Source organism: Mytilus californianus, unplaced genomic scaffold (assembly GCF_021869535.1).
Source record: "Mytilus californianus isolate M0D057914Y unplaced genomic scaffold, xbMytCali1.0.p SCAF_2, whole genome shotgun sequence".
NCBI lineage: Eukaryota > Metazoa > Mollusca > Bivalvia > Mytilida > Mytilidae > Mytilus > Mytilus californianus.
Window position 1 is genome coordinate 32,568,310 of NW_026262668.1, and position 109,634 is coordinate 32,677,943.

The window sequence follows — 109,634 nt, forward strand, 5'->3', positions numbered from 1 at the left end:
CTTAGCTAAAGCCCCTTTAAGGAGCCTGTATTTCATTTTTTGTCATTGGTTGATGTTTGTCATATTTGTTTTTGGTTCATTGTTTAGTCATAAATCAGGCTGTTGTTTTCATTTTGTTATAATTTTAACATTTTGTCATGTCAGGGCCTTTTATAGCTTACTTTACGGTATGGGTTTTTCTTATGGTTGAAGATGAGCCCTAAGGCTAATTCTTAAATCTCCTGTTGGATAGTTGTCTCGTTGACAATCATATCACATCTCCTAATTTTATATGGTGATGGTTAATAAAATTCAAAGACTCACACATCACTTATATTTACTAGGACAATCATACAAAAAAACATTTATAACAAACAATAAACCACAAATGGACTACCTTGCATGATAATCTCCTTACTCAAAGAACATATTGTATCACGAACAAAGCCAATTACATACAAAACATCTCGGAGAAAAATATCTACAATCACATTATATATTTCTAAAAAGTTAAAAGATCTCTTTCTTGCATAAATTTTTAAACACATTATACAAAGTCTTTTTCAAACATAAATAATACATGTACAACATATCTATCAAACAACTGTTTCTTTATCATCTATTGTTTAATGAGAATCTGCAGCAATTACCATTTCATCCTGAAAGAAAAGGAGAAATTTTTATTTCTTTTCAATATCGGTCATATCTTAATAAGGTGAACAATAACAATATGTATTTATTATTTAGTATTTAGTAATTATACTAGTTTCACAGATGATGACAGATATGTTCCAGTTGTCGTAACCACAATTCTGTCCTCATCTCCTCGATTGTGATCTACCGTCTTAGACTTATCACCTGGTTTGTACTTGCATAAGCAACATGAAGTGTGCCACATATGGAGCATGATCTGCTTACTGCTCCTGAGCACCTGAGATCACCCCCGGTTTTTGGTGGGGTTTGTGTTGCTATGTCTTTAGTTTTCTATGTTGTGTTTTGTATACTGTTATCTGTCTTTTGATTGTTTTTCTTTTCTTGCCATGGCATGTCAGTTGGTTTTCGAATGAGTTTGAATATCCTTTGATATCTTTTTTAGTAACATGAGCACTCATAAAATGCAGTAGAACCCCTTTTGGACTATTAGTTTAAAAAAAATCATTTCTTTAAAACAAATATTTTCTTTAACAGCTATTAAAGATCAGAGATCATCATTATGTATGATTTTCACCAGTGTTCTATTGCAAATGTGAGCCATAAAAGTGTCACCTGGACACTTTTTCACAGAAAAGTTATATTTAAATGTGTCCGATGCTGTGAAAAAGTGTCCATTCAATCGGGCATAATTTCATGATAAAATACATGTACTATTAAATTCTGTCCTGTAATTGTTGGATTTCAATAAGAGGACTCTTTTTCACAGTAAAAAGTGTACTTTAAAGGGAGATAATAAAAAAGTCACTGAAATATTTTAGCTATATTCAATAAGATAAGATATTCCTGTCACAATCCCTGTTAAAAGAACAAGAAAGGCCAAATGTAGAAAGAACAGTATTTATGAGTACTATTTCATAACATTATGTCCGTCGGCCCAATTTACTGTGAAAAAGTGTCTGGTGGACATAATTTCATGGTGAACAATATTTTAAAATCCTTCACTGATATTGCTCATGATGCTACATAAAAACTTTTTTTAGTACATTGTTCAATATTATAGATCATACTAGAAATTATATTGATTGATTATGACTGCCTTTAAACTTATAGATTTTTTTCTCAAAGAAATGAGTTCTCCAAATAAAACATAAGATTTTAAAAATGTATTTTTCAAAATAAAATTGTTAAACATGAAAATTTTCAAGAAAGATATGTAAAAAGTTATACTGTTCATGAATCTCATTTTATTCAAATCCACAAAATAGTCATGAATAAACAAAACAAGAAATCATGGTGCAGTTACATTTATTTCTCTGTCTGTACAAAAAGAAGTGTGTGTGAGTGCGAATGAGACAAGACACAACTATATTAATACATCACAAGAAATTTCTGTTTTTTTTGTGTGTTTTTTTATTTTTTATTTTGCAAGTTGTTGGAAGGGGTATTCCAGATGGAACTTTAATATCTTAGTAAATTATTTTCCATGATAGGCCCTAGGGAAGTACTTCTTTAGCTCAGTCGGTTAGAGCACTGATAGGAAACACTGGTCCTGGTTTTGAGTCCCGGAGGTGACAATGGGATTTTCTAGTGAGAATCTTACTCTACTGTTACAATTACAATAGTAATTTTTTTTTTTACCATTGTTTTTGGCTACCTGTGTGCATGCTATATCATTACTTGTCTTTATGTACCTTTTCTTAAAACAAATATTATCAACTATTGATCAAATCTTACCTGCAGACAAAAAGCTATATTCAATATGAAGTCCATGAACTTTCTGTTTAATGTGAGATGTCATCAAGAAAATACACAGAATTGACTAATCATTTGAGTTTTAACTCGGTGAGAATACTTCTTTGAAATTGACTTCTTCAATTGTAGAATTCTAATTTATACACATTACTTGAAATGTACTCATAAATAGTTATATATAAGATTAACACAAGACTAATGTAACCATCCAGCACTGATTCATTCACTACTCATTGAATATTTCTTTCCAATTCATTGTAACAATAAATATATAAAATGACATTGACATTACATTGAAGTTCTCCTTCCTTTGATTCAAATAGTCCACTACATCCTCTTCCCACACATATGTGCCATTTAATATGTGTAAATAATACACAACATCCTATTCACAAACATATGTGCCATTCAATATGTGTAAATAACACAATACATCCTATTCACAAACATATGTGCCATTTAATGTGTAGCTACTAAGATCCTGTTATAAATTGAAAATATTTCTTTTCAAACTGAAAAGTACTGAAAGGATGGGTTAGTGGCTTTTATAATCCTAATTCTATAATTTCTCTCCACAACTGTTTAAATGGTAATCACATAATAGTTTCAGATGAACATACACATTGATTTGTTAAGTAGAATATTATTGAGAAGGGTTTAAATTTTCCTCCTTCACAACATCCTTAGATTCTAATGTCTGATTAGCTGAACTTGTTGAAATTTCTGATGTTATTTGTGCTTGACTAGTCTCATTGACAGTCATCTGAGTATTACTTACAGATGTTTGTTTACTTTCTGCTGTACCTGAATTTGAAGAAATCTCTTTATGGCTGCATTCGTTACTTGATGAGGTGGTAGTATGACTAATATTATGACTAGAAGTTGTATTGCTTTGCCCTTCTATTGATTGTGATGAGGAGACAACAGACTGTGAAGATGAAACAAAGACTTTGGTTGATGGGATTTGCCCATGAGAAATTGTCCCCATAGCAGAGTATGTTGTACTTGTCTGTAAAGAACCCATTGGAGTCTGTGACATCTGTACTGCAGTGGGTAACACATTTTGATTGGAATTTGGTGGTATGTTTGTTGTACTTTGAGGAATATATGACTGTTGTATATGATGAGATGATCTTGGTAGAGCAGATTCAGTCACATTTAAGCTATTTTTATCTTGCCTTAATCCAGGAATAGCTGGTTCAGATGGGTTAAAACCAGTCTGCTCCAACTCTGAAGTATGTGTACCTGCTGATGGTTGATTTCCTGAAGTTAAAGCTGGTGCAGACTGACTTGTCGGAGAAGCACCTGATTCAGCTGATGTAACCTTGGCTGTAAACCTTGGAAGCTGAGCTAAAGTTGATTCTGCTAATGAGGAAGTCACAGATTGTGGGTATGGATACATGTACCTCTGTGACAATGGTCTCTGTTGTTCTGATGAAAACTGAGGTCGAAAATTAGATTGCTGTTGAAATCTATTTGGAGCAGAGTGCTGCATCATTCCCGGTCTGAATGCATTACCTTGATTGTGAAAACTGACAGGCAGAGTAGATGGTGGGTACTGGGGCATACCTCTTCCCATGGAATTAGGTGCAAAGCCTTGTCCTGGTGACTTTCTACCAGGAAACTGTTGTAGCAGTTGAGACTGTGACATAATTTGGGTCTCTGAACTAGGTGAAGGCTGTGACTGCCTTGGCGAAACCCTTCCAGGTGACTTCCCACGAGGTGGTATCGGATGAGGTAAAGTTCTTGACATAAAATGAGATTGTTGAATACCTGGTATCCCTTGATGTTGTGAGTCAGCAGAGAAGTGCATATGTCCTGCTGGTGAGATACTTGGTGGTACTCTAGGACTACCTGTTCTTGAACTATCAGAATTCGCAGATCCTGGTCTCTGTGGGTCCATTCGAGGACTAGGGATAGTTCTTTGAATATCTTTTGGTGATGGTGCATTAGAAACTCTTGGGCTTGTGGCGGATTTCTGTAAAGAATTGTCCAAAACCCTTGGACTTGTAGACCCTGACCTATAGCCATCAGGAGCTTGAGGATGACGGTAAGGTACACCTTGACGATATAAATCAGGAGGGGGTCGCTGATTTGGTGACTGGGGAATTCTTGGACTACTGGAAGTAGATCTTGCTCCATCCTGAGTTGGTAGAATTCTTGGACTTCCGGAAGTTGATCTCATCATGTCTGAAGAATGTGGAGTAGGAATTCTTGGACTGTTTGATTGCGGTAAAACTCTTGGGCTACTTGAACTTGATCGAGAGGTTTCCTCTGTCTGAATCATTTCAGATAACTGTTGACTTTCGGGTTTCGAAACAGCTGTTTGTGGCACACCAGCAGCATTAAACATCTGTGGCATTGTTACCCTGTGTGGCATGCTTTGCTGATGTATCATGACATTCATAGGTAAAATAGGTTCAGAATCTTGTGAATCTTCTGACTCTCTAGACAGTTCTGCACTTGATGGCAAATTTAAATTAGAACCTGTACTCTGAACAACTTTAGATGCTAATGATTGTACTTGATCACTATTTTTAGAACTAGCCACTGATGTAGCTGATGGCTCAGTTGCCGTACTGGGTGTAGTGGCTGTGTTTGCTGAACTACTTGTTGTCTCAATTTTTGTCTCTTTCTGGGCAACAGATTTTCCAGGAGTTCCAGGCTTACTAGATTCTTTCTCTGTCTCTTGTTTCTCTTCCTGCTGTCTACGATGTAATCCTGCTGTACTTTCAAGAATTTCCATGATACGTTTTTCTGTTTCAGACTGTGGTGTGAAATGAACAGGTGGCCTTGGTTCCATGGGAGCTTGAGTGTGTGCAGGACCTGAAAATAAAAATTCATATGTAATACCATCTCTATCAATTCATGTTTGGTAAGTTGATCTTGAATTAAGATTTCCTGTTAAGGATGTTCGCTGCTCTGTTTAAAATAACAAGACATTTAAAAGACTGTTAATAAAATGTATAAAAATAAATAAGGAACAAAAAAAGCAGAAAAAATGAAATTTGGTGGAAATGATTCTTTCTAAATTTTTCATACATTTAACGCTGGCAACTTTAGAAGATTTAAAAAAATGGCTTTTTAAACTATATGTTATAAAATTATGAAAAGAAAGTAGAGAACTGCAGGCAAAATTTTGAACGGCAATACATGGATAAAACCAGAGGATTTTAAATTTCTGAAAAAAAAAATCAAAAACAAGATCAGCGAACATCCGTAAAACATAAATGTGTTATTTATCTATGTTTTGTCTGTAATAGTACCTGTAACTAATAATTGTCTGATTAAACTTGTAATAACGTATATCAATTTCTTCAGTTTAAGCTTATAAACTACAATTTACAATTTTAGAAAAATATGAAAAAAAATATAAATTATTCACCAGTTTCTTATAAAATAAATAAAAGATACCTGGTTGTAAATAAACATTCATAAAACATAAAAAGACTCTTATTATTACAGATTCTAATAAATCCACATGAAAAAGATGTCCTGCTTTTCTATCCTTTATAAATTATCCATCATAAAATAAAATTACTAACAAATGCTAAAACATATCATCAACTTCAGAGTGAAAACAATAAAAAACAAAGTTGTGTTTTACTAATATATACAAACAATTGTGCTAGAAAAATAGTAGGCACAGATACTCTAACACTTAAATTGCAGGCTTATTGGCAGCTATCATATACTTTTTTATTCAAAATAAAATCTTTAATTAAGGAATCATTACCAAAAAAATCAAAAGACCAATTTTTTCATGAATATTCTTATAAAATACTTTATTAGAATAATGGCATTTAATAGTTGGGCTCATTTGAAAGATAGGCACAGTCAATGGCTGACTTGTAACTTGGAACTGTTTAAAAATTGAAAAAGGACAGAGTTACAATGTCTCCCGTGTTGCACATATTTTATCTGCCCAAGGGTAATTACTTAAAAAAACAAGAGTGCATATGCTGAAATGTCTCGCCTGCTTAACTGACCATTGAATTTATGTTGATAGTTCTAAATATAAAGTTTTACTACAAGTATCACATAAGCTTAACATGATAAAATAAAATGCTCCGCTGGGCGCAGCTTGATACGACTGCAGAGGTAGAACCCTGAACAGTTGGGGCAAGAATGGACACAACATTCAAGCTTGATAAACGCTGACTTTGGATTGTGATTAAATATTTGACACAGCATAGGTTTCTGACACAGAATGAATGTGGTCTAAGAACTTATAAATTTTTAATTTACCTATTCAAACCATATCATTATTATTTGCTTTTATATATAAATCAGAAATAACCAATTTAAAATGGAAAATTTTAAAGAAAAAAAAAAGGAAAAAAAGGAAAAAAGATCCCTCCCCCCAAATTTTTTGAACCCCCTTATGATTCATCACCCCCCAACTCAATCCCAGCCTTCCCTTTGTGGTATGGTACCTTGCAGTACAATTTCAGAGAGATCCATACACTTGAACACAAGTTATTGTCTGGAAACTAGAACTAGAGGCTCTCAAGAGCCTGTGTCGCTCACCTGTATTTACTGATGCTTTGGAAATCATGTAAAATAAGGTTAAAATCATAATTAATAGTATTAGATATTAGATATTATAATGATATCTAAGATAATAACAAAAAACTGCAAAATATTTGTAAAATTACTTACTCAGAGGCAGCAACCCAACAACGGGTTGTCGGCTTCGTCTGAAAATTTCAGGGCAGATAAATCTAAATCTGATGAACATTTTTGCCACCTGTCAGATTTGCTCTAAATGCTTTAGTTTCAGAGATATAAACCAAAAACTGTATTTTACCCCTATGTTCTATTTTTATCCAAGTCGGCCATGATGGTTGGAAGGAGGGGTCATCAGACATATTTTTTAAACTAGATACCCTAATAATGATTATGGCCAAGTATGGTTAAATTTGTCTCAGTAGTTTCAGAGAAGAAGATTTTTGTAAAAGATTACAAAAATTTACAAAAAATTGTTAAAAATTGACTATTAAGGGCAATAACTCCTAAAGGGGTAGACTGACAATTTTGGTCATGACAACTTATTTGTAGATCTTACTTTGCTGAACATTATTGCTGTTTACAGTTTATCTCTATCTATAATAATATTCAAGATAATAATAAAAAACTGCAAAATTTCCTTAAAATTACCAATTCAGGGGCAGCAACCCAACAACAGGTTGTCAGATTTGTCTGAACATTTCAGGGCAGATAGATCTTGACCTGATAATCAATTTTACCCAATGTCAGATTTACTCTAAATGCTTTGGTTTCAGAGATATAAGCCAAAATCTACATTTTACCCCTATGTTCTATTTTTAGCCATGGTGGCCATCTTGGTTGGTTGGCAGGGTCATCAGACACATTTTTTAAACTAGATACCTAATGATGATTGTGGCCAAGTTTGGTGAAATTTGGCCCAGTGGTTTCAGAGGAGAAGATTTTTGTAAAAAGTTAACGACGACGACGACAGACGACGGACGCCAAGTGATGAGAAAAGCTCACTTGGCCCTTTGGGCCAGGTGAGCTAAAAATGCTTGTTTTTTTGCCCCTTTATTGCCCCAAATTTCTAAACGTTTAGGGCAATTACCCCCAAACTCAAACCCAGCTTTCCCTGTGTGATATGGAACCTTGTAGTATAATTTCATAAAGATCCATACACTTACACACAAGTTATTGTCCTGAAACTAGAAACATGCTTGTTTTTTGCCCCTTTTAGGCCCCTAATTCCTAAAATTTTGTTGCAATTCCCCCCAAAATCAATCCCAGCCTTCCCTTTGTAGTATGGTACCTTGCAGTACAATTTCAGAGAGATCCATACACTTGAACACAAGCTATTGTCTGGAAACTAGAAAAATGCTTATTTTTTGCCCCTTATTCCTAAGCGTTTTGGGCAATTGCCCCCAAACTCAATTCCAGCTTTCCCTTTGTGATATGGAACCTTGTAGTACAATTTCAGAAAGATCCATACACTTACACACAAGTTATTGTCATGAAACTAGAAAAATGCTTGTTTTTTGCCCCTTTTTCCTAAAATTTTGAGGCAATTACCCCCAAAATCAATCCCAGCATTCCCTTTAAGATATGGAACCTTGTGGTACAATGTCAGAGAGATCCATACAAGTTATGTCTGGAAGTTACAAAAATGCTTATTTTTGGCCCCTTTTTGGCCCCTAATTCCTTAACTGTTGGTACCATAACCCATAAAATCAATCCCAACCTTCCTTTTGTGGTATTGAACCTTATGGTAAAATTTCATAGAGATCCATTCACTTAAACTAAAGTTAGAGTGCGAAAACCAATGTGTCTTCGGACGACGACAATGACGCCAACGTCATACCAATATACGACCACAAATTTTTTTGCGGTCGTATAAAAATGTGGTCATGTTTAGATAAACCAAGCTAGAAATACATGTATATCTTGAAATCATTCCATACACCAAATAAAGTTGACCTATTGCTTATAGTATACAAGAAACAGACCAAACCATGAAAACTTATAGTATCTGAGCTATGGACTTGACCACAAAAACTGAACCTTGTTCACTGATCCATGAAATGAGGTCAAGGTCATATGAAAACTGTCTGACAGGCATGAGGACCTTGCAAGGTACGCACATACCAAATATAGTTATCCTATTAAAAAATGTACTCATAATAAGAAAGAAATTAAGAACACTAAAAATCTAAACTTTTTTTTTCAAGTAGTCACTGAATCATGAAAATGAGGACACGGACAATGGACATATGACAGATGGAAACTTCATAACAAAAGGCATCTATATACAAAGTATGAAGGATCCAGGTCTTCTACCTTTTGAAATATTAAGCTTTTAAGAAGTTTGTTAACACTGCCGTCACTATCCCTTTGTCTAGCTTTCTGTGACAGAAGTCGCAGGCTGGACAAAAACTAAAAAACACAACTTTTTAATAAATATCTTACAAGAAATGTAGGAAAACGACAACACATATTAAGTGAATCAGGGATATCAAATGCTGGTCAAATTTGGGTAATGACTGATTTCAGGGGACAAGAGGATATCAATATTTTTCAATAAAATTTTCAATTTAAAAAAAAAACAGCAAAATATTCTACACCCTAATGTGTTATTTCAGATTTCAGGCATTTTAAAAAACAAACATCTTTTTTCACTATAACAACATTCTAACAAAATAAATGTGGATAGTGTCCACATGTGGACACAGATGATGCCCTCGCTTGCATATCATATAGTTATAAAGGGACATAACTGAAGAACGGTAAAAGTGACGCAACCCAAATTTGAACTTGATCTGAGTTTTGTGGTAATAAGCATTGTGTGTAAGTCTCATAGCATTTGGTTGAGGCTAATTTAAGAAGAGAACAGAAACTAAAAATTCAGCAATTTTTCTATTTGTAAACACGCATACATGTAATTCTAGAACGGTTGTGTATAAGTTTTATAACATTTGGTTGAGACAAACTCAAAAATTCAGCAATTTTTATGTTTATAAAGGGACATAACCATAACTCAAGAACAGTAAAAGTGTCGCCACCAAATTTCGTACTTAATCTGTATTATGTAGTAATAAGCATTGTGTATAAGTTTCATAACATTTGTTTGAGGCAAACTAAAGTTAGAAAACGAAAACAAAAAATTTGTACTTGATCTTAGTTTTGTGGTAATGAATATTGTTTATAGGTTTCATAATGTTTGGTTGGGGCAAACTTAAGTTACAGAATGGAAACTAAAAATTTTGCAATCTTTCGATTTATAAAGGGCCATAACTCAATAATGGTTAAAGTAACACTACCCAAATTCAACTTGATCTGTGTTTTATCAGTGGAAGTCAAAATTAAACATTGCATTGTATAAAGCATTGATTGTAGTTGATTCAACTATAATCATGGAAAAAGGAAGATAACTCCAATTTTAAAAATTACTTGATATTTAGAAGAAAATAAAACTTTTGCAATTTTTCCATTTATAAAGGGGCATAACTCTAGAACAGTTAAAGTGATGCCACCAAAATTCAAACTTGATCTATGTTTTGAGGTAATAAGCATTGTGTATAAGTTTCATAACATTTGGTTGAGGCAAACTTAAGTTAGAGAACGGAAACTATTTTTCCATTTATAAAGGGGCATAACTCTATAACGGTTAAAGTGACACAATCAAAATTCAAACTTGATCTGTGTTTTGTGGTAATACGCATTGTGTATAAGTTTCATAACATTTGGTTGAGGCAAACTTAAGGTAGAGAAGGGAAACTAAAAATTTTGCAATTTTTCCATTTATAAAGGGGCATAACTCTAGAATGATTAAAGTGACGCCACCAAAATTCAAACTTGATCTGTGTTTTGTGGTAATAAGCATTGTGTATAAGTTTCATAACATTTGGTTGAGGCAAACTCAAGTTAGAGAATGGAAACCAATTTTGGGACGTACGTACAGACGGACAAGGGTAAAACTTAATGCCCCCTCTGCTATGGCGGGGGCATAATTATTGCTTGATTGTTTTAAAAATGTTGGACGAGCATCCAGAATATCAGTTTTGTCTCGTTTGACTCTACTTTTAGTTATAGATGCCATATAAATTGTGAGGGTCATCATATATCAATTTGAAAAATGCAAAAAGCTTGATTGCCTGACTGTAGCTTGTTGAAATCTTTAGAGGACAACAAGAGATGCAAAGTGATAGCAATAGCTCAAATCGTTTTTCAGATCAAATCAGCTAAAAAGACAACATCTATTTTTTAAAAATACAAAAAAGCACAGAAAATTAGTGTCTATCTGAAGATTTCTTTAAAAGATTTCCAGCAAGGTCTTTTAGGGTGGTTGTCTTTTGTTGTGTATTCTCTTTCCAACCTTATTTTCGCAAACAATACAATTTTTGTTATACATCCTTCAAATGTCTAAACTAAGAGGCTTACAGAAGTCTGAATGGCTCCCCCTGGGAAATCAGTTTAGTGTTGACCATGAGTGAACAAAAGATCAGACGGATATAAAAATGTGTCATTCTCTAAAACTTACCAAAATCAAGCTTAGCACCCAATATTAAGAAGCTCTGATTTGTGATTCCTGAGATTGATTGAGCATTGATGTTTAACGCCACTTTCAGCACTATTGGTTATATTGGTGGAGGAAGACAGAGTGCCAAGTGAGAACCAACAACCTTAGGCAGGAAAACTGACAATCCTACTCAATTAAGATTGGAGTCAAATGTACCTGCCACGTGCAGGGTTTGAACTCACAACCTCAGTGTTAAAAGGCTAAGGATACAGTAAACGAACTATTTATGACCACTAGCCACCCCTCCAATTTCTGAGAATGCAATCAAATTTACTTATTCATCAATCAATGTGAAGAAATAACATGTATGGAGCAAACAGAAAGTAGATAAGTGAGGGCAGATACAAATGTCTCATACCTTATAACTTACCAATATGAAGCTTATTACCAAATATCAAAATGCTTTGACTAGTAATTGCTGGGAAAAATGTAACTAAAACTTCTTATATGTGCATAAATGTAAAGAACACACATGTATGTGGCAAAAAGGAAGGAGTTGAAAATGTGTCACACAGTTTAGCTTACCAATCTAAAGTTTGGTACAAAATATCAAGAAGCTCTTGTAACTGCTGAGAAAAAATCCACAGAAATGTGTCACAGACAGATAGATGGAAAGAGGTAAACCAGTATAACAATCCCCACCTTTGAAACGGGGGAATAAAAACTGTTGTCTTAAATTAAAGCATTTTATTTGTAAGATGTGATATAAAATCTTTTTTATTAATATTAAGCTGCCAAAAATTTGTTGTGAACAAACCCAGAGAACTATATATTTATCTGAATGGTCTTTGAAACAAAAAATTGAATTGTTGGAAGTCCTCAGACGTGGATAGTTAATATGGAGGATTACAGAATATGAGCAAAATTTAACCACATGAAAAGTAAAAATAGATATGTATATTATAACTTCATATCATTTACTTAAAAAAAAGCTGTATTTAATCCTATAATATATAAAAAAACAACTATCAATGTATGTAGAAAGTGTATGTGAATATTCCATACTAGAATAACAATAAACAACATATAACATTCAGTCATCACAACATCTCAAGGCTCAATTACATGTTTCAGCAATATATTGGTATCAGTTTTAACAACAATTTCTGAGAGTATTGCTAGAGCAAATTCAAATTAACTGTTCAATATAGAATATGAAAATCAGTTTTCTCAATTCATATGTACTGTAAATCCATGAAAAATTGTTCACTATTAATGGGAATAAAATTCAAAATTGATTTATAACTTCTCATAAGAAATCTCTCTGTACAATAGCCCCTGCTACTCGTCATTCAAAGGATGAAACAATAATTATTTTAGCGATCATGTCATTTCCTGTATGATAAGATGAGTAAGTTTAGACTAGACCTGTATCTGTAAAAATCAAGATTTTCTTTCCTGATTTTATATGTTCAAAGTTTATCATAATAAAAATGATAGAGAATTTTGAAATCTATGTCACTTGCAAGTTTCAAACTTTATATTTTCTTCCCTTTGAAATTAATAGTTTTCCTCTCTTCGTATTAGTTACAGATGAAAGAAGATTAAAAATAAGCAATTCAGACTAAATGAGATGAAAAGTTAGTACATATGGTATCAATGGATGCACAGGTTGTGACACAATACAATTACCGCTGTATACCCCTCTTTCAAATTAATAATAAGAGCAAAACTTAACCAAGACCGATAATCTATTACTTGTTGCAAAAGAATGATGAATAGGTTCCAAAATTTGGGCATTAGATATATGATATTGTAAAGGTACAATCACCCTTCACAACTACTCTAAATCATTTTCGTTTTTCTGTCAACCTACAGATTAAGTTGAAATATTGAAGAAAAAAAAATAGTAAGACCCTGTATAGAAGGAAAGTTTCAAATCAAAAGCAAACAAAATATAGACAGAAACAGTATAAATGAGCCTTTTGTCTACAGCAGAAAGCACACAACAACCAGTATTACTCTCTGCTTTCTTTTTCTTTTTCCTTTTCTTTGGTTTCTTTTCTGCCTCAAGAGGTATGCTGAGGTCTGGTTGGTTAGCAATGGGTGGTTGTCCATAGCCTGGAAACAGCAGTTAGTACAAAAACTGACATTCTACCTATTATTCTAACTATAAAATCAGCACAATGAAATCATTAATTAACCCACATTCTGTATATATGTCCTCTGTGTAATTAAGAACACTGCCTTCCTAAAGGTAACAGATTTAACAATCGTTTCCTTGAATTTTTACAGTGAAAATAGCAACATAATTTTTATTTTCTATTATAAACCTCACACCAAACCAATTCAAAATGTTATACTTAAATAATTGCTTATTGTATTTATTGCACGGCAATACTCAAATAATATTCTAGACTGAAGCAGATCTACCCACACAGGAAGGGTTTTGATGTTTTTAGTCCCTTATACTTCTATAATTGATAATCATATGTATTGCAAGGCAATAATCCAATGCAAGGATGTATCTATATTTTAGTTCTCACAACCATGAAATAAACCAGTCAATTTTGCACCTCTTGAACATGAATTAGGAAATATTTGGATAAAATCATTTAAAGGGAAACTTGACAATATAGGCTTTCATTCTTTTATCTTTGGTTTTTTTTTTTTACAGTATGGTATAATCTAGTCAAGAATATACAAGTGGTTGTCATAAAAAGTAGAAAAAAATGCAAAATTAGGATTTTTCAACTGTTGGGAAATGCCCATTCCATCCCCATGATCAATGTAAATGGGGTCAAGGTCAAATGAATTCTGCCAGACAGACATGTACACCATGCAATTATTCCATACACCAAATAAAGTTGACCTATTGTTAACAGTTTCGTGGGAAACAGACATATCCACAAAAACTGAAAATAGACTAACGAACCATGAAAATGAGGTCAAGGTGAAATGAACCCTGCCAGACAGACATGTACACCTTAATCATTCCATACACCAAATATAGTTGCCCTATTGCATATAAAATCTGAAGAAAATAATCTGACACTTCAAAACATAAGGCATCTGTATACTAAGTATAAAGTTCACATATTCTACACATGAAATATAAAGCTATATACAAATATAGTTATGCTGACACATTCTGGGGCACATAGGGGAGACAAAAACCCATCAAGGTCATAACATTACCAAAGTACCTTTAAACACATTTTAATTTCATCTTTTGATACTTATATTGAAAATCAAGAGGTGGTTCTGTGTACATTTAGGTTCATTTAGTCATTTAGTCTCTATGTTTCCTAATGAATGAACTTGCATATATCCATAGTATATCAATGCATCCTATCACTAATATATTCCAATCTGCAGCTTTGTTGCATGAATATAAAAAGCATAAATATGACAAAACTAAAGATGATGCAAATTCCATAGGTTAGTAGTAAGTATTATCAAACACTTTAAGCCATTCATATTTCATTTTCTAACTGTTTTACCTTGTCCATATGATGGAGCCGCTTGTCTGTAGACCATCCTTGTCTGGTCAATAGGTGGTCCTGGGAAACCAGTTGGCATAGGTGGCCTTGCCCCTTGGTCTCCCATCAAAGCTGGATCTGGAAATCTTGGACCTTGAACTGAAAAAAAACATAGCAATGGACAGTTATCAGTAAAGGCCAATACAAATAGCAACTAATAAATCACTGCTCTTTGTTCAACAATGTAGCAAATTACAAAGGGAAAATTACCATAGGTATTTTACAAAAAACTTTTAACATAAAACTTCCCCAAAGTCAATCAAACTTGAAAGAAATGAACTAATGTATCTGAAGGATGTTATTTGATTAGATAAAAGACCCTTAATTCAAGAGGCAAAATGGCCTTATCATAATTCTCCTACATTACTACAAGTCCTACACTGTACAGTACACTTTCCTTCTAAAAAATTAGTAACTTCTTTATTTCAAAAATTTATATTCGGTGAAAAGCTCATTAGAGCTTATGTTTAATTTGTTTGTCAATATGCCAAATCCAAATAAAGTTTTACTTACTTACTTAAAATTGATTTAAGGTAGCACTACAGTCAGAATTTTCTGACTCCAACCAACAGTCTTTAAAGATTAATTTCTCCAAAACTACTCAATGGATTTTTAAAATCTTTAACTCATTTTAAAGCTGAAATATTACTCTTTCTTAATCCATAGATAAATTTATTTTTGGTATGATAAATCTCAAAATATAGCTCATTAATTGCCTAAAAAGTGGTCTTCCAACTTGGATGGTAATGGCACATTCAGGTCAAATGGTAGTAAAAATTTTTTTTCATCCCTTTAATCAGCCATATACAAGCTGCAAAACCGTGTCTCAGATTTTTGATATATGCCTCCAGTAAGAAGATATATTGATTTAACTGCTGGGTGCCAAACCTCATTTTACCTTTCATCTTTGGAGACATATAAATTCATTTAGAAACAAATTATCCAATAAAATGCTTCGCTGGGGCGCAGCTTGATACGACCGCAGAGGTCGAACCCTGAACAGTTGGGGCAAGTATGGACACAAAATCCAAGCTTGATACAGCTATGACTTTGGATTGTCATTAAATATTTGACACAGCATAGGTTTCTGACACAGGATGAATGTGGTGTAAGAACTGGAAAAAATTTAATTTACCTATTATGGTGGAATATCCATAAACTAAATTGTTTGTTAATTTCAATATATCAAAGAATATGTAGAATTCAATGTTTGATGTTATGTAATAAAGTTGAAATTTGGACCGTTTTTGTTCAATGGGGACCAATTTGGTAACATGTATAAATAATCAAAAATCTAAATACATGGGAGCCCATTTAAATACATCATAAAGGTATTAAAATAGAAAGTGACATCATAGTCATGGCTAAAAATAAACAAAAATCCTTAATCAGCAACATTTAAAGTAACATCTAAAAATAAAATTCCTTTGTAACCATAAAAGCCCATTTAAATACATCATAAAGATATTAAAATAGAAAATGACATCATAGTCATGGCTAAACATAGCAAAAAACCCTTAATCAGCATCATTTAACAGTAATATCAAAAAATGGAAATTACATCATAAAGGTATTAAAATAGAAAATGACATCATAGTCATGGCTAAAAATAAACAAAATCCTTAATCAGCATCAGCAACATTTTATAGTAATATCTAAAAATAAAATTCCTTTGTAACCATAAAAGCCCATTTAAATACATCATAACAGATATTAAAATAGAAAATGACATCATAGTCATGGCTAAACATAGCAAAAACCTTAATCAGCATCATTTAACAGTAATATCTAAAAATAAAAATTTCTTTGCAACCATAAAAGTAAAATAGAAAATGACATCATAATCATAGCTAAAAATAAACAAAAATTTTTTTTATTGGCAAATCTTAAATGGAGTTTATTATACTAAAACAATAAATTTGCAACCATAAACATGATAAAACCCCATTTAAACACATCATAAAAGTATTAAATAATTCAACTACATCATAAGGCTATAAAAATAGAAAATGACTTCATAGTCAAGGCTAAAGGTAAACAAAAAACCTTCATCAGCAAAATTTTATATTGGCAAATTTCCAATGAAGTTTATTACACTAAAATTGTTGGCAAATTTCCAATGCATTTATTAACAATAAAGTTATTGGCAAATTTCCAATTTACATAATTTAAAAGCAGTGTAGATGAGATATTTAAATGAGTTTGAATTACCAACCTTACACTTCTTTTAAATAATGTTCTTTACTCAATTATTTGTCTATTAAAATGGAAACCCTTGTTTTTTAACCTTTTTTCCCCTTATTCCTTAATATTTGGACCCTTATTCATAAATATTTGAGCAATTAACCCCAAAACTCAATTCCTACTTTCTCTTCGTGATAAAAAATAACTAACTTAAAATGTAAATTTTAAACAAAAAAAAAAGGAAAAAAAAAAATTACCCCTTTTTTGACCCCGCCCCCCTTATGATTCATCACCCCCACCCCCTTTCCCCCCAAACCAAGCTCAATAACAGCCTTGCCTTTGTGGTATGGTACCTTGTAATACAATTTTAGAGAGATCCATACACTTGAACACAAGTTATTGTCTAGAAACTAAAAAATGCTTATTTTAAACCCCTTTTTAGGCCCCTTATTACTTAACGTTTTGGGCAATTACCACAACACTCAATTCCAGCTTTCCCTTTGTAAAATGGAACCTTGTAGTAAAATTTCAGAAAGATCCATACACTTACACACAAGTTATTGTCATGAAACTAGAAAAATGCTTGTTTTTTGCCCCCTTTTGGCCCCTTATTCCTAAAATTTTGAGGCAATTAACCCCAAAATCAATCCCAGCATTGACCCTTTGTGATATGGAATCTTGTGGTACAATGTCAAAGAGATCCATATGCTAACACACAAGTTATGTCTGGAAGTTACAAAAATGCTTATTTTCGGCCCCTTTTTGGCCCCTAATTCCTTAACTGTTGGTACCATAACCCCCAAAATCAATCCCCACCTTCCTATTGTGGTATTGAACCTTATGGTAAAATTTCATAGAGATCCATTCACTTAAACTAAAGTTAGAGTGCGAAAACCATTGTGTATTCGGACGACGACGCCGGACGACGACGACGACGACGACCACGACGACGCCAACGTCATACCAATATACGACCTCAAAATTTTTTTGCGGTCGTATAAAAACTGGGACACGGTATTGTAGAAAATAATCGCTTTAATCACATATATCAAAGTCAAGCAACAGGGGGTACCCATAAAGTTTATATTTTCATTTTTTCTTAACAAATCTCATGAAAAATTGTTCTGAGAAATGACCTAAAAACGGAATTTCCCCCTTAGAACCCCTATAAATGCAACATAAATACAAAAAATCCACTGGGAACACCCCAGGATACGTTCTGAAACCATTACTTTATCAATAGAACCACACACTTTGTCTCTTTGATGCTCTAATGCTGTAAATTTTGCATTATGTGTGGCACTGTGCAACACTAACTTGGCATTTGGCGGGAGTTTGACGTCACAGATTTGACCAATATCTGTGATGTAGTAATTAAATATAGACAAAGCTCCGCCTCTGTCCAGACAGTCTAAGATAAGAGAATAACAGGATTGACCAGCTGCATATCATCAATATTTGATCATATTTAACATCATCATTCTCACTATAAAGAATAATTTTCATTTGTATTTTAAAAAGAAATATACTATTACTGAAATTAGCTAGAACATTAAAATTGTGCATCAAAAGACATGTTCATAAAAAGATCCAAGACCATCCACTTCTTTAAAAAAAGACACTCCCACATGATTTTTGAGTTTTATGGAATTGAAAAATTTCACATAAACTTAAAATTGGTTAAAATGCCTAAAACTGTATTCAAATGTAGGATACCAAATAGAAGAAATTTATACAGGCAGTCAGAGGCTTTCAAAGATGCTTTCACACTCTTTTCCATATTTTTTTTCTTTTTTTGTAGATTTCTTCCCTTTAGATTTTTTCCTTTTCATATCTTTTTCTTTTTCTCTGTTGATAAACATGTTATATAAATTACCACTGAATTACTTTCGTTGCAATACAATAAGACCACACAATATTTATCTTGTGGTCAGGGATTAACAGCTGGACACTGGTATCAAAAGATGATTGACATATTAGCCCCTCCCAAATGCCTTTATATTTAGATTAATTACCATGTGCTTTTATTTACATAAGTTCATCATCAATTTACTCCCTGTTGTGATATGATAATGACTTTGAGATTTTTACAAACTGTGCAGAATAATACTTAATTCAAAATTATGTGATAAAAAAAATATTTTCAAAAAATCATTGTTAGACTGTAGTGCTACCTTAATTAACTAGGACTTACGATGGTATCTTTGTTGATCACCACTTGATGATGCTGGGAGACGTATACTTTGATCAAATGACATAGCTCTATCACCATAAAATGGAACAGGTCTATCAGACTGGTCCCCTGTTAAATGAAACAATAATGTGTATCAGATTAATTAACCACAACTTTTTTCAAATATATTTAGGATCTGTCTCTATCTGCAATAGCATAAATGTCAAAAAAATTTATTTTCAACTGCCCTACTTCGTTTATAAAGAATGACAGTACTACAGATATGGTGGTAGCATTAAATTTGACCTCTGGGAACTGACATGCTTCAATATATTATATCTAACAGTTTTTTTGGATAACCAGAACCTCTGGTAACTTGAATGAACTCTTGTTGTCTTAAAATTTAAATCACATAGGTGTCTGCAAAAACATTGAAACAATTTTCTTGAGCAGGGTTTTCAGACGACTTTACCTGTTTCTGCAGATGACATAGGAGGAAGAACTGGTTCAGGGTGGATCTTCACCATTTTCTCGCGTTCTTGATATCCTTCACTAAATGGATTATTATCCTTGAAAAAAAAGTAATTCTACAGATAAAGTTTTCCTGTTTTTTTTTTACTAACCCTTTTTTCAGCAATTATAAATCATTATAAGTTAAGAATATATATACAATAGTTTAATGAGATTGCTACATTGTAGCCAAATGTTTCCTCCAGCCTGCATTGGAAAAACATATACCGATAAATTTATAATGTATTGATATATATTTAGAAACAAAAAGTTTAAATGGGGCACAAAAGTTTCTAAAAATAATATGATCATCTACAAGAGCAATGAAAACATTTGAATAAAAATCCAGAAAAACCCTTTCTGAAACTCTATTTATAAAAAGAAAAAACCCAGGCAGAAGTTGCCTATGACATAATTCACCCTAGTCATGCCCATTGGCCTGGAGTGGATGAATTAAGCACTAACTCAATAATTCCGCTGAAAGCAAATATGTAGCATGAAATTAATAAGTCATTTGCACCATTTGAGTCACAGATATGCAATTAAAATTTTTTGAAGGTTTGTGCAGCTAATGATTTATATATTATAAGATTTTAAACTAAAATGCAACAGCAGTTTTAAGGTTTACTTTTTTATCAAAAGTTTGGTGAAGCCAGTGAGCAGGAGTACACAACTTACAAAACAAAATGCTAATGCTACTACATTTCAAACATCATTGACCTATAAAATCCTGTTCAGCTGACCTTTAAGAGGAGGGCCAAACTATGGAAACTTAACATTGTCCATTGAACAATGAAAATGAGGTCAAGGACATACAATACCTGCAAAAAAGATATGAACACCTTATAATCATTCCATACACTAAATATAGTTGACCTATTGCTTACAGTATTTGATAAAGTGACCAAAACACAAAAACTTAACATTGACCAATGAACCATGAAAACGAAGTCAAGGTCAGTTGAAACCTACCAAACTGACATGTACACCTTACACTCATTCCATACTAATAAACTAATTGACCTACTGCTTATAGTAACTGAGAAATGGACCTAATCATGTAACTTTAACCTTGATCACTGATCCATGACAGACATGTAGACCTTGCAAGGAACCCATATACCAAATATAGTTGAACTTTTACTCATAAAGGAAAAAATTACATTTTTATAAGCAGTCTCTGAACCATGAAAATGAGGTCAAGGACAATGAACTTATAACAGACAGAAACTTTTTTACATACAGCATCTGTATACAAGCTATGTAGCATCCAGGTGTTCTACCCTCTGAAATATAAAGCTTTATACAAATAGTTTACGCCACCTCTGCCACCTGATTGTAATCCCTATGTCTCATATTCTGCGACTTTCATCACAGGGGAGACATTAAATAAAAGTGTAAAATATGCATATATTTTAAGGCTATGGATATAGATGTTTTTTGTTTTTATTCAAATAAATTGCTAGAAACTGATAAATAAGCTAAATGCAAATGCCTGCCCAAAAAGGGAACTATCACTAAATTGGAAGTGTAAAGTTGAACAGGTTAGATATGTCTCTCCTGGCAAGAAGATGAATGAAAGAGAAAAAAAGATGGATCTGTTGTATTATGAATCAATGAACGTAATCTACGTATATTGAAGTTCTTAGGTATGTTCCTCTTGCAAATATTGGAATGTCAACGTATATATGCTGCGGTTTCTGCTTCACGAAATTTGTAAACAATGGACACATCCATTTTTACACCTCGAAACTAAAGATAGTACAAGTGCTGTCATTGGTTAAGAAAGATGAAGTCAGAGTGGGCGTGATGGACTTACACACACAGACCGGAAACATAATCCCCCATCATGGAGGGTATGCATAATTGATGGCTGGAGACATTCCCTTGAAAAAATCTGAAATACTGTGAAATCATTATCAACGTTGGGTACTAATTTTGGTGGATTTCTTGAGTTTTTTGATTGAGTTAAGCCTTCCAATTGATAATTTATAGTGTGTTTTTCTATGTTGTGATGTTATACTATTGTTTCAGAAAAGGGAGAAGGTTTGGTACCATTAAAACGTTTAATCCCGCTGCAAATGTTTGCACCTGTCCTAAGTCAGGAATCTGATTACAGTAGTTTATGTAGTTCATACGTGTTTCTCGTTTCTCGTTTTTATATAAATTAGACCGTTGGTTTTTCTGTTTGAATGGTTTTACACTAGTAATTTTTTGGGGCCCTTTATAGCTTGCTGTTCGGTGTGAGCCAATGCTCCGTGTTGAAGGCCGTACCTTGACCTATAATGGTTTACTTTTATAAATTGTAACTTGGATGGAGAGATGTCTCATTGGCACTCATACCACATCTTCCTATATCTATATACAAATTTAAGTGGGTCATTAGATTCAAATGTCCTATAAGTTTGTATGCAGAAATTGAGAAAATGATGAAATAAAGTATTGATGAAAATACAAATTTTCCTCAATTCACAAAAATTGGTACCCACAAAAATAGAATGAATTCACAGTATAGGATAAAAAGAATAAAACGAGTAGATTATTTTTTTAAATCAGATCCAATATCATACCTCTACCTTAGGTCTCTGGCTGATATGAAAATGTTGTCTTGATTATGAATGAGATATAAAGTAACTCAAATAATACCCTTTATTATCAGACTTATGTTGAAGGACTAACAATAAAACTGAAGAAACATACAATTTTAAAGCCCTCTGAAAGTACTATGTGCTTATGTTTAGTAAACATATATCTAGCTAATTTCAAGTTAATGAAAAATGATATACAGACATAAAGAAAATTACAAGACAAACATTTATAATAAAAGACAAGATAAACAACAAACAGCAATTTCCAGATGATGAGCTTTTTTTTTTCAGTAAACAAATGCACAACATAAACACATTTTAAAAAGATGAAATTGAATGCAATTTTCTTGGTTATTAAAAATCATTACATTAGAAAATAGAAAAACCTGTGGATTTCAAATTTTTATTCGTAAAGAGCTATCGTTCTATTGTCAGTAATCCCCTATTTCACTTACCAAATGCAGTGCTGCCACTGCCAATATTTACATTACAAATTAAGATGCACCACATCATTTTTATGGCAATTTACTTTCTTAAATTGAAAACAGTCAGTTGTATAACACCCTGTATCATGTGACATGATTCACTCTCCTGAGTGTTTCCATATTAGGAGAGAGGACTTTCTGTGACATGATTCAGTCTCCTGAGTGTTTCAATATTAGGAGAGAGGACTTTCTGTAAGCATATCAAGATTTGGTTGTAAAAACTTGTTCAATTCAGGATTATCAAACTTTTTTAGGGTAGATGCACAGGACAGAAATAAGTTTTTAGGGTAGATGCACAGGACAGAAATAAGTAACTATGAAAAAATAGGTCAGTCAAAATAACCAAATTTTATCAGTATGAACTATGATTGCAATAAGCCGAAATGTGAGCATTAGATTTTTTTTCAAGTAATAGTAGCCTTCCCATAGTTTGTCTTGCTCAAGACTAGCCTTTTCTGTCCTTTAAATTTTTGTTTTATCACATTCATTGGTCAGCAAAAAAAACCCAAAGGATGATTTGGACAAATTTGGACCCAGAAATGAAGAAAACAAGTTTCAGAAAAGAATATTTTTAAAGCTAAAAGCTCCAAGGAGCCTGTATCTCTCACCTGACATTGTATATTACTGATTTCATTTGAATATCTGTGTTCTCAATGGAAGACTGTATTCATTTTTAAAACTATGACAAAATCTATGATCTACAGTACTAGACATGTTCTTTGCAGAGAATCATTGGGTGTAAATTTGAAAGTCAAGCTACTTTTGAAAGCAAAATCAATCAGCTGATTCAGTTTAATCATCGGTTTTAAGAGACAGGGGGAAGATAAGGACTGACGATAGTTGCCAACTGATAGCTTAAAGTGGTGAAAGACACAAATTTATGGACAATAATTGTTATCTCAGATCAAAGGGACATTCTATTCAGTTATCAGGAAAGACAAATGTTTTGTACTTTCCTTCTTAACATGTAAACAAAAGTTTTACCAAAGCAACATTACAATAAAAAACTCTGAAATAACTTCAAAAGCAAAACACCGACTCCTCACCAACAACTTTTCCTAAAACAGACAAGATCTAACTGGTTTTATTCTGCAATAGACTGACAACCTATTTCATTCACCAAAATTTAACTATATAGTGCTTCTGCAGTTTATGTATGATTAAATCATGGATTACTCAACAATAACACAGATGTCCATTTTTTAAATATTGTTCATGCAAAAAAAAAAATTTTAGGTGACTTTCCTTTTGATTTAAATGAGTTTCACATTAAGCAATATCAGTTTTAAATTTTGTTAAGACCATCTTAAACTTAAAAAAATATCAACAGCAACAAATATTGCATTAATTTTGCAATTGATGCATCCTTTACAGCTGGAATTGACCAAAAAAGGAAAACCATAGTAAACTTAAGCATTTATGGGTCTACGTCTGTGTCTGGTGGTCATTTGGTTGTGGCAAAGTAAAGTTAAGAGTAAGGAAAAGGCAAATTCAGCAATTTTTCCATTTATAAAGGGACATAACTTAAGAAACAGTGAAAGTGATGCCACCAAAATTTGAACTTGATCAGTGTTTGGTGGCAATAAGCATCTTGTTTAAAGTTTCCTAACATTTGGCTGAGGCAAAGTAAGGTTACTGCAAAGAGAGTGGTAACCAATTTCAGGCCATATGGACAGATGTACGTACATACGGAAAAGGGTAAATCTTCATACCCCTTTCGCCTAACAGAGGGGGCATAAAAAAAAAGAATGATTTTGACATGTTTTGTTGCAATTGACCCATTGGTGTTGAAGAAGCACCGTTAATCAGTAAACAAACAAGAGACACCAAGTGAAGATAATCGCTAACAGATGTCCTCTAGCATTAAAATCTGATTAAAAAAATGTAAAAAAAGTATTTTTTTTTATGTTTTGAAAAAGACAACAACTGACTATATATATCATACCACTTAATTGCTTTGAATGATTTTTTTTTAAAGCACATTATAAAGAATACTTGGAAAACCTCTATTTAAAATGTTTTCGAGTAGAATTATAAGTCTCAATGCTGTGATAGAATTCCAGAATATGGAACATCAGAAAAGTAAACATAGATTTTAGTTTTACTTTTTAGAAAGTTTCTATGACATAATTACAGAAATATCATGGTTAGGACCATGCAAAAGATGTTTTTTTTTTTTTTTTTCACAAATGAAAAAAAATTAAACTAAAGAAAAAGTATAGGAAAAATCATTCATTTATTTAATAAGTTAATGAAGAAAGACAATTTTACAGGACATTTTCTGTATTTTCTGTATTGCTCTTTTTGTCCCTGAAAAGTTGCATTGGCACAAGGATGTTCCTAAGCTATAACAGCCAAACAAAGATCAATAATATGACCACTACAGAAAATATCACATCATTATCTGTGAAATTATTGAGCAAAACCATCATTGTATCATAAACCAGTAGGTTCAGCATCATAAAAAGCTATCTGCAAACATCAAGACAATGTTAATTGAAGCGGTGCATGCACTGACTAGGATAATATATATAGATTGAAATTCTCACCTGTATAATTGCCACAGGGACTTTAGATGACTTTTTGGGCGATTTCTCTGGGTCATACTGTTTAATCAAAGAGGGCAAGTGTAAGCAAACAGGCCAAGGAATATGATTATCCCATGATCTAAACGTTAACTTAGGGAATGTAGTCAGATTCCTCGGACTTCCAAACATTGTTTATCATCTTAATTTGGCTACGATCAATGAAATGCAAGAAAGCAGTCTTACAGAAAAAAAAACCCATGAAATGAATGATTCAAGCTTGAGGTAGCATAATGCATCCTTTTTTGTATTGTAATAAAGAATTACTTGTGGTCTGAGATAAAATAGCATTTACTTCAACAATTTGTTCATATTATACCTACGGAAGAAAAACTAAGTTTGAATATTAATATTTCTAAGATCTTAAAAGTTATACAACTTAAATATTAACATGGAGATATATCAAACCATACTTTTTATCAGAAATTCATAAAATTAGCAAAAAATGGCCAAATGCATATTCATGATACAATCATAAGTGATCCAGTTTTATAAATTTAAACCATATCTTAAATAAAAAAAAACCAACATTTGCCACCCTTATTTCAAGGTTAGGTGTATAAGACTGCTCTTGATGTTCCACTGCTTTAGCCAAATACCAATAAATACTGTTTGGAAGTCAGACAAATCTCCAACTGAAGGCATGCAAAGACAGATTGTTCCCTCTTTTAAACTTGTGCATAATAATAAATAAAGTAATTGTTTTTCAGATCATGGGTTACATTTAATATAACCTTATCTGGCCAAGCTTTGTTGGCACTGATCTTTTATTGCAACTGCTTTAATACACCATCATATAAAGACTGATATAAAAAATATTTAATTTATATAAAATCCCTAATACATTCCTTGCAGAACTCTCATGCATCAAGATTTGTTGGTAGTTTTAACTAGCAAAATCTTAAAACTATGTGAAAATCATTAAACAAAAATGTCTGGCTATCATCACAGAATGCAGCTCATGTTAGCAACTCTTTTTCCAATTAAATAACATTTAATAGACAGAAAAAATATTTAAAAAAATTGTATGAAGATCAAAGGACAGAAGCTGGTAATTTTTTCACTGTTAGGGTGCAAAAAGAAACCAGCACCTTGAATCTATGCCTCATAATAATATTGACAATTACTTCAGTAAAAGAATAATTGAATTAAGGTCAAAGAGACTACATTTCTGCAAACGTTAGCTTATTATCTCAAATAATGATCTTATTCATTATCATCAATTCTTATAAAAGAGCCTCAACCTTATTAAAAGCATAGAGTCAAACAATATATATATAGGACTACATATTGAACTAAGGCAATAATAGAACAATCAAAGATAAATGTGAATCATTCAGAAATGTGAATCATTCAATGTGTAAGAAGACACCTGCTTGATGAAGCAGTCAAGTTTGGAGTAATTATATATTTTCAAGATTCATCATTTTTTACAAGATTACTTACATCTTTTTCAATGAATGCTAACAAGACTTGAATACAAGTGAATATTATGGTATAAAGATAGTGTTACTTACTTCAACAATATGAACAGGTGGTCGTGGTGCTGCTGTCATCGGGGGTGGTTGCTGTTGTCCTGTCATTTGCTGTTGACGTAATTTATTCATCATGTAAGCATCATATTCCTGCCGTACAGACTGTGGTAGTCTATTTGAACCATTATGAGGTATTCTTGGTTGAAGATGTGTTGGCTGATTTTCTGGTGGCTGTACTGAGACTTGTGGTTCACCAAATCTTTCCTGAAAAGATATAATAACCAGCACATTGTCATCAGGAGGAACTGATTACACAAACCTTGCAGCCTCTTTCATGAATTTAGATGAAAAATTACTAAGTCTGGTAAATGAGAAAAAAATCCTCAAATTCGATAACAGCAGGTGCACAACTTCACTATATGTCCAATCTTCCTGTGAAGGGATCTGGGTTGAAAACTGGAGTAATCAAATAAAGTAGTCACTTTTCCCAGTCTGCCAAATGCCTATCATCACCATACTATAAAAAATAAATGGGGAATGTGTCCATGGGACACAGATGATACCCCCGCTTGCATATCATATAAAGTAATAAAGGAACATAATTGAAGAACGGTAAAAGTGACACTACCCAAATTTGTACTTGATTTCAGTTTTGCGGTAATAAGTATTGTGTATAAGTATCAAAACATTTGGTAGAGGCAAACTTAAGTTGGAGAACGGAAACGAAAAATTCAGCAATTTTTCCATTTGTAAAGGGGCATAACTCTATAACAGTAAAAGTGACACAACCAAAATTCAAACTTGATCTGTATTTTGTGGTAATAAGCATTGTGTATAAGTTTCATAAAATTTGGTTGAGGCAAACTAAAGTTAGAAAACGGAAACGAACTTTGGGATGGACAGACAAGGGTAAAACTTAATGCCCCCTCCGCTACGACGGGTCATAATGAAAAAAACACTTTATAAATTTCATGCTTTCGAAAATATAAACATCCAGGTTTTGGACTTCATCCAAGCCACCCAAAAATACATACATATTATGCATTTTTATCAAAATGATGTACTAACCCTTTTCTTTGACCTGTAATCCTGTGTAACCATTTGATGATGACGCAGCTGCTTCCTCATGCCTTCAAGTTGTTTCTGTAACATGGTTTGTTCCTGTGTAGTTCTCTCTAATTCTATCTGATCATTTGGTGGAAGTTCTTTACCAATCTTTTTAGCCTGATATTAATAATGATCGGTTATTATTTAACAATTTTAAAAATCACTTCTTTTATATAGCAAAACTATAATGAATCAACAGGGAGACTTTCATGGTAGAACTTATGTCGAATTATTTGTTAATTTTGATACATGGTATGATATTTCTCTGTTGATTTATTTCAATATTGACAAGAGTGAATGCAATGTTGTGCAAAGCCTATCCACACTCGTAATTTAAGTAATTCAATCTATCAGAAGAAGGTGTTTTGGCAGATCCGATAAAGCACATAAACACTACAATTTATCACTGTTGAGTTGTTAATTAATTATGAAGTCTGACATTCAGTCCAGTAGTAGAGGAGATATATGTGATGTAAATTTTTAGGTCATTCTATATATTGAAAAAATTCAAAGTTTTGGCAAACAGATGTCTGGATGATACAAAAGGTGCTCACAACTACACCACTGTCAAGCTGATGAACAAATACAAAAGTCATTCTCTGTGCAGTAATACATGAGAAAAGTGGTACACTAATTTGTTGTAGGAAAAGAAGAACCAACTGACAGACAAACTGACATACAAGGTAAATACAATAGAGACTGTACTCCTAGATTTGGAGTATAAAAACAGGATAAAAGTGCATATAAAGCCAGGTATTGTATATATATACAGTATGATACAATCCAGCTTCATATGATAACTGACAGCTAAAGCTATAAATAACATATTTAACATTTATTGTCGTTAACCTTTAGTTTGTAATCTGTATATACTATTACCTGTCTATTTCTGGCATTGATAGCTTTTTTTGTACGTTTACATTTTGCTATTTGTGTCTCTAATGCTTTTATTTGCATTTCTAAATACTGAGAATGTTTCATCAGCCAGTCTTCATACTGTACATGCTGTCTTTCTATTTCCGGGCTAACCTCACCTGCAAATAATTTAAAACTCTTTCAATATTTAATTTGAATAAACATGTAACATAAGTATACGAATACCTACAAGTTCGTTGAGAACAGTTGACGGTTTTGTAAACACACAATCTTCAATGTAAATTGGTCCCATGGTTTCAGAGATGGTCTATTCACTCTATTGTTTCAGAGATGATTTACAATTGATCACAACTGGTTTTACATAATAAAAACAAAAATGCACTCTGCCTGGAGCAGCTGGATACAACCTCAGAGGTCGAACTCTGAACAGTTGGGGCAAGTATGGACACAATATTCAAGCTTAATACAGCTCTAAATTTGGATAGTGATTAAATATTTGACACATTATAGATTTCTGACACAGAATAAATGTGGTCAGATAACTTAAAAATTTGAAATGGGACATTTAATCTACTTAATGATCCAATATCCAAAATTTAATTCCATGGTTAGATTCAGCATATAAAAAAAACAACCATGAATTCAAACAAAGTTTAATTTTGGACCCTTTGGACCTAATTATGGACTAATTTGAAAACAGCCCAAAATTAAATATCTGAATGCACAGTTAGATTCAGCATATCATAGAACCACAAGAATTCAGTTTTTGATGAAATCAAACAAAGTCTAATTTTGGACCCTTTGGACTTCAATGTAAACCTATTTAAAAATGTCCAAATATCCAATATAGTAATACATGGTAAAAACCTCAAACAATTCAAGACTTTAAATTAATCCTCATTGAAATTGGTTAACAGTATTTATTTTCAATTGAAGATTTCTTGCTGTTGTGCAATACTTTGCTGTTGCACAATACTTAGTAAATCTGTTTACAAACTAAATATAATAATTTACACACCCTGTTTAGTGTGTATCTCCTGCAATATCAGTATTTGTTGTTTCTCTATATAGATCAGAAATAATTTATGTTAGAACCAGCTTAGCCAGTATTAGAAAAGTCATGTTTTTGGCCCCTATTTGGCCTTTATTAATGCCACGACCCACAAAATCGACCCCAACCCTCTGTGTGTGATATGGAACCTTGTGGTACAATTTCATAGAGATCCATTGACTAATACTTAAGTATTTGTCCGGAAACCAGAAAAACCTTGTTTTTCTCCCTTATTTTGCCCCTAATTCCTAAACGGTTTGGGCCATAACCCCCAAAGTCAATCCCAACCTTCCCTTTGTGGTATGGAACCTTGTGGTACAATTTCTTAGGGATCCATACACTTATACACAAGTTATTGTCCGGAAACTAGAAAAATGCCTTTTTTGGCCCCTTTTTGACCCACAATTCCTAAACAGTTGAGACCATAGCCCCCAAAATCAATCCAAACCTTCTTTTTGTGCTATTGAACCTTGAACTTAAATTTCATAGAGATCCATTCTCTTATACTAAAGTTATTGTCCAGAAACCAAATGTCTTCAGACGATGACAACATGATAGCAATATACAAACGCAAATTTTCTGCGGTCGTATAAAAATTTGCAACCTTGGTGAATACGGAAAATTTCTTATGTACTTGTTTCTTCAGTCATAAAGAAAAAAAAAAAAATCTGGGGAAATTTTAAAGTCTTTATAATATTTTGGAGATTCCCAAATATTTTTACAAATTTTCATAAAGTAAAATTTTTATAAAGCCCTTCACATTGCTGGTCAAATTTTTTTTATCAAAGTTTTTAAATTTAGCATTGAAGGACACTCTTACCTAAAATGAAGTAATTTGCATCTTAAAGACAGTACATAACTTGACTTTCAAGAACTTGGTTAAAACAGCCTCCCTATTTTTATATACTCCAAATTGTTTAAATTCTATCAGAAAAATTGTAACATAAAACTCGAAATCAAGCTATGATGAAACTTGTATATTCAGATATACAACAAGATGCCACCAGAAGCATAGAGTTCATATATAATGGAGATGTCATATTGTACAGTAAAGATTCCTAGAAATTGTAAAATGAATCTGTTGTGAAATAAACTCAGGGGGAAATTGACCCAACTTCTTTATTCTTAGCTCAAATTTCAGCTACATTTCTAGGTGACATTTAGAATTATCTTTGCAAAAACTCCTACTAGTTGCTGAATCATCTATCTTAGTTTTTTTCATATTCATAATAAGTGCCATTATAGTTGGGGTTATCCACAATGCATTGTGGGTGAAAGCATCTTTTCATCATATTTGTGTCTTTTATGCAGTTAAAAATATATTTTTTTAACCTGCTTTATAATTTCACTTACCCTGCATTGGTGGGAGAGGAGGCTGTGGTGGGGGTGGTATCCCTTGAGGACCCATTCCTTGACCTGGGAATGGTGTTGGAAGCCTTGGTCCTTGGCCCATCTGTTGACCTGGCATGCGAGCATGAAATTGTGGCTGACCATCTGGAGACTGTGCAAACATCCTTGGACCTATCCAGTTTGGATCCACTGGATGCCTAAAATGTCAGAAATTATTTTGTCCAGAGATTTCAAACTAATATGCAAACCAAAGACATATTTACTGATAACTTTGAAAATCTAAAATCTGTATGTAATTATAAGGAATTGCAATATTCTGCAGCTGAAATTTGAAGGTGTGTTGACAAAATGACATTTTCAAAGATCATGCCAGCAATTTTCTTTTAACTAATTTACCTCTGCATAACATTTTGTTCCATCATTCTAGGTCTGAAGGCAGCCATTCCTGCCGGGACAGACATTTGTTGTGGTCCTGTACTTATCATGCCTTCTACAGGACCCTCCCTTCTGTGCATCATTGCCTGTTGTTGTGCTTGTCTCTGCTGCTCTTGTTTCTCCTAAATCAATTCAAGAAGACAAATTTTATGGAGAAATTGATGGCTTAACATTAGAGGGCATATAAATGAATGCGTATGCCATACAAATTTTACAGTAAGAATTGAAATATCAATGTCAAGGTTTTGGTGTATAATGTTATGAAAAGCATAATTTGCTTAATACTGGTCCGTGACTCTAAACTAAGGTGTGTAATAAATTTTAGTAATCTTTCATTAATCAGCAACCCAGAATCAATATGTGTAATATGCAATTAAATGTTATAAATTAACTGTTATAAAAGTGTTTAACAAGTGTTTAACAAGTGTCAAATCATTTTTAAACTTTTACTGGTTTCTAGATGTGGACTTACGAAATTAACCAAACAAACTCAGACAAATGAAAATATGGCTCATTGTTGAATTTGGTATGGTGACCTTTAGTTATTTACATCATCGTCCTATTATCTCTGATTGTCATTGGCAATCATACTACATCTCCTTATTCTAATAGTACGTCTGTATGTATGGATAAAAGGATAAACCTATATATCCAAGCCACATTCTTGGTGGAGTAAAAATAGTTTGCTTTAGTCTTTTTACCATGATGCAAATGTTGACCAAGTTTTAAGAAGATAAAATAATCTATGATTTTTCTGTGCTGTGAAAAACTATTTTACAAACCTTTTCCAGTAAGTCTTGAATTAGTAAAGGTTGCTCCTGTAATAATGATGGTCTAGCTGCTGGATTCATTGAAGTTGGTATTGTCACTCCTGGAGATGCCATTCCAGGTGAAGGCTGCCTCATTCTCATCCCAGGAGGAAATCCAGCCATACCTGGTTGTCCTGGACCAGGGAATCCTGATGGAACCCCTTGTCCTCTCAGCTGTGGTTGTCCAGGGAACCGTGGCATTCCATCAGGACCTGGTTGATAAGGCATAGTACTTTGGACTGTTGATATTGGCATCCTTACTCCTGACTGTATAACATGCATATTTTGATCAACATCTGTAGCATATCCTTCACTTGTAACACCTGTATACGGAAGCCTTTGACCAGCCATGGCTTGTCCATACATCATGCTATTTGGAGATGGTCCAAGACTGGCACCCTGTTGTGAGACCTGTACAGAGGGTTTTCCATAGGGTCCTCCCTGTATGAACTGGTTAGTGGGTGTAATGGTACCTCTAGGTGATCTCTGACCTGGACTTTGGGAGGAAGTCATGGGTGAAGACTGAGTGCCAAATGCTGCCTGTAGACTTCCTGGTGGTAGCCCATATGGAGGTTGTGACACAGTTGGCCCATACGGTGACTGAGGTGCAGAGGTTGACGCTGCTGCATTAAAAGGTGACTGAGAACAAGTTACAGATGGAGAAAAAGGAGAATTAGTTGGTTGTGAAAATGGTGACTGTTGCTGACCAGAAACAACTGGAGTTGATGGTTGTTGACTGAATGGTGATAAAGCATTAGGGGTTTTCGGTGATGGAGCTGAACTGCGAGGAGATGGCATGATTTTAGGTGAAACTAGTCCGGGTGTGCTTGGACCTTGTTGAAAACTGCCAGTTGCAGATCCTGGCGATGGTACTGCTTGAAATGACTGGTGCATTGGTGAATGTATTTGTGTCTGATAAGCTTGTCGTTGTCCTACAGACATTCCTTGTGCTGGAATACTTCCAACTGTATCAATCATACCTGATGGAGTATTAGGACCAGTATGATCCTTTCCACTGCCATCAGATTTCTGGGAATCTCTACGTTCCAGTTTATGACCTATCTGTTCAGACTTTTGTAATAATGCTGCAATATGATTTATCTCTTGCTTACTTTTTTCAGTTTCACTTAAATTATTAGACCTAGATTGATCATCTGGTTTCTTCTGACTAAATTCTAAAAATTTGGACTGAAAATCACTTTCTGGCTTGCTTTGGGCATTTTCAACTTTAATGTTGTCTCCTTTTTCGTTTATTTTAGGTTTATTTTGTTTACTGGCATCTTCATCAGGACCTTTAACTTCAGAGTCTGGAACAGGTTCATCCTCAAGGTCATCAAATATTGTTTTTCCTTCAATGTTTAAATCAAGTTCTGGGTCTGCATACTTGAGGATATCAAATGATCCATCCAAATCTGCAAAAAGAAAAATACCAAGTTGTCACATGATAAACAAAATATTTACCCATACTGAAAATTTCAGCAGCATATATGTAGACTGACTGCTTAAAAGCTTATACATCTCGATTCATTCATATTCATGGGGTAACAGTTTTACATCACAATGAAGACTGATTTTTAATTTCTCTGACAATACGAGTATGACATTATTAAACCACCCATGAATTACCAACATTTTGTTAGACCACAAAAATATGATTCTCTAAAAATAAAGTTTTGATATTTGAATTTAAAAGACATGAAAATTGAGAATTACTTCCACAGAAATGTTTATATTAAATCAACCTCATATTTAATTCATGTTACAATGATGTCATTTTGTGTCTCTTCAAAATAATTTGATCGTATAAGCACAGATTGCGTTTTCAGAATCTTTCATGAATAATCTAATGCACGACAGAACTCAAATAAACTTTTTACATGGCTAAGGCTGAAATAGTCTAGGTTACAAATAGTTTAAACCACCATAACAAAATGGCTATGGCTGAAAGAGTCTAATTTACCAATAGTTTAAACCACCATAACAAAATGGCTATGGCTGAAAGAGTAAGTTACCAATAGTTTAAACCACCATAACAAAATGGCTATGGCTGAAAGAGTCTAATTTACCAATAGTTTAAACCACCATAACAAAATGGCTATGGCTGAAAAAGTCTAAGTTACCAATAGTTTAAACCACCATAACAAAATGGCTATGGCTGAAAGAGTTAGTTACCAATAGTTTAAACCACCATAACAAAATGGCTATGGCTGAAAGAGTCTAATTTACCAATAGTTTAAACCACCATAACAAAATGGCTATGGCTGAAAAAGTCTAAGTTACCAATAGCTTAAATCATCATAACACAATCATTATGAAAATATTATGGTTTAAATTCTGATTGCGTTCTATGCTATATATATATATGTTAATTTTGCTGTTTTGATACCTGTGTATATTGGAAGAGGTGTCCTTCCACTTTGTACTACTTAACCTCACTTATTCTGAATACAATAATGCATAAGTACTATATACTGTTGACACAGATATATGTCTCACCTGTATGTAATTTTGACATTAATTTACAAATATTGAAATCAAGTTAGCAATACTTTAAAGTGTAATTATGCAAAATATTCAAAGTCAATGAGCCCATGACTGAAGGTAAAGGGCCAAACAATTTCCATGGAAATAAGATATGCCAAAACTGCATACCAAATATTATTGATTTATCACAAGTGGTTCTTCTTTAACTGACCTAATCACAAACTTTAACATGTAAACTAAGCAAAAGTTTTACAGTCAACAGAATACGACTGAGGGGGCAAGGCCAAATAATCTCCATGGAAATGAGATGTGCAAATGCTTACACAAATGCATACCAAATATAATTGATTTACTAAAAGTGGCTCCCTTAGAATTGAACTAATCGCAAACTTTTAACAAGTAGTAGCTTTTAGACTCTTTCAAGGGGAGACAAAAAGTGTCAATTAACACCTGTGCTTGCGATTGAAGACTGGTTTCAAAATCAACCATATTCAACCACAGTTGCATTTTAAACTAAAAAGGTAAATAGAATTTCTTGAAAAAAATAAAATTCAAGAAATACTGAAATTTTAACATGAATAAATAAGGAAATGACATTCAATCCCCTTATCCATTCTAGTAATACCAGATTATATTGGACCTGAACTTACACACATTTTAAAGGGTATTCATTTCATTTTTATATTGACCTTCTTTTAGGATTGATCGTCCTTATTTAGGCACTGACAAATATCTTTTCTCTATGACTTGCAGTTGCTCAGATCTAGACCATACACACAAGTTGACCAGGACAAAACGAAAAACAGAACAGGCAAAATGTTTCTATTGCCCCAACAACTTTATTTGTACAGGTACCGTAATAAAAAAGCCTGTGATCTAATAGCTTCTTGGCATTATAAAAAGCTTGAACAAGACAAATAAAGAACAAGCTAACAATAACAGTAACAAACTAATGAAGGCATGGTCATTACCTTGAATTAATACAAAATCACTCACCTGACATGGACTCATTAAGCTTCTGTTATCTACATTTTTTATTGAAAATTCAACAACTTAACATTGCAGACAAAAACTAGAGGCTCTAAAGAGACTGTGTCGCTCACCTTGGTCTATGTGCATATTCAACAAAGGACGCTGTCCAACATTGTAGACGAGAATAGAATTCATGACAAAAATCTCTGTTTTGTTGATCTTGTATTGCTGATCATTTAGTCTGTTTAGTTTCTCTCTATATTCTTTAGTTTTTGCTCAAAACACAAAAGAGGGTAAAAAAAATCCTCATTTAAGGGTAATCACTCCTATGAAGAGTGACAGTCTACTAACTATATCGGCAAAATTTGGCTTGTTAGTAGATCTTGCCTTGCTGATCATTTTTGTGATTTAAAGTGTCTATTTATCTATTATAATTTTTATCATATAAGGCAAAAGCCAAAAAAATGGTAAAAATCGTCATCAAAGGGCAATAACTCTAATAAGGAGTAGATTGACGATTTCAAACATCAGACCAGTTTGTGGAACTTGTCTTGCTGGTCATTTTTGCAATATAAAGTTTCTCTCTATCTATTCTAGTTTTCAAGATAAAAGGCAAAAATTTAAAAAAAATGGTAAAATTTGTCATTTAAGTCATTTAGTCATAATAACTCCTATAAGTCATCTGACAGTTTTGACGTATATGAACAATTGTAGAGCTCAACATTAAATATAACGGTTTTCAAAATAAAAGACAAAACTTGCATTTTACCCCTATGTTCTATTTTTAGCCATGTCAGCCATCTTGGTTGGCTGGCAGGGTCATCGGACATATTTTTCAAACTAAATACCCCAATGATGATTGTGGCCAAGTTTGGTTAAATTTGGCCTACCAGTAGTAGTTTCAGAGGAGAAGATTTTGTAAAAGTTAACAGACTACGATGACGGATGCCAAGTGATGAGAAAAGCTCACTTGGCTCTGTGGGCCAGGCGAGCTAAAAATCAAAATGGAGTAATTCAGGGTAAACAGGCTGAACTCACTAATAATGCTTCCCTATTAGAATTCTGTAAACAAGAAGTTGATGAACAATGGATGAGGAAATGCATCAAAAATCATAACAGGCTCACATGAAGGCAGATACCAAATTTTTTGGTGCTTTGATTCACAATTCCAGGGAACATGTGATGAAAATTTCATGCATAGTAATTAATAATGTGTGTATGAACACATTATAATTCTGTAAACAGGAAGTTGATGAGTGATTAATCTGAAAATGTATCACAATAGGCATATGCTCACATGAAACTTGATACTAAATTTAGAAAGCTATTGTTCATAGTTTCTGTGATTATACTGAGAAAAATTGCAACAAATATTTGACGGACTGCCCCTCCCCACCCCACCCCCTTTTGAGAGGGAGTATATGATAGGACTTTATTATTTTATATGTACCGGTATTGATAATCTGTTGTAAAATGATTATCGAGATGATGGTATATATTTGCCATCCAACTGTTATCATATCATGTTTTGCAGTAGTGGTGATCTGGATTCTTTTAAATATAAGAAGTACAATTGTCACATTACCTAGCCATACAAATAATGTGTCATGCCTACCTAGGAAATCATCAATATTATCATGTTCCTCTGTTTTCTCATCTGACGATGACATTGACAGTTTTGGTCTAGCCATATCTGTTTTAGCTCCTCTGGGTATCTGACCAACTTGTGATTCACTTGCTATTCTAGATTCCATTCCTTTCTGTTGGGCCTCAGAACCAGAAGCTTCTGGAGCACTGCCTACAGAGGAGGGTGGTATTTGTTGAACTTTACTTGGATCAAATGCCATCCTTTGTTGTTGTGCAGGGTGTCCAGGGTGACCAGGGTGTATAGGAATTTCTTGCTGTCTATACCCCATGGGTATCTGCCCTGGTATTTGTGGTTGTGTGGACTGCTGCTGCATCTGTTGATGATACATTTCCAGTTGATTCTGTAATGTACAATGGGAAGATGTGGAGTAAATAAAAATGATAAAACAACACAATGACACAAATAACCATAAGACAACTACAAATTAACAGTGGAGTAAATAAATGTGGATAGTGTCCACATGTGGACACAGATGATGCCCCCGCTTGCATATCATATAGTTATTAAGGGACATAACTGAAGAACGGTAAAAGTGACGCTACCCAAATTTGAACTTGATCTGAGTTTTGTGGTAATAAGCATTGTGTGTAAGTCTCATAACATTTGGTTGAGGCTAACTTAAGTAGAGAACAGAAACTAAAAATTCAGCAATTTTTCTATTTGTAAACACGCATAACTCTAGAACGGTTGTGTATAAGTTTTACAACATTTGGTTGAGACAAACTAAAAAATTCAGCAATTTTTATGTTTATAAAGGGACATAACTCTAGAATGGTAAAAGTGTTGCCACCTAATTTCATACTTAATCTGTATTATGTAGTAATAAGCATTGTGTATAAGTTTCATAACATTTGGTTCAGGCAAACTCAAGTTAGAGAACTGAAACAAAAAAATTGTACTTGATCCTTACTGAGTTTTGTGGTAATGAATATTGTGTATAGGTTTCATAATGTTTGGCTGGGGAAAACTTCAGTTACAGAATGGAAACTAAAAAATTTTGCAATCTTTCGATTTATAAAGGGGCATAACTCAATAATGGTTAAAGTGACACTACCCAAATTCAACTTGATCTGTGTTTTATCAGTGGAAGTCAAAATTAAACATTGCATTGTGTAAAGCATTGATTGTAGTTGATTCAACTATAATCATGGTCAAAGGAAGATAACTCCAATTTTAAAAATATATTATATAAACTTGATATTTAGAAGAAAATAAAAATTTTGCAATTTTTCCTTTTATAAAGGAGAATAACTCTAGATCGGTTAAAGTGACACCACCAAAATTCAAACTTGATCTGTGTTTTGTGGTAATAAGCATTGTGTATAAGTTTCATAACATTTGGTTGAGGCAAACTTAAGTTAGAGAACGGAAACTAAAAATTTTGCAATATTTCCTTTTATAAAGGGGCATAACTCTAGATCGGTTAAAGTGACGCCACCAAAATTCAAACTTGATCTGTGTTTTGTGGTAATAAGCATTGTGTTTAAGTTTCATAACATTTGGTTGAGGCAAACTCAAGTTAGAGAACGGAAACCAATTTCGGGACGTACGGACGGACGTACGTACGTACGTACGTACAGACGGACAAGGGTAAAACTTAATGCCCCCTCCGCTACGGCAGGGGCATAATAAAAATGACACAACATCACAATGACACAAAAAACCATAAGACAACTAGAAATTAACAGTGGAGTAAATAAAAATGACACAACATCACAATGACACAAAAAACCATAAGACAACTAGAAATTAACAGTGGAGTAAATAAAAATGGCACAACATCACAATGACACAAAAAACCATAAGACAACTAGAAATTTTAACAGTCTTCAACAGTTGACATCTATTCTCTTTCAATGCGGGGTAAAACACTTTACTCTATAATAAATGTAGGAAAGATAACAAAAATATGAATACAATCAAAACAATTATAAACAATAAGGTATCATAGAATGCTCACAGTAACTGCAAGTTATCTCAAAGTACATCATTTGCTAAAATGAAATCAGGCTATTCTACACTCTCATGTTGGTGGCTGTACTTAATTTAATTACCCCTAAGTAGATTTAATACTGCAACTTCATAGACTTGTATATTATGGATTTAATGTTTTTGTTCAAATGGAAATCAGTAAACTCTAGATAAGATTCCAAATCCAACATACACAACTGACATTATGACATTATGTGCCTGTCCCCAGTCCGGAGCCTGTAATTCTTTGGTTGTAGTTGGTTGCTGTTTTTCGTTTATTTATTTTTTCATAAATTGGGCTGTTGGTTTTATTGTATGAATTGCTAATTGTTGAAGTCTGTATGTATAGACCTATAGTTGATTACATTTTAGTCATTTGGACTCTTGTGGTGGATATTTGTCTCATTGGCAATCATACAATATCTCCTTTTTTATATTGATTTATTTTTTTTTACCTGAGGATGATGACCTGGTTGTAATACCTGTCCAGGTATTGGTCTATTTGGAGAGAAAGGTCCAGGTGGTCCTTGCATAGGTCCACCAGGTCTTGGCTGTCGCATAGGAACCCCTTGTCGCATTCCCTCAGGAAATGGTCCCCTCATTCTGATTTGCATCTCTGGTTTCATATGTTGTGGATGAAGTGGTGGCGGTCCCATCACAGGTGGACCCTGCCAAGGTGGCATTCCAGGTACCTGAGGTACAGGAAATCTTTCATCTGGGTGGAATGGACCCTGACCTGAAATAATGAATTAAGAACTAAAGAAACTGTTGCTAGACGTGATTATTATGCTTAATGGAGATATTCAAGCAAGCATCCAAATATCCAATGGAGTAGACAAAGTATCTGAGAAAATGCACTGACAGTCAGCTGATAACAATTTACATGAGAAAAACATGCATATCAATATTTGGGTTTTTTTTTTTGAAGTAGTCCACCAAGAATAAATGTGAAACCTATACATATTTTTTTTTTACTGACCAGCAGTAAATAATGTAGCACTACCTGGTGTTCCATCTGGCCACTGTTCCTTCTTTTTCTGTCTGCTCTTGGTTTTCTGGGCCAAGATTTCTCGCAACTGTTGCTTCTGGTCCCCTTGAGGTGTCTTATCTGGTACCTGAATGAAAAGATTCATGCCTATTGTATGAAAGAGAAAGATAATAACAATTCTTATAATACAAGCATTTAATGAACAAAGCTGGACCAAATCTGAATGTATTTTATAAGGGATCCTACTGAAATAATGTTTTCATGTGTTTGTCAAACCAAGATTAGGCCAGTTTGTAGACATTACAGCTACGCCAAGCATAAACAAGTTTTCTTTTTACGTTCAAGGAGAAAGCAGTAGCATATATCCATTCTATGAAAAGATTTGAACTTAAAACTTTTTTTTCCAATTAGGGTTTCTCTCCAACATCTACTTTCATCACCTTTTGCAATAATTACAATTTTAAAAGTGTAGAAAGTTAAGTATAATTTCATTTAAAATGTCGATATACATATAATAGCAATAAATATAAGATCTGTCTTCTACTTTTCCAATTGACAATAACATATCGATACCATTTGCAATAAAGACCACCCAAATGGTAATTAATTCTTAAATTTATTTGAAGTAAGGACCTAATAAACATCAAATCATTGATAAAATGGCATAAATATTTTTTTTTTTAAAAGATCAATCTTGTGTGTTTTGTGTTCAAAACAAATAACATGTAATTACATTTTTTTTAAAATATTTTTCATATGTAAATTTACATTTATTATACACAGTGACAACTTGCTAGTGCTTCAGGATTATGTGAAATAATTACACGAGTGGACATCCATAGGACCAGTTCACAAATTTTTTCTTCAAAACACTTGGGTAACATAGGTAATGACCACTATATGCATTTCACACATGTTCTATCCTATTTGTCTCTTGTGCAACTGACTTGTCAAAACAGTCAAAATTAGATAAACTAACATTGTTTTTTTTTTACACAAAATTTATCTCTCCCTAAAATTGACCAATTTTCCTTACCACATGTGTGTAAATTGTTGACATACTTTTCCTTGACATGTGTGTTTAAATTAATTATTGATATATGTTCCATTTGGGTAGACTTAAGAAAGTCAAGATCAGCTACTTTCTATAGCCAGTCAGATAAGACGTTTTTTAAAAATACACAATATTTGTTTATTCATTACAGACAGTGTAGATCAAATAAATATCCAATTGAACTATAGCACTTTAACTGGATATTGATATTGTTCATTTTTTTGAAAGGACAAATTTGTAGAAAGTAGATGAAATATCTGCTACTGACATCACCCAGCTATTTAGGCATATCATTCAACTATAAACTAGGTGTTCCTTGAAGCCTTTATTTTCTATTTTTTATAATACAGCAGTATTTATGTTAAAGGAGGTTGGGTTTGAAAACCGTAGCTGGCAAGAGAGAGATCATAAAATTAATGTAGTTTTCCAACAGTAAGGTAGCAAATAGTCTTTAACTGGATTTCATTGAACTGACATCTTTTCTATATTTAGGTACAGTAGCGACTACTTTTGATGAATTTTGCTGGTCATGTCCAGAAATTATAGCCTTTTTCGAAGCAATGGATCAAAGTCACAAACAATAATTACTGAACAGGTTCTCAATGTAACATACTCTAAAATTTGGTAAGTCTTTCCCCATGGTTTTAGGACTTTGTAGTGTTGCTGATTATAACCTTTTGTTTTAATTCTATTCCCAGATGCAATTCAAATTGCTCAGGGTGAAAATAAATTACAAAGTCAAAAGCATGAACTGTGGTTTCAGATTTTTGAAAATATTATTTTAACAACAGACAAATAACCCAATCTGATTAAAATACAGATATTGTGTCCATACTCTGCTTACAAGGATCTGAAAACACTCCATTCTAATTTCAGTTCTGGTAATTATTACATCAACCAATGAAACGCCTTCAAATTTTTGAAGGAGAGTATCATTTGACAAAACCAGAGGATCCCGAAAGCTCTTTAAAACTGAAAGATGAACATAACTTTGTCAGATCCTTGTTACCAATTTCATTGGTTGATGTAATAATTACCAGAACTGAAATTAGAATGGAGTGTTTTCAGATCCTTGTAAGCAAAGCATGGACATATGACCTTTATTCTAATCAGATTGCAAATAACCTTAAAATAATGGCAAACAACAGACAATGTCCAGTCTGACCAGGTGAGCCACTTTGAGGTTGTAGGAACTTGTATCACTTACCTGATTTATGTATTGTAGCCTATTTTGCACTATTGATATCATATTCAGCATCAAAATTACTATTATTTGTTATTTAGGCATATCCCTTTAACATCCATGCACACATGGATAATGGATAACATTTACTCTACTGTCTAGATTTTCAGAATATTACAAAATCTCACAGGTCCAGGTGGTGACCAGCTATTTTTTTAATGAAACAATGCATGTAGAATTGGTAGAATTTTTTCATAGTGGGGGGCAGAAGACAATTTTGTTCAGGAGAACATTTTCTAATTCAATACTTATGTAATATTCCCATTTTCATAATACATATACCAAATATGAACAATTCATCAAAAAGATCAGGGAGTCAATTGTGAAGTTGCTAGCAGAAGATGCAAGAACTAACGTTATCTAGCATTTAACTACTTTACAAGTGACAGTGAATATCAAAGTTTTATGCTGAAAAAGTAAAAGCCTCCTTTATTGAAATTACAAAATAAGTTCTTAATTGATATTTTTCAACCTAATTTATGATTGTTTTTAACTGCAAGGCCATTTCTTATCCTGTGCTGAAAAACATATTTTTAAAAATTTTATTCATACATTAAGTTGTTAGGGATAAAAAGTAGTTATGGGGAATTTACATGCAAATAAAAATACTAATGGTGAAACAAAATAAAAGAAAAGAAAGTGCGGGTTTTTTTATAATAAAGCAAAGCCAATTGAGATAATTAGCACTGCAGTAAAGTACTTGAAATCTCTAATAAATATTCTACACTCAAAACATAATATAAGGAAAGCACAACAGATATTTCAAATTTCATTGGGTGAATATAATACTTTTTATCTCTTGTTATGCTGAATTCATAAATTTAGACTCAAGGAGCCTGAATCACTGACCTGTTAATCATTGTACTGAAATGTGTACCATAAATAAACTAGGGATCATCTTTGATAAGTTTGCTATCAACTGATGGTTGCTCATGTCTGTCCCCCAAATAATGATGACAGGCTAGTTAGTGACATACAACACCAGGATAAACATAAATACACATAACAATATGTCACAATTTGAAATTGCGAAAAATAACATTTCATGTTAGCAACCTTATTACCTCCCTTATAACTGTATAGTATGTCATTAGGAGCAGAATAGATGTTTCAAAAAAGTAAACCTGCTACTTTCTTTCTATACAGACTGATAAATTAAGCACAGACGACAAGTGATGGCAAAAGCTCACATTGGCCCTTTTGATCAAGTAAGCTAAAAAGTCAAGCTGCTGACCAATGTCATTGGTTTTGTTCAAATACTAATTAAAAGCATATTCTAAACAGATTAAATTTTGCATGCAAGTCTTGAAATATGGTCACACCAACAAATCAGCCATCCATGTCACTGAAAAAGTTTTGGTTTATGATATTTAGTACATTAACATACAGTGTCTCTGCATTCTAGTTTTTGAAATCATATATTATTAAGGACTGTGTTAAAACTCTAAAGCTAAGATAAAATTATACACATATAAAGGTTTGTCAAAGTGTGTGTAGGGATTTGTGTCATGAACTAATAAACAATGTCCCTTCCTTTTTTCATTTTTTTTTATATAAAAAAATATATTTCAGACTTGCAAACTGGCACCAGGATAAAGCATGGACAACTTTGAATTTTAACAGAGTTCCAACATTAGGTCCAAATAGGCTCTGTAATTTTAAAAAGAGCAAATCCTGCTAATACATCATTTTAATAAAAGTTTGATTCAAATAGTTTAAACATATTTTATTTGCTAAATTAAAGCACAAGAGTGCACACGCTGAAATGTCTCGCCTTCTTTACTAATCATTGATATTATGTTGACAGTCCTAAATATAAAGCTTTATTACAACTATCACATAAACTTAACATTAACCAAGTAAACTAAACATTGACCAATGAACCATGAAAATGAGGTCAAGGTCAGATGAACCATGCTAGGCAGGCATGTACAGCTAACAATTCTTCCATACAACAAATATAGTTGACCTATTGCTTATAGTTTAAGAAAAACAGACCAAAACACAAAAACTTAACACTGAGCAATGAACCTTGAAAATGAGGTCAAGGTCAAATAAAACCTGTGTGACTGACATATAGATCATAAAATATTTCCATACACCAAATATAGTTGAACTATTGCAAATAGTATTAGAAAAAAAGACCAAAACTCAAAAACTTAACTTTGACCACTGAACCATGAAAATGAGGTCAAGGTCAGATGACACCTACCAGTTGGACATATACACCTTACAATCATTCCATACACCAAATATAGTAGACCTATTGCATACAGTATAAGAAAAACAGACCAAAACACAAAAACTTAACTATAACCACTGAACCATGAAAATGAGGTCAAGGTCAGATGACACCTGCCAGTTGGACATGTACACCTTACAGTCCTTCCATACACCGAATATACTAGACCTATTGCTTATAGTATCTGAGATATGGACTTGACCACCAAAACTTAACCTTGTTCACTGATCCATGAAATGAGGTCGAGGTCAAGTGAAAACTGTCTGACGGGCATAAGGACCTTGCAAGGTACGCACATACCAAATATAGTTATCCTATTACTTACAATAAGAGAGAATTTAACATTACAAAAAATCTTAACTTTTTTTTCAAGTAGTCACTGAACCATGAAAATGAGGTCAAGGACATTGGACATGTGACTGACAGAAACTTCGTAACATGAGGCATCCATATACAAAGTATGAAGCATCCAGATCTTCCACCTTCTAAAATATAAAGCTTTTAAGAAGTTAGCTAACGCCGCCGCCGATCACTATCCCTATGTCGAGCTTTCTGCGACAAAAGTCGCAGGCTCGACAAAAATGGATTAGACACAAGTAAATCATGCTTATGAAGTCTTCTCCATCAAATAAATTTAAATAAATTGTAAAGGAACCCTGAGTCTCGCCTGTGATTACTGTTGTCAGTGTAAAAGTGTTGACTGTAAACACTCAGTCCATTTATCAGTAAAATACAGAATTTAAAAAAAAATAAAAATTTTAAGATTAGCTCCTGTCCAAGTTTCATAACAATCCATAAAGGTTTATAAATTCATCATGTCAAAAAATCTGACTGTCTGTAATAGTTAACTGCAAAAAGAAAGTCCATCTTTCAGTACAGAAAAAGAAAAAAAAAATTTCAAAATTTTGCATCAGATATTATCTCATAATCATAAAAAAAAATTTCTGCCAAAGTTTTCTTAAAATTCTATGAAGGTTTGACAAAGTAATTGATGTGTAGCAAACTTTAACCCCAGACTGTATCTACTTTACTGTAAAAAAGAGTGCACAAGCTGAAATTTCTCACCTGCAAGGTCATATGAAACCTGTCAGACAGACATGTGCACCTTAGAATTATGCTATACACATAAACTATAGTGGCCCTATTACTTATAGTATCTGAGTAAGAGACCAAACCACAGAAACTTAACATTGCCTAATGAACCATGGAAATGAGGTTAAGGTCAGATAAAACTTGCCTGTCTATCATGTACACCTTACTATCATTCCATTCACAAAACATAGTTGACCTATTGCTTATAGTATCTTAGATACGGACACCACGAAAACTTAACCTTGATCACTGATCCATAAATTAGGTCGAGGTCAGGTGAACCCTGTCTGACAAACATGTAGACCTTGCCAGGATCCCATATACCAAATAAAGTTATCTTATGACAGGCTGATATCTAGTTGAAATTAAACAAATGAAATGGAACTCTTTATTAGAGAAGGTAAAATTGACCTAGTTTCTGTTATATATGTTTTAATAATATTCTCTGTATTGGTTAAAATATAATAATAAGAAACAATATAAAAGATTTGATATAAATAAAAAATTCTTGCAAATAAATTGCACTTCTTATATTGAAGTTTGCTAATTTCAGTAAAAAATCTATGATGTCAAAATGAAATTAATCCAAGATGGTTGCCCCAATTTTAGACTTTTGAAATTAACCTTTGTTTGTAGTAGGCAAGTGCTTTTTAATAAAATTGGATTAATATACCGGTATATCATTTACTGACAAGTTTCTGATTTGTTAGTGTGACCTTTGAACTCAAAAACTGAAGCAGCCCTACAACACTTACCACATAGTTTTGGTGCATGAAAGAAGAGAACATTCCGGAAAAAGGAAAAAGTGTGGGACGTCTACTGGCAGCAGCAAACATCTGCTGTAACTATGGTAACAAAGGTCAAAGGTCAGCAACATATAAACTAAATCAAACTCAAAGAGAATGGTGAGTTAACTAAAGACATAATATCTACAATTAAATACACTAAAAGCTAACTGCAATTTGCAAAATTATATCATTTTCTTAAACACTGCATAACTGAAATAATTTTCTTCTAAATTTACATTAAAATCATTTTGGAAAAGAAAATTAATACTGTATATCTGAACATAAACTTAATTTCAAAGAAATTATTGATATTTTAATTGAACAATTCACAAATTTTAAATGTCAGACTCTTCAAGTGCACAGAATATGTGACACAAAACTACTAAAATGTGAATGATTTATAATTTATGGTTACCAAATGAGAATACTGTTCATTCTTAAATCACCCATATGAAAATTCTCACACCATACAATTTTTTAATACACACCAACCCATTTCATGCAAATTGCAGTTTTTTGTTAAAATAATCCAAATGTTATTGCACTTCACTACATCAATATTGCCATAATTTATTTCCATTTCTTGATTTTTGATTCAATTGATTCCTTTTTATAAAAATAATTGCAAATTTGTACTTAAAATTGGAATTTATAAAATTAAAAACCAGGGGAACAGGACTGAATAAACAGTAAGTGTTTACAAACACCAATTATTTTTTTTCCTTATCTAAATACTTTTAAATTCTTTGATAAATTCTTACATTGAGGCAAAATCAAAAAAAGGAAATACTGGCAACAATACTAAACACTTCTATGGTGTACTGTGTATATAGTGTGTAACATGTGGTATTCAATAGAAGATAACCTATTTATCTACCCATATTTTAAAAAAATATATTGTAAACAGAGTAATTTTCACAGATCCGATATATAAATTATCAATGTTTTTAATGTTCATAAGAAACCAAGAAAAATGGTTCCCCTTGAAAATGTATTGATAGCAGAATACTGTAAATCATATAACTTTCATGGATAATTTATTAACAAGACTTTCACCAGTAGAAAAATAACATGACTATTTCACATTTGGATCTTGTCTCATTTGTATACATTATCAAATTTAGAATTCTGAGAGAATAAATCTCCACAAAGTCAGCTAGAAAGAGCTGAAAGCAAAAAAAGTAACCATCAGAATACCGTAAGTTAGTTCACAGTAGGTTTACAGTAGATATCATAATTATATAAAAAAAAAAAACTTTAATGTTTTTGGTGCTAACAAAATGTGAATCTTGTTGCCATGAAAACTAAAATAAATACAGTATTGTGTTATTTTAGTATCTGTTTCTTCATATGATAATTCAGTATATGACAGATAAAATCAAAAGGTTATATAAATATTACTTATGGTATTAAATAGAATACTTGTATTGAACACCACATGTAAGTAAGACCACACCACCCATTACCAAGCCTTTTTTTATTCATTAATTGTAAATTTTCTACATATTGGATTTTTATATTAAGCATTATACAGTAATATTCATATACATATTTGGTTAATGAAGCTTTTTTTATAGAATAAATCATTTCATTAATTTCATTTTTCATTTTGTTTTTTTTTTATTTGAGAATGTACATTATAAGTGCCTGTATCACTCAGTCGTCTGCTCTGTCAATTAAAGGAGAAGAGGAGTAAACAGCTATATTACTACAACAACAACAACAACAAAATTTCATCAATTTCTACAAGTCTTCAACGACCATGTCAGAAAACCACCTAGTCAAATAAAGCTCTTATTCTACCTAAGGTTATACTGATTCCAGAAAGAAAATAACCTCAAGGTATTTTACTAATAACAGAAATTGTTGAGCACTCATCATTATGTTCTTAATACCAATGCATTTTAAGTACTTATCAGTTGAGACCTCTATGACTAATTTTTACAGTTTGTAGCCTTATTTTGCTGTAACACCATTATCACAAGTAAGGGACAAACTATTTCAGGTTACCTTTGCTCTTTGTTAAAGACTGTACAGTGATCTGTAGATGCATAAACTATCAATTTCTGCATCTTTTTAATCTTTAATAAACATATGTCTTATTGATTATCATACCACATCTTATTTTTTATGAAAATTTTAACATTTTCTAGAGTTACAAAAAAATGATAAGCATTCAAAGTTGGAACTCCATAAGACAAAATTAAAATGATATAAATTTTGATATCAAATTTGTTCAAAGAGGGTCATTTATGCAATTTTCGCAGAAAACATTTATTAGAAAACTTTATGGCCAGCATTCATGTAAAAACTTCATTTAGAGACAGTCCATTCATGTTTAAAACTATTGTATAAGTTTTGGTCAAATATGTTGAAAACAAAAGTGCTAGAATATTTTCAATGCTTTTATTTCAACTTTAAAAGGGGCATTACTATTATAAATTGATTTGCTTATAGAATTTTTTTCAACCTTCAGTAAGTGACAGTGAATAAAATTTTTAGTCTAATGATATGCTTAAATTTCTCCCAATCACATTGACAAGTGTATGGTATTTCTGTATATAACCTCTCCTTGTATCCTTCCTGGTCCTATAAAAGTATATAGTTCTGGCAGTGCCTAAATAATATTAACCACCATGCTGCATTTTATCACAGTACTTACCACTGATGGTTCTCGTGAGGGATCTATTCCAGGATGAGGGGTACCAGGCTGTTGACTGTATGGATCATAACCAATTGGAGGACGTACCATTTGCTGAGTTGAGGGTGGCATATGTGGTCTAAATGGCTGACGCTGCATATGGAAATTTTCTACACCTGGGGGCATTGTCGGCATTCCAGGACCTGACATAGATCGCTGCAAAAACTGAGGACGAACTTCTCCACTTGGAGACGGTGGCATGGACATACTTGGGTGTCTCAGCATCGGATGGGGTGGCATTCCTATATTTGGCCCCTGTGGTTTGTAGGCCTCACTAACAGGTCTAGGCGTGGATGGTTGGAATGTAAACTGATCATCTGACTGACTTGTTGCTAATGTAGGAGACATTTTAACAAAATGATCACCCTGAGAGGTCTGTCTAACAAAATTTGGTCTAGACAAACTAGGTCTTACCATTGGCTGTGAAAATCCTTCAGGTAATTTTGGTACTTGCCTTCCAGTTGGTGATTGTAAACCTTCTGGTATTTGTTTAAAAGGAGACTGGGCAAATGGATCTGATTCCTGAGCTGCTCCTAGCCAGTGAGCGTTTGAGGGGGACTGTTGTGGTGTGCCAGGGTGTGTGCCAGATCTTGGTCCAGTTGGAGACTGATCAAATGGATCAGAAGCAACTGCAGAGAAAGAATCTCCTCTTTGGCTAACGGCTGTGCCAATTGACTGGGGTCTAACATTAGCACCTGATGGTCCAAAAAGCTCTGCAGGTCTAGGAGTTGATGGTTGGTGAGCATATGGGTCCATCCCTGGTGGCCTGGGATCCATAGGCATTGGTGTAGGAGGCTGTTGAGAATATGGATCCTGTGGACGCCTCTGAATTGGTTCTGTCTGATTACCATGGTACACTCTATGTATTGGACTACTTGGTACCCCTGCTGGTGGAATCTGACCTACAGGTGAGTTCCCTGAAAAAAAGTGGGATATTTTTAAACAATAGTATATGATTTCAATCAAACCTCTGATAATATATATATATATATAAGAAAAATAATATAAGATAATGACGGTTTCAATTCATCACTTTTACTAGCACTTTCACTGCTTTCACAGATCTTCAGGTAATGTGACTTGTATACATAAATGTTATAAAACAATTGATTGACGTTAACAATAGTATGACGTTAACAAATACAAGGGAGACTACTAATGTCATTTTAAAATTGGAGTAAAGTCTTTAAAATGTTTCGTAAAAATTAAAATATTATTTATCATTTAATCCCGGGTTGAGAATGTTTATGAATAATTCTTCTTTCTTCTTCCGGAGAAAATCATTTTGACGATTGACCATATACAACGGAAATATTTTAAATCGTCCATTAGAACAACGATGGAAATGTTCGTTAGCCCTGATGATTGTTAAATCTTCATTGTTGGTTTGCTGTCTATGTACAGTCATTCTAGTCCACACTTCTGTTTTTGTCTCTCCAATATAGAATTCCTCACAATTTGCACATATGAGAGAATAAATGACGTTTGAACTTTTACAAGACATATTTTGTTTAACTGTGAAATGCTTTCCATTTTTGAAATAAATTGAACTTTCTTCTATTAAATCTGGACATGTCATACATTGTTTATCGGTACATTTTCTAACAATTGGCAAAGTGTCATTAAAGTCGAATTTTGAAGATGTTAAATATCGTTTTAGACTTTTTGACTGTCTTTTACTGTTGATAATCTTCTTTTTTTGTAATACTTTGTCCATTTTTTCACTTTTGTGTAAATTATTTTCAATTTGTCGCATGAAACTAAATATATCATAATCTCGCGGGTTATATGTTGTGACAAACGGGATAATTTTGTCTAAACTGTTTGATGATTCTTCGGTTATTTCGGATCGCCGTGATTCTGTAATGATTGGTCCTTTTATCAGTGCCTTTTGAATTCCGTAATCTATCACTTGTTCCGGATATTGCTGCTTTTTTAAATACACTTTTAATTCTTCCAATCTTTTATTGCGTAATAGTTCTGTACTTGTAATGGTAATTATTCTTGACGCTAGATTAAAAGGTATATTTAATTTTACATGTTTTGGATGATTTGAGTAAAAATTTTAAATACATATGTGTATCGGTGTCTTTAGAAAAGATATCTGTGACAATTTCATTGTCTTCCGTTATAAGTGCTAAAATATCCAAAAACGGCATTTTGTTGACATTTCTGTTAATTATGAAACGAATATGTGGGTTTAAAGAATTTAAATCAGAATGAAAATCTGAGACAGATATATCCGAATTCCAAATTATAAAACAATCGTCAAGAAATCGTTTCCAGTTTTGACGTAGGTAAATGGCAAAGTCATTTCCGTATTTATGGTCCATTTTTTCGTATAATAACTGTTCCAAATATCCAAGTACTAAAGTGGCGTATGAAGGCGCCATTTTAGTACCCATAGCTGTTCCTTTTTTCTGATGATAGTATGTGCCGTCAAGGTAAAAACTATTTCTTTCTAATATAAGTTTCAAAGATAGAAGGATAAATTCTTTTGTTAATCTGTTTTCAATGACATTTTCCGTATTTTCTAACCAATATTTTACGGCTGTAATTCCTAAGTCATGTGGGATAATTGTGTAAAGACTGACAATATCAAAAGTAATGAGTTCTGAATTAGGATTTACAGTTGTTGGTAGATGATTTAAAAATTCCAAATCGTCTCGTATAAATCTAGGAACTTCACGACATAAAGGTTTAATCACAATAAAATTGAGAATGGAAATGGGGAATGTGTCAAAGAGACAACGACCCGACCATAGAACAGACAACAGCCGGAGGCCACCAATGGGTCTTCAATGCAGCGAGAAACTCCCGCACCCGGAGGCGTCCTTCAGCTGGCCCCTAAACAAATATGTATACTAGTTCAGTGATAATGGACGTCATACTAAACTCCAAATTATACACAGGAAACTAAAATTAAAAATGATACAAGACTAACAAAGGCCAAAGGCTCCTGACTTGGGACAGGCGCAAAAATGCGGCGGGGTTAAACATGTCTTTTGAGATCTCAACCCTCCCCCTATACCTCTAGCCAATGTAGTAAAAACAAACGCACAACAGTACGCACAGTAAAACTCAGTATAAGAGAAGTCCGAGTCCGATGTCAGAATAGGAAACAAAAGAAAATAAACAAAATGACAATAATACATAAATAACAACAGACTACTAGCAGTTACTGACATGCCAGCCCCAGACCACAATGTCTATAAAATGGCTTACTGTAAATTCAGAAATTATTGCGATGTTTTTATTTTTGCGAAAAATGCGACAAGTTTATTATCGCAATAATTTAAACTCGCATTTTGAATTTTTTTATATGAAATGAACAGGATATTTCTAAATATCGCAAAAATTCAAATCGCATTTTAATCTAAAATGACAAAATCGCAATAATAAATGCACGCAATAATTTCTGAATTTACAGTAAATTCTGTGTGACCCTGTTGGGTCCGCCCACAATAGGTCGAAATATTAAATCATTTGGTCTTAAAAGTTCTATGTATTCACTGTTTTGTTCTGATACCGCATTTGAAATTTCCTCACTTTTGTGAATTTTAGGTAAACCATAGAAATAGCTTTCTGAAAATTTCTGTTCCAAGTTTAGGGGCCAGCCATTCTGAAGTTAAACGCAGCAAGCATGTTTATTCTGATGTTTAACTTCAGAATACACATGCTTGTTTATTCTGAAGTTAAACATCAGTAAGTAATATATATATGCTTAATAGAAATATTGACTTTTGACCATTCAGAACATTCCATTATAGGATACCTATACCATCTGATGGTCCAAAAAAGACAAGGAGTACTATAGTTTTCATCTCATAGCCATAACAATTCAGCTGACATCAGTTTTTAATCTTATCTTTAAATCCTTCAATGGAAGTTATTTTTCAGTGTGTATATGTGTTCACTTATTTATACATCAATATTTCCCATTCTCTCTTTGAAGTGAACCTGAACACATAGAATAGAGAATGGAAATGGGGAATGTGTCAAAGAGGCAACAACACGACCAAAGAGCAGAAAACAAGCCAAGGCCGTGAATGGGTCTTCAACGCAGCAAAAAAAAATCCCATACCCAGATGCAGACTTCAGCTGGCCCCTAAACATGCTTGTTTATTCTGAAGTTAAACATCAGTAAGTAAGCCTGCTAACAGTTGTAAATAAGAATCTAAAATTGCACACAGTTTGTCCCTCCAATAAACCATGAAACAGGAATTGTAATGAGAGAAAAACAGGTCAATATTTTAAATTTAACTCTGGTAAAAAAAAAAAATAATGGCATGACACACCCCACATTTTCTACGATTATCAATCAAATTTTAAAGGGAAAAAGTTGTACCTTAAGACATTTATCAAAGTTTCTTACCTTCAGCTATCTGAGTATTGCTCACAGCTTTACGCATCTCCTGCAATGGGGAACCTGAAATACATAAACTATCTATAGAGAAATGAAATGACTGTATAACTAAATATGTAACTATCCATCCATGTTAATGGATACTTTTTGTAATATGCGTGGAATGTCAAATATCTGGTTGAACCAATTGTCAGATAAACGGGTAATTGAAAGTATTGAGTTTAAACTGAAAGACCTGTTTTTGCAAAATTGTCTAAGCAAAATCAACACTTCTATTAAAATGCTTGTGTTATAAAATTTTTAAAACTGGTATTAAATTTAGGTTATGGTTTTGAAGTGTTGACTGACAGACAGACAGACGAACGGATAGATGGACGGACTTTGGTATACCATAATACGTCTTCTTAAATCTTATCTAAATTGACCTGCAGTCAAATGATATCATACTGTGCCACAGTGTTACTGATATGAATACTTACCTTCAGAACTCTGAGGGAATGGTGGTGGCCCTGGTGGCATCCCTGGTGGCAATGGTGGACCCATGGATGCAGCAGCTGCTGCAGCTTTTTCTTTCTGCTTCTGTTTCTTAAGATCATTACTGACCTATATGAAAGACAAGAGAAATTTTTGACACTAGAAAAATAATTGTCTTTAAATGTGCAAGCAGTCATTCCTTATGTAGAAAAATTCTGCTTTCATTATATGAGCCCACAAAATTATAATTTATTAAAAGAAAATGTTAATTCTTATTATCAGATATATATACAAATATATAGCATTCATGATTTCAAAACACGTCATGTAAAAAGAGTTTTTTATTCTACAAATAAAAGCTCCTAAATTAATGTGTATGCTCAAATATGCAATGTGCCACATCAATGAACATATAATGCTAAGACAATGAAATTGACAATGACCTAAGTGTACCAACTTACTGAATGAGTTTCGAACAACTTTTTTAGTTACCCTCTCAAGAGTAAAGATAATCAATAATTATAAAATTTACTTTTTTATTCCTTGATTAAATAAAATATGGCTGATTACACCACACTAGTTTAACTCACAACAACATGAGGGCCATTAGGTTATTTGTTGCTGAATGAAGAACAGTCTCTGGAATCTGAATAATGACTTATTCACCAAGAAAGTCTCACATTATCCTACATTTTAAAGAACCCAAAACTATCAACCTTGATAAAAATTTAAACTCACATCAGAAAATGTAGACCTTCTCACTAACAAAAGGACACCAAACTGACCAACTGTAGCTTGGATATTAAGCTTATCATTTTGAAAAGTAAACAAAAACTGGCAATTTTAACCTAATTACTTACCAACTCACGAAAGAGTCCCTGCAGGCAAATTGTGATGATCATATACCTTACAGTACATGAGATATGATCTTTGATATAAACTTGAACAATAGTCAGACAAACAAGGAACATAATGACTTACTCAATAAAGTGCACCTTAATATAAGATAAATGGTTCTTAAACCGATACAGTAATCATAGATATGAAATTTAATTTATTAACATCAAGGTCACTCAAATATTACATGAAGGTCATCTAATTTGGAATGCAACATCATTACAAAATATATAGGCACAAAATGATATATTATCTGAGATATGGGTCAAAACATTAAGGTTGCACATAGACACCAAGGGTATTCCAACAATTATTTAATGGTCCAAGGAGTCAGTCTTGATCATTTGTCATCTTTGCATAATACTGTCTGGTGTTTCTCCCAAATTCATAAAAAAAAAACATGATGCTTTTGCTCTTGGACGGACATCTTTGGTAAAAAAAAAATAATTTCAATTAAACGACTCCGAGTCTGTACCACTAGTCTAGTATTAACTACTGTTTACCCTGTATTTCGAAAAAAGCAATTGTGCTTTAGAATTGAAAGGGGTCCTAAAAATGCAGAAAAAAACCCTTTTGAAACCTCTTAAGAAAATATGTTAGGCAGGTCATTCACATACCAACTGGGTCACTGTTGACAAACAAAAACAAGATGTATTGTGAGCTATTGTTCACTAATGACATCCCTGCTATAGGTATAAGGTAAACAGTTGATGAGCAATCGATGTCAAAATGCATACCATGGTATAGCATGCTCACATGAAGCGTGATACCAAATTTCAGGAAGCTCTGATTGTAGTTTGTAAGAAAAATGCAATGAAAGAAAATATATTATAACTTCAAGAAAATTAACAATGAAATCATATACAATGTTGAAAGATATAGTATTTTTGGTTTTAGGTTCACCATTTTTTTTGAAAGATTTAAAGATAAATTGTTCATGCAAAGACCAGTAATTGTTAAAAAGATTCATAACATATTGATACCATCTGCTCAAAATGTGTCAAAATAAATCTGACTCAGAAAAGTAGATGTATTATTCACCTGACATCTTCCCATCAAGTCAAGAAACATAAACATAAAACCTAATAAACATCTTTGACTGTTTCAAATTTAAACAAAAGAGCCAAATATTCTCCACTGTAATTACCCAGAAAGATTCTTTTAAATTCTAATTATTTCAAGTTTGGAAACAAATATAGAAATTTTTTTTATTACATTTAAAATGGTTGAGGCAATGTTTGAGATCAATGAGGGACGACCACCCCAATTCTTGCATAGGAATTGAATAAACTTTGGTAGCTGCTGACGCTTTACATGATTATCATAGCTGAAGTTCTTATATTGAATTATTTGGGCAAATTTTCTTTTTTAAGTAACAGAAAGACAATGTTGGATGTTTTTTTGGGGATAATCAACTGATTGATTGATTGTTGATGTTTAACTCCACTGTCAGCACTATTGGCTATATCAAGGCAGCCAGTTTTTACTAATGGAGGAAACCAGAGTGCCAGTAGAGAACCACTGACCTGATGCAGGAAAAATGGCAATCCTAGTCAATTTAGATGGGAGTTGAACGCACCTATTTTTCAGTTACAGCAATAGCCATGGATAAATACTCTGGAACTATGATGAATACTTGGTAAAGGAAATGTATATTTTCCTAGTTTGGTAAAGAAGGAGTACTGAGGCTTTTATTGAGATTTCAAAATTCTGATATTGATCTTTTTTACAAATACTTCTTGTTAATATGACAATGGCAATCATGTTTGATTCTGTTCTGGGACACCAACCATAACTCTAAAAGGCTAATAAGTGTACCATTAATGCCAATGTTTGGTAACAATTTGCAATTGACAGAATTTTTCAAACAAATGGTTTATTCTTATTCCACAGGCTTATGGTATATACCTTTTATCAATAACTGCAGTCATTTTGGGTGATAAATGGCAAAACCCATACAATTTTGAAAGGAAACACTCTGAAGTCTTTTTCAATATGGCACGGTAGTTTCAGAATAAAAATGTTAACAAACATTGGTACCAAGTGATGAATAAAAAATTCATTCAAAGCAAACTAGGAATATGTTTGTGTATCTTAAGTATAATCAATTCAGAAATTTGTTGTAATAAATATTCCATGCAATGTTATTAAAATTCCTCTTAAAAACCAACATTGGACATTCTAAAATAACTATAAAACAGATATTGTCAGTATATACAATTTCTCAGTAAAATTGTCACAGTGCTAGTTTATACAATACTATTATTAACTTTTTGCTGTTCATCTGTATGCCCCTAATACATTTTTTTAAAATATAAGTCTGCAATCAAATTTGATCAGCTATCATCTGCGGTATTCAAAATTAATTTGCTCGTTTAGTAATAGTATTTTTCTATGAAAAACATAAATCTAATGTATTCCTGTTTCGGACAAGACTTAAGCTGTCAACTGGACAGCAAACCAGGTTTTCCACACTTGGTAAGGAATGGTAAATCTGGGAAAATCAATAGGTAAGTACTAGTTAAAAACATAATATGTAGGCTTAAAAGAAATAAGTTTTGAAATTCAATCATGTTCACTCACGATAATGTATAAAGAAGAAAGAGACAAAAGGGCATTAATTTTTTGCTATTTCCCATTCTGCAGTCCTAATTGACAAAGAGGGATTCATTTTAAGACACTAATGCAAATATCAGTAAAATTAAACTTTCATTGTATTTTAACACAACAAAATGTGATGATAAAAATTTGCAGATGATATTGGATTAGGGTAAGGATTCCAAATTTGAAACCAGCTTTTTTACATCCCCACCCAATCCTCTGGAAAACCTGGTTAACAAAAATCCATTATAACATTGCTGTCACTGTGATAATTTTGACCAAATTTCTTCACAAGATGCCCAAACCATATCATGCATAACTTGGTAAAACCTTAAACTTACATCATTATCAAAAGCCTAATAAAAGTAAGAGCTATAGCATTTCACATCTTTATACAAGCAAAGAAGCAAACTCCTATATATCACTAATGTACTAACAGGAACAACTGTCCTTACCAGTGACGAACAAATAACTGCCAAAAACTGTCAACAATTGCTGTCTGAGTTGACAGCTCATGATTTAAAAAGTTGTGACAATATAATTTGTCTGATTAATGCTAACTTGGGATGGGACAAAAGTGTTTGTTACAAATGACTGCCACAGCAATTTTCTTGAAAATCAAAGGTGTGTGACAATCTTTTTTGGTTTATTTTTTGTAAAAAAAAATGTTCAACCTTAGCAGTAGTTGTGTAAAATAAATGTTACAACAGTCCTTTTGGTGAAGGTCAAGAAGATGGAAACATTGAGTCATATTATGTATTTAACAAACTTTTCATCTTTTTTTCCTTGTGACATGCATTTCAAAATGAAGCCAATACAATAGATTTCACAAATTGAATATGACCATCACAGAATTTTACATAACCCCCTCCCCTCCAAAAAAAAAAGTATCAGTAGTTATATATTCCTTTTGCTGACAGTTTTTCGACAGTTATTCATAATTAGGAAACAAATGTCACTGTTTGGGACCATTGATCTTTTCGTACAGTTATGTTGATTGTTATTATTACAAATTTTAAAACTGACAACTGCATTAAAACATGTAGGAAAACATACTCCAAATCATAGAATACATGATTAATGTTTCAGTAATATTCTTGCCATGAATCATTCAATGATATTAACTCAGAAATTGCTTCTGCATATATTCTACTCTATTCACACATTTAGAAATATTTTCTTACTCATCAATCTCCTATAAATAATTTCTTTTTATAAAACTGTTTCAATTTCCCTTATGTATTTAACCTAACAAATGCCTATTGTATTTTTTTAACACTTTACACAATGTCAAGCTGTTTTATAATCATGCAGTTATGATATTTTCAAATTTTTGTTATACCTTTGTGACTTTTGTATTCTGTCTGTTCTTTCTGGCTTGAAGCTGAAAAAAATGTGTCATGTTTCAGAGCTTGTACATAGACATAGACTACACAATTTCAACAGCTGAAGGTGTATAAGCCATGATGAATTAAATTTATGAAAATAACAGATTTAAAAAACCAATATCTAATATTATATCTGCACTCATTATTTCTGATAAAAGATATCTAACGTTATATTTTAACAATATGTTTCTGTTAATTCTGAAAAGAAAAGACTGACACATCAATATAAATTTTTCTGATACTTCAGCACTTTTTCGAAAAATTAAAACTTTTAGATAACCACAAAATCTGGAAATTTTTCAAATTTAGTTTTTACCAAACTGTTTTATTTAATCACCATATTTACTCTTAATATAACGCATCTAACAACATCCAATGATACTAGGAAAGTATCAAGGAAACCCTGAAAAAAGAAAAAAACAAAGGCCTTACCAAGTATGGTTGTTTTTCATCTGCACTAAGAGCTCTCCATAATTTAGCAATTCTCTTCACCCGTTCATTCCATTCTGGAAACTGTGTACGTAGCTCAATATGATTCATGTTACAATACAGAATAGCTGATATTGTAGCATTAGCACCTAACTCTTCATCACACTCCCATTTTAAGATTTTACGCCGACTATTGCCACTGTCTGACTCGTCATCCTCTCCGTCTGCTCCAGGTGGCCAATTAGAATGGTCAGGAAATTCTGGGTGAAATCTTGGATCCTGAAACCCTGGATGACCTGGTTTACCACTAAAACAAACACACCAATTTAATAGAAATTTTACTGCTAAAAACATCAATATACATTTCACAGAGATAATTATGAGACATTAATATGATATTTAAGAAAGGATGAAATTCTTTTATGTTGAATAAAAGTATCTGGATAAATTGCAAGTGGCAGCAGCATATATCACTTGTCCTTTGGTCAAATAGCAATATCTCATACTGGTTTGTTAGACATTATCAACTGATATATACATACCTAAAACCTGGACCAAATCCTGAAGGATCAATGGCAAATGAAGGAATATGCCCTGGGAAGTTTCCTGATGGAGGACCTTGAGATCCTGGAACACCTTCATTAAAGCCCTCTGCAATGTAATATAAAAAAAGTTAAGCTTGTATACGTCAACAAACAATTTTTATCTCACAAAAGTTTTTAACCTTACAAAATATCTTTTCTGGATTTACTCTAATGTTAGATATATACCATAAACCTGGCATTTGTGTTCATTTATTCATTAAATAATCAAAATTAATACCAAGACTAATAAAAATCCTGTTTCCATAAAAACACAATAAACAGCAACATCTTACCAACATGCTCATCTGTATACTGTTATGCATACTTTAGAAATTTTTGTGATGTTTTTATCATTGGGAAAATTTAGAAGAAAAAAAATAGCAAGGAAGATGCTGAACTGGGTAAAAATTTCTAGATTCAAAGGGCTTACTTATGTGCATGATGTGAAAAATTCAAGCACTATAAAATCCTTCAAATACCAACATTTATTATAATTTTACAATATTTCTTAAATGTAATATAAATCTAATAATTTTGGTCACTACACCTATTTTCAGCACATTTCAGCATGGAGATTTTTACCTGCCTATCTTACATGGAAACATGGAAATTAATTATTTTAATTGGTTTTGTTTTTTACTGCATTTCAACCAATCCATAATTTTCTGTCTTCATAGTGATTGTTTTAGGCAGCCCTCTCATACTTTGTTTCATAAGAAGGACCAAGAAAGGACTGTGATTGCAATTTTCAAACTCAATTCATTCACCTGCAGGTTGTTTGGCATGTCCCTCTTGACCATCTTGAAGTACCCCTTTAAAAATATCTTCCACAGTTTGTCCATCAATATGAGCTAGACCTTCAGACAGCATCTTCTCAACATCAAGATTGTGTGGACTCAACATGCTCTCCAAATTTCCAGGCAATTCTGATTTGGTCTGGTCACTACCATCCTCAAAAGATTCTGAAATATCACATTATATCTTAATTTCTTAGAAACAAGTAGAACTTTAATTTTCAAGATTTAACAGACCACATTTTATGCTCACAATAGTTTAAGTCTTGACATTGTAAGATGTGAGTTTTTGACTTCATCTTTAAAGACAAATTGTTAACACAAAGAACATCAATAAAAGCACTGTTCCTTTGAAATATTTATCAATATTTAAGAAGATTGGGACTCATGTAAATCAACCCTACATTCTTTCTTTTCCTGTCACTACACTCCCTTTATTCAATCAAATCTTGGTACATCTTCACAAAAACATTGATATACAATTTGCCATTTTATCTGCAGAAACTGAACAATATTTATAAGAATAGCTTCAGAGATCTATATCAATAAAGCAATCGTAAAAGGTAACCATTTCAGTTCCATATTGTCAGTTTTTTTATTTCTAAAAGGCTGTTTAGTTGTGAAGAAAATAAATCGAGAATGTGTCCATGGGACACAGATGATACCCCAGCTTATAATGTTATAAAGGGACATAACTCCAGAACGGTAAAAGTGACGCTACTTTGATCTGAGTTTTGTGGTAATAAGCATTGTGTATAAGTTTCATTACATTTGGTTGAGGCAAACTTAAGTTAGAGAATGGAAACAAAATTTCAGCAATTTTTCCATTTGTAAAGGGCATAACTCTAGAACGGTAAAAGTGACGCCACCAAAATTCAAACTTGATCTGTGTTTTGAGGTAATAAGCATTGTGTATAAGTTTCATTACATTTGGTTGAGGCAAACTAAAAGTTAGAGAGCGGAAACCAATTTTGGGACTGACGGACAGACGTACAGACAGACAAGGGTAAAACTTAATGCCCCCTCCGCTATGGGGGGGCATAAAAAGTCATATTGATGTGAAATATTTACATGCTAGGTTGGGTGGTTTGCAAGATGGGTACAAACTGGCTTTATACTGCAGTCAGTGAGCCAAGATTTCTGACAATCTACCTCAGACGTTAAAGGTCTGCTGGAAGACATCAACTTATCCTACACATCAGAATAATTCTGAGTCAACCAGTCTTTGCTCTTACTATTAAACAGAGCAAGCTTTATGGAGTAACAGCAAATACTCATTTTAAAGACTTTGGTTTGACACAGCTAGGAATCCAACCATTCAAAGCAGGGATGTTGACCATGACAATTATAACTTAAATATATGTCACAAATTAGTGAAAGACACATTTTAACCTGCACCTGAATTCTAATTCATAAAATGCAATCTTTTCTTGTTTTCAGTCAAGATATAACATAATACAAACCATCATCTTTGGTTAATTCTGGGCCAATAATACTGAATAAATCTTCATCAGCAGGTACATGTAGTTCTGATAAATCATCTGGTAAAATATCTTTGAAATCATTATCTTCTATTGAAGAGAGAAAAAAAAATTGTAGGCAGTATAAAAATACAGTCAATTCATTTACAATGTCAATAGTGGATATAATTTGTTTCTTTTTAAGAACCTAATGATTTAAAACTCTGTGCGTTCTTTAAGACCATATTGGTATTACCACTTAATTAAGGACACATAACAAAGCATTTTTTTTCTGTAAATATTGTTATGGTATCCTACAAAAATAATATTGTAAAAGAAATTAATTAGGCCAAAAAAAAAAATATATGTCTGTTTACGGTTACCCGACCTACCCTACTTTTGAGCGCAGACCCTAAGTCATTTTATTTCCGTCGTAAAGTGAAAAATAAACTGAACTCGTGTCAAAAGCGAAGTTAGTGTTGCAAATGATATAAATCAATTGCCTGATACATCCCAATGTTCACAATCATGAATATGACAGCTGTTTTAAGGAAATTCGCAACTGGTGTGATGAAATAAACACTTTGCCGCCGTTTTTTTCCAATCAAGGGAAATAATCCAATCATCAAAAATACGGGTAAACTAGGCCCATGATCAACTCGGACCACGACAAGTCGAAACGGCATGACTCAAAATCATGTCACAAAAAATAAAATGAAAAAATAAAATAAAATGAAAATACCGACCTACCTACCCTATTTTTTTAAAGTATGTAACCTTAAACAGACATATATTTTTTTTTGGCCTTAGTCCTATGCACAAGTGGATGAGTAAAACTTAAATCTAATGATATATCAAAAATGATTTATAACATTTAACAAATATTTATAGTTTTCTGGCCACAAAGTCATACAAATTTCATAACAATAACCTAAATAAAATATTACTTTTCAATTGGTATCTGTGATTGCCAATGGAATTATAAGAATTCAACTTTTTTCCAAAATTTATAAGATGTTTAAACAAGATTTTCAGCTCAGAAACTTATCATAAAATACCTTCACACCTTTAAAAAGTATGTGAGCTTCTGTTCCAAGTTTACACATATATTCAAACATGTTATGAAATAGAGATTGTACATTACCAATATTACCAATATCTTCATTGTCAGCTAGTTTATGATCTTTAGTTATAGACACCGGTGGTAACATCTGTTTAAGTGTTTGTCCACTGTCATTCAAAACAGATTCACCACCTAATCCTTGTATCTTTGGTGAAAATGGAACTTCTTGTTCCTCCTCAGACATGGCATCTATTTTCAGTCCTTGTTTGGCATCAAGTTTACTTTTATCTAGAATTTCCTTGCCAAAAAATGCTTCTTGGAGATAAGAAGGGAAGCTGTTTTCTAACTGGCTCTTTTTTCTGGCCTGCCTCTTTCGCCTTTGTTTTTGTTCAGGATCAACTGCTGTTTTTTCAATGCCATCCTCTCCAACTGCAAAAAAAAATACTAAACTAATATTTATTTTACATTTTTAACCTTTTGACCCTTTAGAAGATACGTCTTTTGGTTATTTCACCACTTCCATGAATTGAGAATTCAAGAACAATTTTAAACATGTTTGATAAACAGTTGAATTTGAAAGAACAGAGATACATAACACAAACAACACATCAGAACAAAAATTTTCATTTCACATTATTGAGGGGCCTGATGGGTTATTTTCGTTCTTCGTGATCGGCGCATTTTCGCTATCGTGATCCGTTTTTCTACAGATTTTTTTTTTTTTACATTTTCGTGATCCGTGATCATGGAAATTTATTTTCTGTGAATCGTGATTGACAAAAAAAATCAACTCGTGAATCGTGATGAGACCCCCCATCAGGCCCCTCATTATTCCACTGTTTGTGAATTGGCTTAGTAATAGCAGAGGTGTAGAAAATATGACTTCCCTTTTTTTTTTAATGGAAACCGGAAAATTTCTTCAACATAAAAGAACCTTTTCTAATTGTTTTTTACTGTACAAACCTTCCTCCCCTTCAGGCACTACTCCTTCAAGTTGTTTACTTTTGTTAGGAGCACGATGTCTCTGTCTGGCTATAAACCCACCAACACCTAATAATGTAATACAATGAGCAATTTAAGATGATAAAGATTGATTAATGTACATAGTCACTGAGAGTTACATAAGCTTCTGCACACATGTTTAACAAAGTTATATGCAAATGAAGAATAGCTTTAGAGTTAATGGAGACTAAAAATATATCATTAACATGTAATGTTACATACTATTCTCTCAAACTTGATTAATTTCCATTTAAGAACTGCTTTTCCAGGAAAAATTTTAAAGTAACAGAAGAATAAACTAGAATTAGGTGATCTAGTAATCACAGATACCCCTGCTAGCAGAAAAACTCTTTAAAGAGTAAATGCCATAACCAAAATTCAAATTGAATGTGACCCTGTATTTCATATTTCGTAAAAATGTGTTAAAATCTAAAAAGATTTCAACAAATGGTACTTTCACCAGATTTTGAAAAAATTAAAAAATTAAAGTTAACCCTTTCAACGCTACACAAAAAAATAGAATAAACAGCTGCGCCATGAGCACATGATACGCCCGTCGTCTTGTGTGTGAATTTTTATGCAATAAGCATAAATAGTTTCTGACATACGGCGTGACATGCGAAAATCCCCCTTTTTTTTTTTACAAAAAACTCAATATCTCTAAAATAAAATTTTGAATCAAAACCAAAAAGTATACAGATCTTTAGATTAATATAACTAAGAAGTGTGTAAAATTTTAAGCAATAATCATAAATCGTTTTTGAGATACGGTGCGACATGTGAAAACACCCCTTTTAAAAAAAAAAAATCAATATCTCAAAAATAAAATTTTGAATCAAAACCAAAAAGTATACAGATCTTTAGATTAATATAACTAAGAAGTGTGTAAAATTTTAAGCAATAATCATAAATCATTTTTGAGATACGGCGCGACATGTGAAAAACCCCTCCCCCCTTTTTTACAAAATACTCAATAACTCAAAAATAAAATTTTGAATCATCACCAAAAAGTATACAGATCTTAAGGTTAATATAACTAAGAAGTGTGTAAAATTTTAAGCAATAATCATAAACTGTTTTTGAGATACGGCACGACATGTGAAAAACCCCTCCCCCTTTTTTAACAAAATACTCAATAACTCAAAAATAAAATTTTGAATCATCACCAAAAAGTATACAGATCTTAAGATTAATATAACTAAGAAGTGTGTAAAGTTTTAAGCAATAATCATAAATTGTTTTTGAGATACGGAGTGACATGTGAAAAAAAACACACACCTGTTTTAGTTACTACGTCCCGTAACTCAAAAAGTTTTAATCTGATTTTCACCAAAAAGTATACAGATCGTTTGACCATCATAAGAAACAACTATGTTAAGTTTCATGAAATTTGGATAAGTCATTCTCAAGTTACGGTGTGGCATGTTTACGCCGGACAGACAGACGGACAGACGGACGGACAGACGCCGGACATTTGTATAACATAATACGTCCCGTCAAAAATTTGACGGGCGTATAAAATGGCTGCTGCTGCTGCATTTTTTTTGTGTTCATTCATTTAGAACAGTATATTCCTTTTCAGACTTCTGTATCTTTTTAATTATTAGAGATACAGACAAAGTTAGTGCATGAAAAATGCTCAGTAGAGCATGAACTGTAATGTTATGCAATTATTTTAGTAAAATTTTCATCAAGCTACCTGCATTTTCAGGTCATTAACCGGTAAAAGGTGTAAATTATTGTATTTGTGTTGAATTTTGAATAAAAACAACTTTTAATCTTCATTTTTTTTTGTTTTATATGCCATATAATAAAGAAGACATCAGTTGCTCGATTCCGTAGCGTATTTGCACCATACACAACGTATAATGTAAACGTGGCGCAAATAAGTGGCTCCCTCCTCAAAATTTTCAGTCAACCTCCGTTTCCCCCCCTTTTTCTACGTCTTGTAAAGATCAACCAAATCATATTTCCCACACGAATTGAATGTAATTAACACATTGAGATAACTGGAAACCTTTTAACTATTCCTTGTTGTCAGTTTCGCCATAGAAATGCTGAAATATTTCCATATTTACAGCGTCTTTTTCGATTTCCGCCATTTGCATTTGTCAAAATATTTTTTTTAATTTTTCTTCTACTGCATGCGTTTACCATTATTCATACGAGGAAAAATGAGAGAGGACCCAAATGAAAACCGAATGGTTACGAGTCCGTATGAAAAATCCATTGTCATCGCTACATATGCTGCGAACAGCAGTGGCTGGCGGCATATGCCGTGTATAGTGTTGAAAGGGTATAATTCTTGATCGATAAATATCAAAATTATTAAAATCTAACTTGACCTGTATTTTATGTTTCATAAAAATGTGTTAAAAATCTAAAAAGATTTCAACAAATGGTTTTTTTCACCAGATTTAAAAAAAAAAACAAATTTTTAAGTTAAGGGGCAAAATTCTTGATCGATAAATATCAAAATCATTTAAATCTAACTTGACCTGTAGTTTATGTTTCATAAATATGTGTAAAAATATATAAAGGTTTCAACAAATGGTACTTTCACCAGATTAAAAAAAAAAAAATTTTAAGTTAAGTAAGGGGACATAATTCTTGATCGACAAATATCAAAATCATTAAAATCTAACTTAACCGGTAGTTTTTGATCCATGTCATTGTGTTAAAATTTCAACAAAATTTTGTAATCATGAACTAATTTTTGTTAATATTACCTAGTCCAACAACATTTCGCCTTCTTCTTTTCTTTTCTTCTGCAACAGGTTCTCCACCACCTAATATTGGGACTGTAGGCATGCCAATAGGACTAAGTAGAGTGTCATCTGTATCTCCAAAGGTCATAGTTGACTCACTATCTACCGACATTCTCAGCTCATCTAGTTCTTAAATAAAAAATAAAAATATTGAATATTTGTCTTATATACGAGTCTTACTAGTATGGCCAACTCTACTTGGACACAAACCTCTAAACCTTCTGAAAAGCCAACTTATGAAAGTCTTGAATTTAGATCTATACAATAAAAATCTATTTTTGTTGTTGACATTAATATGAACATTTTTAGTCGACAGTAGTTTACTTCTTGTTGGCTGCATGCATATAATTTAACGTTTTGTCTACTGGACAATGTGGTTTTAAGTCAATATATTGAAATAAGTAACATGCCTCATTGACTTTCTGATTATAAATGAAAGGAAAAGGGTCTCATCACAAAATTAAGCATCTGAGGGGTTGTGCTAAAAAAATCAAAGTTCATTCAACAAAATTTAAAGTATCAACTAACAGGAATTTGGTGACTAAAAGACATAAAAGGTGCTCAAATAGTACAAATCATCACAGTCAAGCTGCTGATCAAAATATGGAGTCATTCTGTTCAGCAGTACCTGAGAAAAGTGTTGAAATATCTGTTGGACAAACTGATAAGCAGACTGACAGACACATGAATGCAATATATCTCCAACTCCAAGAGAAGTGATACCAAGTTTTCATTAGAGCATAAAAATTAGGTGGTTCTCAAATCTTGGGAACAGAATCACAAAAATCAAATATTATTTTGAGTAAAAAAAAACCCAAGTTACTAATGTTTCACAAAGTTTGGTTACTAAAACAGAGGTTACGGCATGGAAACCTAATATTCATGATATTGGGAGACTGTCAACAAATCAAGACAATGTAATCAAATGGCCTAAAAGAGACCAAGGTTAATTTTTCATTTCAGATACAATTTTTATATTCAAACTTCCAAAATCATGCATGAATCCAATAAACATGCCATGATGTTATGGCAATCTTACCTTCATCTCCATCTATTGATGACTGAGTGGAAAGCATTCTAGCAATAGATGGTGTTTTAAATTGTCCTTCCAACTGAGATTTCATTACTATTTCTGGTTCTACAACTTTCTTTTTACGTAGACGCTTGACCTTTGGCACCTGTGCCATTAAGGTCTGTATTAAGTTAATTCCAGGTTGATTAAGGTATACTCCATCCATTAAGAATCGCTTTGGAATTTCTAAGTGAAAAAAAATATAACTTTATCCATATATATGTAGAATCATTTTTGTATATCAAGTAAAGGAATAACAATTTGGTGTTCAGAGGCAAATGTGTTAATGGTAAAAAAAAATGAAAACTAGCTCTGAATCATGTTTTTAAACCTATGAAATGTAAGGTATTGTACATGGCCATAAGTATTGGTCACTTGTGATTATTTTTAAGGTATTTCACTTTTTTAATGGACTTGGAATAAAAACCTAAAAGGAAGGGATATACTGATTCATCGTGAAATTCAACATTAAATGAAGTACACAGAATGAGTTGTCTGCATTTTTCATATCTAAATCATTATGTTATCAACTCACCTGGCTCTCTTATAGGAGGTGGCAATAATGGCAATAATGGTGGTGTTGGTGACCTTAATTCTTCTGGTGTTGGAGGTGATGGTGGTGGTGGGGGTGGCACTGAAAATTTTAAATTTATTAAGTAATTAACTGTTGACGTAAAGATACACCTGACCTGCTTTGCATTTTGAGATTATGACATTTAAATATTTCGTTTCCTACCTGCAGGAAAATTGAAGGTGTTTAAACTATTTTTAATTTCCATTGTAAGGTCTGTTGAATTTTCAATTCAAATTAAAATAAAAGAAGAATGTGTCTGAGGACACAAATGCCCCCGCTCAAGCTTTGCAACTTTCCAAGTTAAAAACTCTAGAACCACTAAATGACTCACAACCCAAATTCTAACTCTGTCTGTGTGTTATGGTTCCTAGCATTGCGTATGAGTTTCATAAAATTTGGATGAGACAAACTTTAGTTAGAGTGCAGAAACGTGAATGGGACGTACAGAAAGACAGACAGACATAATGAAGAATATCCATCTTTTATTAATCAGGTCTAATTAATTAACATCTTAAATGACTGTCTGTCCCTTTTCTCCAAAAAATGACATTTTCAAGCAATTTTTCTATGCATAGAGTCACAACTTTTACAGAAATAGCTCGACTGTTACAATGCTAAAAAATATTTGATTTATACCAAATATCTTATCAATAGATTGAAGTATTATAGGTAGCAATACACAGTTAGGAGTTTGGTTTCGCATTTTGGCCCCAGTGGATTTCTCAAATATGAAAGTTATTGTGTAATAAAATTCATTTTTAGACAGCTTAGTACTAATTTAGCCTTCAAAGGTGGTTTATAAGAACATCAAGATTATTTTTTACATGTTTTATGGGCTATTTTCAGTTTGACTCTCTGTATTTTCATAGCTAGACCAGTCATCGGTCCAGAAATTAATGTAATGTTTACAAACACTTTTTTTCTACACGAAGTTTTTGACGCAATTTTACAAAAAAATAAGACGAAAGACATATGATTTTCATTGGATTTATTGAAAGATGTATGTAAACAGTTTCAGAAAAGGTATTACTTGAAGTGATTGAAATTCTACTTTTGGTCAAATTTTGGGGAAAAATGTGACATCTTTTCCCCCCTTTTTGCTATATTTTATAACAAAAAAATGCAGATTGTAGCCATGGATGCACCAAAAAGAAATTATATTTTACCATTTTATATACTGGATATGAAATCTATGGAAGATTCTGATTACATACATATGCACATATATGACACAAACAGTAAGCTTAATATTGCAAGAAGGCAATGAAAAGGGGATGGTAAAATTTATGAGGGAAAATTTTAATATTTTTTCCTTACTGTTTATTGCTACCATAGAAAAAATTGAAGAAAACATAAACCGATGGATAGAGTGCAAACTTATAGCCTCATTCCACTCCATTGGTAAGTAGACAAATATTATAAGAAAATTTCAAAAGTTCACTTTAAAATGACCAATAAGAGTTTGTACAAGTTCATAACAGCTCTCAATGAATCTGAGTAAACATAATAAATATAAACAAAAATATAGACTTACAAGGTCCAGGATGTCCCGTTCTTGGTCGACAGAATTTACAATTGTATCCAAAGTCAGCAGCTCGTTCAGTTTCATCTTCATTTTTTAATCCATCACATAATGCATGAAGCCAGCGATCACATGCAAGACATTGAATAATAAGTTCCTCTTCACAGTATGATCGACGACAGCATGGACAACAGATTTTACTGTTACAAGGTCCACACTGTGTGTAATTGTTCTGCCACTGACATCCAAATCCTGGTGATGTTGTTCCACAATATACACATTTAACACACCTGCAATTATTCAAAAGACATACTGTTTATGTTTGAAAACTATTATTTCAATATGATGTTAAAACAGTTTGCCAGGCAGTGGCAACATATGAAAATTTACATCAATACAAATGTGCAGTTATTCACCAAAATAACATTTGTTTTGATTTAATACGTATAACATGCACTGCATGTAAAGGGGAGACAATTTTGTAACATCTGATTGACTCTTATGCTACAGAAAAAAATGCATTTAAAGGAAGTAAACATGATTTACCTTATCTTCTAAGATCAAATTTACATGCTCCGTGTTGAAGGCCGTACCTTGACCTATAATGGTTTACTTTTATAAATTGTAACTTGGATGGAGAGTTGTCTCATTGGCACTCATACTACATCTTCCTATATCTATTTGCTAAGATTATTTCTGACCATATTTTGAAAACATTTCAAACTGTCTCATTTTTACCAAGTCTTAACTGGACACATATACAGAATATCACAATAAAAACAATCCATATCTTTTTCTTAACCTGTTCCTAATCACTCACCATTTACATTTCCATGTGCCTTTAGGTACATGGTCTAATGGTGGTTCTAAACAGTATATATGATAGCTGATATCACATTCATCACATAAGATCAAGCGTCCTTCATCATGAGGTTTACCACAACCTTCGCATACTGTGCAATCCAAACACCTCCATCCTTTCTGAAGAACAACTTTAGTTACCTGAAATAACAAAAGAAAAGCTTTATAAAAAGTCTGTAAAGTTTGGTGATAACTAAGATTAATATATCTACAAAATAATGCTATGAAAACTAATGTATATTATTATATAACCTTAGCTTAATGTATAGAAGTTGTTCTTCAGACTGAAGATCTCTACTTTTAAATTCTTTAGACTGAAGATATCTACTTTTAAATTCTTTAGACTGAAGATATCTACTTTTAAATTCTCAATTTGAAAGAAACTACCATTTTACAATCAATAGAATGTTTTTGTTTTTACAATATTTATGTCCTTCACATTAAGGAGGCATAGTATATAATTAAGTTTACCTTGACTCCGACACAATATGGATGATAGCATTGTCCACATTGGGTACAAACAATTAACTTTCCTTCTTCTCCTTTACCAAAACTTCCACAGCTTTTACAAACATCCTAAAATGATAAAATGTTTCCAATATTTAATCATATATTCTAAGTATGCGTCTTTGCTGCAATTACAACTTCATTTATTTTCAAATTTATCAATTTTCAAATTTTGTGTCAAAAAGTATTAGATACAAATGACTGAACATGATATAATTTAAGTTTTCAATACATATAATGTTTGTCTGTCAAAAGATGATTCAACTAATAAGTAGCTATGGTCTATAGCAAAACCCAAATTGATACAAAGAAATAAAATTGAGAATTGAAACGGGGAATGTGTCAAAGAGACAACAACCCGACCAGAGAGCAGAAAACCATACATAAACAAAAGATTATAAACAGATGTCTATGTATTTTCTTCAATTGGCAGGCACTTTAATACCCACAAGTGAGTTTAATTGTCTGGTGCAAGAGAATTATACCTTTGAATACTCATTTATCATGACATGACATTTTTAGTGGCTTCGTTGACAACTGCACAATTTTTGTCCTGTCCAATCACAGATTTTTACACTTGAAAGACTAATTAAAATATTGGATTAAAAAAAAATTTTCATTCTAATGCTTTTGAGTTACAATAATTCTATCTAAATAGTATAATTTTAGACTTTAACGTCCCCACTAAAATGTCCATGCTGAAAATAAAAAATTGAACTATCTTAAGTGGAGAAATAATGTTACCCATATAATAACATTTATCCATCAAAGACCTGCTAAAAACTACAACTTTATCAAAATATTATACCTGATTAAGAACAAAGTGATCCTCAGCATCAGCCATGATGAGTGTCTGAGGGTGATCATCTTCATCATCTTCATCTTTAACCTTTGCCTCACCAACTGTAATTGCTGCTCCAAGCTGCAGTAAAAAATATGCACTCAATATTCTATAAAATTCATTTCAATAAGAAGCTACAAAAAAGAATCATAGCATTTAAATGCAACAGTTAATTCTCTTATTCATTTCCCTTATATATGATATCTTTAAAGTCGGGTAATATATTTTCTGCATCAAACTTCACTACTATCTAAATTTAAATTTAGATCTTAAAATAAAAATTCTTTACATATCTATCCAGTATGACCTTATTCTTATCTAACATTGTTTCACCCAAAAGAGTCTCACTGACCACAGGTCAGGATCATCCTGTAAAAGTCATGACTGTTAGTAAGTCAATGATCTATACAGATTAGGGGAGCCTACTAATATTTTTTAGTATCAAAACTTTAGCTCCTGTTAAAAAAGTTTTCAATTTCCTGTACAAACTTACAGGTCCTGTTGACCCCAATCCCGTCTTAAGTTTGGGTTTAGCTCCTCTTTTTCTTTCACTGAAAGATGAAGTTCTTTTCTTTTTTTCTGCCAATGGTGGTCTCCCCTGAAAAAAACCAACACACAATTGCATACAATTTTTTTTCCTCAAAATATGAAACATCAAAGAAAAAAAGGTAACACTTTTATTTATATCTAGGCATTCAGAGCATCATGCCTATTCATACAGAGTACAATACTACCTCAAACTAAGGTCTCAGAGGATCTACTTTACTTACCTGCATTCTTTGCATTACTCCAATTCCTCATCTTTATAAGGTGCCGTCCAGCATAATTGTAAATTTTTTTAGTGTTGTCAAATTGAACATTTTACCTAAGTGGTTATTCAGATAATCTTTCAACTGTTTAACCATCATTAAAGTTAATGTTAAAAGATGATACTTTATGAGTGCATGATTATACAAATAGAAGTTTATTGTGACATGCTTTACTAGATCATTTTGTACATGTCTTCATGTAACTGGTACCACCAGTTTAAATTTACATTACACGATTCTTAATCAGTATTGCGTTTCCTATATAACTTACCCTTGTTTTTCCTACAGCTAATTTCTTCCTGCTCATAACACTTAGTTTTCCCCCTTTTCCACCAGTACTATGTTCTGGGTGGGGATAACTTGACTGTCCTAGCTGCTGTGCTCCCTGTGAAAAAATATCAAATCTAAACATCTTGATTGATATATTGCTATGTCTGAATACTAATACTTGTACATGTATATATTAAAATTATTTTTCATATTGGTGGGAAAGAAACTTAGGTCATGGTCATGTGAGATCTGTGCAAATAAAATTCACATATCTTTAACATTTTTCTTAATATTAACCAACTAAATAACAAAATTTCTATAAAAATTTTATGTTAGAAAGGGCTTTACAACCCTGCAGGGAAATGGAATATCCTCCTTACCAGCACATATGAATGTCAAAAAGTTGTAATGAACTGGAATCTATATGAAAATTTTATAAAGCACTAATGAAAAGCATATGATAAGAAATGGATAGAATTTAAGAGGAAAACTGGTCAAGTTTCCCTATTTTCTTAAAACCTTTTTGAGATTAAAAGAGACACCTGTTGACTTATATAGAGTCTGGAGATTTGAACATGTAACTCAATGTCATTGGTATTTTGTATACTCAGGAGCTAGCCTCCAACATCTTCTTGTTTTCCAAAAATGATGAAGATGTCCTTGATGAAGATCATTTGTTTTTTAAAAGTTAGATCCTTTCATACCTTTTCTATAACACTGATGTCAATATCCATACTGCAAACAGAGTCCTCGTTTAGGAAAAAGTTACTGTCTAACTGAGAAGAGTTGTCTCCTATTGAAGAAATGTCATAATCTGGATCTGTGTGAGAAAAAAAATTACATCACTTATTAACTGTGAACGGCAAATATGTGGAAAAACTCAACAAAACAAAAAACTCAAAAAAAAAACAACTAATGTACATAAATAAGTCCATTTGTTTTCTCATTTGAATTGTTCAATATTTTGTCATGTCTGGCCTTTTGCAGCTTACTTGGAATGGGTTTTGCTCATTGTTGAAGGCCGCATGGTGACCTATAGTTGCTTACATCTCCCTCATTTGGTCTCTGGTGGATAGCTATCTTACATTATTGTTGAGGATGTTAAAGGGATATATTTTAGCAACAAGGTTGCAACTCTTTATTTCATCTTTTGATGCCAAAAGGTTGTTACTCTTTGTGTTTAGTACAAATAGGAAGAAATACACCACATGAATATAAAAATTTATGTGATGTTTACCATTTTAAAACAAGTTTATTGTTTCACATTCTGTCATGCACATGCCTCACTGTGGCTTTAAGATGGAAAACAGCTCTATTCCTTTGCTTTTGTTTATCAAGTGTAAGTAGCAATTTTGTGTGATGAATAAACACACTATATCCTTCTTTTCCATTGCAGGAACCCCATTTTACCCCCTCATTGGTTAATATCAGAAAAATGGTGATTCGTTACTAACATCATTATTCAGTTTTATCATGTCACTGAAATTTGTACCTTTCATAATAAAATCATCACTAGGAACTTTCATAAATTCATCATTGCTCTCTTCAGGTGGTCCTGGGAAAGAATAGGATGGTAGATCTATGTCCATCTATCAAGTACAAATATAATACATTAAATATAAAAAAAAGAAACAGAAAAAAACATCTTGAAACAACAAAGTTATCAACAAGTTACTATACAATATATCAAGCTCTACTTAAACAAAGCCTAAAACCAATTGTAAACTAATTTACCACAAAGATCTTCCTTGAATTCTTTAAAAACCAAAAATCAATTAATGATACAACCTAAGATAACCTTGGTAAAAGTTAACATTTACATTGTATATTTAATTCTAGTTGTTGCTTGTTTCATTCAGAAAAGTTTTGTATCTATGCCAATGATCACAAATACTGTATCCTTTGAGGCCAAACTTCTCCATAAGCACTACAAGGGGCAAAATACGAGTTGCTTCAATATTATTATGGTAATATATAGGTCTTGGTAGTAGGAGTAGTTATGAGGAGAGGGCTACATAAGTTAAACACCAAAGATTATGAAACTAATTGTTTGACATGTTATTTTTGTGCCCTTTTGAGCTCTTTTGAACCCCAAAACACATATCAAAGGACTTTTTGGAACCTAATAAAAACAAAATTTTTGAGTGAAGATCACAGATATATATAACCACTAGACCTACCTGTATAGTTAACTTTGTCACATGGGAATATGAACTGAAAGTCGGAGAAAATTTAGAAGGAAATCCCATGTTTTGCTATGAACAAAACTGAAAATTATTCTGTTCATAAAATAGATAAAGAGGTTCAAATTGGTACAAGCTTTTCTGATAGGGGAAGTATGGATATAGGTAACTTACTCTCATAGTCTCATTGTAGAAATGGAAAAAGCTGTTGTAAGGAAATGTCACAGATGAGAAAAGGTTATTCATGCAAAAATATTGATGCATAAACCAATTGACAACAGGCTAAAAGACACTGACCTTATCAGCTTTCAGTTCTATAAGTTGGGAGGGCTAAAATTTAAATAAAAACCTATCATTTGATATGTAAGTAAATCAGTGATTTAAGTATTTACCTCAGGTCCATTTTTACAGGTTATACAAACATATTCTGGTTGCTGCTCTCTTAACACAGGATCCATATACAACTCTATGTTTTCATCACATCCTCTGTGCACATGTCTACAAAACATATTCATAATGAAAGTTGGATTTCTGACAGAAAAAGTGCTTCTCCATTTCCTCATGTCTTATTACAAAGGATAGTAATTCTAAACTACACATCTAAAACTCTCACGTTGAAATACAAAACATGAAATATGGAAACAAACCTGTCCATTTTTTTTCCCCGTCCAATGTAAAACTTTAGAAGCTTTATATTGAAAAAAAATCCCTAATTGTAGAAATGGTTAGTCCAAGTTTTGCTGTAAGAGACCCTGAAAATTGATCAATATATACAATAGCTTGATAAATACACACTTACTTTTTGCAGGAAGTACATAGTAACATAGCATTACTGGTGAACTGTCTGTAAGCCTTTCTACAGACAGGACAAAACAGTCCCTTGTTTCTTTGTTGGTAACAGCTATCACAAACAGAATAGTTATGGTGCCAACGGGAACTTGGACCACTTCCTGGAGTACGTGACTCACAGTCTGTACATACACGACAGTTCTAGAAAAAAATAACATTTCATAATTGTACTACATCTAAAAGTCAATTTTAATTCCTTGTAAATTGCAAGAAAAAATTGAAAAAGGCTATGAGGTAGATGTATATGAGACAACTTTCCAAAGATTAACATAAAAGTAACCATATATCTTTCTCTTTTTCAGGATATTATATTGTTCTGCATGTTGACAGTTGTTGAAATGGTTTTAGTGAGGAGCCTGTAACCCAGTGCATGTCACTGATTGCCGTCTGACTTAATTATTTTCAACATAAAATCATTGATTTTTCTTTTGAATTGTTTCACATTTTCCAGCTTACAATACGGTATGTTTTTTTTCATTGTTGAAGGCTTACCGTGACCTGTATTTAATTATATCCTCATCCTTTGGTCTCTGGTAGATAAATGGTTCATTAGCAATCATATGAAAGTATGAGAAATTATTAGTTTTTCTTTTAACTGGTAATTCATTGCAAACAACCTAATAATAACAAATAAAATACAGGTTACATTGTAATAACCATAGAAAACACAGGTTATTCACATGTAAATGGCTTTCGAATTATTTTAAAACAAAAACTTACTTTACATTTCCATCCATTTTTAGGGATAGTTGTCATTACTGGTTTGAGGCAGTATGTATGGTAGCCTTTATCACAGGTGTCACAAACCAACATTTTATTGTCATCTCCAGCTTTTCTGAAAAAGAAAAGAAGAAAAATAAATTATAGATAAATTTTACAAAAACATGTATGAAAACTTTGTAAAAAATGTATAAAGTAATTGAAACATATAAATGTATGTTTTATAGATATTCTTTTGACGAGAAGTAGTTATGCTACTATGGAATATTCCTAAACCGAGTTTTTCGATCGTATATAAGAATTGAACTCAGATTTGACATCTAACCTATGTCACTGAAGATGAGATTAACCTACTTAAATAAGGAAATTATTTCACTCTACTAGAAGTATCCATAAACTTAATAATAAGATAAATGCCACTTTTTATCTTAAATCTGATTTTCAATTAAAATTTAAAAGCCAGACTAAGAAAAATATGGCTCATATTGCCAGTTTCTCCAAGGTTATGACAAAATTAAATTTTATCTTATATAAAGGTCCCCGAACATAAGGTCCAGGCCATAAATATCTTTGCTATTATTTACACTGAAGTTAAAATTGCCAATTGGGAAAGTAATTCCCATTTCATCTCCAATTTTTTATTGCAAGTGAGACAAAACAAGCCTAGTATGGGAAAGAGCACTATCAACATTTTAATAAAATCTTCAACCTGTAAAATAGCAGCATCATACTTTTCTCTAATAATTGTTACGGATACAAAAGATACTATGTTTCAGCTAGTTGACAAGAAATACTATACCTGCACTTTTGACAGACTTTACAATCAGGACACTGCCAACCCGCTCTAACCTCTGGGGTCAAAGACACAACAGGATTCAGACAATTACTATGGTAGTGGTGTCCACAACTTGTACAAAAAAGCTGTTCTAATACATTTCCAACTGTGTCACAAATAACGCATAATGCTTCCTCTGCAGCTGTAAAACAAACAGAATAAAGTGTGAAATAAGGACAAGCATGATACATTCATAGCTTGGTCAGATGTAAAATTTAAATTTCTTTTCAAAAGAGAATACATAATTGTGCTTGAAAGTGTAACATGTTGTTTAACTAAGTAATATATCAATAAAATGCTTCGCTGGGCGCAGCTTGATACGACCGCAGAGGTCGAACCCTGAACAGTTGGGGCAAGTATGGACATAACATTCAAGCTTGATACAGCTCTGAATTTGGGTTGTGATTAAATATTTGACACAGCATAGGTTTCTGACACAGAAAGAATGTGGTCTAAGAACTTCAATTTTTTTAATTTACCTATTATGGTCCAATGTCCAAAATCAAAATACACGGTTAGATTCAGCATATCAAAGAACCCCATATATTCAATTTTTGTTGAAATCAAACAAAGTTTAATTTTGGACCCCAACTTGGACAAACTTGAAAACTGGTCCCATAATCAAAAATCTAAACACATGTTTAGATTCAGCATATCAAAGTACCCGAAGAATTCAATTTTTGTTAAAATCAAACTAAGTTTAATTTTGGACCCTTTGGACCTTAATGTAGACAAATTTAAAAAACGGGACACTAAATTAAAAATCTAAAAACACAGTTAGATTTGGCATATCAAAGAACCCCAATAATTCAATTTTTGATGAAATCAAACAAAGTTTAATTTTGGACCCTTTTGACCTCAATATGAACCAATTTGATAGCGGGCCCACAAATAAAAAATCTAAATACATGGTAAGATTCAGCATATCAAAGAACCCCATATATTCAATTTTTGTTGAAATCAAACAAAGTTTAATTTTGGACCCCAATTTGGACCATCTTGAAAACTGGGCCAAAAATCTAAAATCTAAATACATGTTTAGATTCAGCATATCAAAGAACCCCATATATTCAATTTTTGTTGAAATCAAACAAAGTTTAATTTTGGACCCCAACTTGGACCAACTTGAAAACTGGTCCCATAATCAAAAATCTAAACACATGTTTAGATTCAGCATATCAAAGAACCCCAAAAATTCAATTTTTGTTAAAATCAAACTAAGTTTAATTTTGGACCCTTTGGACCTTAATGTAGACCAATTTAAAAAAACAGGACCCAAAATTAAAAATCTAAATACACGGTTAGATTTGGCATATCAAAGAACCCCAATAATTCAATTTTTTATGTAATCAAACAAAGTTTAATTTTGGACCCTTTTGACCTCAATATGAACCAATTTGAAAGCGGGCCCACAAATAAAAAATCTAAATACATGGTAAGATTCAGCATATCAAAGAACCCCATATATTCAATTTTTGTTGAAATCAAACAAAGTTTAATTTTGGACCCCAATTTGGACCAACTTGAAAACTGGGCCAAAAATCTAAAATCTAAATACATGTTTAGATTCAGCATATCAAAGAACCCCATATATTCAATTTTTGTTGAAATCAAACAAAGTTTAATTTTGGACCCCAACTTGGGACCAACTTGAAAACTGGGCCCATAATCAAAAATCTAAACACATGTTTAGATTCAGCATATCAAAGAACCCTAAGAATTCAATTTTTGTTAAAATCAAACTAAGTTTAATTTTGGACCCTTTGGACCTTAATGTAGACAAATTTAAAAAACGGGACCCAAAATTAAAAATCTAAATACACGGTTAGATTCGGCATATCAAACAACCCCAATAATTCAATTTTTGATGAAATCAAACAAAGTTTAATTTTGGACCCTTTGGACCTCAATGTGGACCAATTTAAAAACGGGGCCCAAAATCCAAAAACTTAATACACGGTTAGATTCAGCATATTAAAGAACCCCAAGAATTCAAGAATAAAACCCCATTGAAATTGATCAAGAAATAAGCAATTTATACGAAGTATCTTCTTTTGCACAATACTGTGCAATTGAATATTTCTTGCTATTGCGCAATACTGTACAATTGACAATTTCTTGCTATTGCGCAATATTGTGCTATTGGATATTTCTTGCTATTGCGCAATACTGTTAAATTGAAGATTTCTTGCTATTGCGCAATACTGTGCAATTGAAGATTTCTTGCTATTGTGCAATACTGTGCAATTGAAAATTTCTTGCTATTGCACAATACTTATTATATAATAATTTACACATCCTGTTTGGTGTGTATCTCCTACCATATCATTATTATTTGCTTTTAAATATAAATCAGAAATAACCAACTTAAAATGGAAAATTTTAAAAGAAAAAAAAAAGGAAAAAAAGAAAAAAAAAAAAAAAAAAAATCCCCCCCCCCCAATTTTTTGAACCCCCTTATGATTCATCACCCCCAAACTCAATCCCAGCCTTCCCTTTGTGGTATGGTACCTTGCAGTACAATTTCAGAGAGATCCATACACTTGAACACAAGTTATTGTCTGGAAACTAGAAAAATGCTTATTTTTGGCCCCTTTTTGGCCCCCAATTCCTAAACGTTTCGGGCAATTACCCCCAAACTCAATTCCAGCTTTCCCTTTGTGATATGGAACCTTGTAGTACAATTTCAGAAATATCCAAACACTTACACACAAGTTATTGTCATGAAACTAGAAAAATGCTTGTTTTTTGCCCCTTTTTTGGCCCCTAATTCCTAAAATTTTGAGGCAATTACCCCCAAAATCAATTACAGCCTTCCCTTTGTGATATGGAACCTTGTGGTACAATGTCAGAGAGATCCATACACTTACACACAAGTTATTGTCTGAAAGTTACAAAAATGCTTATTTTTGGCCCCTTTTTGGCCCCTAATTCCTTAACTGTTGGTACCATAACCCCAAAATCAATCCCAACCTTCCTTTTGTGGTATTGAACCTTATGGTGAAATTTCATGGAGATCCATTCACTTAAACTAAAGTTAGAGTGCGAAAACCAATGTGTCTTCGGACGACGCCGGACGACGACGACGACGACGACAACGACGACGACGACGACGACGACGACGACGCCAACGTCATACCAATATACGACCAAAAAATTTTTAATTTTTGCGGTCGTATAAAAATGTACCCTTATATTGTTAAAAGAAAATATCTTCAGTAATATTTGTAAATAAACAGGTCAAAATTTTTGTGAGTAATCAAGAACTCCACAGAAAAAACAAGAAGTTGAAAGGAATCTGGATTCACCTGGAATTTTATCTTACTATTGACATATGTTCTTGTAAGATTAGCTTGACAGCTGAAAGGGCAATCAACAAGAGTATTCAAGGCAAACACAAGGAACTGTTTAAGACTGAATGCCAGATGGATAGTAGAAAAATTGCTTAAAGTATGTTGTAAATAAATAACAACATTAAGTTTAGCTTTGAAATAAAATGATTCGCTGAGCGCAGCCTGATACGACCGCAGAAGTCAAACCCTGAACAGTTGGGGCAAATTTGGATATAATATTCAAGCTTGATACTGTCTGAATTTTGATTGTGATCAAATTTTTGACATAATATAGGTTTCTGACACAAAATAAATGTGGTAAAAGATCTTACAAATCTATTGCGCAATACTGTTCAATTGAAGATTACTTCTTGAAACTTTTACAAAATTTGAAATTTGAAAATTTTTGAAAAAAATATGAATTCCTTAAAAAAATTGGGACCATCATCCCCAAAATCAATCCCAACTTTCCTTTTGTGGTATTGAACCTTCTTAAAAAATTTCATAGAGATCCATTAACTTAAACTAAAGTTATTGTCTGGAAACCAATATGTCTTCAGACGACGACACAGACGACGTAGACGATACAGACGACGTCGACATCATACCATTATACAATCCCAAAAATATTTTTGCGGTCGTATAAAAATACCCACCTATGGCATGAGCCTGATCTGTATGATCTGGACAAAGCAATGTCAAAGTTTTGATATCCTGAAAGCATCCCCTTGCAGCTGCACAAGGATAATGATACATATTATCACACTTCTGAATACGACATTTGATAGTTGATCCAAATCTATGGCAGTAATTACATTTCTGAAAAAGAAGTGAGATAAAGCATATTTAGTAGAGATAAGCACATTTTACAGGATTTCTGACACTTTTTATCAATACTTATTTCCAGATTTGCTGCATTATAAACATTATCCATAAATGTTCAGCAATTAATCATTTAAAGTTACAGTAATAAATATGATTTTTGGAATATATTTATGTTTGGAGTTTCAATAGAGTATACAAAGGGATTCAAGAAACTCTCAACAAATAGTACAAATAAAAAATTTATTTGAAGAAGACATAAGTGTTACATTGATTGATTGGTTGGTTGTTACTTGTTTAATGTCCAGTGGCAATTATTTCATGCATTTTCAGGACGAGAGTTTTGAAACTTTTATTTATATACATGTAATAAAACAAAAGATACTCATTCCTATTGTCACTAGATTAGTTTATGGTCAGAAATAACATCAATTGGTTCAAATAATATTGAGTAGTGTTCAATTGTGAGTGAAGTAGACACATTGTGTTTTTGATAATATCTAGGGTTAGATGTGCACAATCTGGATAATACTTTAAGAATTTTGTGATTTGAAGAAGTTGCAGTGATTAAATGATAAATGTCATAAAAATACTGTTCTCTGGAATAATGTTCTTTATGATCACCTGAAAATAACTGGAGTGTAGATATGTATTCTGTTTTGGCAAGAAGCAATACTGAAGGACAAGGTTGTAAAAAAAGACTGGTGCTACTTAGTAATAAAGGGAATCCAAACTATGGGAGTTCTTTTCAACTAATAATACCAAGTTTACTGTAATATGCATTTATTGTCAACATGGAAATGTTGTAGGTGGTTGCCCAACTTTTGAACTGAATAATTGGATGTTTCAGGATAATTGAAAAATTCCATCACAGTACTTTGTCTTTTTATGGCAAATACTGACAATTAACATGACTAATACAAATAAACTGTGGAAGTAGAAAAAATCAAAGCACCAAGGGCGCTATAGGCAGTTAATTAAAAAATCCCAAGGCAAGTGTGGCAGAAGCTTAAGTTAAGATGAATATTGTGGAAGAATTGGTTTAATCATTATCTCAGCTATTTCAATTTAAAAAAATGTTTGTACCTTAATGTTTCCGCTATCCAATCCTACCATTTTCAAAAGTTATTTCTAATTTATCTTAAATATGTTTCCTTTAAAATGAGCCTTAAATGAAAATTTTTATAGGCCCAGAAATAACTCAAAAAATAATTAAAGTAAATTCAACCTAGACTTATTTATCTTGCATCAATTAAATTTTATAATAAACAAGAAATAATTGTAACAGGATACTGTTACGAAGTCTCCCAAACAAAGCTCCTATAATTCGTCATTCCCATGGTCGCCTGACATTGGGCCGAGTCCAATACAAATTGATTTGGTCAAGTAAAGTGATATGCATATGTGACGCCTAGGAGATTGACCCTGTATGTCATTCAAACATTCTTGAGTTGACGAACAGGAATATATATGGTTTAGGGGTGGGGATCTCGACAGTTTTCAAGTTCTCAAAAGGTGAGGGTTGATCCCCAGGGGACTCTCCCTATATTTTATTTTATTTGTTTTAATGTCCCATACAAGAATTTATATGGTGTAGGGGTGGGGATCTCAACCGTTTTTACAAGTTCTCAAACAGGAGGGATGGGGTGACCCCCCTGGGGCTCCCCTATATTTAATTTGATTTGTTTTATTGTTCCATACAAGAATATGTATGGTTTAGGGATGGGGATTTCGACCGTTAACAAGTTCTCAAACAGGAGGGGTGAGGGTTGATCCCCAGGGGACTCTCCCTATATTTTATTTTATTTGTTTTAATGTCCCATACAAGAATTTATATGGTGTAGGGGTGGGGATCTCAACCGTTTTTACAAGTTCTCAAACAGGAGGGATGGGGTGACCCCCCAGGGGCTCCCCTATATTTCATTTTATTTGTTTTATTGTACCATACAAGAATATGTATGGTTTAGGGGTGGGGATCTCGACCATTAAAAAGTTCTCAAACAGGAGGGGGTGGGGTTGATCCCCTGTGGACTCCTCCTATATTTCATTTTATTTGTTTTATTGTACCATATAAGACTATGTATGGTTTAGGGGTGGGGATCTCAACTGTTAACAAGTTCTTAACAGAAGGGGATGGGGTTGACCCCAAGGGACTCTCCCTATATTTCATTTGATTTGTTATATTGTCCCATACATGAATATATATGGTTTAGGGGTGGGGATCTCGACCATTTACAAGTTCTCAAACAGAAGGGGTGGGGGTGACACCTGGGACTCCCCCAAATTATTTTCATTTGATTTGTTTTATTGTCCCATACAAGTATATATATGGTTTAGGGGTGGGGATCGCGACCGTTTACAAGATAAAAACACATTTTCAAATTGAAGGGGGTGGGATGACCCCCAGGGACTCACCCTATATTTTATTTGATTTGTTCTATTGTCCTGTTATCATTACTGAAGATCGTGTGTGTCTATCACTTACTGTTTTTAAGTAATAGTCATTTTAAAATTGAAAAAAATAAAATCCCATAGGGTTCTATAGTAAACCCCTCCCTTATTTAGGCCCCTCAAAATACCCATAAATAGACCTCAATGCACAAACGAAAGATTGATAACTCCGCTAGACATGTAAGTCTAACATTTTATGAAACCCTAAGTAAATCTGACAAGCGGTCCGAGTTGTCTTCTAAGACGATCAGAGTGGACTCGGTCCGACTTGTCTCGGGACGAGTTGTCCACATTTCTTCAAACATCCCATCAACGTCGATTTTCGGATCTTTTTCCTTCATAAAAACAACATTAATAAAAACAACAACTGCCAAGGTCAGTGATAAATTGGATAATATAATAAAAGAATTGAATTTAAATGTGCATACATTTAATTGAAATAAATAAAATAATCACAATCTTCTTAAACGAAAAGAACATCATTATTAACAAAACTTACTTTAAAACATCAGAATACTTACCTTACGTTTTGTGCAAGTTAAAATTACCGCCAACTTAGACTACTACATATAACTTTATTTCCTCTATCATAGAGATTTGGTGTACATGAACAATATTCCTGCGCCTTTGGCCATTTGGGAAATGTAAACGACTTGTAATTAGAGATTTTCGGCGATGGAATATTTCATACAATTGTTCTTTGACATCTTAGCCAAAAGCACATGGGATGATAAACTACGTACGGATTTCTATTGAGCACTACTTCCTATGTGCAACTTCAAAAGTTTTGGGTAGTTCGACGATCATTTAAGGTTTTTCTGGTCATATTTTTTGTATTCCAGAATTGAAAGTATGAAAAAAGTGCCCAATTAGTTATTAATAACATATTAGCCAGCTAGATAATAACAATAGCACTTTTTACACCATTTAGTGGGAAGAACACAAATCTAGGGTGGTAGCATAAGGCAGCTTAACTGCCTAAAAAACTATTTTCTTCTGACAACTATGTATGAAAATGCAGTGTTTAATTTACAACTTAATTAAATTTATTAACCCACAATTTTTGAGAGAAAAAAATAAACCCAAGTAACCAGGTAAGTATTTCTTTGTAATATTTTGTTCTCTGTAACACACGATACAATAATGTGGTTTACCTGTGATATTCCACCAAAAACAGCTTTGTCAACATATAACAAAAGTAAATTACAGGACTGGACCACACCCTCAGACCAAGCAGCACAACAGTGATGGGCCCAAACATGTCCTAAAAATATCAAAAAAAATGTTATATATTTTATAAATACTAATCTTTTATAGAATGCCAACTTATTCTTTTTCTTTATGTTCATTAGGGAACAGAAATAAAAAAACTTCCAGCAAGTCTTGGAAGGATTTTTAAAGCCATCAATTTGTTATTACAGTTACAAACAAGATTGCTACACAGTAAGAAACTGTCATCAAAGCTGTATAAATGAGGAATTGCATACACTGTTGTATAAATGAGGAACTGTATACACCACTGTATAAATTAGGAATTGTATGCACTACTGTATATATGAGGAATTGTATACACTGCTGTATAAATGAGGAACTGTATACACTACTGTATAAATGAGGAATTGTATACACTACTGTATAAATGAGGAATTGTATACACCACTGTATAAATGAGGAATTGTATACACCACTGTATAAATGAGGAATTGTATACACCACTGTATAAATGAGGAATTGTATACACTACTGTATAAATGAGGAACTGTATACACTGCTGTATAAATGAGGAACTGTATACACTGCTGTATAAATGAGGAACTGTATACACTGCTGTATAAATGAGGAATTGTATACACTGCTGTATAAATGAGGAATTGTATACACTGCTGTATAAATGAGGAATTGTATACACTGCTGTATAACTGAGGAATTGTATACACCACTGTATAAATGAGGAATTGTATACAATATATGATATACAAACCTGAAAGTTCAAATAGCTGACTAGTATCAAAATCTTCTGTAAAACCAACATAAGATAATTCATTTCCAACAAAACAGGAATCATCATCCCAATTATGTGGATATCTTCTAGGAGATTTACTTCTTTCCCTGTAATAAATTCATAGGTTTTCATTATTTCCACAAATTTCTTACATTTTTACAATTAACCAACAATTATCAATAAAAAAATATCGGGACTCTAATGATCTATATGAAGAAAACCTTTTCTGTTAAAAGAATGTTATATTTACATAAAGCCAACAATTATTTGCCTTTGTTCAAAGGTGGCATTTATCAAATGAAACAGTCTATAATTAATTTGTATGCATTCTATTAAAAATATCTTTACTTTACATAAGACGACTTTGTTGAAAAAAAAGGCTTATAAAGAGGATAGTAGCTGAAAATTCTAAAAAAATATCAATTCATACTAAGAATTAAATTAATTTCTAAACATACTTTATTCCTTTAACAGGACCTCTGTTTCTTCTCCATGTCAAAGGCTTTGGACCTTTTTCTCCATCTTTTTCTTCAGGTTCTGGACTAAATTTCTTTTCTAATTTCGACAATGTTTGCTTGGATGGATCAAAACCAGGTGTTGGCTCATATCGACAGATATCACCTTGTCCTAATAAACTTCTTTCAGCCAAATTGCATAAACTGCACATCCTTAAAGGACTGGAAATAAAAATTAAATCTTTCATAAACATATTTATCAAATTAACCATGGAAAAAAGCTGAGACAGAAAATGACCTCTTCACTGATGAGTCCTTTGTAGATGAAGCGCGCATCTGGCATACAAAATTTTTATCCTTGTATCCATGATGAGTTTATTTATTATGTGCACTGCTTTTTACATGCCATTTTAGAAATTATTCTTCATCAAAGGTGAACTTAAGCAATTATTTCCATCAGTTATTTTAATGTGTGTAGAAAGGAGTTTTCTGTCACATAAAAAACGGGTTAAAATGTTCAACAAAGGAGAACTTTTAAGACTTATTTCAGTCAGTTTGTTTTGTAGTGTGTTGTTATTTCTGACACATGAATGTAAAGGGGGGACAGCAAATGTGACAAGAAAGTATTTTTTTAATATTGCAAATAAAATTGTAACAATATTTATTTTTAGAAAACGTGCAAAAATTGACAAAAATTTAAAGGGCCAAACACTTTAGTCCAAATTTTTGGATCAAAGCCTGGAACTTTTTATATCAAAGCCAGAAACAATTTTATAACTACCATAATGAGAATGCGTTTTGCCGTAACTACTTTTTAATACATATTGGAAAAGCATCAATAATATGTGTCCATAGGACAACACTATCATATTTTCATGGCCAGTGAGCTTAAAAATCAGAGTCAAAACCTGAATTAAGCAAATATTTCATAAAGATGATTTCAATATTTATATTGGTACTTCTTTGACAAGCATACATGTCAGTCATCTAGAATTCCTATTTCCTATAATGTGACATGTGGAAAATTAAATATCACTTTCCTACAGTAACATGATTGTATTGAGAATCAGGTATATAACTTTGCAAATGTATATGCTCTAATTGTATGTGTACTACGTATAAAATTCATGGAAAACTACCATCTGGGCCCTTGTCTGCCTTTGTTAGTTTGTATGTTTTCCCCAGGAGTCATGTGCTGGTGGTTGATGTGGTCTGTTGTACAGTCCTGTATTTTTGGTGATTCCTGTTATCCTTTTTATGCATTTTTGAGAGCATTTTTAAAAGTGTACTTAATATTCCATTGTACAAAGTTGAACAGTCCTGTATTTTTGGTTATTCCTATTATCTATTATATTTTTCTTTGTTGAAATAGTTATTTGTTTTTATAGTGATTAAGATAATAACATAATGTTGACTGCTGTACCCCAATTTTTGACATATTTACCTATTATGTCTGTTTGTTTTGCTCACAAATTGTTGTCAATATAATGGAATTCTATATGACTGTCATACAAGTGAGAGATTTAGCTAGCTATAAAACTAGGTTTAATCCACCATTTTCTACATAAGGAAATGCATGTGCCAAGTAAGGAATATGACAGTTGTTTTTCATTTGTTTGATGTGTTTGAGCTTTTGATTTGCCATAAAGGACTTTTCGTTTTGAATTTTCCTTTGAAATTGGAAATTTCTGTTATTTTTATTCTTAATATATTGTTTGAGAGAATCACAGTGTATGCTATTGTATAAAGGTCTAAATCTTTACTTACTTCTGAAACCTTGTTAAGAGTAAAAATTAATAAAGTGTCCTTTTGAAACCTCTTTTCTTTAAATAGATACACATTTTGCATTAATCAAAGAGCTGATTGCTCTGAGGTGGAAGAAGATGCATAAAAGATAACTTGAATTACCATAAGAGCAGCCCAGCCAAACCAGTCTGCTTTGTCCCATTATTGCTTTTGACGTATTTTTTTCTTAAAAAAATAGTTAGAGTCATAACTCAACCAAAACTCACTATACTTAACATAAAAATCTGCAAATACTGTTGATTCAAATTAAGTTTTCTATAACTAGATTCCATACATTCGTCTCAGAAAGGTCAACTTGATGCAACGCAAATTCGCCAAGCAATTATAACATTAATTGATTTGGTTTCACTTAAAAGTTTTCTGTCAAAGGTAGATAGTTGATCTTAAAAAAAACTGGCTACCAAGATTTTATAAAACTTTGAATCGTAAGGGAATAAAGACAATCATTGGGGACATTTCGACAATGACCGACCGTGCATCGTTTGATGTGTAACACACCAGCAGATTCACGTGTGCGCTTGACTCTTTATTATCGCCATAACATACTAAAATATTCTAACTTTCTTATTAGAAAACACATGTTGTCTAAAACTGGAATATGACTTGATTGCATTAAAGATCTAAACATAGACAGAACAACCCAATCCGTGTATTTTTTCAATCTTCATTGATTTGAAGTCGTACTCTCCACGAAGATACTTGACTTTAACACAAGATGGATTGTAGGAATATATGCAATTCTGTTTATCAATATTTTGAAACTTTCGTACGCACAAATTGTCATTTAAATTTCCCATTTGTGCACATGCGCAGATATGTAACCAACATGGTTTAGATTAACCCGAATAATCCAGTTGTTTTATTCCGATAATTCCAATCATTAATCTACTAAAGACAATTATTACAACAATCAGAGAATTATTATCATGACCTATTAATGCTCCAAGACAAGCCATCAACTTTTAATTATTTTTTTCAAGTGTTTTCATGAATTAAAGAGAATTTATACCATATAAATATCTGAATAAGTTTATTAAAATTGAATACCCTTAATATTAATATTTTTTAATAAATGAAAGGACATATAAAACGTCATTCATAAAAGTAAGTAGAAGGAACTTAGGGCGAACGTACTCTATGGGCGAAAGAACTTAGGACGAACAGACCAAGGGCGAACATTTAAAAAGGGCGAACCGACCCGATACCAAATTCACGCATGCGTACTACAATAATCTACATTAAAAACATCCGGTTACAAGTAAACAAATAACGTTCATGTAAGATGAGATGAAATCTAATAATTTACATAAATAAAAGGGTATATATTTTTACATTAAAACATGAGAAACTATAACACTTACGATAGTGATTGTTTTTCAAGCCTAACTTATAAATTAAATGATGCAGATGCTTTAAAATCGGTGTCACGAAATGGCACGGAAGTTGTAATGAAATTGTAATACACAGAAAGGGATATGGCATACAACCTGGTAACGGTTCAATGATTTTACAGCCAGCAGTAAAGGCTCTCAGAAGACTTGGTCTTCTTCCACCAAAAAAATCCCTTAATTAACTCATTTCATACTTGACTTGTAAAGATACTACTTACATATCAACACCTTCCTCTAACTGATACATGCAATCTACAAGAAAACATTCAGATTTTGTATTGCAAATGTATTGTATATGAATAAAATACTCACATACTTAAACATGAAAAAAACATTATTTAAATATATATTGGTATTTTATATAAGATTACAGTGCTATAGGAATTCTATTTCCCATAATCAAACAAGTGGTAAATTAAATATCAGTTTCCTACAGTAACTTAGAGTTATGTATAATGTATGCCTTTAGCATACAGAAAGTAGAATTTAACACAATTTAGAAGTGGGTGGGAGTGACCCCAGGGGACTCTTTCCCATAAGAGGTACTAATTCTTATAATTCTAGAGCACAACACTTACAGCAGTTAGAAGCCTCTACCTATTAACTCATACAATATTGTCTATTTATATTCAAAAAGCTTACAGGGGCCTCTGTGGCTAGGGGTCTAATTAGCCAAACTACTGTATCACTAGACTGGCTGAGGTTGTGAGTTCGAATCCAGCATGTGCATTAGACTCCAATCTTAATTGACTAGTATTGTCAGTTTTCCTACCAAAGGTCTGTGGTTTGTTCCTGGTACTCTGCCCCCCCACCCCCCAACCAATAAAAACTGACCGCAACAAATTCGCATAATAGTGCTGAAAATGGTGTTTAACACCAACCAATCAATCAAAAACTTACTTTATCATTTATTTGAAGAAAAAAAAAACTATCATTTAACTTACTAGATTCTTCTTCTGACATACCAAAATTTTCCATATTGATTTCTGAAGATATTTCTCCTAGGGAGGACGACCCTTGACTACTGTTGTCAAGAACTTCCATCTGAGAAAAGTTGCTGCTAGGATGCTGAGACATGCTGTGTATTCCCTTGATACTACTTTTTATTTTGCTGTAAGATATGAATTTATTTCAGTACACTGTACAATTAGCTAACAGCAGTGTGTATTCATAGTCAATTGGGAATGTGAGAAATCTATTTCCCACATGAAGAGATATTTCTGGTATGAACAGAGTTCGATATGAATAAGTGATACAAAGTGTGTTAATTTGGTTGGCCTATCCTGCAATGTGTGATAAAATTGTGACATTTACATTAGCTATTTGTTACATCAATGATGACTTCAAAGGTCATAATGAACTATTCTGATCTAGACAACTTTGACCATGTGTGATCTTAGTTGCTTGTGGGTACAATTTATGAAAATATGACAGACAGATGTGAGTTGAATGTTGAATATGAGACAAGATGAGGGGTAACTGACAGTGAGACAGCAATGCAGACTAATGACTAAAAGTGTCTAATACAATTTTCAGTAATGACAATGTACACAATGTATATCACTACAGGCTTATTTCATCAAAGAAATGCCTCAAAGGTCTTTTGATCGAAAGTTTGAATTTAATTGATCCATGGGTTACCATTTCACAAAAAAATAAAACCTAAATGTTGAGCAACCCATTAAAAGCTAAAAAAACGTGTTTATTTTATTGACTAATGACAGAAGCTAAGTAAATTTCAAAGCAAAGTAGCGCCTATTTAAAGTCTGTATAGACGTATTTACACTTGTATGCAAATTTGTCCGCCATTACTTAAAATCACACAAGTTTCCATAAAATTTGACATCACAATTTTAAAAAAATTGACGTCATAATTAAAAAGTGATTGTTGCTTGACGTCAGAAGGTTATTCGAAGCAGATCTAAGGTCATTTGGAGACAAAATTCAGCTAAATACCAAAAGTGTAAATACGTTTATTAACTGCAAACTCACGTTTTCTTTTTAGGCAAAAACTCTATCCCATCTTTCCTTGGTCTACCTGGTCCACGTTTAATTGGCAGCTGCTGTTGTAAATGGACATTTATCTGTTGAGCTCCCTGTACAGGTAATATATCTCCTGGGCGTACAGGTAAAATATCATCAGGAGCAACAGCTAACAGAGATTCACTATAGCGTGACTCAGAAAATCTACTGAGCTGGTAAGTTTTGGAAACTTCCTGAGCTAAAGAGATATCTGTTCCAGATTCTGATATAAATGGACACGAGTCCTGTGGCGAGTGAGCTGATAAAAATGTCTCACTTTCAATATTTACTGATTCACCGGTGTCTGGATTACATGCTTCTGCTTCAATAACATCAGGGAAATCTGATTCTTCGATTCCCAGAACCTCCTGGTTACTACCGTAATCAAAATCTTCTGAGTTTGTTAAATCAGGTGGACCATTGCTATCAGTGATTTCTAAAGTATCAGTAACAGAAACAGTTTTAGGAAGATGGTCGATTTTATCCAAATCTGAATCTTCTGGATTTAGATCAGGTGGGTCACTGCAGTAAGCCTCATTTTCATCTTCAAAAGATGATGCAATCTGTGTGATATCAGGAGGGGCACCTGTTGAAGACTGACTGTTATCAGAATCTGTCACTGTTGCAGTTGTGTCTGCCAAATCAGCCTCTAAGGTCTTTAAGCCCTGGTCTCCTGGATCTACAATTTTTTGGGAAATAATCATTATGTAAAGAAGAAATGATCAAGCCAAATTTGTTTTTAACATTTTAAGCTATTTCTATAAACAGCTTTCTCGTAGCTAAAATATGCCCTCCCCATGAATCATTAATAGACAGTTTCATAAATAATTTAAAAAAATCCTTAATACTTGTATAATAAATGGAGAATGTGTCCATGGGACATGGATGATGCCCGCTTGTATATAACGTTATAAAGGGACATAACTCAAGAACAGTAAAAGTGATGGTACACATATTTGATCTGAGTTTTGCGGTAATAAGCACTGTGTATATGTTTCATAACATTTGGTTGAGGCAAACTTAAGTTAGAGAACTGAAACGGAAAATTCAGCAATTTTTCTATTAGTAAAGGGCATAACTCTTTAACGGTAAAAGTGCCGCCACAAAAATTCAAACATGATCTGTGTTGTGTGGCAATAAGCATTGTGAATAAGATTCATATAGATTGGTTGAGGCAAACTAAAGTTAGAGAACAGAAACGAAAAATTCAGCAATTTTACCATTTGTAAAGGGGCACAACTCTAGAATTGTAAAAGTGACGCCACCAAAATTCAAACTTGATCTGTGTTTTGTGGTAATAAGCATTGTGCATAAGATTCATAACGTTTGGTTGAGGCAAACTTAAGTTAGAGAACGGAAACAAAAAATAAAGCAATTTTACCATTTTTAAAGGTCACAACTCTAGAACGGTAAAAGTGACACCACCAAAATTCAGTCATGATCTGTGTTTTGTGGTAATAAGCATTGTGTATAAGATTCATAATGTTTGGTTGAGGCAAACTAAAGTTAGAGAACAGAAACGAAAAATTCAGCAATTTTACCATTTGTAAAGGGGCACAACTCTAGAATTGTAAAAGTGACGCCACCAAAATTCAAACTTGATCTGTGTTTTGTGGTAATAAGCATTGTGTATAAGATTCATAACATTTGGTTGAGGCAATCTTAAGGTATAGAACTGAAACGGAAAATTCAGCAATTTTTCTATTAGTAAAGGGCATAACTCTTTAATGGTAAAAGTGCCGCCACAAAAATTCAAACATGATCTGTGTTGTGTGGCAATAAGCATTGTGAATAAGATTCATATAGATTGGTTGAGGCAAACTAAAGTTAGAGAACAGAAACGAAAAATTCAGAAATTTTACCATTTGTAAAGGGGCACAACTCTAGAATTGTAAAAGTGACGCCACCAAAATTCAAACTTGATCTGTGTTTTATGGTAATAAGCATTGTGCATAAGATTCATAATGTTTGGTTGAGGCAAACTTAAGTTAGAGAACGGAAACGAAAAATTCAGCAATTTTACCATTTGTAAAGGTCACAACTCTAGAACGGTAAAAGTGACACCACCAAAATTCATTCATGATCTGTGTTTTGTGGTAATAAGCATTGTGTATAAGATTCATAATGTTTGGTTGAGGCAAACTAAAGAAAGAGAACAGAAACGAAAAATTCAGCAATTTTACCATTTGTAAAGGGGCACAACTCTAGAATTGAAAAAGTGACGCCACCAAAATTCAAACTTGATCTGTGTTTTATGGTAATAAGCATTGTGTATAAGATTCATAACATTTTGCTGAGGCAATCTTAAGTTAGAGAACTGAAACGGAAAATTCAGCAATTTTTCTATTAGTAAAGGGCATAACTCTTTAATGGTAAAAGTGCCGCCACCAAAAATCAATCAAGATCTGTGCTGTGCGGTAATAAGCATTGTGTATAAAATTCATATCGATTGGTTGAGGCAAACTAAAGTTAGAGAACAGAAACGAAAAATTCAGCAATTTTACCATTAGTAATTATAAAGGGGCACAACTCTAGAATTGTAAAAGTGACGCCACCAAAATTCAAACTTGATCTGAGTTTTGTGGTAATATGCATTGTGTATAAGATTCATAATGTTTGGTTGAGGCAAACTAAAGTTAGAGAACAGAAACCAATTTTTGGACGTACGGATGGACGGACAAGGGTAAAACTTAATGCCCCCTCTTCTACACCGGTAGAGTTAATAGCAAATTGTTCTCATGTGTGAAAAATGTCTGTTTTTCACTGGAACTTTACAATGATGAAAGTGGAATTCATCAGGACATATATTGACTCTCACGCTACACCTTTTATCCCAAAAATTCTGGTTAAAGCTGACGATAAAACTTAAAATTAGATAATAATATTATTAAAAAGAGTGGTCATCCTGTATTGCCTGAATTATCATTCAAGACCTTTATAATTTCAGTATCCATAATCAGGGCATATATCATGCACTCTTGGTGCAGATGTTTATTTATTTTTCCCTATACTTAAAAACCACAAAAATTGATATCTCATGAAATAGTTTTGAATCAATGGTATTTGATTGATTCAAAACTATTTCATGAGATATCAATTTTTGTGGTTTTTTAAGTATAGGGAAAAATAAATAAACATCTGCACCAACAGTGTATGATATATGCCCTGATTATGGATACTGAAATTGTTACAAAAATACTTATAGGGCATTTAATCAGAAATCACTAATCACAACAAAAGAGTTGAGTTTTTAAAAATTTGATCCAATAAAGCAAGAGCTAGTGCTTGACTTTTAAAAAATGCCTTTTATTTACATGGCACTTTAAATCCAGTAACTCTGGAATAACATATCAGAATCTTTTTTAAAGGTAGTGTGTTATATTTACCAATCCCAAAAATTATGTAAAGTTTCCATTCAATCAACCCAAGCAAACTCAAATTAGTACACAGGAAATTTTAAAGTAACACTGGCTGTAAAGTGGCCACATTTTGGCTGCAGTATTTGAGATTAAATTATTTTTCTTATTTGGTAATTTATCTATAAAAAAGTAATTTTCTATTTTGCGTACTAAATTAAACATACAATAAGTATCATGGCAATACTGTAGAAATTCATTTAGATTTTTGCTAATTTTTCAAAATGAAATTCACCAATTTAACATTAAACTCAAATAGGATGCCTATTCAATGGAGTTTATACTACTACTGAGATACTATATTTAGGGTCGTTATGATCACATTTTGCTCAAAACAAAAATTGGGTAATAAAAAAGCGTTATTGGTGAAAAAACTATTGCAGAGAATTTATAACTGTTTGACATTGTTTATCTACTTTATTTTTTTTCAGCTTCTCTGACTTTTTCCTTTAGGCCAAATTACTTTCTGGTTCTGAGACACTGCCTTGTCAGCCAAAAACTGCCACTGGCTTGTATTCATCGCCAAACCAAAATAAACAGACTGTGTATACAATTTGTGATGTTTACCGCTTTCAAACTAGTCAAAGAGCAATAACTCTTTTGTTTTGACCTCTGTTTGTAATTTTTTTTTAGGAAGTTGACATTGATGCTGCAAACATAAATGTTCTCCTTCAAAAATTTGAGTATTTCATAAAAAGCCTACCTTCAATAGATTTTAAAGAATTCAATTAGTTGTGCTATGTCACAAGCTGACCATGTACATTTAATACACTGTGTGTACAAGAGTTATCTTTTCCGCCATTGCCCGATATTAGACGTCATCTGTTAAATACTCGAAGTAAGTAATAGATACTCATGTTTTTCCCAAGTATCTGAAGTCAGGATATAAATATTACACAGTCCTGACCTTATATGGTATATACACTGTTACTTATATTTTAAATCACATTTCAGTACTAACATGCAAGACATATTTTAATCATGATATATCAGTGATTGCTATTTGATTCTCTGAGGGGCAATCACAAGAAAATCAATTTTATGAAAAGAAAGGGGCAATGTCCTAACAGAAAACCAATTATTCGAGTATCACATTGGTATTCGATACTATGTATTACCATGATTACTAAGCGATACTAGAGTATTGGTTGACATCCCCAACAGTTAGTAAATTTTGTATGGGGATTCTAGCTACGCTTTCACTCAATGTAAAATTTACCGTTTGAGGTCACTGATAGAATTTGTAATATTTTATGTGCAGACATGCATATAACATGCATGTGACCATGATGTACTCCCAAACTTGACAATCTACTGAAATAAAGCCCTCACACTGCAAAGTAAGCAAAGTGTTCATTCAAAACTCAATTCATAAGTGATATAATTAATAAATAAATATAAAATGAAACAAAATCTTTTCTAATACATGCAAACAAAACATAAAAATCAATAGATACAAACCTGACATTTTCAGCTTGACAACATTGAAAAATGCTCAGGTGCCTTTGAACTTGTGTAGACCAAAACTTGCTGTGGCAAAATGGCAGCTTTTGTAACAGAAATTAAAATAAAATAAATGTTCAACAAAACCAAATGTGTAATGGTAAAATAAAAGACACAACACTTTAACTGCACCACAGCAGGAGTCAGATGTTTTATCATAGAGGGAACAAGTTCTTGAAATTTTCTAATAAAAAAACTATATACCATGAACATAGTGCAGGCAAATTTCTTGAGAAAGTTAAAGTTGTAGCTTTGTAAGACTTCTTTTCAAGAATAATTACCCTATTAATAAAACTTCTAACTCAAGCAAACTTAGTTTTACAACATACAATATAAGTTATCGTTGAAATGTGCTTATTTTTATTTGTTTTCCCATTTTCACTATGATGGTCATTGCCAAGTATACTTTTCAAAAATAATGTACATGTTTATGTATAGTATCAATTTTTTCTCTCCATTGCATGTTCCTGTTAATTGCATAATTAGCTCTGAAATTTGGACTATATGCCATAATGCAATTAACATGCTTAGGAGGAATCCAATGTACATCTGCTATACAGCTATATACATGTAGTACTAAAGCCTGGTTGGTTTCATGGTGGTGTGCTCTCCTTCACTGCAGGATGTTGTTTTGGATCCTTGGCCAGATGAAGCTGAAGACTTCAAAATTCATTTTTCTTCTCCAATAAGCACATGGCTTTAGAGTGAAGCAGTAAATACTGGTCTGGTTGGAGTCTGAATAGAGTATTTGGGGAGGATAACAGGTCTTCATACAGACAGTTACCTAGTGAACTAGCAGGTTAAAAACACAACTCAGTGTGCCAGTTTAGTGTTTAGTACAAAGCAGGTTTCATAATAGTTTCCACTGGACGTTAATCAAAGTGCTGGATAGCACCTGTGGAAAGTTTGCAATGGTAGATGTGTAATATTTCAAATAGGTTGTAAATGTGTAGATTGGGTGTTTAACTTTTTTTCCGACTTTAAAAAAAAATTACTTAATACAAGAAATAATTGTAACATGATCAGTGTTCCAGCTTGAATCTCAGGGCAGAAGGGTGCTAGTTGTCTGAAAGGGCACTTTAGCGTTATAACCCAGATTTTAAGGGCAATGTTGGACAGTGTATAAATTACCTTGAATATTGCTAGGCTCAGCTGGAGAACATTAGTTGTATTTAAACCATTTCAGAAATTAATGTGTTCTTGATATTGGTTCCAGTAAGAATTTTTTCCATCAAATTATCATACCATGAAGCAAAGCATATCATTTTGATGTTAATCTAAACAAACTTGTACATTTGGTATGGAAAATAATCATCAGGAATTTCAATGTTTTATAATTTATACCAAAATAAACAAGTAGTTTTGAAAGATGGAGTTATACATTCAAAATTGAATGTTGAATGTAATTAAATTATCTACATTTAAATTACTTGTTCAAACATATAGTATATATATTATTGAGAGTTATTTATTATCATTTGAATTGTTACAAAAAATTATTTTTAAGTGCACACCAAAGTGCTCCTCAGTAAGGAGTTTTATAAATATAACAGGTGAGACAGGAGATAATCATATTTTATATTGATGCAATTATATATTGCAGAAGGTATAAACAGTTACTTTTATCTCCATCATTGTTAAAAATAACTTTGTTGAGTGCTCCTATGTCAGGAGGATTATAAAATACAAGAAGTATTAAAAACAGGAAGTGAATCTTGTTATGTTCAAAGTACAAATTTCTTTGATTCCTCTTTAAATTTCATACTCATGGTTATGAAACAAAACATTTTTTACCAATTAAGTCAAAACTATGTATGCCTTTAAAATTGTTTAAGATTTTATTTTTTATGTTATGCCTACTGAGATAAATTTTTTCAGGTGTACATGCTGTACATAAACATTACAAATGGATAACATGTGGACATTTCATTCTGTATTAAATATCTAGTATTTGTTCAATTATCTTAAATCCACTAATTAGCAGTAAACAATCATTAACAAAGGTGATAAAACTGCCAAAGCACTAGGTATTTAACTTAATCCCATTGTCAGTTAATTAGTGTTACACAATCAGGTAACAATTTTACCGGAAACGCCGGTAGGCATGAAATTTGAAAATTTTATTTTTTTGAAGAGGCAGAGGGGTGCATTCTTTTATTTTGGAGGGCAGAAGGGCGGGGGTAAGGGCACCAAGGGCGGGCCGCCCTTCTATTTAGGGCAGGCGGGAACACTGATGATGCTGTTACAAAGTCTCCCAAACAAAGCTCCCATAATTAGTCATTCCCAGGAAGGGGGTGGGAGTGACCCCAGGGGATTCGCCTTTCATTTCATTTGATTTGTTTTATTGTCCCATACAAGAATATATATGGTATAGGGGTGGGAATCTCGACTGTTTACAAGTTTTCAAAAAGAAGGGGGGTGGGGTGATCCCTGTGGACTTCCTCTATATTTCATTTGATTTGTTTTATTGTCCCATACAAGAATATATATGGTTTAGGGGTGGGAATCCTGACCATTTACAAGTTTTTAAAAAGAATCGGGTTGGGGTGACCCCTGTGGACTTCCTCTATATTTCATTTGATTTGTTTTATTGTCCCATACATGAATATATATGGTTTATGGGTGGTAATCTCGACCGTTTACAAGTTTTTAAACAGGAAGTGGGTGGGAGTGACCCCAGGGGACTCGCCTTTTATTTCATTTGATTTGTTTTATTGTCCCGTACAAGAATATATATGGTTTCGGGGTGGGGATCTTTCCCGTTTACAAGTTTTCAAAACAGGATGGTGTGGGGGTGACACCCAGGGACTCCCCCTATTATTCATTTGACTTGTTTTATTGTCCCATACAAGAATATATATGGTTTAGGGGTGGGGATCTCGACCCTTTACAAGTTTTCAAAAAGAAGGGGGGTGGGGTGATCCCTGTGGACTTCCTCTATATTTCATTTGATTTGTTTTATTGTCCCATACATGAATAAATGTGGTTTATGGGTGGGGATCTTTACCGTTTACAAGTTTTCAAAACAGGATGGGGTGGGGATCTTTACCGTTTACAAGTTTTCAAAACAGGATGGGGTGGGGGTGACACCCAGGGACTCCCCCTATATTTCATTTGACTTGTTTTATTGTCCCATACAATAATATATATGGTTTGAAGGGGGATCTCAACCGTTTACAAGTTCTCAAACAGGAGGGGGTGGGGCTGATCCAGAGGGACTCCCGCTATATTTCATTTGATTTGTTTTATGATCCTGTGATCATGGTTTATTGGTGGGGATCTCAACTGTTTACAAGTTCTCAAACAGGAGGGGGTGGGGCTGATCCAGAGGGACTCCCGCTATATTTCATTTGATTTGTTTTATGATCCTGTGATCATTACTGAAAACCGCGTGTGTCTATCACTTACTGTTTTAACGTTATAGTCATTTGAAAATTTTAAAAAAATAAATCCCATAGGGTTCTATAGTAAAACCAATCTAACCGCCCATTCACCTCTTTTGCTGTGGTTTACTTCACTGCAAAAATTTGAAAAGGAAAAAGGTGTTCAATGGAAGCACTTTAAATTATTTTATGACAGATACATCATGTAGACCAATACTTTTGGTATTATTTTATGACAGATACATCATGTAGACCAATACTTTTGGTATGTCTTCTTCTTCAGTTACAGAAAACCATCAACATACTGATGTTTACTTTCTGCCACATGCCTGGTAAAAGTTTTCAAATTAATAATTTAACAAATTTGAAATCAAAATGTAGATTAACAAAATTTTTAATTTGATTTACTTTTTCTAGTTATCATATATCTTCATTTGTAAATGGGTCCCATACAGTACAACAGTATTCTAATTTGGGTCTTAAAAGTGTTAGTCCGAGATTACTGTGACATCCAACGGCTGTTTTTCCAGACAAGCTGGGCCGTTGGACATCATACAATGTAGCTCGTCCAATATCAAAATGTGGATATTTGCCCGTCCAAAATGGATGCCCCGCTTCTTTGCTTCTGGAGCCGACTGACAGTCTTGGATCCATATAAATCGGGACTTAATATTGTTCATTTTTCATTTATCTCTTCATTTATGTAAGTGTAGTATTCGTAGGGTTAGTTTTAGGTCATCAGACAGACCATCTAGAGATGTCCGAAGAACTACCCAGAAATCCCTCTCTTCCGGTTGAAACAATGGCTAATACAGACGACTATTCACACTAGAAGAGCAATCAGCCGTTCCTGAATGCAGGAACGACCATCCAAGGTATATATCGGTCTTTAGATATACTCGGGATCACAACATAAGTTTCACCTACCTGCCACCCTTTATTTTCTCATATTTGGACAGTTTTATATAAGTGTTTGGCACGCTCTTTCTTTAATTGTTTGTGATTTGACTTTGATGTTTCTTCTAATAAAACATAAGGATTTATTAGCAGAGTTTTTAAAGGACATAAGGATTTATTTGCTTTAGCGCAGTTTTTAAAGGATGATGGATTTATGTTTAATAATCATGATAATATCCAGTCAAATATAGTATGCATATTGGCCCAGAACATGTTATGTGATATGAATGTGAACCCTGCATATACAGTGGCATAGCTTTCCTAAAAAAGAGGTGTCCAGCTTAATGTCTTCGGTTCTGCACTTATTGATTTGTCCAGTCCTTAATTTCATGTAACTATGGTATATTACCTACAAATTATTTTGGCTGTAAAATTATATTTCTTCAGTGTGAGAGCATTATTTATGCAGAAGATAGGAACCCACACAACCAATCGCTTTTTACGGCTTTTGTTGATAGATTTTGGCATCCATCTTAATAGCTGAACAAAAGTAGTTCCCACTTCCGGTTTAGGAAGTATCTATTTCTTTTTGTTTATAATACTTTAACAAATAAAAATAGATATTTCTAGACGTACTTAATATGAGAGAATCCGTTCCTGGGTGAAAATTTACAAATTACAGATTTATCGAAAAGGTCAACATGTGAAAGGGCAACATTAGCGTATGAAAATATAACGGAGAGCTTTGGTAACAATATTACTTCCCTTTAAAGCTTAACAAAAGTTATTTCTGTTTATATATTTATATATTATTGATAAAAAATGACTGTTTGGCTTTAAAATATTCCATAAATTTATTGTTCAGCAATTCATACAATAAATTTACAGAATTTTTGTTATATTTGTAAATTATCATTTAGTTATATAGTAAAATTTCATTTTATAAACTTATAAAATTTGGTTTATTAAAAAACCTTTTTATTATTTTATCTGCTATGTATGCAAATACTGATACTAGAATTAAATTTTGAAATGGTCTTAGCATTGCATTCACTTCAAAGCATGGTGTTAAACAAAGGAATGTTTTAAGCTCCTCACTTTTTAATATTTTTATAGATGATATCGTAAAAGATCTAATCAATTGTTTAGAATATGCTGATATTGTATTACTACAAGAAAGAAAAACTGGTTTTCAGACCAGCCTCAATATATTGGTACATATTGCTCGAATTGGAAACTACATGTTATTGTACAAAAATCAAAGGTACTAGTGTTTAATTCTAATGGTAAAACACAATTAAATGAGATTATTTATAATGATAATGTCATACAAACCGTCTCAAAATATTGTTACTATGAAATAATGTTAAAGTGTAATGACAACTTTAATTTAGGCTTACTTATGGGGAAAAATAGAAAGGCATGTTTAAAGATTAATAAAACAATTGGATAAGACAATCCTTGTTATCTTTTAGGCCAATCTATTTGATGATTCATTAGTAAGTCCAACCTTGCTTTATTATAGTGAGGTTTGGGGCGTTTTTGATCCAGGAGACATAATAATAATAATAATAAATACTTTATTTAAAGAGGGTAAAATCAGTTAGTACAATACTAATCTCCCCTGATGCCCTCTGAATAACTCAACATATAATAATTATTATCATTATTATTTACAGTGCTTATATAGCGCTTATCTAAATAAACATTTACTCTATAGTAGCGCTTTACAGTGCATAAAAAAAACAAAAAAACAAAAAAACAACGATACAAGTACATATGTATATAAACAAAATTTATGAGTCAATGATGCAATAGAATCATAATAGAAACCGTAAAAAATACAGCTCAGTATAGGAAAATTAAAAAAAATATATAATATAATATAATATATACATATAGGCTACATACAAAGTAACTGCATAGCTTTTTATGCAAAACAAATGGTGAAAAACATACAGATTCGTTTCATGAACATATTTTTTTAATGATGTACAAGACAAATGTATGGATTTTTAAAATATAGATAAATTTCTGTGATAATCATTATTTGGTGGGTTTACATGTTTGTTTATGAATCTGATAATTAGCTTTTTTGTTCTAGAAACAAGAAATTATGATACCTTTGTTTGAACTTTTCTATCTTGCCACTGGACGTTAAGCAACCAACAATCAATCAATCAATCTTTTCTATCTTTATTATTTCTACAGGAATGCTGTTCCAAAGAATAGTACCGGAATATTGAAATGTCTTTTTCCTAAAATTTGTTCTCGGACGTGGTATGAAAAGACAATTATTGTCCGATGAACGCAAAAGAATATCTTGCATTGGCATTTTAGTTATTGTTAAATAATTGACACAGATAATAAGGTGCGATACTATTTAAACACTTATACATTAATAATCTTTGTGATATATGATTCTTTTTTGAAAAGTTAACCATCCTAAAAAAAAAATTAGAAAAATTCCATATGAAGTTCACACATGGTTCATTAAAGAAATTTTAGGTGTTCATTGCAAAGCACCTAATGCTGCTTGTAGGGCCACCATTGTGGTAAAAATCTCATTTTCTTGTATTAAATTTTTGGAACACATTTTGAAGTCGGAAAACGCCCTTGTATCCAAAAATTGTCTGGCAACTGAAAAAATAACCCCTGAACAAAACTTTCTGTTATTTTAGACAATCAAGGATTTATGCTGAGGAGAAAATTTCTGTTAAACACTACCTACCAAGTATTAATCAACGGTGATTGATCAGTGCATGCAGGATCAATCATTAAAAATTTACAATTCATCCAAACTAAAATTTTATCAAAATATTTTAAACATAAATCAGCGTAGTTCTGAAGTTGATGTTGATGTTCAAAGGAACAAATCAGAAAGGTCATCTGTGTGTTAACTTTCATTGAGTGCACACGATTTTGCCATAGAAAAAGGGCGACATTTACGTTTATCCAACAATTATGCTGTATTCCTTGTAATAATGTACTGAAATATTGGTCATTGCCAAATATTGTAATTGTGTTTGTTCCAATAAAACATTTGTATTTGTCATTTTTCTTTCGTTTGGAGCTGGGAGAAAACATTGGAATTTCTCTTATTAAAGCCACCAATTATAACAAAAAATAAATGCATACACTTTCTATTTCTATATCATTATTATTATTATTATTATTATTATTATTATTATTATTATTATTATTATTATTATTATTATTATTATTATTATTATTATTATTATTATTCAATAAAATATTGCACCAGTAATGATTTAAAGCTTCAAGTGGGTTAGTTGCCTGTGACTTTAGGAAACTTTATTTGGATATAAATCAGTGCCAATTATGGTCTCATTGACATTTACCACACGTTCATTCCATTATAGCTTAAGATAACATATTCTCCTGGAAGAACATGTCGAAGCTTATGATTTTGGGATCTTAACATTGAGCCGAGCGGAGCGAGGCGAACAAAAAATGATTTCTTTCGTGCCAAAAGTTTATATTTGTTTTTATTGCAGGGGGCGTAGGGTGTGGGTCCCCTGATAACGCATCTCAGAAAAGAAAATTATTCATGTAAACATGTTAAAAATGCCACGCTTTACTTCCAGATGTTATCGTAAATAATTGATATACTCTTATAAATGCTCAATCATGAGTTTTACAATTAATCATGTATTAAAGGAGCTATTAGTATTATACAAGTAAAAGTGTTTTTATTATCTGAAAAGGAGTATTGGGGCCGTCATAAACTTGCAATGTGGTGGGAGTTCCTTTTTTTTTTGCTCCTTGTTGAGGGCCTCACTGTGACTTTGAGATGAAGAACAGCAATAAAAGCAATGTTCCTTTGCTTTTTGTGTATTTTCTCCTGTACTGTACTAATTTTGTGTCATGGAAGGATATCCCATATCCGTTTTTTTTTATTATAGTCAGAAAAGCTTCGAGAAAACCTTCAAAAACTAAGACATCAAACCTTAAATCCCTGACATTGTCGTTCTTCATGTCTAACAAACAAACAGAAGAATGTATTGACTTATATGAAGCAAATATTGAAATGAAGTTTGCAGCCAAAAATGAAAACACAAGAGATATAGAAATGACATCTGAATCAAGTGTTAGACACTCCTGCTGAATAATCAGTCAATCAGATACTGATTTAGTGTATTCATCAAATTAGCTATGTTTAGTGTATGTTTAAAATACATAATTGCTCAAATCTTGTAAAAAAAGATCGAGGCCCCCATTTGAAGTATTAAAATTTTTTATACCCCCTTTATATTCCCAACATTTTTCGTGAGCCCCCTTAATTCCCCCCTTTTCAGGTTACATATCAGTCCCTAACTTATCCATTGTCAAATACGTTTTGATACAAAATTTTGTACTGGTCTTTAATCATAGAGTCACTTGGCTTTGTTTGACCTGTGTACCGAGAAGTTCTATTTATAGAGAAGAAAAGACATATTTAGCTTTTTCTAAAGGAATCCCATTTTATACGAAAGCCTATTAGAGTCACAAAAAAAAAAATATTTATCTCGTAATTACGAGATAAATATCTCGTAATTACAAGAAAACTATCGCGTAATTACGAGATCATTATCGCGCAATTACGAGATAATTATCGCGTAATTACGAGATAACTATCGCGTAATTACGAGAAAATTATCTCGTAATTACGAGATAAAATTACATATATATATAGATATACAGATCATGATTACCCTTCCGGGGCACCTGATAAAACGCCTGTTTTTATAAGCTTAACTGACCCAAAGGGTCAAGTGATCTTTTCCCATCACATGGCGTCCGTCGTCCGTCGTCGTCCGTTAACTTTTACAAAAATCTTCTCCTCTGAAACCACTTGGCCAAATTGAACCAAACTTGGCCTTAATCATTCTTAGGGTTTCTAGTTTAAAAACATGTATCCGAAGACCCCGCCCACCAACCAAGATAGCCACCATGGCTAAAAATCGAACATGGGGGGGGGGGGGTAAAATGTAGTTTATGGTTTATATCTCTGAAACTAAAGCATTTAGAGCAAATATGACAGGGTAAAAATTTTCAGACGAATCAGACTTCCCGTTGTTGGGCTGTTGCCCCTGAATTGGTAATTTTGATGATTATTTTTCAGTTTTTGGTTATTATCTTGAATATTATAATAGAAAGATATAAACTGAAGGAGTAAAAATGTTTAGCCAAGTAAGATCTACAAATAAGTCAAATGACCAAATTGTCAATTGACCCATTAAGGAGTTATTGCCCTTTAAAGTCATTTCTGCAATTAAGTAAATTTTTTTTAATCTTTTACAAAAATCTTTCTCCTCTTAATCTACTTGGCCAAATGAATTTTTTATCTCGTAATTACGAGATAGTTTTCTCGTAGTTACGCGATATTTATATCGTAATTACGCGATAGTTATCTCGTAATTACGAGATGATTATCTCGTAATTACGAGATAAAAAACTTCTTATCTCGTAATTACGCGATAGTTTTCTCGTAATTACGCGATAATTTTCTCGTAATTACGCGATAGTTATCTCGTAATTACGCGATAGTTTTCTCGTAATTACGAGATAAAAATATTTTTTTTGTGACCCTAATAGGCTTTCGTAATTTTATATTCAGACCTGATTGTTTTAATCATACAGAATGTGACATTCTACTGTTCTGCATTTTTATTCATTACTAAATAAATAACCAAAGATAACTATCATGAAATCTATAATGATTTCATTCTCTCAGATTCAAAATAAATGAAATCTTCCGACTAAAGGTACAAGGGAACACTATTTCTGAACTGATACATAAACCTATAAAGCTGTGCAGTAAAATACAAGTAACATTTAAAACATTAATGTTAATTCAAGGTTGTCGAATTTCAAAATTGTAGTATCTTCTCTCTTATGGAGATGTAGGGTACCTGTAATAAAAACACAGCCCATCGACAAAACAAACACACAAGAAACCAACAGCAATTTTTTTTTATTTTAGCACCCATTTGACAGTTTCGTTGAGTGCAATAACAAGACAACAGATTGCTTACATTAAACTAATGATCGCAGAACAATACGATGTTTATTTTACTTCTCTAATAGAAATAGAAAACTATATTAGTGTTACACTAAAACCTGGCAAACATAAATTTCGATTGCGAACTGAATTGTACCAATGAAATGAAGAATTTCACACATGAATCATTATCAAAGAAGTCCATAAAGGTAATGCATTTGTTATCTAAATGCTGTGGTTTCACAAATTTCTTGTTTTGAATAAATAACATGATAAAAATTACCACAAAATAAGACCATGTAATTACATTACCAAAACATAAACGAATTTATACAGAATATTGTGGAATTATTCTGATAAACATGCATGCATTGGGAAAGTTTAAGTTGAAAAATAACTTTAACGGACTTCACAAAATGAGACAACTCTCAACCAGAAACAAAATGACATAGAAGTTAACAACTATAGGTCACCGTACGGTCTTTAACAATGATCGAAACCCATACCGCATAGTCAGCTATAAAAGGCTCCGAAATGACAAATGTAAAACAATTCAAACGAGAAAACTAAAGGCCTGATTTATGTACAAAATAATGAACGAAAAACAAATATGATATACAGCAACAAACGACAACCACTGAATTACAGGCTCCTGACTTGGGACATTGGGACAGGCACATACAGAATGTGGCGGGGTTCAACTAGTTTGAAGGCGCCAACATTCCCCTAACCTGGGGCAGTGGTGTAACAGTACAACATAAGAACAAACTAAAAATTCAGATGAAAAGGGCTTAACTCATCAGATCGATGCATTATTCAACTGTCACGTGATTCCTAACTGAAAATCAGTAGTTAGTGTAAAAGGCAAGAACATGACAAATAATGAAATTAGACCAGACTTACAATAAACATGTTTGCACTATGACAAAGCCAAAATTTCACTCGACTAAGGACATTTTAGTGCATTGATGGAAAGGAAATCATCAATGTATCAAATAAATTTACTAAATGTATTTCCTTTTTCCTTTAAGTTTGATATGAGTACAATAACTTGAGAAGAATTCGGCTAACAAAGACTCATCACTAGCAACTAACAACTAACAACCATTGACAAACTGAATGTCTCTTGTAATATCGATACACCAAATTCAACAAATATGTTGTCGATAAAAAAATTTCGCATTACGAATGAACACACTTATAAGGGGACGACCATTTGATATTCTGGGGGGGGCCAGGAGGATTTTGAAAATAAATAACTCAGCCTTGATAATCACAAAAATAAATGGTTTGTTCTGTGGTAGTTTGAAAATAAATTACCTGACTTGCAATGTATTGAAAATAAATAACTCAGCAGGTCTAATCGAAAGTATGAGATGGCACCAGATTCTTCATAAATTCATCTTTTTTAAAAAAAAAAAATCGGGAAACACTTCCCATATTTTTAATAATAAAAGTATAAATATTATTTAAATATACTTGAAATGTCAGAAAATTGGTTTCATTTAACTTGAGGTTAATTGTCTCAGGAACACTTAC

General features: G+C 32.6%; 1 protein-coding gene across 7 annotated transcripts; it reads right to left on the bottom strand.

The window, feature by feature from the left end:
- Positions 1-304: 304 nt before the first annotated feature.
- Positions 305-102,635, bottom strand: LOC127729715 (histone-lysine N-methyltransferase 2C-like). 7 transcript variants are annotated; one of them, XM_052237571.1, is made up of 51 exons: positions 102,505-102,635; positions 97,770-97,855; positions 92,863-93,571; positions 91,815-91,981; positions 91,089-91,122; positions 87,677-87,895; positions 87,198-87,325; positions 86,371-86,480; positions 82,600-82,762; positions 78,576-78,753; positions 77,777-77,891; positions 77,007-77,197; positions 76,600-76,705; positions 75,517-75,613; positions 74,729-74,844; positions 74,026-74,139; positions 73,439-73,543; positions 72,913-73,026; positions 72,069-72,173; positions 71,557-71,738; positions 70,749-71,026; positions 69,176-69,274; positions 68,608-68,826; positions 67,530-67,697; positions 64,762-64,848; positions 63,880-64,227; positions 62,739-62,846; positions 61,249-61,443; positions 60,440-60,548; positions 59,901-60,204; positions 59,423-59,464; positions 54,588-54,711; positions 54,118-54,171; positions 49,704-50,659; positions 47,009-47,098; positions 40,638-40,749; positions 40,090-40,370; positions 37,631-38,003; positions 32,533-33,971; positions 31,712-31,872; positions 31,319-31,512; positions 28,918-29,072; positions 28,000-28,155; positions 26,974-27,195; positions 25,421-25,477; positions 19,761-19,857; positions 19,310-19,417; positions 14,893-15,030; positions 13,412-13,510; positions 2,368-5,211; positions 305-638 (listed from the first exon to the last, which is right to left on the bottom strand). In XM_052237571.1, the coding sequence occupies exons 2-50, from the start codon at positions 97,774-97,776 to the stop codon at positions 3,029-3,031; spliced, it is 11,916 nt and encodes a 3,971-aa protein (XP_052093531.1). In that variant the 5' UTR covers positions 97,777-97,855; positions 102,505-102,635; the 3' UTR covers positions 305-638; positions 2,368-3,028. The 7 variants fall into 7 exon arrangements, with proteins under 7 accessions (XP_052093531.1, XP_052093533.1, XP_052093532.1 ...); XM_052237573.1 differs by having other exon boundaries at positions 91,836-91,981; positions 102,501-102,628; XM_052237572.1 differs by having other exon boundaries at positions 63,889-64,227; positions 102,501-102,628.
- Positions 102,636-109,634: the final 6,999 nt, after the last annotated feature.

Bases quoted from the DNA above. Each gene is read 5' to 3' on its own strand.
- LOC127729715 (XM_052237571.1), bottom strand. The intron at 74,845-75,516 runs GTACAAATTTCA...TTTCTCACACAG, and splicing joins TGATGATTTTATTATGAAAG to ATCCAGATTATGACATTTCT. The intron at 47,099-49,703 runs GTAAGTACTGTG...TTGTTACCATAG, and splicing joins CCTCACGAGAACCATCAGTG to TTACAGCAGATGTTTGCTGC.